The sequence below is a fragment of the Symphodus melops genome (genome assembly GCF_947650265.1).
Source record: "Symphodus melops genome assembly, chromosome: 7".
Taxonomy (NCBI): Eukaryota; Metazoa; Chordata; class Actinopteri; order Labriformes; family Labridae; genus Symphodus; species Symphodus melops.
The window spans coordinates 10,600,168-10,744,346 of record NC_136697.1 but is presented as its reverse complement, the minus strand read 5'-3'; the positions used below and the strand labels follow the sequence as shown (position 1 = coordinate 10,744,346).

General features: G+C 39.6%; 1 protein-coding gene across 1 annotated transcript; it reads left to right on the top strand.

Moving 5' to 3' along the window:
• The first annotated feature begins 77,324 nt into the window (after nucleotides 1–77,324).
• On the top strand, nucleotides 77,325–142,018 carry tmtopsa (teleost multiple tissue opsin a). Its single transcript, XM_079347346.1, has 4 exons — nucleotides 77,325–78,109; nucleotides 88,800–89,128; nucleotides 123,316–123,549; nucleotides 140,696–142,018. The coding sequence occupies exons 1-4, from the start codon at nucleotides 77,662–77,664 to the stop codon at nucleotides 140,975–140,977; spliced, it is 1,293 nt and encodes a 430-aa protein (XP_079203472.1). The 5' UTR covers nucleotides 77,325–77,661; the 3' UTR covers nucleotides 140,978–142,018.
• The last annotated feature ends 2,161 nt before the right edge of the window (nucleotides 142,019–144,179 follow it).

The window sequence follows — 144,179 nt, the reverse complement described above, 5'->3', positions numbered from 1 at the left end:
AAGAACATGACAAAATTAAATGGGAAATAAAATCTAAACACTAAAACAAAGCAACAAATCATGATTTAAGTCACTGAAATGTTGCATTTCTTTTTTGGGAACAAATGAGGAATGCATGAGGAAATTAAAAATAATACACTTGGCATAATATGGAATGAATGTGGAATTAACTACAGTACTCGCCATCATCATGGGGGGTGATAACTTGTTTTTAAAGAAAACACAAACAGGCCTACACCTCAGGTACAAGCATGCTGTTGACAGATTTAGCATGAACTGCTCTGACGGCTGATTGACATTGCCTGAATTAGCAGTGTATGCTTGCGTTCATGTTTTTAGGTTGGATTCTTCACACTCCCTGAGTAATCAGCCAAATTTGACCAGGAAAATTATATGTGGGTAGTAAAATATACATAATACCAGCAAAAGACACTTCCTACTTCAGTCTCAATATTTATCAGTGGCACAAAATCTTTTATTCATTGAATAATAAAACAAAAACAAAGGCCAGATTCTTTGTGGTTACAGCTCTGACTTCTAGTTGATCATAAATAATGAGGGATTGTTTTTCAGTGAGTTTTTGAGCAAAGCACAGTCTGCAGTCAAGATGACTTCCTTTCAACAGTCACTCAGTTATTAAAGCATTTATTAAACTTATTATTTTATCATTACAATTTATTTAACACTGTTTTCAAATGTTATCTGTGTCTGACTGTAATAAAGCCATCATGTTGTCTGTGATACACGTCTTTGTTCATGTCTCCCTCATCTGGTTAATATGATCAATTTCAGACCACCTCCATCTGCATCAAACGGTACGTGCTCTAATACATCAAGCACGTTATATTTTCATTACACACATGCTCGCACACACATGCACCCACACGTACACACACACACACCTACACACACAGACAAACACACACACACACACACACACACACACACACACACACACACACAACACCAGCAATATCCAACTGATTCCTAATGCTGATGATACTGTAGGAGCTAATTATAACAGATAAACACTGCTGATACAGACTGAGCTTATTTTTCCTTCAAACTTTAGCTCAATTACCAAGCGCTCCCCATGCAATTGCTCTTTCCTCTTGTCTAATTTGATATGTAAAATTCTATAATAATAATAATAATAATAACCCTAAAAACCTCTTTGACGTGCAGAAAAAGGAGGAAGTATGACCACATATGTTAAAGTTTGGATTCATGTTGTAGTTTTGAAGACAGTTCACTTGATTTCTTTCCTATAACTGAGTGTCAAATATTTTTTTAATTAATTCTTACTTGTATGTGGCCTTAATGTGCAAAAGAATTTTAGAGCAGATGATCTCAAGAACCTGTTTTTACACTACCTTTTGTAGTTTTCTGAATACTCTTGTGTCTATCAACAAAATTATGTCATAGAAATGACTGTAACTGATGCCAGAACTACAATAAGTGAGATTTAAATGCTTGGTATCATAAGATTCAAAGAGGTACCATCTGGCAAACAGCTACAACAAACACACCTGTCAATCAAACTAGCCACGCCCCAAACAGCTTCTTGTAGCAAGCTGTAAACATGTTTATTTCATCTATGTAAGTGGGCCTCTTCAAGTGTCCACTTGAAGAACTGCTGTATTTTGCACTTCTGCATGTGAATCATCTTAATAGCGGAGGTTGCTGCTGTTTCACATCTTTTCAACAAGGTTAGGTTAAACAGGCGATAGGTTCAAATAAGACTGTGACCTCTGGGTCCCAAAGACAGCTTCGGCTCTTTTGCTGCAACCTTGACCTGGACATTGATTTGCAGCAGAAAATTGAAGGAAGGATGTATAAGAGCTTCCAGGTTCATGCTTATAACACAGACTAAAGCAATGTATTCTTTTTATACTGACTATATTTATCTGGCAGCTTTGACTCTGATATTACTGTGTGCTAAACATTTTGCCTATACTTTTCCAGTTATCTGAATAGCCTAGAACAGACATCTCTGTACAATACTACTGCACAACTAAACAGTGTAACTTTCATGCTATTTTTTTTTAACAGGCAAAAAAAAAAAAAAAAGCCCAAACCACATTTGACGACGCGTAAGACAATTTTTCTCAAGATGGGGACAAGTTGTTCTGTTGAGATGACTTGTGCTCCAAACAGGAATCTAAACATTTTAAACCTGCACAGTGTAGAAATTCTGTTAACATGAGCTGAACATCTGCTGAATAATGGGGACGAGAACAGAACCAAGCAGATGGTAGCTGTTAAGTATTTGCTTCATCAGATACAGTAGATTGCACAGCAGATTTTTCGTAACAACAGATGAAATCCCACAAACCAATAAGCCAACTTGCTATCAAGCTCTGTTAAGCAGAGCAGAACAGATAGAATATGACACACTGTAAAACTCATATCTGCAATTGCTAGTCTCCACACCATCCCTTTCTCATCTGAAAGGAAAACATAATTTAACTTTCTCAAACAATTACACTCTGGGGAACTTCCCCAGTGGTTAAGTGGGATAAACAGGCCTCCGGGAGGATGCAGCAGTTTGATGTTTGTTTATCCATGCTGCTGAGTTTTATCACAGTTTACATCACACTGTTGAAGCAATAATTCACTTTGTTTCCTGCAGCACATGTAAAACCGGCCAAAATGCCTCCGAATGCTCTGTCTTCTCCTGGCCCTAGTACACTGTACTTTTAAAAATAAAGATTGATCATAAAGCTACAATAAAGGCTGTTTGGAGATATGCGCTTTTAGTCAACCACATATTTTAACACTTTCACTATAGAAAGGGTATTTTATCAGATTTGGCCAATCTGGGAATAAATTCCTTACCAATAGATTTCTTCTCAAACGTGTTCATAAAGGTGTTTTATAACACATAAAAAAACATTTAAATCCAACTCCCATAGGAAAATCCGTGAGAGCAGCTCAAAGTCGGGGTACCTGGAATAGTACTTTATTGGTACTATATACTTATTGGTGAAAATTTGAAAATGTTAACCTTTGCTTTTGGTAGCTTGTGAGGGGTCAAACTAGGGGTTCTTTAGGATTCTGAATCCATTGCAAACATTTGTTTTCAAAAAAATCCATTCCTTGGTGGAGAAATGGCCACGCCCACTTTTACATGTAAATTTACAATAGCTCTATATGTTGATTTTAATATCTCGAATACTAGTTAAAAAATATACTGCACCACATTGCTAAATGTATTAGGGGTCAATGTCTGAGCTTTCTTCACACTCTACTGTTCTTAAAGTGGGGATTGGGACCCCCTGGGGGCTTATGAGACACTGAGAGGGGGCTCGCGATATGCTTTCCATCACCAAATACAAAAGTTGAATGATCTAAAATTTCAAATCTTACCCATTATGGTGGAAAAAAAACCCCATTCAAATATTAGTTGAATTTTAACTAATGGTTCAAAAATGGTTAACAGTGGCAAAGTAATTTATGCTTCACATAAGTGAAACAATGCAGGCTCCCTATGAATGACATTTGACACCCACATAAACTTGAGTGTCTGTTAAGGAAATTGTGATTGTCCACACAGTCCTGTTTATACATTATATTATTATACAGCATTTCTTACATTACTCTGTTGAAATAGAGACAGTCGGGTTACCCGGTCTCTTGCACAGTTATTGTGGGGGTCCAAAGCTGAAATGTATGGTAACCTCCGCTCTACATCATCATTGATACAGGTCTTGCAAGTCATACCTTTGTCATTTAGCTTACACTATGCCCCACTGACCTAAGCCAATGCAGGTTTTCTCTGAGCCCAGCCTGTCCTTTCAACTGTATTTATGGGCTGAGCCTGACCAAAACCATACAAGGTGACTTTTTTTTGAGTTTGCACTTTTCGAATCAGATATCTGTTTAGATAAGATCTTAATAAGCACAACAAAGAAACATCTATTATATAGAAAACAGCATATTTATAAGGTTCCCTTAGAAACACGTATCAAAACACAACAACATACTATTTTTTACAAACTGTCTGCTCGTCTCCGAGTTTCTAAGCAGTAATCTAATAGTGTGAGTGTACCTGTACATTTAGCTCTGGATCACTGTGGTCCTGTGTCTCTGCTTGTGTTGTTACTATAGGCTGTAAATATGAATGGCAGTAGCCTGAGTGACGTCACATCACCTGTCTGTTACTGCAGGGGGCTTTGGAAGCCGATCGTTTCTATGCTCGAAATCCTGTCTCAACCTAACTTTGAGTTAACCTAACTTTTAGTCAACCTAACAACAGGCTAAGAGCTGGAGCCGACGCAGGTTTTGAGCATTTTGACATCAGCTACACCACGCCTGCCTATCAATCAGGTCAGCTACACGCCTTATTGTGAATAACTCTTATCCAAAACTGATGAGTCATTAAAACATTCCCCCCCGTACAGTGTGTGTGGATGGAGACATGAGCTAATCACACCTTTTTTGAAGCAGGCTGTAAACATGTTCATGTCTGCTGTAAAAACAGGCTTTTTGAATGGGTGTGTATGTGACTTCCTGTGCCGCTGCAGCCAGCCTCTAGTGGACACTCGACGTACTGCAAGATTTGACACTTTCACATTGGCTTAATTTTTCAACATTAGAGGTTGTTGCATAAATGCACCAGGTGCTTTGCACTTGGTGATAAACGTATCATATCTGCTCAAATCTGTTGATCAAAACAGGAGTTCTTGGTTTTAACAGTGAACTTTTTGCAAGTTACTATAGCCATTAAAGAACTGGTATCCACATTTTCTAGTACACTTATCATGTACCATCTGTTACTCTATACCTGGTGTCAGTGTGTCTGGTTTGATACAGGTTCTTATGGAAGGCGGTGGCTGAGTTAATCTAACTCGAAACTGTACCTCCAACAGATAGAGGGTGAAGCTGCAAAGCAAACTTTCCAGGCCTATATCAAAACCTGGGACTGGAAGGTTTAGCAGAGTCTTTTGGACCTCAGTGACTATTGATGGGTGGGAGGAGTTTATGGTTATAAGCTGGTTCAAACACAGGACCCAATGGCTCCTGAGGAGCTTTAATTGTATGGAGAACGGTGTTGAATGTATCTTGGCATACAGAAATGGTAAAGGTACAGCGTGCAAGAACTGTATCAATGATGATGTAGAGCAGAGGTTACCATACATTTCAGCTTTGGACCCCCACAATAACTGTGCTAAAGACTGGGGAACCCGACTGTCTCTATTTCAACAGAGTAATGTAAGAAATGCTGTATAATAATATAATGTATAAACAGGACTGTGTGGACATTCACAATTTCCTTAATTCAACTTTTGTATTTGGTGATGGAAAGCATATCGCGAGCCCCCTCTCAGTGTCTCATAAGCCCCCAGGGGGTCCCAATCCCCACTTTAAGAACAGTAGAGTGTGAAGAAAGCTCAGACATTGACCCCTAATACATTTAGCAATGTGGTGCAGTATATTTTTTAACTAGTATTCGAGATATTAAAATCAACATATAGAGCTATTGTAAATTTACATGTAAAAGTGGGCGTGGCCATTTCTCCACCAAGGAATGGATTTTTTTGAAAACAAATGTTTGCAATGGATTCAGAATCCTAAAGAACCCCTAGTTTGACCCCTCACAAGCTACCAAAAGCAAAGGTTAACATTTTCGAATTTTCACCAATAAGTATATAGTACCAATAAAGTACTATTCCAGGTACCCCGACTTTGAGCTGCTCTCACGGATTTTCCTATGGGAGTTGGATTTAAATGTTTTTTTATGTGTTATAAGACACCTTTATGAACACGTTTGTGAAGAAATCTATTGGTAAGGAATTTATTCCCAGATTTTTGCAATATCCCCTTACTACTAGTCAGAATGTGAATTACTATTTTATTAGCAACCTTATAAAAAAAAAGTCGTATTAGTCGACGAGTCAGAATTTAAATTTGCGTTGAATGGATTTGGAAAATAGTTTTTTCAACTTGTAGAAGTAAGATCTATATTCACTCCTCATGAACTCTCATTAGATCAGTAAGGTGTTTGACACAGTTGCAGCAAAAACTAGTGCTTACAGATATCCCCTGCTGTGCTCAGCAGCCTTGCCCATAGGCTTGTGGTATCGATTAGTCTCTCTTTTTTTTGCGCACCACAGAAACCTCAATCATCTCTCCCAATGTCCTTCCCCATTTTCCCCTCTCTCTCAATGCCCCATTAGTGGTGTGAATAGCCGTCAGGAATGCCAGGGGCAGCGGGGCAAAACACTGAACAGTGCTGACAGCAGAGACGGAGGAGAAAGCAGGAGAAGAGATGCAGCAGAGTGATGAGAGCAGAGAGGGCTGTCAGCTACACTGGATGGAGACTGGATTGTCTCCATGCAAGGTAGACATGTAGTGGCACACTAACAAACACAGTGTACTCCACTGTATTAATAGTATCTACAATTCTACGTTTCAGTTAGTAGACCCTTTAATTCAAAGCAACAGACATCAGAGAGTGAGTACAAGCAAGTATCAAGACAGAAGTAAACAACATCTGTAAGTGCAAAAAAACAGGTTTAAGTCAGACCTGACACACAGGTGGTGACAGGCAGTGTATAGACGCACAGCCTCTATTTTGTATAATTAAAGTTAATATGTTGTCATCAGCAAAACTGACACAGTTGTCCTTGAGAGTTTTTATTATCTTCAAAATCATCCAAGAATTGTCATTGTCATCATCACTGATATCATTAAAGAGCTGGGTCTTTAGCTTTTTTTTGTTTTTTAAAGGTTTTTAAGGTACAAAATCGATTAGCAAGCATCTTTAATAATTCTGATCTCAATGTCAATCAAAGTAATCGTTATTAGGATTTTTGCCATAATCAACCGCCGTAATAGATGCGATATGTGATAGGTATGATATTGTGGGAAAGGTTGCAGTACAGGACTCTTGGTCAAACACAGGGCAGTGCTACTGAAAGTCTACTGATTTAAGACAATTCAAGTTATTCAAAATGACCAGTCTGTAAGTAATCGTTCCCTTTGATATTACTATTAATGAATGAGAAGAAGCATCGTTGTCATTGCAATATTTATTCTGAACCATCTACAATCACCACATCTGTTTTGCGCTGACTGGTGATGCCTGCTCCGAGTGTTGCACCTCCTTCACCAAAGTGAACCCTGGGGACCACGTTGACCTCGGCGTATCGCTCAACTTGCCTTCTGCAGCAAGGCTGACCGCCATTATTTCTGTGCAAGGTGACCCGACACTCATCAGTGAACGGGACAGTAGACCACTGCTGCATTGTCCAGGTCACATGGTCTTGTGCCCACTGCAAATGGTCACTGTGGTGTCTTGGTATCAATGGAGTCACCTCCAACGGTCGTCTCGCAGTCAAGTCAAAGCGGTGGAGTCGGTTGTGAACGGTTTGTCTAAAAACCCGAGTACCCGTCACTTCTCTTAAACAGGCCTGCAGCTGTGTGGCAGCAGCGTAACGGTGTCTGAGTGCAGAGGTCCTTAGGTACTGCTCATCATTACGGTCCATCACTCGTTGGGTTCCACTCCTGGGTCTGTCACGAACACTGTCAGTAGTTCTGTGTCTTCCTGCAAGTCAGCTGATGACACTTTGAGACACACCAAGTTCACGAGCAACATCTGACTGCCTGCTACTGACCTGAAAGCTCGCTGTGGCCAGGTGGCGCTGCTCATCCGTTAAGTGACATTGTGTGTTCATGGGTGCTTGAATGATGAACTGTGAATGACTTACTGACGATACCAGTTTTTTATATACCCCCAGATTGTTGAAATTAATGCCACATTGAAAAGGGTTGTCTTTTTGTATTTTTTGGTATTGGCCACAATATGTAAGGCGCACTGTATACAATGAGACCATTATGTGGAAATAACAAAACGAGGTGTCTATCACCCTAATACAATTGCCTCCCTATTCCAAAAATCACTGAGGTAAAAGAAACACCTTGTGTATGAAAGACACTTCACAATATCCCTAACCTATTGTGAGTAGTCTATACAGTATATCTGCATGTGTAGACTGCACATGTGCTGCTGCAGCACACAGGAGATTAATAGGGCTGGCTGTGAAGTGATGAGGCCTGGCAATCCTTAAGATCTCTCCTCTCCCCAGTTCAACTTGATCTGGTCTTTTCAACATCATTTTATGTATATGTCTTTTAATAGACTTGCTTTAAAGATCATAATGTCAGTGATTCAAAATGTTCCATGTGCAGCTATACCCATGTAATTGAAACACAAATCTGTTATGTGGTACAAAGGAACCCCCCTGGTATAGCTCTGGATTCAATAAAGAACAACTTATACAGGAGAATACAGCTGGGATGTCTGACAGCAAAGGGGCTGTTGTATTAAATACTTCTGCAGTGTAATAGTGAAACCTTGAGATAATAAATAAATATTAGCTCTGAATGAATGTAAAGGGACTGTAAGTTTCTGTGTCTCAGATCCATCATGAAAAATATGCACACTGTTTTGCCAGTGCTCAGAAGGACAACACAATTTGAATGAAAATCTAATTCTCTTATTTGTCAAATTTGTAGAATTGTTTTTTAACAATTTAACCCTGCAAGTGTAGAAAAAGCAGGATAGAAAATAGTGTCATTGTCGTTTTCACAAAACCAGTTGATGAACTATTTTAGCTTGAATGATAACAGCTTACAGTCTAGCATGGGTCAAACATATGGCTCGTGGGCCGAATCCAGCCTGAAAGCAGGATTCATCCGGCCTGCAAGACGTTTTGGGAAGGAGGGAGGATCATATGATAAATATCTAAATGAATTTTTTTTGTAAAAATAAATATTTTCAATATGTTCACCATGTTGTAAATTAACTATGTAGCCTATATAGCAATATGAGACGTAAACTGTAATGAGTGCAAACCTGGCCTGACACACGCATATCTAAAGTCTCTCTCTTAATGCACTTATCCTCGGGCAGGTAGAATAATCCCTGTGCCAAGGTTTCTATAACTTGAAAATCAAAATAAAAAAAATATATATATCCAAATGAGTAATCTCATAAACATTTAGATTCAAGACATAAATATTGTTGTTTTCTTCTGTAATGTGATTCATTTGATTATTTTTATGTGCCAAAATGCAGTTTGTAATGATTTTGTATTTTAAATCTATAGCCTGCAGTCACATTGACTCATCTTTAGTGAATGCCAAAAAAATCTAATCTGAAATAGATCTTTTTTATCATATGATGTAAAGCGCAAAGATTAATGCCTGACCTGTGTTGTTACTGTTAACATAGAGTTCTATGTACAATTGCTTATTTTCATTTTTTAATAATCATAAAGCAGCCTATATGTTCTATGTGTTGAGTTATAGTGATGTCTGGCCCCTGAGCCAATATGAGTTTGACAACCTGCTCTTGTACGTTCCTGGCAGTCTAGAAAGTCATGTTAGCATACCTAGTTTTTGTTTACTTTCTTTGTGCTTGGCCTTTAACTCTTAAATTGCATTTTTTAAAATTAGATTTGTCTATTGTTCCTTTTTTAAAGGTTAAATAAACACAGATCTAGATGTAAATAACACATTTATTGGCAGTCAATTGAATTGGAATGAAATTAATTCAAAAAATTTGCTCATTTGACTTCAGTTTCACCTGGTTAGGAGCTACTATTTGATTAGCTTATGAAATCCTCTAAAATTACTTCAAAAAAAGGGGGAGGAAAAATGACACCACAGCTTTGATTTCTGATCCTGTTTGAAGACTTTTTTTTAAATGTAAGTCCATGTGTTGTCATTGCATGCTCATATGAAACGCTTACAGTCATATTTGATGTGTAATCACTTGCTCCAAGTTTTTCACCTCTGAACGTTAACCTTTTTATTTTTACTGATATCGCTTCAAATGCAAATGTAATTTCTACAGCTCAGTGACTTTCAAGTATAAAGAAACAGGTATAGAAAATAATTAAATAAGCCTGACTGAAATATTAGTCTGTCAGCTTTCTTCCCCCTCTTTGGCCTTTTGCGTCGTCCCAACATAAAAGACTTCGATTTCACCCATGAAAGATCAACAGTTTAAAAAGAGATAGCTTCCTCATTTCCCATTGCATGGTTCAACATTCAGTGCAGACAGCTCACCTTTACCATCAAAGGGGAAGGAAGCACAGCGTCACCTTTGACAAAAATCTGGTCAGTAATGAGTCCTCACGTATGAGGACTGACTGACAGAGTCTGAACTCTCTCCGTGTTTTGGACATATGCTGCACTGTCTAACAAGTAGGAATGCTGCTGGTTCTGTATGCAACATAAACAGAGAGAGAGAAAGAGAGACTGAAAATAGTTTGTGTGACAACCATTTTTTGTTGTCCTCACATTGACCTCAACTTTGCACTATAATCTATTCATTTTATCTATGAGTCCAATAATCTTTGCAAGAAGATACGGTATGCATAAATGCCCCCTAAGATTTTCCTGAACGTGTTTCTGAAATCTCACATTTACAAGAATGAAACTGACTAACTGACAGAAGAACGGAGTAACAGAAAACATAGTGGCTTTGATTCTTGACATAAATGTCTGTTTTCTTTTCTTCATTTCCACATGCACTGTTTACTCTGGAACTTACTGTGACTTTTAATTTCTGCGGGTACTCCAATGGAAACCCTGATATAGCCTCTATTTCTGCAAATGGACACTTATTTTCAACAACTGTCAAAAGCATGAACAGGATTTTATCCAACTCTTCATACATACATGTAATGCTAACATGATCTAGAGATTAGTGATATTCTATAAAACATAGTGCGCATTATAGACATATTCTCCAATTGCTCCTAAACTATCCCTTTAACAGAAGCTTAGATTACAACAAATATAAAAGACCTGCATTTGAGAAGACCTAAATCAATAAGCTAAACAATCCACTGACCACAATTGAACAAAAATCTGTATAAATCTAATCAGTTTGCTACATTGATTTATTAGCCTACCAGGGGCAATATTCAATGCATCTGCGTCAATGAATACTTACCCTTCCTTTCGAAACAATCACTTTACGCTTTAACTGTACCCTGGGATCAAGACAATAAAAATGACACAACGTCTCTGACGTTAAACAGCTGTAGGGGAATTAGTCCTCAAAGGGAGATTGGTGTTGTATTTACAGCAGTAAGTCAAAAAATGGTTTCGAATTCATGCAGGTCTGTGTTTAAGAACTAAATCATGCTCAGTTCCTAGAATGTTTTATTATGGGAGGTATAGAGTCTTGTATCAGGCCTCACTCTAATGGCAGACACCGTCCTTACTTTCAAGTGTAGGCTTTAAACTTTCGTTTGATATAGCTTATTGTTAAGGCTGGCTCAAGCATGGATCGCTGCTATACGGTGGATCATTTTTGGCCTCTCTTAATTAGATAACAAAGAGAGGGATCTAGACCTGCTCTGTTCAAGTTTAACCTGCGTGTCAAATAAAGTGTTAATGTCAAGTGTCATGGGATAACTTTTATTGTAATTTAACACCAACTAGATAAACATTGACTGATCAATGTCATCTGGAGCTGATTCTAGTCAGTGAACATTTTCTCAGTTCTATTTGAATCCATCTGTGCTGTTCGACCATATGCAGAGATTGAGGTAATTAAAATATCAACACCTCTATATCAGAGCAGCTGGTGTTGAAGCCACTGACAGGAACTTTTAGGTTTGTGTCAATTATTCCACCTTGTTGTCCTGAACATCTGTAGATAGTGTTTTCTGGAGAAAAACAAAAACAAAAAACACATCCTGCTTTTGTCTAACAGCCTATTTACTGTTGAAAATATGCACGCTTTAAATTGTTTGGTCTGACACCTACCCCCAAGCAGTAGTTACGGGCCTAAAAAAATGTAGGAACAATTAATCTCGTCTCTGACACACTTGTTTGCTTTTATGGGCCAAAAAACAGCCATCAATTTAGATTTCAGTGTGTTTCAAAACCAGTAAAAAAAAGCTCCTCACAAGGGCTTCAAAATGTTATTTACCACAGAAACAAGATGCCTTAAAACAATAACAGATTTTATATCTTCTCAGGGCTGTGAAAAACGTTTTGTTCCTCACACCCGACGACTATAAGCTTGGTTGAGAGTTAGACAGCTGCTGTATAGCTAAACACATTCATATTATATGAGTTGTGGTTTGAAATCCTTCTTGAGGTTTCATGTTCCATGACAATGAACCATCATGTTATTTGATATGCAGGAACGGTAATATATATATATGTATATATATATATTTATTAAGGGTTCGTTGACTTTCTGTAGAAGACACTGAAGGTTGGAGTTGATTGCAGAAGCAGTTATTAAACACACCCAGGCTGTTCAAACCGTGTCCTAATCATGTTGCATCGCCTCCCATAGCATGAAGCACCTCTTCGTCTGTGTCTCACACACGTACTTAACCTCGCAGTACCAGACCCCACAGACAAGTGAGAGCTGCATAAACATGTGAAACTGAATTCTAATTTGAGAGTGTTTTACCCAGGAGTCCTCCCCACAGGCTTCCCACTGACACCATGATGAATGGCTCTGTGCCCGCTGGATGTGCTTGTCCATGTGTGTGCGTAGCTATGGTTCAAGGCACAGAGGTTGTCACCCCTCGGACCAAAACAGCCTTCCCTCTCCCATTAAGCCGCCTGTGGATAATTAAAGCAAGCTAGGGTGGCCGTGCTACTATTATTACACCTGTTTGTCTTGTATGATACATGAGGTGAGAGAAAATCAGAAGGAGTTTGGGATTCAGCCAAAGACGGCACATTCAGGGCCATTCTCCTGGTTAATAGAATAAAAGAACAAGGGAGAAATCATGCACTTTAATATGACACTTTTTTGTGCGTGCTGTATGTCTGCTCTTTTAGTTATATAAAAACAATACCTCCTGACGTGTTAGCAAAGGAATTCAGACACTAATTCATTTTTGTTAGTAAGAAATATTAAACCCTGTGACTCCCTGCAGCCCTGCAAAACAATGCGGATGGCCTTAACTCTGAATCCTGTGGCTGGCAGGCCTGATGGCGGCAGAGAAACTGCTCAGCATTAAATCTCCGCTCTCCTTAGATGTCACAAACGTTCTCAGGTTTCTGTTGGGTTTCCATAGAGAGGATTATGCCATGACTAAGTCTTAGCAAACAAGCGCACAAGGAATAAAAATCAGCTGTTATGTTTCTGCCTTTGCAATAGGTCGGCCTTTTCATCCCTACTTGAACAGCTTTTGTGTCATTATTGTGTTAATATTAATCACTTTTTAAGAAAGAAGAGAAAAAAGTAATGCAAAAGTTAATGATAAGTATACAAGCAAAAACAGAACCAGTAATTTATGGATGGTGTAAGACAAGTTAGCAAGTGGAGATATTGATTAAAGGAAAAGAGAGAATCAATAAAACAAATGAAAGAAAATAAATGTTTGTGTTGCAGTCTGTTAAAGCCTCTGAAACTTAAGCTTGTAACAGAAAAAAACATGTACAAAGCTAAAAGTCTTATGAAACATTGGAAATAAACTACAACTTCCAACAAGCTTGGATACAAAAGTGTGTGTGCATTATTATGTTTTGTATTTCAACGGTTTTGGTTTATATGTTTATTTATTTACCAAATTTGGACGATGGTGATGAAAAATGATAGTGATGTTTAATTGTTTATTGGTCATGGGGGAACAGGAAACAGTGGGATAGGTGTTGTGAACATACGTTTTTTACCATACAGCCACATAATGTAAACAAACAGTTATAATGATGTGGAATCCATCAGATCATCATCACGGGTTGTTTCTGCGTCAAAGGTTACAATAAACAGGAGCTTAACAAAGCAATTTCAATTTCATGTATATGTCAAGACCTTTCCAGAACACCAACTGACTTAAATTTCCCCTCTGGCCATCAGTTAAATATCTTAACTCATCTTACCAATCAGGTCATAGTTTATCAATGTGAGGAAGAATCAGAAGCTATACTGATGCCAAAAGGGATCAGTTTACATCAATGATTCAAATACATCAAAAATACATTATCACAAACTGCCGCTACAAAAAAGGAGATAGAGAAAGAACATATTCAATAAAATCATAGTTCTTGATTGTATTTATAGCAGTTTTAATTCACAGAGAATTAAATTACACTTAATATAACTTCTATTGTCAGCCAGGTGTGATACTGTAAATGTTTGTTCGTATCTTAGTCTCAGCTGAATACAGTTAAATATCCTACATAATACTTTTCTCAACCAATGTCTTGCGTAATACCCTTGTATATGAAAAAAAAACACTTGATCAGGAAAATAGATTCCATTCAGCAGATAATTGGACAACTGCAGTCCCATTGTCCAATCAGAATCCTTGCCTTTGCCGAGGCCACTGACCAAAGGTCACAGGCTTTCCTATTGATGTTCTTATTGACTTTTCTGTGATGACATAACTGTTTAATTTCCTTACACAGACCACAGCACAGAAAATGAACCAAAGGCTCATAATCAAACCTATTAAGGCGCGCTACACAAACTTCAGTATCATCAGAAGTGGCTCGGATCCCTGAGAGCCAACATAGCATCCTCTAATCAGTTCTCCTGTATCAAATCCTCTGATTGTTTCTGAAAAAATATAATGTAGCCTTGAACCCAGACTGTTAATATGAGCTGAGTATGATAACTCCACAATGTGCATCTATATGGGCTCAGCCATGCAGCTTGGGTACTATAAAGCTTTCCTTTGTGGCTCTACTGAGCTGTATGTTTAATGCACAGCTCCCATGGTAAACCATTACCGTGTCTGCTGTTAGACACAGCTCCCACCCTGGGGAGAACTGCAACCAATTAAAAGATACCTTGAAAGAGTTGCTTTCAGGGAGAAGTACCCGCCAGTCTGTGACAGGTGGACAAGGGTGCCATGTTGGCTTTCAATACGTGTGTGTATTGTGATGGAGGAGAGCTATAAAGAGAGAGGTTATAGTGGCAGAGTGTTTGCACATGGGATCTTTTGCTCGATCTGTGCTAGCTGTTCAGACAAAAGGAGCATGATCAGAGTGGTGGGCATAAGAAACATGGAATGGGACATCAAATTCAAGCTCCTGTCACCATTATTTAAATAGCTTGCTGTGTGCATTTTCAGGGCTTATGTACCTGTCACTTCCTTTGTGACAGTGAGTAATGAGCTTTGCTCACATCTGAAATTTATCTACTGGACACATACTCTTTCACTCCCACTTGAAGTTCCACAGATGTTATATGTTGGCTCTACAATCAGGAAGACGGCAGGACTCTATATGCAAAAGTAATGACCACAGATTATTGTATACTGTGTGTTTACATGTTTTCATCCAGTCTGACTACTTTCAGAGTTCTATACTGAAGCCTTCATGAGATCCAGCAAACATAAATTATGTAAATATATCTACAAAAAAAGACAAGTCCAAAACAAATATTCTATCCCCAACAACTCTCCAGCGGGTGATTTTTCTCCATCCTCTGCTGCTATCTGTCCATATAACATACGAGAATAATTAGGAACAGACGTGTTCCTAATTAATTAATTTCTAATGCACACTAATTAAACAACAAAGCCAAAAATCTTGATGGAAAAAAAAGTACATCGTAAACAAGCTCTCAAATTTGTTGTGTTGTTTTGCAGTTAGTTACATTCCAGCTGTAAAATAATTCGGCTACTTCGCTAGCTAGTTAGTCTGAAATGCATTGTGAAGGCCCTGGTTGTTTATAGCACTCTTTTGACCATATACTATTTGTTTGGGGTGATTTCCTTCCTTCTGGAGCATTAGCTGTGTTTCTCACTTTATGCACCTGAAATGGGAGCTGAGCTCATTCACTATGATTATCATCACTGGATAACAACAACAACAACAACAACAACAACAACAACAACAACAACAACAACAACAACAACAACAACAACAACAATAATAATAATAATAATAATAATAATAATAATAATAATAATAATAAACTAATTATAATAATAATCACTCCACCACCCCCACTGACCTGTAGGAGTCAGGGCAGAGGAGCACAGGAAGGTGAGTCTAAAGGATTTCACAGGATTATTAGTCATTTGTAATGCCGACAGCCTTGGAATATGATGGAACTCAATATGAATAGGAAACATTTCAATCAAGGCGCACCATATAAGACTTATTTAACTTAAGCTTTTATATATATAGGCTACTGTATATAATAATAATAATAAATAATTTCTCAGTCTTTGTTAGCTGTTTGTGAAATTTCGTGTTGACGCGCTACATTTGCTCACATCCTGTGCATCTCTTGGGGGCTAAGTCTCCCCTGTCCTTAAAACCTAGCCCGATAGGATCAACCTTACCCAGATACAGACGTTTCAACATAACAAATCAGGATACTTTTCCTCACACAAATGATAGGTCTGTACTTTTATGTACATGATTCTTAGGCTGTTTTATTTTACAACCCACATTTTGACACCATGGGAACATCACGATCTGGAGGTTTGATCCAGAAACCAAGTCTTGATAACCTGATGTTATCTGATATCAGAATTCAAGTTTTCTCTTGAAAAGTTCAATCATGGTTTCATGAAGTACCAGCAGTAAGGAACATTATTGGTGGTAAGAGAGCTCCTAAACACTCTCAGAGATTAAAATATATGCTGCACTACGCTCATCTTCATTTTGTTAGAATAAAGCAGCCCCTCCCCCCGAAGGCTGCTACCAGCTCAAACATACATCTATAGTGAATTATCCAACCTCTTGTTCCCTACAGCACACATGCATCAAATCTTCTCATAACCAACAGAAAGTAATGCCTTCAACTGGACGATTGAATTTTTCATGTCCACGCGGCTGCTGATGGAGGATGTCTGGGGGGTCATTGGTATCAGAGGACATCAATATACTGTAGATCGATGGTTTGTTACCCTCAACATTGATGAAGGTCTCCTGGGCTGTGAATTGCATTTTTCCGACTCCTACAAATATCCATATTAAATTTATACCTTTATATTGACTTCAGAGCATCTGATAGCTGACGGTTTCTCCAACGTGCCTTGTGCAAAACCATAACTGATTACAAAATACAGTATATCCTATTAGGTTGACATTTTCTCTATAAATTGTGTTTAAACATGTTTTTCAAATACCAGACATCTGCTTCTGGTAACATTCTTTGCCTGAAAAAACCCAACACATTATTACCAAACACAGTATTTGAGTTTTGTCCATGTTACATAAATATTATGTCCCAAATCTGAAACCAGGGTAATCCCTTATCTTGATTCTGAGAAATTTTATTTAGCTTCTTGGACAAGAAAACAGGATCTTGTTGCATGTATGTATACACCTGACCCCGATTCCAGCTGCTGACTTCCTGCTCAGGCACAGCCTCAACTAAGTGACACATCAGCAAAACAAACATGGCGGAGGCAACAACAGCGTCTAATTTCTGGCGTGACTTAGAAACTGAGTCTTGTCTTTTGTTAAAAAAAATATTGGATATAATTGGAAGTTTAGATGGGAGAAAGCATAGGATATGGTGAACCTGCTACAGGACGCTGGTTTCCCAGCATGTATGATGGAGCATTGCAATGACCCTGTCCCACCAGACACAAGCACGTATCTTCACCTATCGCTCCCATGTCCTACAGTATGTGTTGGCAGAGGCTGACACAGAGGTGAGGACAAGTTTAATATTTGCTGTCTTCCGTTACTGGAAATGCAGTGGCTACGTCATCTGCAACATCGCGTTGCCATTTAATAGTGTTATGTCAGCAATTAGCCACAATGGTGTATTTTTCTTAGATTTTCTAAATGTCAGAGGTTTGTGTGTGAAAAAAATGAACACCACCAGCTTTTGCACAACCAAGATGCATTCATCTGAAACGAGGGTACTATTTATCATGTATATAGGGATATGAATAACAGGTTCCTCTGTGTGCATGTCAACGTAAAATCTTAAATCGTCAAAACCAAGATAGCAACATTATAATTGTGAACATATTGCAAACACACGTTTTCTTGCTAAGTTTTAAGTGCAGGAGCTATGACGTCAAATCCAAGTGAAGAAAACATCTGAGTGTGAGATTGTGTTTCTGTGTGTTTCTCCCCAAGCTGTTCCATTCAAGTAGTGATTAACTTTAACATACATCGGAAAGGAGGGGATGTGGTGTTCACAACACTTGCTACAAACACTGGAAGCCCTTATTTTATAATGTGATTTTTCCTACTTTTTTAAAAAGAGTTTAGTTTGAAAACATACTGTATACTGGTAGGACTCACAAACAGTAATCAGGTGGAACACAAATTAATCAATCTTTCATTAATTAATCTGAAGACACCACAAAAACAGCAAAACCTTACTCATTGTTGTATCTCTATAAAGCATCTTACAGCCTCTATAATGAGGTCCAGTTTTAGAGATAAAAGTAGACGTCTTAACATACAAAGCATGACACCTGATGCAATGCTACAGCTTCTCTGCTATATCTGCACACCAAAGGTTTAAAACTGGGGAGGGATTGTATGAGCAAAGATCACTATGACCCAATAACAGTTTGACATTATATTTGAATATTCTACATATTATGAGCACAGGAGGCTAAGCAATAAATAAAACTTGTTCCTTAAACGCAACTTATACTGTCTTTCTTAAAAAAAAAAGTTGTGATTGGTGTTATCATTTCATATATAAAATAGCTTTGACATTTATGATGTCATCATGTAAGTATAAATCCATGAAACTTGTTTTATTATGCGGGCCTGTTGTAGCTGTTGGTCAGGAGGCATAAAGCCCACCACAGCTGATGGGCTTCAAAAGTCTGATTCAGAAACCAATAGGTGACATCTCTGAGACTACGTCAAGAGGTCACTACACAGTCTTTGTTTGATATACCATTGTATGCTGTAGTGCAGAGTTCCCACACTTTCAACTTGTGGCCCCCAAATAAGGTAGCCAGTGACTGGGGACCTCCGACTGTCCCCGGAGATGGTTAAGACATGACTTTGCGCACAGCCACGCACTAAAAGATTTTTAATTTTTAGTAGTTTTTTTTAAGACATCTAGCTTCCCGTCTTTGGTGGCTTGGGACCCCCAAGGGGATCCTGAACCCTGCTTTGGAAACCACTATGTAGTCGTGCCTGCCAAGCACTACACAAGATGTTATTCAAATATTGGGTAATATTTTAATAATTTGTTTTACCCACAAAACACCCACAAACCAAACGTGCAATCTTTTGAAGTGAACAGGCAATTTAGTACTCTTTAATTGGGATCTTAGCAAATCAGGCCCAAAATGTTTTATTTATTGTCAAATCTGGCGACTTGTGTTGCATGAATCTACACTTAATAGTTCAGGTTTCTGTAGAGGGGTTTTAAGCAAATAGGCTGCTGATATAATAGTACACAGTAAACGTACCATCATATCATACAGTGTACACTATAGGCTTTAAGAAAAATACATTAAAGTTTCCTCCCTTGAGCTAAATGTAAACTCCAAGTATATAATGAGAGCAAAAGGCTGAGTGGTCCAGTTGAATTTTAATGATGTTATAAAGAACTAAGATAATTATTTTTTTCTCGCAATGAAATTTGTTCATTCTTTCTTTGTTCTCAGTATTTAAAGTGCTTGTAAAAATGTAATTATCTTTATCACGGCAAATGCAGGTGCAATGTTTCAAACCTACAACCTTCATTTGAAAAAAACACAAATCCCTTGAGCTCCCCTTTAAGATTAATCCGTATTTTCTGAACTGCACATAGAATAACTTTTAATCAAATGAACCAATAAGTCAAGGACTCATGACCCTCTGTTGTTGTTTGCTGGAGCCACTTTCATCTCTACTTTAGTCAAGCAGGTTACAACCAAAAAACTCTCCCCAAATGATTGTGTTAGACATGTGACCATAGGCACCATTTCATCTCCATGAAAATATATGTTGCAGACATATGCCATCCTCTATGCAAGCCTCTCATTCAAGACAACTGAAAGTGTGCACAGAAAGCATGTTTTCCCTCTGAACATTAGCTTCACCTAGTCTCTAGAATGTGTCACCTCTTCAATCACAATAATACCTCTGTGAGTCTGGCTGAAGGATGTCAAGTATTAATATTTCAGAAATGTTTTTTTCAATGTATGTTCCTGGGGTCTCAAAGGAATTTTCACTCCCGTCTTTTAAAGAAGAATATTTTGTTGGAAGACGTGATTATCTCTCATGCTTTTTATTCCCTTCAACGAGTTTCTCCCACTTTTCCTATCAGCCTTTCCTTACCTCCCCACAATGCTGTGATGAGTTTGTCATTGCAAATGGTTTCCTCTGATTAATGATGCATTTAGTTGGAGCAGCGTGACCTTGCCTGGTCATGACAGGCTTTGTTGTTTTTGAATAAATCACATTGAGAAATGTCTGGAAACATAAAGAGGAAATGATCTTAGAACTGATGTTTGTGCATGAAGGGGCCTATGGAAAAAGCTAAAGATAAAAAGACGGCATTTTCTCCTCCCTTCTAAGACGTAGATAAAAGGATTATTAGTCAAATGTTGAGGTAAATGTGTTCCCCAAGGCTTTTAAGCATGCAATGAAAATGACCCTTCAAAAAAACAGCTTTCCTTTGATAAGAAAGACAGTTGGAAGAGTGGTATGTCCATTACTAATAGCAGTAGTCGTCATTTTCTAGTCTGCTCGTGAAAGAAAGCCATGTGCATGTTGTAAAAATGTTTTAAACTGGCTAACAAATGATCTTCCAATTTAATCTGTTTGAACTGCTACCTTATCGTGGTGGGGGAGTTGAGTAACAAAACGATCCTAAGAGCTATGTTGTCAGGGGATTTATGCCCCCAGTAGGGTCTCTACTCTCTAAAGCCAAAAAGGTCCTAGGTGACAGACCAACATCCATGCACAGCTTGGGCTCTGGAACCCAGCTCCTCGAGAGTGGCTGGACACTTCATTTCTCTGGAGTTGCCTGCGATTAGAGGCGGCAGGCTGGTGTGGGCTTGCTTATCTTAAATCTGAGGCCATGGTTCTCGACCAGAAAAAGGTGGCTTGCCCTCTCCGGATCGGTGAGGAGTCCTTGGCCCAGGTGGAGTAGTTTAAGTATATTGGGGTCTTGTTCATGAGTGGGGGGAGGATGAGAGCGTGAGATTGACAGACGTATTGGTACAGCGTCCACAGTCATGCGGTCATTGTATCGGTCCGTCGTGTTGAAGAAGGAGCTAAGCCGAAAGGCGAGGCTCTCGATTTACGGGTCGATCTTCGTTCCTACCCTCAACTATGGTCATGACCTTTGGATCATGACCAAAAGAACGAGATCTCGGATACAAGCGGCTGAAATGGGCTTCCTCCGTAGGGTGGCTGGGCGCACCCTTAGAGATAGAGTGAGGAGCTCGGCCACCAGGGAAGAGCTCGGAGTAGAGACACTACTCCTCCACATTGAGAGGAGTCAGGTGAGGTGGCTCGGGCATCTGTTCCGGATGCCCACTGGACGTCTCCCTGGAGAGGTGTTCCAGACATGTCCTTTCGGGACGAGGCCTCAGGGTTGACCCAGGACACGCTGGAGAGACTATGTCTCTCGGCTGGCCTGGGAACACCTCGGCATCCCACCGGAAGAGCTGGAGGAGGTGTCTGGGGTGAGGGAAGTCTGGGCGTCTCTGCTAAAACTGCTGTCCCTGCGACCCGGCCCCGGATAAGCGGTGGAAAATGGATGGATGGATGGATGGGTGACAACTTGCCCTCAAGATAAAGCTAAAATTAAGATTACAGTATACAGTGCACCTTTAGCCCCGTTTCCTCACAGCGGTCCGGTACTGATCGGTACAGTTTGGTATGGTTTGGTTCAGTAAAGCCACCTGTACCCTATTTGGTAGGCGGTGTGTAAGCCAGATGCCGGTAGCTGCATCAGTAATAGTGTCACATGATAGCAGTTAACCGCTAATAACTAACCGCTAACTAATAAATTTAACAAAGGAGAAAAACGTGGCACAAACAAAACCAGACATCTAGCAGTTCATCTACTCTGTCACTGACATGTGACTCTTTATTACAAAACTCAATCAAGCTTTGTTTCAGAGGAGGCTGTGTGGAGGCTGTGAGGAGGCTGTGTGCTTCAGAGGAGAAATAAACAGATCGACTGCCATGTTTAAATACACGTGTATTAAAACATGGCGGGGTTTTGTTTATGAACCGGACCGCTCGGTTTAAACGGGGCTTTTTTTTGTATTTTATTGCATCACAGTTATCTGCACTTTATGAAGTTACATGATAAAAGTTACATTCAAAATGTACTTAAAATGAGCTGCAGCAATACAGTATATTAAAACCATTCAACACTGTGAACATTACAAGGCTGTGAAGATTCATAATATTTGTATTAATTTAAACTGATTATTGTTACATTTTTACCCTTCCCTGTGTTTTCCTTCTTTGTCCATCAATGATAGTGTTTGTAAACCTAACAATTTCACAATGACCATGTTTACAATAAAGTACAAAAACAAAACAAAAACCCCCCACAAAAAACACGACGAAGAACTGAAAAGCACTTCTTTGACTTTTGTTCTGACTTGCTTAAATAAATGCAAGCAGGACAATAAAATGTTTCAAAACATAATTTTAAGATCAAGTCTTTCATAAAGACTGAAGAAGATAGAAGGTAAATAACAGAATACAGAGAACAGAGTTAGGAAAGATGAAGAAATGTAAATTCCTCGTCTTTCAGAGTGCTGTCTCAGAATGGTAAACGGCAAACATTGTTAAGATTGATCTGAAATCTCATCTGAATAATTACAGTGATATGAAAGTCTGTAATGTATGCACCTTTTCACTGAATAATTGGCACTGTCGTTAACACATGAGGGTTTCTGCTTTAATAACTATTCTCTTATCCCTGTCATTAAAAACACCTCTCCACCAGTGTACATCACTCCTCAGCAGCAAACTGAATGTGACAGCAAATATCCCGCATCATGTCCTCTACACTGCTGTAACAGTCATTTACATGATCATCTGCAAACTTGAAGCCACCTCATTTTCACTACAAACAACACAGATACAACAGATGGACATTGTAATATTCAGACTTCGACTTCTTACACTAAAGTGATGTCACACATCATTTTTATGGTGAAAAGTATTTACTTTCATATAGATGTTTTCTTGAAGCAAACGACATAAAACTCCTCCAGCTAAGCCCTTAGCCAAATGAAACAACGAAGTTTAAACAAACTTTAGAAGACACATTAAAAGGACATCATAGAGCCCGAAATTTAACAACTTATTAAATTATGGGGCCGGCAAGATATGTTTCTCCTAATAATGTAACAACTTGTTACATTTTGGGCAAAAAGTATGTTTTTGTTTCGGGTTGTTGTTACATTTTAGATTGTTGTTACATTTCGGGCTCAAACAAAAAAAAAATACACGCAAGCAGACAAAACATTTAGAATGATTGTGAGGAATGCAGAAATATTGTGATCTCTGTCATTCGTGGACTAGCTGCAGGGGCCATTGGACAGGTCTGCTGGCCTACAAATGGCTGCTGACATGTTGAATTGAAAAAGCTGTCTAACAACTTTACTGGGGAGAGTTACCAACACTACCGTAGGACACATAAGGCAAATGCATTGGAGTAAGGGATGGTGCAATTTCTTTAGGTAAGTTTGACAATAAATTCAATAAGTGGAGTGGTGAGTCGCTAATATCAGGTGCACAAAACTTGACATGATCACAACAGAACAAATGAGGAACTAACGACTAGTTAACATTAGTTGATGGGTTGGTAGTTTGTGACTCCTATTCACCTTTTATATAGTAGCTAATAACTTCAAAGAAAATGACTGTTCGCTAAGGTAAACAATGCTTTTGCTAAGTAAATGGGAACAAAGGAGGAAATACGTCATCGGTTCAAAATCTGATTTGGCTCATGAACCCACTTTGGCCTCACAAAACAATTACGACCCCAGACTTCCAACACATACAGCATTTAGCTCAAATTAATCTCACCATGTAGTTTTTCTCGATGATGAGTTTAATGTTTTGGCATTGGTCATAGGCACAGTAGCCTGTGTTCAGTATACTTTTAAAATACTGTCTATCTTATTAATCAATAAAATAAAATTTCAGTTGATGTGGTGTCGGGGCCCAAGGTTGGGAGCTACTTGCGAGTAAAACATTAATTAATGCGTGAATCGTGAGTAACACAGCAGGTAACTTATGGTCAGGTAAGGATTCAGTAATGATTCAGTACTAAGTTACCCAGTATGAAGCTCCAACACTCACTAGCAGGGTAATAAAAAGGAAATTTATTGTTATTGGTTAAGTACTGCCAGATTCTGTGTAGTTTTTTGTATATAAAGTGTTACCTGTGATCTACCTTGTGTTCCTGAATCTCCCTTCATGCCTGGTTTTCATCTCAATGGTTTTTATCATGTGATATGGGAATGATGGCAGAGATAAGAAAGCCCTAGAACCCTTATACCAAAGAGGATAACATGGTTGCTATGGATTTATCATACCTCAATATTGGAGTAAGATATAAAAGCATAAGGAAAGGACATCACTGACCATTGTTTATTAAGTCCATTGTATCTCCTCAGCTAAGACTGAACTATGGACTCACTGCACTATATGTACAAACCAAAACCTTCCAAAATCTTCTCCTGTTTCCCCTTACCTCCCACCTCTATATCACACACAAACATAAACCTTCTAGGGATAAAACATTAGCCAGATCTGGGATCTGAGGCATTGAATGACACGTGTCAGCTCCAACAAGCACCTATTTCAATTTCTTGTCTTTTTTTGTGGTTGTTGTCATGTAGGGAGAAGAACCACACAATAAGCTGATAGTGAGCTATTAGCCCATCCCACATGTGTGTATGATAGGTGTCGTGTGTTTGTGTAGTAGTGCCTGTGTTGGTGTTGAATGTAAGGAAAGATATTCCATAAAGTCCATCTCTCTCCAGGTTACGCTTTTCTCCTCCCTTGTTCTCTCTGCCTGTGCTTTGTTTGTTTCTTGCTGAGAATGGCCTTTTGTTCAATCATATTGGAAGCGTGAGTCATGGCTCAGTGGACCATAGATTCACTGAGCACACATGATGCAGAGCCAGATGAAGCAATAAGGCTTGAACCACTTTTTCTAGGGTGCCGTGAACTATTCGAGTACTTATCGCTGGCCTCAATCGACTATCGACTCACAGCCTCAAACCCCAGCTTGCACACAGATAAATCGGAAATTGGAAGATGCGTGCTGGATACATTAACAACATGAATCACTGGTACATCACATAAATCCCAGTTCTCAATAAAATCAGTTCCTCACTGTATGGTTGATATATTGTCACATTTACCCATGCACCTCTTAAGCCTGGTTCACACGGCAGGATAATTGCGCAGATTTTGGCCCCGATTCTCTCCTTTCGATAATCTTATGGACGCCCCGATCATCATAAGATAATCTTATAAGATCATCCTGCCGTGTGTGGTGTGTTCAGACCGCTCTCGTCTGGTCGGAAGAATGTCGGGACCGCTCCGATCTCAAATCGGGGATATTCAACATGTTGGATTGTTTTGTGGTGTTCCCCGAGGGGAAACGAGCACGAGCCTGTTGACTGTGACGCGCAGCCAATCAGAAAGCGAGGTGACGTAGTAGCGAAAACACCGGTAGCAAAACAACAACTACTCACCTCCATATCATGTAGCAAGTACAGCTCAGTCTCCACTCTCTGAAACTATTAGCAGCGCCACAACAGCTTCCATCTCTCACCACTTCAGCCGGTCCTTCTTCTCAAAATGCTACTTCACCGAGTTCACCTTGATCTCTGGAGACACAGATGAAACTGTTTACTGTTAATGATGCCAAAAAGAGCAGGTTTAGCCTGTACTCTTTTCTATAACCCACCATGAGCCATCTCTTGGCATCATTTGGTAATGACAAAAAAACAAAAAACAAAAAAAAAAGCTGCCTTTTAACAGGCAGAAAAAACGTGGGTGAAACCCTCCTCATGATGAGCAGCCATTCACCTTGACTGTGTTGGACTTAAAAGTGGACAATTCCCTGAAGTGGAATCTACTACATAGATAAAACATCCTACTCTTTAGTCCACATCATCATACACTACACTAAGAGGATTACCTGAAGCATCTAGACTAATCAATCTAATCACAGCATTACCATTTGTGACTAAAAAATTAAGAAAAGATACATAAAAACATTTGACAGAAGATTAAAAACAACAAAAAATAAATAAACGACACAATGGACAAACAGTTTTTGATTGAAGAAGACGTATGACAGCAGAAGCACACTGTCCTCAGGGGGGAGCCAGGTGATGGAGGGCTTTGTAGGTGAGCATGAGCAGTCTGAAATGGATACGCTGGGGGATGGGGAGCCAGCGGATGTTGTGAAGGACGGGGGTGATGTGGTCTCTGTTGAGAGACAGTGTGAGGAGACGGGCAACGGATTTCTGAATGTATTGATGAGACTGTTGCAGAAGTCTAGTCTGGAGGTGATGAATACGTGGTTGAGGGTCTCTGTAGCTGTAAATGAGAGGGATGGGCGGACGATGTTGCAGAGATAAAAAAAAAGGCTGTTCTGGTGATGCGTTTGTCGAATGAGAGGGTTTGGTCGAAGATGACACCGGGGTTGTGGATGTGGAGGGAAGGGAGCATAGTAGAGCCATTGATGGTGAGGAAGAAGTTGTTGGTGGATTTGATGATGGATTTTGGGCCGATGATGACGACGACGACTTCTGGTTTGTCACAGTTGTGAAAGTTTGAGAAAGTTGGTTTGGAGCCAGGATTTAATTTCTGTGATGCAGTCAGTGAGGATTGAGTGAGCGGTAGGAGTGATGGATTTGGTGGCAATGTGGAGCTGGAAACCAGATTGGAATGCTTCATTCTTCATTGGCAGAGAGGTGGATTTTGAGTTGAGGTGTCAGATGTTTTCCTTCTTTTCCAACAGGGAAATCGTGGCGTGCATCCATCCCAAAAGGCATTTCTAGGCAGAGATTCACCATCAGAGATCGGATCAAGGTATCCCTGTGAAGATTCCATCCAACACGAGAGGAGCCCACATGTCCCGACAGATGCTCTCCATTGCTACAACAGGGAAATCAAGGCGTCCCTCCAGGTAGGACATCTATCCCAAGAGGCACATCCAGGCAGAAATTGCTTCCAGGGGCTGCTTCTCCTTCGCTGTGTCTTCTCTTCTGCCACACCAAAGGCCATCCCCTCTTTGGTTCACCCATGTTTCTTGGGAAACCCTCCATCCTCCTTACAGATTCCTTCCTTCCAACTGGACCATAGCTCTCTTCTCCTTGGTGTGCATCTTCCGCTGCTGTTAGAGTCACTAAACAGGAAGTCCAGGTGTCCTTGCATATGCACCCAGGGGAGGTATTTCAGGCTTCCCTGGAAAAAGCAACATATCACCATTAGAGATCAAGTAACAGTCCAGCATTTTTCAGGACAATTTTTTTTCGCAATTCTCCATCAGATACAGAGGACCTCATTGTTGGAATAATTTACCCAGCTATATTAGAACCAGCACCAGCTTCAACTTGTTTAAAAACAAATGATGTATTTCCTGCATGGCCAATTAAGCAATAGTCCATCACAATCATCTTTTGCCAAGTGCTTATTTTGCCCTCTTCTTTAATATTTACTCTTTCTTGCTGTGTTATCTTAAACATTTTGAGTATGTTTTCTGGTTAGCTATATTATATTTGCTTGGACTAGTTTAATAACTTGTTTCTGTTTTACATGTTAGGAGAGCAACTCGACAAGCCCAGACAGACAAGCTGCTGGTGACACAGGCCAACACCTTGGATCAGGAGAGAGATTCCCTGCTCAGTCAGCATGGAAGATGGTCACAACCATTGGTGTGATAGAAAAGGCATTGTCCCGCAGGATAGGGGAAACAGAAAAGGGCCTCCAAGGTACAGTGGAGTAGGCAAGAGGAGACCAGCTGGAAGACTGGAGGAGAGCGTTACAGTCAAGCAGGTCACTGTCTAACATCGACCCATCTTGGCCAAGGCTCATCACAAGTGAGTAAAGGAGAACCACCCCCTAGATGTGATCTGAATATTCCTCTTGGAAAAGATGCACTGTCTCACGGATAGTACATCCACAAGAGGCACATCCAGGCAGAGATCGCACCCAGGGGATGCTTCTCTCTCACTTACCTGTGGCGAGTGTTGCCATGGCCAAGAAGAGTCGAAGTCGTCAGACAGTGACCAACCTTGGTCGGGAGTTTGGACCCTCGACTGTGACAGTCTCCTCCAGGCTTCTCCTCCTTCCTATTCCACAACATCATAGATGTCCATGCTTCCTCCATTCTGCAGGTCAACAGTAGTCTTCCTCTCCTGTCCTGGAGGATGCTCACACTAAGGGCTGTGATTGACTAAGCAAGGCATCCCCTCCTGAAGCTGTTAGCCAGTGTCGTGAATCATCCCTCATGCACCATCTGTGCAACATTCTGGGGGTTGGGAGTGTGTTGTAGGAGGCGCTAAACAGAAAGTCCTGCAACACAGGACAAAAGCAACACATCATTTTTAGAGATCAAGTAATAACAGCTGCAGTTTTTTAAATGTTAAGAGTAAAGTGTGTCACTTTATGAGCTGCTTCAATAAACGTGTACTCCTACACATGCAGACAAAATAAAATACAGACACAACATTCATGAATAAAGACAACAGAGTGATACATATCCCAAGAAAACAGAAAACACAACTAAAAGCAGAAAACACTGCAAACTGGGGACATGTCTCTCCCCACTCTCTCTCCCTGATTTCCGACTCTGTCCACTTTCCTCCCTCTATAATAAAGGCATAAAGGCCAAAAATAAATCTTTAAAAAAAATAAAAATTAAAAACAACATATAAATACAGACAACTTAACCAACAGTCAGCAATGGCATTCGCTGTACATCCCTTTGTGTCATACCACACATTACTGAACAGGTGAGTGCAGGAGAGACTGGTTGTAAATGTTGCATCAAAATGGGAGATTCAAACAATGCAGTGATTCCCACACAGACTATAACTGGGTGGCTCCCGCAGGTACATTTATAGACACCCAAGTACATTAGCAAACCACATGAGCATTTTTATGTTATTTATTCGAAAAAAACAAAACATCCAGTTGATGAAAACGTGGTAATATTTCACCATAAAGAGGCAGCAAAAGTTGATAATGAGGAAGAGAAAAACGTCAGTGAGTATGGACAAATGATGAGGACAAAATATACTTAAGAGTGAATAGTGAGCAATTGGTGAGCATGTAGAGAGAAAAAGTTGCGACAGATAAAGAAGCACACTTTAATTCAATTGTTCTGTGACGGTATTATTTATCAAAGAAAGGCCAACCTGTTCCTTATTCTTCTTATAATTAAAACGTCTAAATTCTACTTTTACAACTTCTCGAATCATAAATGTGCAACTGGAGCTTATGGTGGTATGGTGGAGCTTCTTATGGTGGTAATTTGGTGCCAAAAACAGAAACGTGTAAAGACATCATCCTGTAGGAAGTGGCATCTTCTTCGAACAGGACTGATTCAAAATGGCTGTTTAGAAATGATCATTGCACATGCGCATTTCAAAATGTTTGTATGTTAAGTTTAGGAACAGTAGGAAATAAAATACTTGACATGCTGTCGTGTCTGGTTTGTTAAGGTCTGTCTTTTTTAAATAGTATCATATCATTGCAGAGATATGGACATATTTTATTGAACCTATTGTGTCTCTTATATTGTAGAGTTTGTTTTCCTGTTGGCCCTGTACTTGCAGCGTGAAGACTTAACTGAAGTCTGTGTATATCACCTAAATGTAAGTGTAATTGTGGTAATTTTGTGTCCTTGAACTCACTATTTTTCTTCTGTACCTCCTTTCGTACTGTAATGGTCCATGTTTGAAATGCAATAGTTGATGTTTGTTCAGAGATGTTCTTAATTCCTAATGTGTAAAGAGTAAGTAAATGCATCAGGTAGGGGCAGAGTGGAGTGTGTGACGCCGCTGTGAGAGAGAGTTAGGTGAGTGTCTGTCACTAATTACTCTGAATTCACAGGTTCTTACTGCTTATGTAATACGACAATCATGTTTTGAGAGTCACATGGGGTGGCAGTTTAGCACTGTTATGGTGATTTTTTCTTAATTTATCTTAAGCACTTCATTTATCCTTATTTCCTTCAGAAAGTAAATAGTTGGACTTACTATGTGCTAAAATGTTTGTTATTTTTCAGCTCTTAAAAAATACTCAAATGTCCTTGTGGGACATTCAGCACACACAAGTTTGCATCTGTTTGCTATAAGTTCACTAGTGGTGAGTAGGTTGCACTTCTTGAACACAACCTTTGAAAGGCTGGCGCTAGTGCTGTGCGATACTGCAAGATTATGTATTGATCCAAAACCAAGTAAAACAGGACCAGTATCGCCGATATCGATAGCAATACTTTTAAAGAATGAAAGTTGATGCGTCATCAAATTGCTAATTCTGGATGAATTTTCATGACCTTTAAGTGTTTTTGTGATTTTTCTTTTTTTCTTGGGTTTATTAAAACCACTGTATTTGTTTCAATTCCAGTAAATGTATTCATTTATATAACACATTTCAATGGGATAAATATATAAAGGTCGTAGCATAATTTATACTTTTTGAATTGGTTAAAGTACCAAATGAAACTTTGAAATTTAACATTAATTAATGCAGAAGATGACTTAACTATTAATTTCATCACTATTATGTGATATTGGCTGCTAACTGTCTACACTCCCGCACTTTAATATAGGTATTATGGAAGTCCACTTCATATGTCTTGTCTCTTCATCATTATAGTCAAAAGTTTCACCTGATAACTTGTCTATTCTCACTATTGGACATTAATATTTGTATCACAGATTTTTTCTCACTATATTAATACTTAATTAATTCACTTACAACTGTCATCACTGTTTCGTACACATGTTCATCTACTCAAGCAAAGTCTGTTTACATCAGTTAACATGACTTACAAATGTCACAGTTAATTTCTCACATTTTTGACTAGTTGGAATGTTTAAGTTAAATCCTGATATATATTATTTATATTCTTTGCTTATATATTGTACATTTTTTGTACTTTTCTACTTTGTATTCCATGTTATATTGTTCAGTTACTAACATTGTGTTTGATTGGGTCGGGGGTGCGGTTCTGTTGGGGACGGGAATGCGGGGATTTTGCTCCTCCTCCCTCCATTTTTTTAATGCATTTCACTAAATTTGTAGTTTTACCACTGTATTTTATGATTTTTTGACAAATGACGACTTGCCATAGTTTCATTTCGGCTTTAAAATACTGTACATCCACATCGCGCTCCTCTTCCTTTCTGCAATTTGTTCTGCTCAGTGCTCAGCCTCCGTGCTGCTGGTTTGCTACCTGCCACTTTTGAGTCATGTGACTGTATAAAATCAAAACAGCAGAGGGAGGGGGAGGAGCCAAGTGTGCAGTTCTGCTGTGTGACAAAGCATCAGCACTTAAAGACAGAAAGTCAGGTTGCCTCTTTGACCAGCAGTGCAGAAATACAGGAGAGAAACTGACACGCGACAAGTATCGATCTCATTGTACTGGTATCATTCAACATCAATATTAAAGTTGGTATCGATATTATCTATATTTGGATCTATCTGGCTGGTGCCACTTACTCCCCCTCCCATTTTGCAACTTTTAAATGACCTTTGTTTGGAAGTGTTTTTTAAAATAACTCATGATTTGAAACATTAAGGTGGTTTGGGCACCACTGTCCCCTTGTGGCTTAACATGGAGGCTGTCTTGGTTGGCGGCTCTTCTTTGCCAGCCATAGTATTTTCCAAGCTAGAGAAGCGTGAGTCCTTAAAGGCTCTAGGCTAGGATTCTATTGGACTTAAACCAGATCAGGAGCTTTTTAAATCTACTTTTAAGTTTTTGATGTTTATATTTTACTATTTTTTAAACCCTGCTTGTAACAACAACAACAACCTTATGTCGCCAATGACAACAGGCAAGATTAGCAAGATGATACACATTGAAGTATCAAGCAATTGACAGAACCGCAACAACAAAGAGCAGTATAGAAAAACACTGAACTCACTTCACTCACTCACACATCAACCTTTTCTACTGAATAAAAGCATGGCAACATTTCCTGAACATAAGACTAAATCCAGTGTGTGCACTATGGTAGCAACAAGTGCGTCCTCAAAGTCTTTGTAGGAGTTGAAATGACAGCTTCAGTGTTTGAAAGCATGTGAAGGAGGATGGAAAGCTTCCCCAGGAAAACTCCACTTGGAGTTCTGGAGGGAGCATTTCCCAGCTGATCCAGAATTTCAGCAACTGGGCCAGTGTATCTGATGTAGATAAAAGTCATAAAGTTGATCATAAACAATTTGTGCACTGTAACTGTTCAAATCCCTATGCATTTCATATATTCTATACAGTGTTAAGGGAGATGTTTATGGGACATGGAGACATAGGAGAAAATAAATTGCAATATAAGATAACAAACCGGTTTGAACATCCGTAGAAAACCAGTGATGCATTCCTGCCATTTTCGGAAAGAGAAGTTGGACAACATCAGGCCTAGATGTCAGCAGGGGCCATAACATCACATCTTTCAATCCCTTTCTCAACTGCTTAATTTGGCACGTGGTCCTCCCAATGACCTACAAGACAGGTCAAACCCATATTACTGACCAAATTCTAAGATTTGACCAAAGTTGGCACTGTAGAAAGTGTTCATAAAACTCCGAAGCAGTGCTTGAGATGTATTTTCCCGTATTCTATCCTTTCATATAGCAACACCAAACTACTCCCTGCCCAGATTACAAGTTAAAGAGAGTTTAAGTTTTGTAATTATCCTGTCTGCAGTTTCAATTAGTTTGTGAATGAACTACAGATGTGCCAAATAAATTGTAATAGAATAGAAAAAGAATTGTTTAGTGTTTAACATAATTGATGGATAAATGGGGGATGAGTCCAATTTCAGCAGAAAAATTCACCAAATCAGCAGGACAAACTCAGGGATTTTGCAAAGCAAAGTTTTTTTTGTTTGTGGGTTGCATACCATTTTTATAATACTCCTGATGTGTAGATCAGGACAGTCCTCGACAGCAAGAGTTGCCCTTTCAGGGTCCCCATTGAACAGTACATGAATAACAGCAGGACTTAATCCTGTCACATGGGCGCCATCATGCAAAAAGGAATGGGCTATCATCCTTCCTGCAACTTGGAAGAGGTTGCTCTTAATAAGCACCTCTGATGCAGCTGGAACGAGATGCTCAGACTCACCTTCAAATAGCAGAGTTTGGCCCACTCCCCATAAGTACCAACAGAGCAGGGATGGAAAACAGACAATTCACTTTTAAAATGCACAACGTTAACCTGAATAGTAGGACATTTACCAAGATTCATTCTGAATCCAAGCTGGATATTATTGTTGTCAGAAAGTATCACATCACTCCTTGTCCAATAGCAGCATCACCTACGAATAAACAAAATGAAAACTGTATAACACTTGAAACAAGCTGTTATGCAGACAGCATGCACAGCCAATGCAGATGATCGTATAATGATTAATATCAGCTAAATGTCCTGATGGGACCAGGAAACCACTAATACCATTCCATATAAGGCATATCATTGATAGCAATGTAACAGGATATATTTACATTATAATGAAGTGGACATGCCCATTCCTGTTGCTATTTATAGAATGAGAGAAGTGCCCGTTCCCTGTCCTCCTCACTGTCCCTTACATCCATATTCAGTCTAAGAGGCTTCCCGGTTGCATGGAGGGGAGACCGGGGCATGTTAAAACTTTTTCATATTGCTTGAGATCAATATATCTTATTGTTATAAACATTTTTATATTTTGTTTAATTATTGACTTATGGGCATTCAAAGAGTGTGTGTGGACATGTGACAATTGTGGGGCAAGTTGTCACACTAGATTTTGCAACGAATAGGACAAGTACAAGCTATTTAAAAGATATTTTAATTTTAATTTTAAATTCAGTTACAGGACCCATTAATCAGACTCTTCATCAGAGTTACAATTTTGGCACACATAAATTCCCCTGCCAGGAGTACACTCCTCATGAGCCCACTGCCGACATCTCACACACTGAACCCACATCTCTCCTGGATGGCTATTTTTAAATGGCTCGACACAAACAAGACACAGATATTCCTCATCCTTTGATGAGGAAGACTTTATTTTTTTCCCTCTTCACTGTCTTCTTGTCTGCCTTTGTTTTTGTTTTTCGGAGGAAGTACTTTTTTTATGTTTGTCCCCGCCTTTCTGCCTCCAATGCCTCCTTCTCTGGTGTGTCAGTCAGAATGGCCGTTTTTATTTTTCCTGGACTGATGTTGTTTTCTTGAACCGGCTTTAGGGAGTGGCTGGGAGGCCTGGTGCTGGGGGCAGAGGATAGCAGGCTAGTGCTGGTGCCAGGTACATGGCAGGTAGGTGCTGGGGCCAGGTGTGTATGAGGCTGGTGCTGATGGAGCCAGGAGGGTGCCAGGCTGGTGGTGAAGCAAGGTGTGGAAAACAGACTGGTGAATAAAATAAGGAGGAATGCTGTTCCCCGTTCCCCTCTTGGTCTGGCAACCAACCGATCTGCCCTGTGGACTGTGGTCATACCCGTCTCATCCATATTCCACGTTCCAGTCCCCTTGTCCCAGGGAATGTTGGCCAAGCACCTTTTCCAGATTGTCAAAAAAAGACACAACATTCTCCCTATTAAAATCACTTGCATCAGGAAGACTAGTGGCCTCTGGCTTCCTAGGCGAGAGTCTAGGGTTTCTTTTTAGGAAGCCAGAGAACCACTCGCTGCTCGCCTTCTCCTTTTCTGCCCAAGCTGGTGGACGCTGGATCTCCTGTGCCACTGCAAACTCATAGGCCAGTTTTCTAACGTCACTTGGTGACAAACCAAAATATATGTCAGCTGACCTTGTCAGGTACTTTTCCATCTGAGGCCAACTCATAATTATTATATACTGTAGCTCTGAACTTCCTCATCACAAAAGGACTTGCGGTATCGCACCAGTGTATGATAAGTAATGTTGTAGTCCTTGGCTGTACTCTTAATTGTTTTTCCGGTCTTCACCTCCCTGACTGCCCAAAGCATCACATCGGGTGCAGTGTTGCCATGTTCTGTTCTCATTGTATAGTTCCTCACCATCTTTCCCTTACTTGCTTCTCTTTGTCTCTCTCTCTATTATCCCAGGCGACAACTAGACCCCACATCACTGTGGCAACTTGCCCCAAACTGACTTTTTCGTTAATGTTGCTGTAACTCAAAGGTAGATTTCAGCAGGACATTGGGAAGGATTTAATAATATACTTGATTCCCCCCTTTACAAAGTGGAAATGCATAATTGCTTGAAATTATAACTATTATAGAACTATTACAAAAAAACATGAAGTTTTAGTTATGCTCACCTCTCTTACCAATGCCTTTTAAATTTCCCATCGACATCACACCATGAAGAAGAACCTTTATTTTTAAGAAGCGCCCTCTAGTGCCTGAAATATTGACAGTATGACAAGTTGGACCTACCTCCAGCGCTTACCCATGGGGATGTGAAGCGCTCTGGGGCCTTCTCTGCATGTAGAGGATGACTGGCTGCACACGCACACATGCAGCAGCAGTGTCCCCCATCAGACAAAACATCAGACAAAACTGATCTGAGCAAGACAATGATTTAAACCGGTTACATGTGAATGCCAGAGAAGCTGAGTAGTGACAAACACTAAAGAAGGACTTAAATAAGCTACAACAAACATGCCTGCGTGTGATTACAGTTTATAAAATCCCAGTTTTCAAGGTTGAAATAGTTTTATTTTAGCGTTGAATAGAGGACTCCGTTGCCTCATCAGCCAATTCCACGTTATTGTTTTTAATTCATGTCTTGCCTCAGGAGACCCCCCCCTACCATCAGATCGGGAAAGTCTCCCACTTTGAGGTGCATATATGTGAACAGCCAGATCAGGAAAATTTCAGGGCCAGTCCTGTTGGAATTCTCTAGGTTAATGGTTTACACCTTCCCTTGGATGTTTTGCACGAGCCTAACAAAACAAAATTTACAAAATCATAAAGGAAATAGATTCTATTTCCTAGTTTGTGTGTTTAATGGGACGATTTATCGCCTAACCAACACTTTAAAAAACTGATGATTTGGTTCTCCAACCAGGTAAAAAAACAAATGTCAGTTTTAAATCACCTCTGGCATTTGTCTGATGTTGCAATACACACATATCATAAGTTAAATATAAGTCAACAAAAGTGATATTATGCTCCTTTTTGGTTTGATAAAGCTATTTAACATGCTCGCCAATTTTACCTTTTCCTTTTTGGCTCTTGCTTTGACAAGCGTGCTAAAACCAAGTCACAGCCAATGTGTACTAATCCGATGAATGATTCCTGCAGAATGAGTCACGCAAAAAACTGTCCCATCCAAACCAGAGCGCAATCAATGTCAGCAAACATGACCGGGATAAACACGAGCAGAAGAAAAAGTGTCTGATCCATGAAACATGAAGAACTCTGTTATTGATTTCCAAAAGAAACAAGGAGAGAGGAGGAGGAAGAAAATAAAAAAGTGACCATGAGGAGAGAATAAGGGTTAATAGACTACACCTCAGATTTTTGCTTTTTGACAACCAGTCATTAGGCACAATGATAGATCACTGTGAATGACCATTATACCACCCTTATCCTTCCTGTCATGGATAAATCTGAACAACAATAACGCCCTCTTCCCTCTTATTCAGTTCCTGTTATCCCACTCCCCCTCTTTCCAGGTGAATGTCCTTGATATTTTAAAAGAGGGGGAGTTTGATGAATGGCCACACGCTTCTTGGATGAACTCTAAAGTGTAAGCCACCTCCACATTCCCTATCATATTCAGGGGACAGTGTTTTGCTGACACGTCTAGTCTTATCCTCTCAGGGAGCACAATTACAACGGCTGCCACAGCTTGAAATAAAAAAAGATAAAAGATACTAGATTCATACTAATTTAGCAGACTCCCTGACTTTGTAATATCAAACAATGGTTCTATAACCATTCATAGAAGCCATTTGTAAATGAGGCACAATGTTGGATTAAATCGAACTGACTTAAATTGATGTAACTACTGCATTTTAAAAACACAGCACTGAAAATGTAATCGATGTAAAAGGCTGATATAAACTGTGGAGAAATAAATGCCACAGAGGAACTCTATTGGAATCTGCACAACCCCTCAGGTTGATTGAATGAAAACTGGTCAATAACCAGTTGATGAGTAACTTTGGAAATCAATAATATTGCCTGCAAGAACAAGTTGTATGAGATAAATGTAAGATGGTAAGCAGTAGCAAATAAGCTGCAATGTGCCAAAAGATTGACATCATAAGAAGCTTCACAGTGAAACCTGCTGCAGGAAATAAGCAGACATATGCAAAACAGAAACAATGCAAATGCAGCCTTAATCAGAAGTAATTCTCTGGGCCTGTGGGGAGAGCTCAAATTGAATTTTGCCGAACATAATTTACCACTGACAAAGGAGTTTTTGGCTGACTGGGGAATGAAGACTACTGCCCAGGAAAAACACTGAAGTCAAGGTGAGTTATGTGTAGTGACGGAGCACTTTGAATTCTGATGGTTTCTTACTGAAACTTTCCCGCAAAGTGGGACATGTGTGGTAGGTAGGTCTCTCAGAGGAGCTTTAAATGACCATTGTCTATGATTTAAACCCCTTTCCACCAAGCCATGTCGTCTGTTTCACTACAGTTTTGTAGTTAACCCTGAGCTTACTTGTGTTTCCACAGCAAACTATACCCTTACTTGTGGGTGTAAGCCAAATTGTGATAGCCACATCAGCTATGTAATAAAACACAGGGTAGCCCACCAATATTTCAATGAAGAAGAAGAATGCACTACAGAAAAAAGGCCAACAATAGTGGACATCCAATAGAGATCTACACCTCCAAGGCAGTCCATGGGGTGCCTGTAGCAAAAGGTGGGTCTTCAGTTTAAGGTTTCTTCTTCAAATCTTTAGGGGTTATTTGGAGACGATTGGGTAATTGACATCTTTGGGGCACCAACAGTCAATCAAAAGAAATAACCCCAAAACTTGAGCAGTATCTTTGTTGGTACCACTGACAATTTATAAACATCCGAGATATGACAAGGGACCCAAACCAAACAGTACTTTTGTTATAGAGTCAATACAACAAAAAGGTTCTACAACAGTGTAGTGCCAAATGTCAAGTGGAGACAAAAGCACAATATAACACCTTCTGAAATGTAATTTCAGAATGAATGATAATGGAAGACTATGGAGTATGGATTAATTTAAGTAGATATATATCACAATCTTTCAGTGAGAGATCAAAAGGATGATATAATCTGTTGGACAAGACCAAATGTCTATGCATGAAAAAGTTAAGCTCACAGTTAAAACTCACAACTCGCTTTTAAAACACGTCCACCCCACTTCTGATCCTCATTGGACAAAATGACCATTCTTCCATAATGGTCACTCACATAATTTTCCACACCAGTGCTCACAATGGTTTAAGATGCCCAAGCTCAAAAGCAGACAGACAATTGGCACAAATCCTCCTAATGCCTCCTCGAAGGCAAGACCCTTGTATTTTCTCCATTTCTGTTTTCACTTAAATACATGAGATGTTGCAACATGTGCGTCTTTTCTGTGTAGCATTTGTTATCACTGGAGTATATGTTAGCTAAATGTCAACTATAGCAGTCTGCATGACTTTTAGCAAATGATGATTATTTGTCTATTTCTGCTCAATTGCATCAATGCCATATCAATAACTATCAAAGAAAAAGAGACGAGTCAAGATTGTGGATTTGACAACTTCCCATGAATTTATTTCAAACTAGCAGCTTTCAGCACAGCCTGAGTCACAGCACTCAGCTCTGACAGGGAGACATAACCAGATCATTTCATTTTGCACCTGTCAATTAAAATCTCACCAACTGTGATTTGTTTTCCCCCCAGAAAGACAGCTCCTGTTTTAATTGTAATACACTTATGCAACATCTCAGAGTTAATGAGTAAAACTATATGGCTTTGCTCATGATGGATTAATGTTGGGTCTTTGTAAATAATATAACAAAGAGTAAGGTCTTTTACCTGCTGTTATGTAAAGTGTATTGGATAACATTTGTTATGAAATGGCATTATACAAATAAAGATTAGGTATAGAGCTGCAAGCAAACGATGAAGCAGGTAAGGCCTTGCCTGAATATATGTATTTCACATCTAAGACTAAAGAAATGATCATATACTTCCACCATGACCATTTCACTACACCCTCACTTACAGTCAATAATGAAATAATCGATAAGGTCACCTCATATAAGTATCTCGGCTCCATAATCGACCATAAACTTACATCTCAACTCAATTCTGAACAAATTTTTTCTAAATGTCAACAGCGCCTCTTTTTTCTCCGTAAGCTCCGCAAACTTCAGGTTCACCAATCCATCCTCGCAGTTTTCTATAAATGTTTCATTGAATCCATCCTCACATTCAACATCACCGCCTGGTTTGGTTCACTCACTCTCACTCACCGCAACAGTCTTAGTAAAATCATCAAAATAAGCAGTAAAATCATTGGTCAGGAACAGCAGTCACTCACTAACATCTACAACACCAGAGTCCTGAGCAAAGGCACCCAGATCTCCACTGAGCCTTCACACACCCTGCACCCTCATTACACTCTGCTGCCTTCAGGGCACAGGTACAGGGCACTCCCACTGAGGACAAAGAGGGCCAGCTCCAGCTTCCTCCCCACCTCCATCCGTCTGTTAAATGGCTGACAGGGACTGTGATCACCTTCTTTTACTTAATTTATTTATCACTTAATTTACCACTGCTTTTAATCTATTGTTGATTTTAAGCTATTTATTAGGGACTTCATAACCAATCAGAATTTCTAATTTTTTTTAACTTTTAAAAAGTGAATGTTGTGTGTGTTGTGTTCTGTACTGGCGCTTTCCCTGCAATGAAGTTCCTAACGGATAAATAAAGTTCATTTGATTTGATTGATTTGATTGATTTCACAATGATGGCTGTGTAAGAAGAAAGACAGACTTTGACCAGGTAGGCAGCTAACAGGCTGTTAGAGGTAATGTAACAACAACTTGTAAGCTTTTGCGAGCTAAAGATTTATTACAAAGATTTATTGAAACACAACAAAAGTACACAGTTCTTGTTTATTTACAACAATTAGTTTTTTCGGGATGAGTGATCTTTAGTGATGTCAAACATTAATTTGCAGGATTGCACATAACAACAGTGTTAAACTGGTCATAATGTAGAAACAGCTTTAAAACATTTGCCTTTTTGTTGTCATGTCAGTATTAATTCTCTATTTGCAAGATTTGTGAAACTGATAAATTGTGACTCATTTTATTTTCATTGTCAGTTAAGGGCTAATCCTTTCAGCTGAAGTTTTAACAGCATGCTAATCAGGACACAGGCCCTTTTCTTATCTGTCTATGCTTTACTGTCAAACCTGTCAAGGACCAACTACATCCGAATATTGCCTTTGACACAATTAACCATCAACTCCTGCTATCCATGCTCTCTAAACTTGGTGTCTCAGGATCTACCCTCTATTGGTTTGTATCCTCTCAGAGAGATCTTTTTTAGGTAGGTAGGTATAGGCTTTATTTGTCAAATATTATATTTTATAGTGTTGTGGAAGGGAGTAGTGTCCAAAGCACAGAGTTTATCCACTGGGGGGCCTCAAGGTTCTGTGCTTTGTCCCCTGCTCTTCTCCAAAATTCTGTTTACTGTCTGTTTTTCCTCACAGCTCGCGTGAGAAATCCAACAGTCATTTAGTCTATACTGCATGGACAAAGGCTTGTACACTGCTTGCTTACAAAACTGCAACAAAAACAGCTTTTCCTTACCTAAACTCTATAATCCAGTCAGGGACAGACTGGGACTATAAAACAGCCCTGGACTTTGACTCAGTCAGCCCACAACAATCAGTACGCAGAAAGTCATCAACGCCTGGCACAGGTGTGAAAACACCTCGAGGCTGTGACAATCTGACTTTGGGCACTTGAAGTAATTTAAGGTTGAGCTGGTGTCGGTGTCATACTCTGCCATTGGTCTAAGCTCAACCTGAATAAACAAATGATGGAATGGAATGAAAAAAAGGTTTTATGTATCCAGTTAATTATAACACTCAAATATTAAAATGAACTTGTGTCGTAGTGTTGCTGCTGGCTTCACTCTATAAATGTCACTTTTGTTTCCCCTTGCCTTCTCAGCCCCACCCTTTTCTTTTTTTTTAACAATGTTATCCATATTTTTTCCATATCGCCTTTCCTCCTACTGCTTCTTCTTTTCAATTAACCAATGAGCATGGGCGGCTGCCGGCTGGCATCCAACTTGAAGACGCATTGTTGCCAAGGCCGCTTCTAGGGTCTGTTGAGGCCCTAGGCAAACATTTATTGGGGGCCCGTCCAACCAGGGTCCATTATTAATTTCACAGCAATAATGCATGTGACACTTAGCAAGGCATTAAGAGTAAGTGCTGTCAGATGGAGCCCCATTAGGGGGATTCCTACTGTCATTGCAACATTTGCAAATTTTAAGGCATTGCTGTGGTTTTAAGTTTGTCAGCTGTTGGGGGCCCCCTACTAGCCAGGGGCCCAAAGCAGTTGCCTGCCTTGCCTGTTGAGAAGCAATGCCTCTGATTGTTGCCACCTACCGGACTGGAGTGTGAAACAGTAAATTAGCAGGAAAATAATCCGCCACACAGTCAATCCTGGTTGTTTGGAGTACCGGCTGTTTTTTGATTCTCGAGAAGACACAGATGGCCAGTCTACCCCTAAATCCAGGTCTACACTTCCTCCAACCAACAACGCTCTGCCAATGAAAGGTGTCTGGTCCAACCTTCACAAAAAGACACAAACTCGACTCTTCTCCTCTTTGCACCTTTAAGAAAAAGCTAAAGACCTGAACTGCTACCTTATCGTGGTGGGGGAGTTTGAACACCCGAATGACCCTAGGAGCTATGTTGTCGGGGGCTTTGAGCCCCCAGCAGGGTCACCCAAGGCAAACAGGTCCTAGGTGACGGGTCAGACCAAAAGCAGTTCACAACACCCCTATGAAAGGAATAAGAACAAGGACCGTGACGTCGCCCGGCATGGCGGAGACGGGGCCCCACCCTGGAGCCAGGCCTGGGGTTGGGGCCCGCAGGAGAGCGCCTGGTGGCCGGGCTTTTGCCCGTGGGGCCCGGCCGGGCTCAGCCCGAAAGGATGACGCGGGCCCATCCTCCTGTGGACCCACCACCCACAGAGGAAGCCGTAGGGGTCGGGTGCAATGTGGATCGGGCGGCAGTCGACAGCGGGGGCCTCGGCGACCCGATCCCCGGACGCAGCTTCTGGCGTTTGGGACATGGAACGTCACCTCACTGGGGGGGGATGGAGCCTGAGCTTGTGCAGGAGGTTGAGAGGTACCGGCTAGATATAGTCGGGCTCACCTCCACGCACTGCTTGGGCTCTGGAACCCAGCTCCTCGAGAGGGGCTGGACTCTCTACTTCTCTGGAGTTGCCCGCGGTGAGAGGCGGCGGGCTGGTGTGGGCTTGCTCATAGCCCCACAGCTCAGCCGCCAGGTGTTGGAGTTCACCCCGGTGAACGAGAGGTTCGTGTCCCTGCGCCTTCGGGTAGGGGACAGGTCTCTCACTGTCGTCTCGGCCTACGGCCCGAACGGCAGTGTGGAATACCCGGCCTTCTTGGAGTCCCCGGGAGGGGTGCTGGACAGTGCTCCGACTGGGGACTCCATTGTTCTACTGGGGGACTTCAATGCTCACGTGGGCAACGACAGTGAGATCTGGAGTGGGGTGATTGGGATGAACGGCCTCCCTGATCTGAACCAGAGTGGTGTTCTGTTATTGGACTTCTGTGCTAGTCACAGTTTGTCCATAACGAACACCATGTTCGAGCACAGGGATGTCCATAAGTGCACGTGGCACCAGGACTCCCTAGGCCGGAGGTCGATGATAGACTTTGTGGTCGTGTCATCTGACCTTCGGCCGTGTGTCTCGGACACTCGGGTGAAGAGAGGGGCTGAGCTGTCAACTGATCACCACCTGGTGGTGAGTTGGATGCGCTGGCAGGGGAGGAAGCTGGTCAGACTCGGCAGGCCCAAACGTGTAGTGAGGGTCTGCTGGGAACGTCTGGCTGAACCCTCTGTTAGCGAGGTCTTCAACTCCCACCTCCGGACGAGCTTTTCACAGATCCCGCGGGGAGGCTGGGTGCATTGAGTCCGAGTGGACCATGTTCTCCACCTCCATTGTCAAAGCAGCTGCTCTGAGCTGTGGTCGCAGGGTCTCTGGTGCCTGTCGTGGCGGCAATCCCCGAACCCGGTGGTGGACACCGGAAGTAAGGGAGGCCGTCAAGCTGAAGAAGGAGTCCTATCGGGCGTTGCTAGCGCATAGGACTCCTGAGGCAGCTGACGGGTACCGGCAGGCCAGGAGTTCCGCAGCCCGGGCGGTCGTGGAGGCAAAAACTCGGGCCTGGGAGGAGTTCGGGGAGGCCATGGAGGAGGACTTTCGGTCGGCCTCGAGGAAATTCTGGCAAACCGTCCGTCGCCTCAGGAGGGGGAAGCAGTGCTTCACCAACACTGTTTACAGTGCAGGTGGGGAGCTGCTGACCTCAACTGGGGATGTCGTCGGACGGTGGAAGGAATACTTCGAGGATCTCCTCAATCCCACCGTCACGTCTCCCACCGAGGGAGCAGCGGCTGAGTTCTCAGAGGTAGACTCGTCCATCACCCAAGCCGAAGTCACCGAGGTAGTTGGCAAGCTCCTTGGTGGCAAGGCTCCGGCTCCGGGGGTGGATGAGATTCGCCCTGAGTATCTTAAGTCTCTGGATGTGCAGGGGCTGTCATGGTTGACACATCTCTGTAACATCGTGTGGAGGTCGGGGACAGTGCCTCTGGACTGGCAGACCGGGGTGGTGGTCCCTCTTTTCAAGAAGGGGGACCGGAGGGTGTGTTCCAACTACCGGGGAATCACACTCCTCAGCCTCCCTGGGAAAGTCTATTCCAGGGTTCTGGAGAGGAGGATCCAGCTGATTGTCGAACCTCGGATTCAAGAGGAACAATGCGGTTTTCGTCCTGGCCGTGGAACACTGGACCAGCTCTACACTCTCCAGCGGGTGCTCGAGGGTTCATGGGAGTTTGCCCAACCAGTCCACATGTGCTTTGTGGATCTGGAGAAGGCATTCGACCGTGTCCCTCGCGGCGCCCTGTGGGGGGTGCTCTGGGAGTATGGGGTTCGGGGCCCTTTGCTAAGGGCGTTCCGGTCCTTGTACAACCGGAGCAGGAGTATGGTTCGCATTGCCGGCAGTAAGTCGGACCTGTTCCTGGTGCGCGTTGGCCTCCGGCAGGGCTGCCCTTTGTCACCGGTTCTGTTCATTACTTTTATGGACAGAATTTCTAGGCGCAGCCAGGGGCCGGAGGGGGTCCGGTTCGGGGACCACAGGATCTCGTCTCTGCATTTTGCAGATGATGTGGTCTTGTTGGCTCCATCGAACCCGGACCTCCAGCGTGCACTGGGGCGGTTCGCTAACGAGTGTGAGGTGGCTGGGATGAGGATCAGCACCTCTAAATCTGAGGCCATGGTTCTCGACCGGAAAAAGGTGGTTTGCCCACTTCGGGTCGGTGGGGAGTCCTTGCCCCAGGTGGAGGAGTTTAAGTATCTCGGGGTCTTGTTCACGAGTGGGGGGAAGATGGAGCGCGAGATCGACAGACGGATCGGTGCGGCGTCTGCAGTCATGCGGTCGCTGTATCGGTCCGTCGTGGTGAAGAAGGTTTACCGGTCGATCTTCGTTCCTACCCTCACCTATGGTCATGAGCTTTGGGTCATGACCGAAAGAACGAGATCTCGGATACAAGCGGCCGAAATGGGCTTCCTCCGTAGGGTGGCTGGGCGCACCCTTAGAGATAGGGTGAGGAGCTCGGTCACCAGGGAGGAGCTCGGAGTAGAGCCGTTACTCCTCCACATCGAGAGGAGTCAGTTGAGGTGGTTCAGGCATCTGGTCCGGATGCCCCCTGGACGCCTCCCTAGGGAGGTGTTCCGGGCATGTCCCTCCGGGAGGAGGCCTCGGGGTAGACCCAGGACACGCTGGAGAGACTATGTCTCTCGGCTGGCTTGGGAACGCCTTGGGGTCCCACCGGAAGAGCTGGAGGAGGTGTCTGGGGTGAGGGAAGTCTGGGTGTCTCTGCTTAGACTGCTGCCCCCGCGACCCGGCCCCGGATAAGCGGCAGAAAATGGATGGATGGATGGATAAAGACCTGATTTCAAGAATACCTACAATCATAATGATAATGGTAACTATGGTCTCGATATCCTTGATGATGATGATGTTGATGGTAATGACAGTAGTTTTGTTTGATAACAGCTTTTAAGATGGTTTCGATTCTAGTTAAAGCTCTTAACAACTGCCCTCAATGTTGTGCTTTACCTCTGTGCAATGACTGTCATTACCTGTGTTTCATATCAAACTCAAAGCTGATCATTTGCACTTAATGACATTGTTTCCTTTTTTCTAGGTCTTGGCTTGTGTTTTTTTTCTTACTCTCTGATGCACGTCGTTTTGGATAAAAGCATCTGCTAAGTGAATTGTAGAAAAATTATGCTCACTGAATTTTGGTCTAAGGCACTTTTGAAATGTGAGACAATATATGTGTAAACAAAGCACAGTAATGATCAATCATTAATGGTGTACAAAAAGTCAAAACCTTTGTAGAAAAAAAGATTGTTTTAGATTAACTTAAAGAAAGAACAACATTTAAAAGAATTGCTGTCAAAAGTGAACTGTTTTACATAAAGGACATTTAATTCTTGCATCCCTTTTTATATGGTTTGTATATCTGCCAGTCAGATACTGTAAGTCTCATGGTGGGTTATTACTATTTTTTGGGTCTGTTTCTGATTATTTTATTCCACTTTCTAAGTAGTCTGTTCTGCACATATGTCACCTCACTTCTGAGCAAAAAGTTTGTAAAACCACAAACTTTCTATGACTATATTTTTGAAAAGGTTTTCCGAAACAGAGCGCACATTTGAGCGCTTTGAAAAAGTTTGAGTAATTCTTGTAATTTACAATCATCAGACTGCTTTAAAAAAAAACACTGCAGTAGCTTGACACACATTTGCATGACGGTTTTTCTGAATTTGAGCAAAGCAGCAGAGTAGTTTCTATATCCTCAAGATACCGAAGCTTATAAAACATTCTAACATTGAGTCAGAGCAATTTGTTAACTGAGTATAGTTTAGCTCATAGGCTGAAGAGTGTAGAGAAAGCCTGACAAAGAGAGTCAAAATATCACCCCAAAAAATAGTTTTTTTGCTGCACTGAGGAGTAAAAGTAAAAGAAAACAAACAATTAATTCAAGAAAGATGATTGCTGATTACTTTATCTTTTAACCTCCTATTCCACCCAATATGTCGATGTTTGACTAATGCTCTCTTAGTACATCTCATCAAGAAATGTTTCATGGAAAGTTCAATGACTCGTTTTTTATTGTTGAGTTGTCTTCTTGCTGTTCCTCCTCTACTCTGTTAATCAGAACAGAATGCTGTCGGAGCAACATTTGTCAACAGAGTTGTCAATCATGACGTTGAAGCAAAAACTCAGCATGACAAAAACTAACTGTACTGAAGAAACCATGTTTAATTAAAAAAAAAAGGTATATGAAGTGTATTTTCACTTGAAATGTTCCATCTGTTAACATGGGGGCAGTGGGGCTAGAAACTTATACTGCAGCCTATCAGCAAGGGGAGCAACTACCAAGCCACATTGGTACCTACTCTATTCTCATGTTGCTGGATGACTGCAAACAAAGGCCACACATGGGACAAATAAGGCTTGGTGGAATTTCCTTCATCACAAACCATCCCAAAGTCTGTTTCTGAAACTGTGTCCCTGACAACAAATCATTGTTTTCTGATGTTTCATTTTGTTTTTATTATCATGTCCTTTTTTCGATTAGCTTCGATACAACATTGATAATCGCCTATTATTGAGCAAAAGGGCCTTCTTACTTTAGTACACTAATGTTGCTGCTCTTGCCCCATAATTAACGGTCTGGAGTTTAAAGACCACTGTTTTTCTTTGTCGAAATGCTTTTGAAGTATTGCCAAATTGATCTGGGCATGTGGTAACCCAAGCTGTTAACATATGCTTTTTAATTGTGGCCTCACAGCGAGGGATAATTGCATTGACCTTTAATATTTTGGATGATCGGGGCCATCCTGTGAAGACAGTGCTCTGACTTAACCTTACCAAGCTCTTCAATTAACTCTTAAAGCTCAAATAACTTTATCTTGGTTGTGTCAGTGTATATACTAAATAACTTATAGCAGCTGTTGTTACATTCCTGACACATTAAAAGGCAGGTCAAATAAGGGTAATAGGTGTGTATGATGTTTCCAAAGTGCCCAGAAAAGACCACACACTCACATAAATTCTTTGAAGGGGAAGAATTACAACATGTTAATGAATTAAAGTACCTGGTGTTCATCCTGGATTATTCACTTTCTTTTAAAGGTCACATCAAAAAAGTGTCAAACACCCCCAAATTAAACCTTGATAATTTTATGCGGATAGGGACATCTGGCTGAAGGTTTTTGCACTCTATGGTATTTTTGCATATTCACTATACTGCATAACCAGTTGGTTACAGGTAAAACAAAATTGAAACTGGTTGAATCTCTGTATAAATGAAGTAGTGTGTCAATAGAGAATACATAAGAAGCCCTTCTCGTATCACCATCACCAAGTCTAAACTACTAAGCTCTGTCATCTTCCAAACCCCAGTGCAAAACTGCATAAATGCAGCTATGTATCTAACCCTGTGCAATAGTATGTGCATACACGTCTGTATTTGTAAACTGGGTGAAATATTTCTCTGTGCAGTCACACCAGCACTTTAAAGTTACAGGCTCGAGGGCAAATGTGCAATTTACATTAGTACCTCATAGTCATGTGCAATACTGCAGCACTCTAACTCTCTGGCACTCTTTTTGTAGCAGCACTTGAAGCACTTCACTCTAAATGTCACTTTATCTAGGTTTGTTTTGAACAACATCACACAGACTTGTATGTGTTCAAACTGGTATATTTAAATGTTTGTTTATCATTGTTCACTGTCCCTATTTTTTTTATTTCTTTAATAACTAAATCAATGAAAGATAAATAATAAATAAATAAATGTAAGACTTCAGTGGAAAATGGCATATTACTTCACGTGGAAGGTGTAAAGTGAGACTTTACACCTTCACTGTGGTGAATCTGTAATTAGCTGCCTTTCTAAAAATAGTTCCCTGACATGACCTGTAGTTGTCCCTCCATGCTGTGCTCTGACATGTCATCCATTTTTTCCAGACAAAAATGTGTAACCAACTGAGTAAAGGTCATCCACCGACAGCAGGTCAGGTTAAAAATCAAATGCAGGGAAGAAAACTCTGCGGGTGGAAACAACCTGCAGATAAAAGACAACCTGCTGTGGACCTCATTACCCTGACCTGCAGCCACACTTCATTCATTGATGTTGAGGGGTCATGTGTTCTTTACTCTGAGTTTCTTACATTATGATATCAGTGCTGTAGAACAATGGCATCAAAGAGATGGAGACCCATCTACTGAAATGCAGCCACAAAACATATGAATACTGAACCCTAACTGTAACCCCTAACCCTATCGTATGAATAAATTAAAGATGTTGGTGTAATGGTTTAGATTTTGCAGCTGCGTTTAATGTTTTTTTTGTAAACATAAATGATGGCAAAAAAAACAACAGATGTTGCATTGCAAACACTGCTGCTGATTTAAAAAAACATTTGATTTGTCAGAGAAGGATATTGCAATTTTTTTTGTGAGCTTTGGATAGATGCACCTTCCTTAAAATATGTTCAGCTCAAAGAGTTGTCCATGATGGATGTCATCCAACATCCTCCTCACGCCTGACTACTCTACGGAGCCCAAAGCACAATCCACGGCAGATACAGCTCAATTGAAAGCCATTAAGCTTGAGGCCCATATTGTCTGGTAGGTAATGGCCCTGCATTCTCTGGATGGCTCTAAAACAATTAACTTCATTGTTTGTGTTGTTAAATAAGATGGCACTTTTTCTAGCTTTCTGTCTACTCAAAGCGCTTTTACACCCACTACTTCCCCCCCCTCCACAAATGACATGCATATATTTTTATTTTTATTATTTCGCCTCTGCATTTTAAAGAATGTATTTATTTATGTCTTCCTATTTCTCTCTTTTTGTCAACCTTACATTTTAAACTGGGAATTTCCTTTTTCTCATGTTACGCATTTCTTCCCCAGCTCATCACCTCCAGTGTGCTCCTCTCTCTATCACGCTCGTCTCATCTCTCTACAGCAGGGGTGGGCTATTATTTTTTCCATGGGACCACATGACAAGCAGAAAATATTGTGGAGGGCCGGGACAAAAGGCTGAACTAAATTCTGCATTATATTAATTGTATTTCTTTAAAAAAAAAAAAAAAAGTAAATATTGTTTGGACAAGCTGGTAAGAGTAGGCTATTATGTTATAATTAAGCAATAAAACAAGTTTGGGGTTGCCTTACAAAAAAACATTTATTCAATCAAATGTCACAAAGCAACGGTAAACAAAATGTGAACTTTTGTGAAACTTTTTTTAAACATTTGGGACTTATATTTGTGAACATTTTCAATCACATTCACTCCAAAACACATTTTTAGTTTCAAATACTGTTGGAAAGAGGTTCTTAGCATTCCACAGACACAATATTGTATTTGTGCTCCAACATTAAGCTTGACACATCGTACTGAAGTAACTGAACTGTGACTTTGAAAAAAAGGCTTTCATAGAAAGTGTGCTAGTTCACTGCTAGTTGGTGCCTTATTTGTAGTCTAACCACCTTATTTGGAGTTTTTAAGTTATTTTTTTCTTTTTCAGGCAGAGAAATCTAGGCTCTGCTGGGCTTTAACAGAAGTGCACTGAAGTCAGGTTGAATGTCTGACGTAGAGATGTGAAGCACAGCTGACAGATGATCATCAATGAGAGAGGATCTATACATGGATTTTGTAAACTTCATCATTAAAAATGTTTGTTCACAAATGTAGGTAGAGCCTAAAAGAACCAACATCTTCTGAGCATGTCTCCTCATGTTTGGAAAGTTCTCCTCCTTAAGAGAAGAGTAGAAATCCAGCAGAGATCCTGACTTAAAATGCTCTGCCAGTGTTGCATCAGACTGCAGGACAATGAGTTCCATCTGAACGTCGCTCTGTGCATTATCCACACTGCAGGTAAAGGGAGAGAAAATCAAGTGCATTTCATCCTCCATTGTTCTGAGATCTTCAAATCACCTTGACAACTCACCATGCAATGCTCCGAACATGGATGAGTATCTGCGGAGGTGATCAGCTGATGGTGTGACTTCTTTCAGGGTTTGCATGTGAGTGAGAGTGTTGCTCTAGTTGGCTTGAAAGAAACGGTATCTTTCTCATGAAAGCCTTCACCAGGCTGTGCATTTCATGAACAAAAAGGCCCTTGCCTTGTAGTTTGGTGTTCAGTTCATTCGTCAGAGTCAACCAAAGGGCCGTATGTGGCCCAGGGGCCGTACAATACCCAGGTCTGCTCTACAGCCTCCCGCTGCTACACAGTAGGACGCTTGGATTGGGGGACCTCCAACTGTCTGATCAGACAGAGGCTTGTCTGACAGAGACAGAGGACACAACTCGCACCTTCAGCGCAATGTATAACAATTCCTTCAAAAGATGGGGGAAGAAAAGAGAGGCCCAGTTTAATGCTGAGGTTTTCTTATTAGCCAAATGTTCTTCCACTAATACCTATTCTGCGCTTGCAGTCATCCTGCTTTTTGTCCAAACTCTCCGTGATGTGAACCAGTAGAACACACAAAAAGCCTGACTTAAATAATACAGCCTCCACCAGGTTTGCAACTGTTATCCTTTACACAAATGTTCTTAACCCTTGTATTATGTTGAAAGTCACATTATATTGATTATTTTGCGGGTCATTTTGAGCCGTACTGTTTAAATCCACTCAGAACAGTAAAAACAAAACCCAGGATAAACCAACAACAACTTTGTTTTAGATTATGTCAACATTTAGAAAATAAATATAGTACATTTTTAGTTTCAACACTATTTTATAACAACTTTGTATTTCAAGTTTTTCCTTATCCACAAACAACTTTTCTGTCATAATGAACCAGTCCCATTTTCTCATATTTTCAATGTTCTCCACATGATGGACAGACTGTAACTGTGTGCTCTCTGCAGATGTAATTCTTGCATTTCACAAAAGAGCTACTAGTTTTACTGTCCTCTCACGAGGGACCAGGATTGTACAACAAAGGTAGAATTTCGACCCATTTGTCCCATACATCTCTGATAGCAGCTAGTTTGTCCCTTTTACGAAGACCAACTCTGGTGTTGCGGTTGTCAAATCGGATTCACACAAGAGGTACTCGTTTCCCTCCATCAGAGGAAAACCAGGGAATGCTGCAATCATTATCCACAGAGGAGACATGGGCATCTAAAGACGGTAATATAAAATGGTCAACATCACCAAAACAAAGCTGAGGCAGACTGTCATCTTCTAATGTCATCAAAATGACTCCAGGTCCTACAAGATTTGCTGTCACACGTGTTGGTGAGCATTTCAGCTCTTCGTGCGACTGGGTTGCGAGATATCATGTGAAATGTCTCCAGAGACATTGTTGCCGGAAAGATTGGCCTTCCACTCTCTTCATTCCATAGACTTGCCGTTGCTTCTCCCTTTGACCTGTACACTCCAGCTAATACCAGAATTCCTATGTAAGCATGCAAGTCAGTCTGATCCAGTGGCTTCCATTTCTCTTCAAACACAAGCCTCCCCTCCAAGTTGGTCATATCCACTATAATCCTCTCTATCGGTGGGGATATGAAGAGCTGAAATGCTGATTGAATATCATCAACACGTGTTGACAGCAAATCTTGTAGGACCTGGAGTCATTTTGATGACATTAGAAGATGACAGTCTGCCTCGGCTTTGGTGTGGTGATGTTGACCATTTTATATTACCATCTTTAGATGCCCATGTCTCCTCTGTGGATGATTGCTGCATTCCCTGGTTTTCCTCTGATGGAGCGAAAACGGCAGACTTGTCCTCTGAATCCTCCTCATCATAGGTAAATTGACAGTCTGGATCATCAATAACATTGTCCTCAGTTTCTGAAATATCATGTCTCTGAAATTTCTTCCTCTGCATCACTATCCCTGTTCAAAATCTGTGATAGAGCTTCTTCAGCTGTATACCTCTGTGGAGCTCATTTTTGGTGTCTTTGTCAAAGAGTTGACGTGAGAAAAGTGACAAGGGACAGGTGCGAGAAAGATCCTATCCTACACACACCTGGGTCTGAATGGCTATAAATAAAAATAAATGGGCAATCAAAAATAAAGTACATCAAAGAGACATGTTTATTGTGGACCTGAAAAGCTACTTACTCATAATTAAAGTGTCCGGGTCAAAATGACCCACAACATAATTTTTGTAAAAACACTCTGCACAGAAACTTCAGTACACATCAAAGAGTCCAGATGTCACACACAAGTCCATGACCCCAGGTGAGGAAAAGTCACAAACTTTCATGAAGAAAAAGAAATGAGAACTAGTAATTTAAGCAACACAAAAACAGAAATGGGTCAAATTGACCCTTAACATAATACAAAGATCACCCGCAAAATGCCCACAAACCAAACGTGCAATTTTTTTAAGTGAACAAGCAATTTAATTAGAGTCTTGGTAAATCAGACCCAAAGGGCGCAATCACACTGGTCCTTTAGAAATTAACTCTGGTGCGCTTTGTCGGATAGGCTGTTTGTTTTGGGACGGTTTGAATGCTCAAACAAACCCTGGTGTGGACTTAAGAACTGAACTCTGGTCTGCTTATATAAACGGGAGTCTCAGTTCGCTTCCAAGTGCAAGAGAGTTTGGTCCGCCGTATGAGAATGTATACTGGACCAAATAAGGGAACCAGGGAAAAGCAAAGTGTATGCCAACCATCAAACTTACTGAAAAGTCTTGAACAAGTTGGCCGTTGTTTGTCAATTATTATATTGCTTTTTTTTCTTCATGCTTTATTTAGAAGCTTTTCAGCTTTAGTGCTGCTTAAACCATACAGTTGTTAGAGATTGTAGAGAGAATGCAGTTTTATGCCCTTTTTCATCTTAACATGCAAACTGTGGATGGCAGGTGTGTTTAGAATGATTGATGTGCTTCAGGTATAAGGTCAGTATTCATGTCATACTGTGTTTACTTCCCGCTCTGCTGCAAGGACACCAAATCATTGTCATGAGGTGCTCCTTTTACTGGTTTCCAGTCCAACCTCTGGCCTTCAGGAGACTCTCAAGTACTTCCTCTCTAATCTTCATTCCACACAGCCTTCCTCTTCATTACACATGCTGGACATGGTTTCCCCAGGCGGATTTAAACACATTCTTACTTGCGCAAACACACACGCACACAAAATATTACAAATACATCACTGAAATATTTGAGTCATTATTGTTACCTTACTTGATGGTTGCATTTTATTAATCAGTTGTTAGTATAATAATACACTACTACCTCATTCAAATATTTTCAGAGAAACGCCAAGGAAGAGTTTTCCAAGTTCATTGTTGTTAATGTTTCTGCAGGAGCTGAGGGGGATGAATCCTGCTGCACATTTTATTTTTATTTTCTATTGCAGACGGAGCAAATAATTTTCTCATCTGGAGTCCAGTCCATTTTTATAATTGGCTTAAATCTCATCTGCAGTAATCACCAATGAGCTGCACTCCTGAGGAGATGAACAAGGCAGTCACTATGGCAACCTCAGAGACCAGCAGAGGTGATTTTATTGTAATGGCTTTACATTTAGCAATCCAAAATTCTACTTAAAATGACGAAACCTTGAGTTATTAAAACCTTTTCAATCCAAAGGGTCTTAATGGTCTGATGTCCTCACAGTCAGTCACTCAAGTATAATGTTGTGCCTAATCACAAACATATTCCTCAAAGGTGTTTATTGTTGATATTTAATGTTTACATTGTACAGAGAGAGCATGCTCTACCGAAGTTAAATTATTTCTGTGTTAAACATACCTGGCAAATAAAGCTGATTCTGATTCTGGAGAAAAAAAGAAGCTATGCCAGGTTAAGACTGCCCTTTTTTTTATTAAAGGAATGTGAACAGCCTTTGTGCGTAACAACAGTCATGTTTACATCCCTGGATCTGATAAACAATAATATGACCCTGTGGGATTTGCCAGGGTTGACAGAACCCCTCAAAAACAACTGCAGTTATGCCACAACTTTGTGCTAAAATCTTTAAATAAAAAAGTTTGTGGTTAATGGACGAAAACATGCAGAATCACTGATACCATCCATTTTTTATTATCATTCAACAATCATTTTTATTGGCATCTATATATTTGTATCTGAGCCAGATAGCAGTTCTCACTGAATTACTGTGTTAGATTTTGCTTTTCCCACAAAATGCTGCTTTCATATTCTTTTTCTGCTTGAAGAGAAGTCTATGTGTTTGACATTTTAGCGTCAAATAAAAGCTGCTCTGACAGCCTCATAGTTCTTCCCATCTTCCGAATGAGCCCAATATTTACACAGTCAGTGTGAAAAAAGGCCCCACGGTCACAAAGTTTACCCTGCTCCTCGCCTTGCCATGGTCTCCTCCCGTCAGTCATCGCAGCTGTCAGTGCCTCACCCGGATACATAATGAACACGGGGTCCTTTCTGTCACCTCTCCATCCGCCTTCTCTTAATCAGAGAGGAACCTGTGGGGGCGTAATGTAGACGTAAGTCTTTTTCGAAACACGGCACACAGGTTGACAGGGGAGGTCGTCTTTCCCTTCAATCAAAGGAAGTCGACACTCACTGTGGACACGCTTTCTTGCATGTGGACGTACATTTTCTTCAACAAGACGAGTTTTATTTATGTTAATGTGCGTACATATACAGTATGAGGACACAAATTAAGCTTCTCTTGCCTCTGTGTCATCTGGTCTGTCACAACTGATTGGGAAAGTTAATTAAAAGAGCGCTTGTCTGTTCTATATATCTTAATGATAGATTACACATCGTACAGTCAGGGTTATCAATGCTGCTGCTCCATAATACATCAGACAGAGAAACCACTCCTCTTTGAGGTCCCAGTGGGAATTGGCCAAGCTGATATTTAGGCTTCCTTCCAAGCATTCATCTCATGTGATGATTCTTGCTATCATATTATGTACTACATTCTGGTCCTTACTGAGATTAACGATGAAAGCCTGCAAAATACATCACACTTTGGTTAATGGTCCAATACATCTAAAAAACAGAATTACCATATTGTAATCAAAAAGATTAAACACAATAGATACCTAAAAAATGTACAAGCTCTATACATTCCCACTCCCAATTCCCAAGATTTGGAGCATTTTCCTCCCCTGTAAATTGACACTCTTTTATTACAAAATGAAAAAGTATTTTTTTCTTTTTCATCAAGGTTATTTAAGTAAAAGTTAAAATTTGAAAAGAAAGACATTTGACTAATTAGGTTACATATGAGTCAAAGAGAAGCATCCGGTGAATGCAGGGTTAACAGTCACTTTTTAGCTAGTAAGCGAGTGAGGAGGAAAGAGATGACATCAACACAAAACAAGGCTCTGCATGCAGCACATGACTGTTCGAAACACCCTGTGCACGTCTCTCTCACAAGTGTTTTCAGTAGTTTGGGTTGCTTTATTATTTCACTACTTCATATCTAAACATGACGTAAGTGACATTAGTAGAAGTTTGCAATAAGTTCAGTCAGAACTGTGACAGGTGCTGTCTGGTACGTTAAGTCTAAGGTTGGGAACCCGTGCAATAAAAGACTGTGAAATTGTGTGGTAGAGTATTTTCAGAGACAATAGATTGTCCCAGTTTTCTACCATGTTTGAGCACATTTGTTTGATGCGACCCCACATGCTGCTGTTTGATGTAATATGCATGTAAAAGAGCTAAAATTAGCAGAGAAGGATTACTTAAAAAAAAAAAACTTTCAAGCAATCAAAGTCTACCTTGTGAGTTTATGACACATCTTCCCGCCTGGCCGACTTAAGCACCTCATTAATTCACCGGAGTCAAAGCTAAGTGTATTAGGGGTTTTGTCGCCGCCTGTTTATCTAATGGGCTTCTTCTTCTTTACCACCTGTCTGTTATTCTTCAGCCAAACCCCTATGTCTTCTTATGTCCCTGAGGATGTGATTAGAAGTGTCTGTGGTCCTGCTGGGAAATCACTCGTGTTGCTGCTGGTATGTCTATAGTGACAGATTTGGCCCAGGACTTGCTAGGTGCTAAATTACTCTGCAGAGCTGCCAAGATCCAAAGGAAGAGGTGAGATGAACATGAAGGAGGAGAGGGAGATAGATGAGAGAGGGAACATGAGGCTGATGTTGTAGAAGGATGTATGCAGTAGAAAAGGAGGGAATGGAGGGATGTGGACATGGAAAAAGTAAAAGAGGATATGGTGGAGGAAAGGGTGGGAGGACAAAATCAGACGAACAGAATGAGAAGGACATTTTGATAAATGGATGTGGAGCCATGTGAGTGGAAGGATGAAGAAGCATGAAGAATATTAAAGCAGAAAAGTAACAGAGAATAAGGGGGAAATTAGATGATAAATGAAAGAGCAAATTCTGAGGAACAAAGGATTGGTGAATAGAGCTCTCAGGGCCTGCATACAAAGGCAGCACAATTCTCTCCATTTGTTATTCGACTTAAAATGATGGCTCATTCTTTGACTGTCTGGATTATCTTGACCAAATGCTATACGTCAAAAGAGACATTTTAAAAGACAATCAAACTGATTTTTGAGAGGAGAGTGAGGTTCCAGGGCTCTGCACAAAATGAAAAGTATTGTGTCAAGTGAGTCATAAATATGACCATGCAAAATCACCATGAGTTTGTATTTGTGACAAAGATGGACAGAACTCTGCTCCACTTTGAAATGTGCAAAGTAAACTTAACTCCCTGTTTCCCTCATTAAAGTCTCGTGTTTGATCACAACTGGATTGTCACCAGAAGCACAACTTACCTAGTAGTGCATATTGACAACAACTTATCATGGAGTGTCCATGTAAATAGTGTGTGTACGAGGATCCAGCAGCGACTTCACTTTCTACGAAGGCTTAGGGTGTTTGGTGTCCAGCATAAGGTGATGCTGCTTTTTTATCGTTCTGTGATCGAAAATACACTTCGCTATACAATTGTTGCTTGGTTCGGTAATTTAACTGTGAAGTTGAAGTCTCAAAAAAGATTGGTTCACACTGCACTAAAAGTGATGGGAGTGAGGGAGCACCCCACTCTCCAAACAATATTTGAGGACACGGTCAAGAAAATAGCTGCAGACCCCTCTCACCTCTTGAATTCCGAGTATGAATTGCTCCTCTCAGGCAGACGTTACAGAGTTCCAGCTAAAAATAAGAAAAGATGTTTGAACAGGTACAAATTTTATCCCATTATCCGTTTCTGTTGAACTCAGGCCTTAAGTAGAGGTTTCTGTTCCTGTAAAGGAATGCCATGTATGTATGTATGTATGTATGTAGGTAAGTAGGTATGCACTTTATTGCACTGTCAGCTCTTGTATGCTAAGCACTGTCTTAATTATTTTTCTATTCTGTTGTGTGTTATGCAGCAGCCTGTACGTCCAAGGCAAATTTCGTTTGGGACTAAATAAAGTAATCTTGACTCTTGAATTTCTTGTCTTTCTTCAGCGCCATCTGACCTCTGTATAAATGTTATGAAAAAACATGTTCTAATGTTCTCGTGTGTGAAGAACCAGAAAACCTCTGTGTCCTCTGCATCAATAGGAACAACAAAAAGTGATGGAATTATATGGCATAGGAGTGAAAGTTTATTTGTAGAAGTACCAACAGTAAACATGATCAACCTGCTTTGGTGCTTTTACATGGAGGACTTGCCTTAAATGTGTCTTTGTTAACTGACAATATGAGAACCGTATGAGTGACATGACATCTACCCTCTCACGGTGCAAAATAAATAGGCGTAATAGTCCTCAGCATTTTGTGCATTGTTCAAACATGCTAAGCAGCTGCTTGTAGTGCAATGAATGTATATACTGTACTTTAGTAGAGATCATATTGGACGTGCTTCAGTCAATAAATGTGATCTCCCTCTTTTATTATTGATGCTGCACTGAATAGAAGAGGGATTGGTCAGATCATTTTATATTTATATGTTCATATTTTTCTAAAAACGATTTGAAATGCATAGAACACGATGGAGAGGGAAATCTGCTCATGGGAAATATGCAGGTTGTCACTGAGTATTAAACACAGAATACTAAATTTAAATGTAAATGTGTCAAAGTGTGTATTAACTGCCTCATACTGAATTATTAGAGGGTAGAGAAATTCATTTAACTCTTTGGCTGTACGTCTTTCTTGCAGTTTGTTTGTTGTTGTAAGCAGGTGTATGCCTGTGTGTGTGTGTGCATGTTTGTGTGTGAGTGGGTGTGAGTGTAGATGTGTAGCTGTACCTGCAGACGTGCATCACTGTTCTTAATTATAAATTTATTGTTTTAGTAATTGACTATGTACCCAAATTTAACAATTGTTTAACTGACAAGTTTTAATGATGTATGAATGTACTTTTTTATTTTGCTACTGCATCAAGAGCACTGTGAAATCCAAGGTGAATTTCCCCCTGGGACAATAAACAAAAGTTATAGTTGTAAGTAGTAGTAGTAATAATAGTAAAAGTAATAAAAGTAAAGATTACGTAGAAGCTTGCAGGGACTCATGGGAGTTCACTCTGCAACTCAGCTATAAAAATAAAGAGTATAATTGTTCTTTTGCAGCTAGGTAAAGCTGAAAATAATAAGTATTCTAAGTATGGTAATTGGCAAATGGACTTGAGCTTGTACGTATAGTGCTTTTACACTGCCGGTCACACCTACTCATTCACACACTGCAGAGGCTGCTGTGTAAAGTTGCCCTCAGCATTAACTAACCCCCAACATCCACATAATCCTTGCCCGCCATGGTCTATCAGCACCATGGTTGTGCTCTGTTGGATTATTGGACACCTTGCCTCACTGGATCCGTTTCTGGAACCTGACGGCAAAGTGCAGCCATGAGCAACTACACATCACAGAACTTCAAGATCATGCAGGAATAGTTAAAAACATTTTTTTCTTTTTTAGTAATTCTTTACGGGTAATTCTTTAATTCACATTCAGACGCCACCAACTACGCAGCGAGAGCAATTTGGAGTTAAGTGTCTTGCCCAAGAGCTGGGGATCGAACCCCGACCGCCTGGTTGAGAGATAACCGACTCTAACACTGATCCTCAGGGGTTATACCTGATACACATTTTAAATCAAACACATGCAGAGCACTATTTTTTTTAATAAACATTATATTGAAATTTTTAAACACAACACAAAACACCCCTCCCCAACAACCAGACAGTTTAGCAAAACAGAAAGAAATAGCATGCAAATCTGCGACCTTGTAAAGCTACACACAATATTCATACCCGTAAAAAAAACAAAATAGAAAATATATAGAAATAAAATAATACATAATAAAATACCAATAATAACAAAGTGGAAAACAAAGCAAGCATCATGTGTATTACGTTCTGCATTCATCTAAATTTCGAACGAGCTTCAGTCCACCCGATGTAGTCCAGGTTAAGCAGTCATCAGAAGCCCTTTGTTATTTGAGAGTAGAAGTTCCAAGAATGGACTTTTTCCAATCACTAAACTGCTAACCCATTAAGAGAAGCGTTTTCAGCTCTGTGGGTAAATAGTTTAAAAAGGGTAACCACATTTTAGCAAACAGATAATCTTTTCCTTTTCAAACAGCTTGAATTCGTTCATGGGGAAGGCAGTTAAAAATCTCTCTGTACCATAGTGTAATACTTGGTGGGACATCCTTGATCCAATTGTGCAAAATGCACTTCCGTGCAATCAAAAGCAGCTTGTCAAGGAGTTTATAGTATGATGTCTAGGAAGGTGTAATTCTCTAGAAGGAAGACCAAAAAGAAAAAACACCAGGATCTTTTTTAATTTTGATTTTGAATATTTCACTTAATTCTTTTGAAATGAGTGTCCAAAATGTTGAGATTAGTTTGCACTCCCAGAAGCAGTGAAAATATGTTCCTCTTTCAGAGCCGCACTTAACGCACAGAGGGGAGACATAGGGATTTATTTTATGTAATATGACGGGAGTGATATGTAACCAATGCAAAATCTTGTAGTGAGTGTCCCGTAATCTGTAGCATGTAAATGTTGACTTAATCAGATTGATGGCTGTCTGCCAGTCGTCCTTAATGTATGCCGAGTCTAAATCCCTTTCCCATTTATAAGAGATATTAGGCAATACTTATATGTTGGAGGCATCAAGCAGAGTGCAAAAGGACGAAATAGAATGTTTCTCATTTTGACGCTCCATAATAAATGTCTCCAGATCATTATGAGGTCTGTCAAGAGAGAAGGAAGTGACCTTGGAAGATACAAAATGTCAAAAATGTCATACAAAATTATATCCCATATTAAATTGTTACATTATTATACGTTCATTTAGCAGACACTCTCATCCAAAGTGATGTATAGATTGTTTTGGATTTTTGCACCAGAACAGATTTTGGATCAGAAAATTGTTCTATTCAAAGGCTAATCAAGACTCACAAGGGCCCTGTTTTTCCAGTGTGTGTGTGTGTGTGTGTGTGTGTGTGTGTGTGTGTGGACCAGATCATTGCAAGTTAGTCTGGGTTATTATTATTCTAAATGAGTTTCCTTTGTCTTCTGTAAACCACATACAGTTTGTTTGTATGAAATGTGTTATACAGATCATTTAATTCAATTCAATGATTTGAAAGTACTCCAAATTGTGACTTTAAACATACATCTTTTTGTGTCTTAAAAAATGAGACTTATGTCTCCATTTTGTTGAATTATAAGGTTGTTATTATTGACATATATAGGCAACATTTTTAATTTTATTTATGTTAGTTTGTGTACACATCACACTTCACTGCAGAAGTCAGTGAACCACCCTGCAGTCAACAAAGTTTAGAGATGTCCCTGCAAATAGCTCAGCTCTTGAGATTCCATGCTGTATAATACTGTTCTTATAAAGTCACGTACAAAGGCAAAGAGTTTAAAATACTCAAACAATTGTTCTCACAAGAACATTAAATTGATCATTGTGATATGAAAGGCACAAAAGAAGAATCAAATGAATCCTGCTAAATCAACGTCAAAGCCACACAAAGAGGTTGTTTTGTTTGAACATGTGTTCAGTAGTGACATCAGAAAAAAGATCTGCATATTCATTGAGGGATGTTTTCATATGAAGATGCTGTGCCACAGCTGAGCTTTGGTCCATTTTAAAGACTGACACACTTAGATTCTGGCTTTTACCACAAAGCTGTATGTGTATGCATAGAGCTGGACTCTCTTTGACAGATCATTAATTTCTTCACACCAAATTAGAAAGCAGTGCGCTTAGTGATTTCAAACAACCACCCAATATCTGTCTTGTTTATTAAAGGCGTCTGAGCTCCCTCAGGTAGAATGATAAATAAGTGCATCAGAGTGATACATCACAGGTTTGTGCTTCCAAAGATTTTCACTCTGAAAACTGATGTATCTGTGAAATTTGACCAAGAACTGAGAGACAGGGACCTCAGTGTGCGATTGTTTTTCTGCATGCTTCACTTCTCATATTGCCGTTGACAGAGAGTAATGACTGTCATATGAAAAGATGATGCTTCAGGAGGGACAGTGCTCCCATGAGGGTGTAACTAAAACATGTGCTCCTCAGGCTCGCACACACGCACATACATACACACACACAAGGATATGTTTTCCTGATGAGAAATTGAGAGCCGTGCAGCATTTTCATCGATTCACTGATTCCATAATAGGAACATTTAATTTAAATTCAAAAATATGATTGTCTCTGGCAATTGTGCTGTATGTTTTTGCTGACTTTGCAGAAGCACGCACAACCCCCTGCTGCAGAATTATCGATGGAGAAGAAAAATAAAAAAAAAACATCCTGTTATCGTATTACTCCAGTTTTAACTTGTCTGTGTCAGCTGTGTTTGATTCCTGGCCGTGTTCTGACCATTTCTTATTCTGCCTATGTGAGACTTGGAATTTTACCCTACAATGTCGCCGCTCCCTCCTGCAGCGACTCTCTAATTGCAATCCTCTTTCTGAACATTTTCCACTTCTCAACAATGGGAAAAACCACTGGGGAGCCGACAGGATCACAAGGTCTTTTGTCCTCGAGCAATAAAAGCAAATGACAAAGCAATATAATTGTAGAAAGTTACAGCACTTAGTGGGATGATAAATCACTGCTTGGGTCGTCATGTCTTTAGCTCTTTGTTGTAATTAGCATGCTGGCGCTGCTTTATTGTGAAAACTGTTATGTTACCGCTGTCTGCTTTTCATTTTACCTCCCACAAATCTCGCTTTTCAATCTGCACTGTTTTCAAGGGTTTTTTTACATTTTAAAAAAGGGCCAGATGGCTACACAGGTCTCATAAACATACACTCACACAGACCCACACAGAGATGCTTAGCCTACTGACAAGAAGCATATACAGCCTCCTATACAGGCCATCTCTCTCTCTCTCTCTCTCTCTCTCTCTCTCTCTCTCTCTCTCTCTCTCTCTCTCTCTCTCTCTCTCTCTCTCTCTCTCTCTCTCTCGGGTCTAATGTCAGTACTCACTGATTTGCTGATTGAGCTCCCTAAGGCTGTAAGGTGAGTGATGGATAACTTATTATTTATTCATCATTTTAATCTCCTACATGACTGGTCATAGGAAGGAAATGAGGAAAATGAGGAAGGAAAGGCCTTTTTTAGGAAAAATTGATCAATAATCAGCTTGCTTTAAGTATTTGTTAGTGCACACGTCTGTGGTACTTTCATTCTTGTATAATATAAGGATGTTAAGATGATCAATGTGTATATAAACTCTTACATATTTTTTAAGTTAGAAACAAAAGGTAGGGAGATGAAGAAACAGGTGCATCAGGAATTTTATGAAGACCTACAGTCTCGAATTACACCATGTTACTGTACCTCACACCACAGGAACATCTGGCAAAACAATCCATAGAACCAAGTCTGTACTTGCATTACCCTTTGCTCAAAAATTGGCTTGATTATTTAATAGTTATACCCCACTTTATGAAATTTTAGTCCTAATTTTTATCAGGAATTTGTTGCATAGAAGACATGAGTAATGTATACTGTACGCAAATCATGATTTTTCATGGTGGTGATTCATTGCATTAAGCAATGAACAATTATTCAGCTATTAATTGTATTAGTAGAATTTTAGCTGAGATAGGTGAAAGCCTTGATGAAACTGTTTGTTTGGATAATTATACCACGTTAAAATAAACAAAAAATCTTTAAGAATAACTGGCTTTGGCAAACTGACCCAATAACATCAGGAGCTTTCTCTGCAATGGACAGATCACTTCGATTGATTTTATAGTTTTACAGCTAAGATACTCAGTATAAAGAGGCCTAAAAATGAAAAGGGAGCTATTCTTAAAACACAAAATCTCATTCAATTTCGGCTTTTTCCTTAAAATAATGCAACTCGCTGAGCATTTAAAGTATTTATTCAAGGCTTTATTTTATGTGGGAAGATGTAAAGTATCACACCTGGTTCCAGTTGGCTTAGGCAGGTTGTTTTCTACATTTACTGCTGAGTGTAAAACCAGCACTGCAGAGAAAGATTTTGGAACTCCAGTGTGGAATTATTGACACCATCACTGCTGACACAGCACTTTTTTTATCTCCCAGAATGGAGTCCAAACTCTTCAGAAGAAGAAAGTAGTAGGACTGTGAGAAGATGGACCAAAGACAACTTATAAACCAATCCTTTTTAAATGTTTGGCAGAAGAAAACACCAGATTATGTGTCATACAAAACATTCACAACATTTGCAACAAAAACACACAGTCGCTTACTTCATAATCTTTTATGATCTGGTATGATAAACAACTAATGTGGCTGAAGGAAAGATCGCAATATGATTTACTCAGAGATTAAAAAGTCAGTTATAGCTGTAACTCTATGGCTACCCGCTTGTGTATCCATGATCTTAGAGTTGCATTAGCTTACTAAGGAGTAGTTCAGCATACTTTGCTAACTTCCAGCAGCTGAACAGGATGCAATGTAGCAGAAATTAAAATGGGAAAGACTGTTCTGAGTTTCCATGATTCTTCAAACTAAGATAAAGTTAGAGTTTAGTTTTATTTTAAGGTACATGACTGACTTTGACTTGACTTTATTTATAAGCTAAATAGCTGGCCATGCTTGTAATGCACCGATTGTAACAATGACACAGAATAAAAAAATATAGTCAGCTTGTAGTTCCCTCAGATAACAACTTAAGTCACAAAGTCTTGGTCTTGGACAAGGTTTATTTAGTCGTTCAAACCAACCCATGAGAACTGGGATTGAAAAGAAGAGTGAACTCCTTGGGTCATCTGAAGCCAGATGACCTAAGGAGACCCTGGATATTTGGAACTCGCTTCGTAGTCCATGCCCCAGGGGTGGGAGGTGGGAGTTGAAAAAAAAGCTTGTTCTTGCATTTCTGTATCTGTTGTCACATTTTTACTAAATAAAGTTGAAAAAAATAATACTAATTAGAGCAAACAATTGAGATTTTTTAACTCCAACTTCGTCAAAGAAAAACATCAGCTCTTATTATGCTATGAGAAGGGAATGATTCTTCTTACTGTTATTTTTTCTGTGACTTATGTAATATAAAACTTCATGTATTTTCCCCCACTTATTCTTGCTGCTGTATAGATGGCACCAGTGTTTCTCTTGTTATTGGATGACATTGAAAGCAGTCATGTATTGCTGCAAATAGTAAAGGTAGATGAAAGTGTTGACCAGGGTATGGTTGTGTTAACATGAAAACTTTAATTCAAAGAAGTGGGTGCAGCAGTTTCTAAATGCTTCTTGGAACAGAATATTTCCCCATTATAGGGCAAATGGTTCCTTCATCTCACCGGTGGTTACGCATACTCAAAGAAGTGTTTGGTTTTGACATGGTGCCATATCATAATGTGATGGTGGCTTTTGAAAACATACTTGAAAAAAAAAATCTTTGATGTGGCATGAAAAGAGGTGAACCATCAATTACCACCCAAAGATGAGCTTCTCATTGCTCTGAGCTTTCAGCACCCACACCTGTCAGACGCTGAAGCAAGCAGCTTTCTTCATTTGGTGGTTGGTGACCTGAAAAGCGTTCAGCTGACAAAGATTTACGAGACACTTCAAAAGGGTGATCTCTAAAAAGGTTTTAATGATCAGTGGACCGACTAAAAACATGATTTGCTGCCTCAGATGCTAAAAGGTGATGGTTCTTTGATTAAAAACACCTCAAATTACACATTTCTGGAACTAAGAGAAAATCAAACGCCTTTTCACTTATGGCTTCAAATTTGCTCTGGTGGCTGGATAGCATAATGAGTGGGGTTGTCCAAACCTATTTGCACAAACTTCATGAAAGTAAAGTTGTTTTTCACAGTACTTCAGAAGGGATGGACTAGTATAGGGATGTTTTTATTCCAGTCTAATAATTTGGGCGTAGTGGAATTATATTTGATCAAAAACTGATTGGGACTTTTATTATTCAGAAACACTAAAGGCCTCGCAATCAACAGCACATAATCAGCAATTCAAAATGCAACCAATTACATAGAGCAGTGCTGGGACAATGAAATGTCAATAGAAGTAATAACACAGGAAACACATTTTTTTAAAATGGAAAACCGATCTACTTACGTTCATTGCTACTTCCAGTGAGATCTAAATCTTTTTTTCTGTTATTATCCCCAACCGATTGCTAAATTATGTAGGTCACTTCCTGCTGGAAGGAATGTGGGGCAATCTTGGAGTTGCTTCTTGGTGTTGTCTGAATGTCAAGCCTATTTTTAGAAGGAAGTTACCCGTTTAGTGTCAGTGATGAAATACATAAAACTACATTTTTCTTATCAAGTTGTGTACCATTTCTAATAAATACTAAATTTCTCATTAAAAGGAACACTCACCCTCTGAATAATTTATGGTTATATAGTAATTGCCTAAAACTGTACTTTTGATATAATTAATTTTTTCTGTTTGTTATTTTATATATTGCCAAAAGGTTCGAGTTCTATTGGACTTTATGAATCATTTATGGAAAGTCAAACGTTATTTTGATCATACCAAACCGTGACCCAGGTCTATGCCCCTGTGATCCCAAGAAATTTCAGCTAAACAACACAGAATAGATCGATCCAAGAGTCCCATTTGGCAAGGCAATAGTTTTAAATACCTTCCAGGTGTTCCAGTATCTCTGACATGTATACTATATATAAAGATACAAAACTAATTAATAGTGTGTGCAAGGACCTTATAGAACTTCTTGGTGTAGCTTCAGTGGTCTATAAGGTTGGCAACCATTTATGTCCTATTTCCAGACTGAGTTTCCTTATTCCATTATTGCAAAGTACCCCCGTGCCATGCATCGATGTATTTGACTTATGTATTTATTTACTTATATATCTATTTAACTAACAGTTATTATACGGGTTAAACTATGTATTATAATACAAACATGAATAGACTTAAAGGCAGGTTAGGTAATTTTCAAAAACTAGCATGATTTTGTAAGTAGCATCCTCTCGATTCTTTGTATTCACTCTCCCCCTCCCCTCTGTACTCCCTCAAAAGTTTTAAAAATGGCGGCCCTCACTTACATGCACTAGTGCCGTTGGTTAAGAAGCGGATTTCAGCTCATACTTTGAGTGTGGGCTTGTGCATGCATGGGGTAAAGAGCCTTGATTGGTTTATGAAAAAACAAACCGTCATATGACATTGGTCAAAGTTTTTACAGCCTTATAATCAATTTCCTTTTTCAGAGAACATAAAATCTTAATTACTGTCAGGACATAAAGACAATTTCAATCAAAAACTTAAAAAGTGTATCTGGAGGAAATTACCTACCCTGTGTTATGATTCTGTTCCGTATAGTGCCCTCCCACTTGTGTGTTGTCTGTTTTCCCTGTCTGTCTTGCTCCTGCTGTTTCTCACCCCATGTATGTCTGTTTGCAATCAGCGGGGGTTTGGCAGCCAGCTGATCGTCATCTTCTCATCAACCTCCTGTGTATATATATATACCTGGTCTCGTCAACCACTCCCTGCCGGATTATTGTCCACTCAAGCAGTAACTAGTATCTTGGCTCCCATACGTTGTCAGACTAAACTTATTTTTTGATGGTTCCTGTTCGTAACCCCTCGTGTTTTTTTCTTCCCCTGCGTCATCAGTGTGGCAACTGGAACCACCTGCTCCCTGCCTGCCTGCTCTTCTACAAACCCACACTCCCTTCACACGTGTTTTTTTTTCTTATTTTGACCACAAGATATTCACCTCCACTGTTACTCACTGTTCTGTACTGAACAATAAAGAACACTGTTTGTTTCTGGAAACCTGTCTCCGAGTCGTGCGCCTGGGTCCAAATATTACTCACCTTTGTGCAATCGTAACACCCTGCCTTTAATGTACAGTGACTGTTCTGCTATCATCCTGGACCAAAATAAAATGAAGAGTGGAAAGTTTTGTTCTGCAACACCAGTCCAGTCTCAGTAAGGTTGTGGAGGTAGCTTGACTTTATGTGGCAGAAAGTGTCTGTTGCTGATTTATACAATATACAATTATAAATTGTTTATGTAGTTGTTGTATGGAGGTGACGTCACACAAGTTTTTGGTGTTGTGCTTAATGTCTTCATTACTATAATTATCTTTACCTACAGCCTGCTGCCTTGTGTTCACAATTGTTTGTAAGTGTGCACATTCAACCTGGCATGGCTCCCTCTCATGTTTTTAATTAATGCTTAATTGAATACTTTTTAAAAGCTTATCTGTAGTTTTGCTCCTGTTGTTTTTGCATAGCAATTCATGTGTGCCTTGTTTTTATTTCATAGGATGCAGACAATTGACATTTTTAAATGTAACTGATTGAATGATCTAATAGTGCTCACAAATATTCACACCAGCATGTCCTATCATCATATTCCCTCCCTGTGTGAATAATTTAATGGTGAAAAATAATAATCATGATCTATGTCAATTTCCTTGGTGCACCTGCCCAGTTCATCCTCTTTTAAATATTTGCTCTACTTCTGTTTTTTTATATCAATAATACGGACAAACTATTAAAGTTCTTGTTTGTATTTTCTAAGGCTGTTTTTCTAAAGTCTTCGATGTTCCTCTATCTCTGAAGTCTTAGTTTCATTAGTCATAAAAACTTGCTGTTCTCAACCCTGGCTTATTTAAACACTAAAAGTGCCCCCCCATTTTTCAATAAGAAACTGCCTACATAACTGTTTGTTCTGCCAAGGGCCATTTAGCCTTGGCTCAGTCTTCAATCCAATGCACTGTTGTTGGAGTAAAGCCTGACTGCACGGTAGCGGTAGATCAATTTGTAACTTAGAAATAGAGCCATAACTTGACTGAATGTGTTACAAATGTTTTTAAATGGTTCGTAAATTAGATTAAAGCCATTGACGTAATAGTATATTTGATTTTATTATTACACTTTTGAAAATAAACTTTTCAAGAAACACACAAATACTCTGCAGTCTGTGGTGCTGTCACTGTCTGTGGAAGTTGTGTCAGTGGGCATGTCTTTGTGACTGTATCAGTGGGCCTCTATCCAGGTGGATCATGTGGTGATACAGAGTGTACTGCTAAGTGGAAGACAAAAAAATCAGTTGTTATTTTGGGCCCTGCTCTGCTCTGAAAAGTCTCCCTTTGTCTGGTCGGCATTTTGATGGAGATTGCAATATGTAGTTTAAATTGCATAATTTTACCATTGATCTTAAAAAAAACTGAACAAATGTAAAAAAAATAAATCGTAAGGGATACAGTAGGATCCTTGGCACTTGTCAGTGCTTCGGGCCCTAAAAAAAAAAAAGCATCTGCATCTGGTGGCTGCAGTCTTCTGACTTCCAAACGCTTCTTCAGAGAGGTGACATCAGTGAAATAAGGTCCCTTTATTATACAGTCTATTGTGATTTTGCAAATTAATTTGTTCAGAACAAGCAAGAAGTGGTGCAATTGTTGGTGTGTGTGTGTGTGTGTGTGTGTGTGTGTGTGTGTGTGTGTGTGTGTGTGTGTGTGTGTGTGTGTGTGTGTGTGTGTGTGTGTGTGTGTGTGTGTGTGTGTGTGTGTGTGTGTGTGTGTGTGTGTGTGTGTGTGTGTGTGTGTGGTGTCAGGGGTAGTCAATAAATAATTGCTTGATCAGCAAAAGGGATTATCTGTCACGTTGCAGGTCGGGAGGACCCAAGTGCAGAAAAAAGGTTTATTAAACAAAAAACGCAACGCTTACTTAAATAACAGAAATCCAAAAATCATGAGGCGAAACACAGGGAGCAGGGAGATCGAGCAACAGGTCAAGACGACATACAAAAGACAATGAACCGACAAGACATGCAGGGAAAACACAGAGACTAAATAGACATGGGGTAATCAGACGCAGGTGAGACTAACGAGACAGGTGAGGACAATCAGGGTAATCAGACAGGAGGGAAACACAAGGAACAAAGAACACAAGTACAAAGTAAAACTCAACGCTGACAACACAACCAAAACCAGATATACAAAATAAAACAGGAAACACCAAAGACTAGACTTAAAACACAAGACAGGAAATAAACTAACAGGCAACATAGGAGGACACAGGGAAACACACTGAAGACTAAAATAAACACAAGACTATGAAACATTAAAGCACACAAGGGAAACAATCCACACTAGGAAACAAATAGAACACAGAACCAAACCATGACATTATCCCTTTATTCCAAATAAATAAAAAAATGATTTTAAAAAAAAAGTTTTAATATGAAAGATGGGAGCTGGTATGTGGATAACGTTCTGCCTCTTTTTTGCTAGCCACATGAACTGTTTTCACCAAAAGCCTACTGAATCGTAATTGGCTAATATAGCTCAGACTACAAACGTACTACAAACAGGAACCAGAACAAAAACAGAGTTTTTACATCAAGTGGCGTGACACAGACACAGGTGAACACGATAGTAAAGCTGGAGATACAGGACCTAAAAAACAAAAAGGAAACACTTCATACACAACTCGGGACTATGACAGCTGTACATGTAAGGAACATTATTTGGAGAAATTCAAATGAGACCTCTTGGTTATGTCCATGTGGATCCAACATCACAAAACCCAAAAGTCATATTCACACCAAATTAGGGAGGAAAAGGTCTGAAAAGGTGGCCATTCAACCATCTGAATGTAGCATCAGTCTTTTCATGTTCACTGTCCTTGAAACATGCACCTAAAACAAGTAAAATACAGTCCAGTCCTCCTCCTTCAAACAGATGATAAAGCTCACAGGAGCAGAGCTATTCTACTTCTACCTCTAAGTACACTCCAACTCCCACAGAACACTCGACACATATTTGTACAAGTAATACTGACTTTTCAGCTGGTGTTGATATAACATTTTGGATGTTTTTACTCAGAGTGTACAGTTTGTGCTTCTGCGTCTCAGGGCTATACACCTCCTGCAGGTGTGACCACATCTAGACATTTTTCACAGCAGTGATCGAGAGGTTGTTTAATAGCCCAGAAAGGGTCAACACTCAGTATATATTCTATTTTCCACATATTTATATGTCACATGTTACGGTGTGACACTGCTGGCTCTCTTTGGGGCAGCTCCACCAACTCTGTAAAAAAAAAAAAAAAAGGAAGCCAATAAAGTGGAGGCTAATATGTTTTTTCTTCTGGTCTCTTCCATCTGACACAGGTTTAAACCATGTGAAGTTGGAATGATACAGGGGACGGTTATTATTATCGACTGGAACAGATATCAATAGTCCTGCAGCGATGGTCAAGTTACACTGAGAAACAGAAGATGTGCTTATCCTTAAAGCTGCAACAATCAGTATTTGTGATTCGGAATCATATGATAAGAAATGTGTGATGTTCAACACAGTGGTATGCCTTTTTTTTTAAGGTAAAAGCATCGCCCAAAAAGCTGTTGTTTATCCAGAGTATGCAACAGGAAACCAGAGAAGTGACCTGCTAGGGACCAGCTCGGGACAAAAACAAAGTTGTAACAAATTTTTTGACTGATAACCGACATTGACGTGGTAAGCATATCTTTAAAAAAATTAAATGTATTATGTGGCGCCAGAGGCTGAGTGGTTAAGGCATGCGCCACATGTATAGAGGCTCTACCCCAACTTGATTTTGATAGGCTGAAGCGCCTACTACAGCACCAATCAATGCTGTCACTCATTTCCAGCTCCATCCATTGTCCTGTCTCTATAATTAGGGCATAAAAAGCCCAAAAATAAACCTTAATAATAGACAATGGGAGAGAGGCGGAGACAGAGCCGCTGATGGTGTTTCAAAACAACAGTAAACATTTAAGCCCAATAGGCTAATAATAGCTTACTACTGTTGGCAAACCTTCAAATCTTTAAAATCCCACCACAGTTCTCTTTAAGTTTTAATTCATGTGCATGTTGAAACCGACATGCAAACTTGACAAATTTTAAAACCCATTTTCTGTCTGTTTAAACTCCAAAAAATTGACTTATTCACAAGGGTATCACAATTGATGTTGATTTCTTGTTAACCTACTTCAAGCCTTGAGTTTGGCAATTAACCATCACCATATTGGTTTTCTGGGGCCAGAAGTGACCATATTTGGAGGAGAGGGTGGAGCTGGATTAGAGTGAGAGGTTGGCCCGTCGCTTATTAATTAGCCTGTGAAGGAGCTTTGTCATTGTATTCTACTTATTGTGGTAGGGTATCTCTGTGCCTCACATTGTGCCACAGGACTAGAAAAAATAGTCTGACATGCCCCAAATCACTGAGCTTAAGACAGCCTGCATATGTCCTCAAAATAAGGCCCACATTCTTCATGGTATTCTGCTTCAGACCAGTTGAATGTTCTATTCATAAAGTTTGGGACAGACTTGCAGGGACATGTACTCGATTTGACACCTGTCAGTCTTCCACCAGATATTGTGTTGCATTATGAATAACCCCTGTATCGGCCTCTCTCAATGTATTTTCAGAGAGCTTTTCCTCACCAGCCACCCATCATCCAAGACATATTCTACCCTCCTGTATCATGTCATGACAGGTTGTGTGTCAGGCATTTAAAACATGGGGCTCAACTGACACACGTGTCCAGATAAATAGGGGCTGTGGTGGACCCGCGTCTGAGACCTGTGGAACATAAATCTATATGATCCATGGCATTGCAACTCATCTGAGCTTTCCTCAAAGCCGCAGGCATATTAAGTTGCAGAGCAGCAGGGCCCACTCTCCCAAGGTCAATGTCAGAGGGGAGGGCAGGTTGAAGGAGGAAGGAGAGGGTGGGCAGAGTGAGGGAGGAGGGGAGGGAAGGAAGGAGGATAGCATAGACAGAGACAGGTAGAATGAAACACTTATGTGATGTGGGCCTAAAATACACTTTCCCTGGAGAAAATGTTGTGCAATAGTTACGTTTGTGTATTGGTCGAAAACTCTTTCCCACAGTAGTCAACCTCCTCTGGATTAACCACCTCTATTCCCATCCTCAGGTTTTCACTTTGTTCTCTGTCGTTATGTTTTATGTCTCAGGCGAATGTAAGCGGTTGGACTTCTTGCATAACACTTGGACTTGATAAACTCTAACTATGGATTATTTGAATGCAGGGCAGTGATATCTGGCAACACAGTTACCTTGACTCGTGCCCCCTTGTGGGCCAGCAGCATAATGTGGACACAAACAAAGCGTCAAGGCCCCGGTAGTCTTTCTGCGAGGCAGGATAAACAAATCACATCGACTGATTCCTAACATGATATTTATGCAGCCTCTATGTCGGCCCTGTGACTGACTGATGAACAGTCCACGGTGTACCCTGCCTCTCGCTTAATGACACCTGGGATCATGGGATTCATGCCTTCCTCCAGACTTATCAGCATACCCTCTTCCATCTCACTTATATTACCCTAAATGACTGTGCTTTAAAGTTTATGTGATTGTTCTGTACCTTGCGTCTCTTTCTTTAAAAGCCATTTGTTATGCAAATGACTGAGTAAGCACTAAAGCACAGACATCCAGCTGGTCTAGCCTAAGCTCATATGCAGTTGTTATAAACTGACTTGCTACACTTTGAGTCAGCAGAAAAGCCAGTCATTTTTTTGGCGTTGGTTGTGCAGTGTGTGCAGGCTTGTCTTTCTTTATTGAACAATTAGCACAGCTTCATTGAATTTAGATTATATGCAAAAGTACCAAAGTGCAGCCTCAAAGAGAAGCTAACATGGCAGAAGACCATGGACAAACATGGATGAAGTCTAGGTGATGTCACAAATTGGTTTCTAAAGGGTTGTTCTCGAAACCCTTTCGTGACGGTTTCTACTTGAAAATGGAAAACTTTCTTTAAAACTCTCTTTTTTTTTTCAGTGAACCCAACAACTTGCAAAATGCTGGAGCTGAGGCTGTCCTTACTCTTTACAACAAACAGCTAACGCACAACCACTTACAGTTAGATCGCTCATACCCCTGATTATGCATAACTCGTGTCCATAACAAAATCAAAATGGGTGAGAAATAAAAAAAAGAATCCCAGTGCGTGCTGATAAAGACATGACTTAATTTTTATTTTTTTTTACCAGGCTGTAAACGTTGCAATACCTGCTGTCAAACTGGACTTATAATGGGTGTGTATGGGAGTTCCTTTATTTCATTTTGTGATGTCATCTCAATGCTTCAAACAAGACAAGACAACAAAATGAAAAATGAAATACTTGACACTTAAACCAGGAATATGAGCAGAAGAATATACAGGGATTAAAGCAACATAAGGGAAAACAAAAATAAATTCTAAACCCTGAAATTAAGAAAATATAAGACTAAACAAGAACAAATTATGAGAATTTCAGGGTATTCGATTTCATAAATGCTGTCTGGATGTAGAAAAGAACAGCATTAAAAAAGCTTCTAAGAAAGTGCCCGCATAAGTTCTAATCGTCATAATAAAAATGCAACAATTGATCCTTTTCATATTAAGGTCAAGAGGGCGAAAATGGAAACAGAATAAGTAATGTAATATGCTAATAACGGTCCATAAATGATCAAATACATGGTATAATCCTAAAGCAGTCACGTTGCACCTTTTCTTTGAGTTACATAGAACATGGATTAGTATGTTGACCTTCTAACCCCGTTTGTATTTTATATTCCTGAACATCTCCCAAGAGTGTAGCCAGAGTTCACCCAGAAATTCTCTTAAATACCAGCTGCCCGATCCCACTGAGATGATTAAATGGGGGTGGTATTCACAATAGAACCCAAGTGTCTTAATTCATCCCAATTACAGGTAGGATTCTGTGTGTGGTGGATGTCAGAGTAAATGTCACTGTACAGTTTTCACAGGTAATTACCTTGCTCCAGTGTGACAAGGGGGCTATTTTAGTTGGAAGGGATTAGGCCAGGCTGGGAAGGGGAAGAAAAAGTTTCCAATCTGATTCTGGAACTTTTCATCAGCCTGCAATGTGTTGCAGAGGGCACAATTTTATCCACCTAATTAAAGACACTGCTTTACACCAAATGCCAGCTCTTGACCACAAGTATGAACTTTTAATTACCAACTAATTGCTGACATTTTGAACTTGTGTTAGTCTTCTTTTTTTGTGGATCACATGTAGGGCATCTGAGCTGAATTGGAGCTGCATGGCAGCAGTTGACACTGAACAGAACCCATCCAAGAGACTTGAACTGGTGTGATGTTTCCAGATGCAAACGGCTCTCTCAGGAAGTCATTAGAGCCACTTTCATCTGCTCTCTTTAAAAACCGAACACCATATTCTTTATTGTAGACTAGCTAATTAAAGCTAGAACATGCTGTTCTTTGCCCCAAAATATTTAAGTGTCTCCATGTGATAGCACTTTATCTGTCAGCCATGTAAATCAGCTACCAGATGAGTGGATAGTTTAGCACTGCAGTGGACTTGATTGTTCGTCCAGATTATGCTCGTTTAACTTGTAGCACAGGGTGTGCTGTCTTCAAACAAGAAACACTGCTTCTCTCAGCCTGCGCTGGAGTGCATGGACTCGGTATGGCTAGATGCCTGACACTCATTATGTTTTTAGCATTTCACTTGTCATTATTCCAGTCTGACTCTGCCTCTGTCTCTGGAGGGAAAGTTTGCAGTGCTGATAGACAGAGAAATGATTATTTAATTTCACAGATACACACTTTTAAAATGAAATAGTTAGGGGGAAATCATCAGACAATGAACATTGTACAGTAGCTATATCAATATCAATTTGTCTGTGGAAAAAAAAAGTTAAATGCCACACGTTCAAAGATCTGACAACCATGAGTCAAGCCCACTTGGCTTATGTTTTAAAAGCACCAAAAAGAGACTGCTTAACACTTTCTGAACATCACATTTAGTCTCTAGTAGAGCTCATCTTTTGCATGGGTGTGAGTTTACCTTTGGGAAAACTAAATCTTTTGGGGGGTACACAAAAGACTTAAATAATGAACAGATAATGATTCAGTAGGCTATATCTACACATTATGATGTCTCACTTTGTTCTCTGTTAAGTAATCTTCAGCTCTTTTATAAAATGTAAGGAGGAGTGAATAACTATCTACTCATTAACTAATAATGAACTAGTAGTAAGTTCCTCATTCATTCCCTAATGACTATGAAAATGTGTGTACCGTATTGTAGTGTTACCAAATGAACATCCTTTGAGGAAGGTCATTTGGAAGACATGCACAACCAATGCTACAAACCACCGCAGGATATGAAAGGCTGATATTAAACTCTCATGTGCATGTAGTTAAAAGCAAGTAGACTCAGGGCTCTAGGCGCAAAATATTGGATGAGATTTTCATCTGAATTTCCAATTTTTGAAAGAAAACTTCTGCGAACTTTACAACGAATGGTTGCCATTGGAGCGATTAAGACAGTGCTCTATCTGTTTTGCTCACAGCAGCTTATGGTTAAAAACATGAATAAAGAGACTGTATCTTTTTTTAAACACATGGTATCAAAAGTATTGAGGATTCAACATTTTTAACAACTTTGATTTTGAATCATGAAGAAATCTCTCCTGCCTTCATCTCATCCTGTCCAGATAATCGCAACTCTGTTTTCAGCATTCGCTCCTTTGCCTCCAGCTCATACATAATGCAGTAGCTCATCACTGAGACCATATGAGCAGTACACCTATTTCAGCCCCATTACATCGACTACAGGTGCCTTCAAGAGTCAGTTTTAAAATACATTCAATCACTTTAAGTTACCTGTGTGGCTTCTAACCTCTTACTCTAAATACACAGCCAGAGATCGTCAGGCAACACTCTGTTGTCTGTTTATTGTCATAACTTATAAGTAAAGGTGACTCTAAGTGTGTTTGCTGCCAGAGCCCCCAACACTATGAATTAACCTGTATAGGGAGATTGTGCAAACAAAGGCTCAAAAACATAGTTGTTGGAGGCACTTCAAATGTTCAACTATTATCTTTGCTTAATTTTGTGTTTGCTTGTTTAACTTTGGTTGTCAGCTTTATTTCTTAGAGTCAAAAGTACTGCCAGCAATAAAGCTGCCAAAATGCTCTCTGTGGATGTGTAAACACTTTGTAACTCAGATTTAAAAAAACAACAACCAACAACTCTTAAAGATTGCGAACAAGGGAGTAATTCCTTAAACCAATCATTTATAATAAGACCTGTGAATAATTTCATGTTTTATATTAATTACACCTAGTCCCATTTGGAAAGTAAATGATCCTGAGATAGTTGGTTTTGTTATTATCAATTAATACTAAAACCTTTTTTTCTCTCCGATCAATTAATTAACTTTAAAGCTTTCATTTAAATTCACAACACACTGAGATAAACTGCTGAAATGTGGCTGGCGCTGCTGAGGACTCGCCCCCAGAGATTCAGCACCACGGACAGCGCCGCACCTCAAAGCGTCCTGATTGGACGCTGGAGGTGACGCGCGAGGGAGAAGGAGTAGCTTTTTCAAACTTTAAGGTAGACTTTTCCCCCCTTCTTGTTTTCTTTAATTCTCTCTTTTAATATAGGGCTCCGTGCAAAGTCGGGTGTCTTTAGCTCGGTCTGGTGACGGTCTTCGAGCAATACTACGGCCATCTTCATGATCTCCATGCTACTCTGCTCCGCCTTCCTCCTCCCCCCATCTCCCCCCTTCGCCCAGACGTCAGCTACTGGAGAGCGGGCTACAGTGATTTAAATCCGGACAGAGAAGGAAGGTGTCTGTGAGAGAGACAGGAGCGTCTCCGCAAACAGTGAGAGAGCATTACAGACTGCCACACGGTGGAGCAAAGACTAAACAAACTTTTATTTTATTTTTTGAAATTTTCCAACACCTCCCCTTCCCCTGAACTCAGACACAAAGTTTTGAAATTCCACACAAACAAACTTTTTTACTAGTATCCCTCATTTCAGTTTGGCTCTACTTTTTTACACTTGTCATTTCTTTTTACAGCAGCAACACGTGCTTCTGGCTACCAGACACAACTTGTCCATATGATATTTTTCCACACAGAAAAAAAGAACAGATGCCAACGACACATTAGCCGTCGCTCAGTGCACCGGACTGCGATGATTGTGTCCAACGTGAGCCTAAGCGGCTGCGCAGGGGTCAACGGCGCTTTGTGTGCCGGAGCCGGGGAAGGGCACCTGGGGGGCGGCTCGTACCGAACCACCCTTACTCCGACTGGGAACGTGGTGGTGGCTGTGTGCCTTGGCTTCATTGGCACGTTCGGACTTTTGAACAACCTGCTGGTGCTCGTGCTCTTCTGCCGCTACAAGATGCTGCGGTCACCCATCAACCTGCTGCTGATTAACATTTCCATCAGCGACCTGCTGGTGTGCGTACTGGGAACTCCGTTCAGCTTCGCGGCCAGCACGCAGGGACGGTGGCTCATAGGAGATGCGGGCTGCGTGTGGTACGGATTCGCTAACTCGCTCTTTGGTGAGTAGACGTGCAAAGATCTAAAAATGATTTACGTTTGCTTTCTTTGTGTGGTTTTGTATGTGTGTGCTTCGATATGTTGTTTCCACATTCGGTTGTCAGTAGTGGTATGCTTCATTTGTGTGGAGCACTGCGCTTGTTGGATTAGATGTTAAGCTTCGTTCTTAGGGTAGAAATTGACTATTAAAAATAGTAGCCTATTTGATTGTTTTAAAGTATGCTGTGTTGTGCTCGCGGCGTCTTTGTTTTCACGTGAAACTATTAAGGAAAAAGCCTGAAATCACCATAAACCTTATGTTAGTAAAGTATAACAGGAAATATCGCTTATGCACCAAATACAACTATATAATAATGTATAGTATTCCAATATTCCATAGGTTTATGTGGTTTAAGGATGTTCTGATTGCTGTTGGTATTGCATTTTTTATCTCAAATTGTCTTTATTTGTATTTGAAATGTGTGGTTGTCATCATCATGCATCCTCCTCACTTATTGCAAAGGTCGTCAAGGTGTTGGTAAAAGTGCAGATTGTCGAGGGGGAAATGGAAGATAATTTCGCGCAGGTCCGTTGTTATGGATCACAGGGTGCCTTCACACGTTGATGTGCAGGTTATGTCCAAGTAATTAGTTGTGCAACAATCTTATGCGGTGCAGTTTTAGTTTTATCTTCGCTGGGGCTGTATTGTCCAATAACCTCCAAATGTGCACGTCAAATTTCATGGAAGTGTACTGCCACATGAAGTCATCTGTTCAAAAGTCATCACAAAATCGAAACTGTCGTATAGCGCTGTATGTGTAGTAGTGAAATAAAGAGGTGTGCAGCCTGCCATTAAGTGCTCTTACATGCTTGATACCATACGATGTCGTTTCTGTGCCTGAGGCGAGGGAAACATCATCACTGTTCATTAAGCTACAAGAGGAGCAGGGTTTGTGCACGTGGACACCGTCCAGGGTCCATGAGCAAGCTGTGGCAGATGCATCACCAGCATTTGTGGCAGAATAAAGTCACCCATGGGAAATCTGTTTCGTGAAAGGGGACGCTGGTCTAGCTTTGCTCAGGAGCGCTCAAATTGATGCAAATGGGCCACAGTGATGCAACTGAGGATACTGCATTTACTCAGTCACCTGGAGCCCAACCAGGCTGCAGGCTGAGCCAAAAGCAAGCTATTGTTCATCTCTGCGTGTGCCAGGAGGGCAGTAGAAAAGTTGCAAAGTAGTTTTGCATTAAACTTATAAAGCAAATATGAACATGTCCTAGTATTCAATAAAATATCTCATGTAAGCTTTTAGGTCATTTGGATGAAGACAGTTTCAAATTAATTCAAAAAAGGACACACAATTGCTCTTCTGTATCAGTTGTTCTCGCAATGTCTGATTTAAAGGTCTTTAATGAACAGGCTTTCTTTCTATCAGTCCCACTAATTGCCCTCAAGCCTTCAAAGCATTCCATAAAAACCTCTGAGGAGCAAGTAGCTTGAGTTATTGGGTTGCGAAAACAGTAATTCCTCATCTCTTTGACATGAACATGGTTATTGCTCTGCTCTGTATTAAACATGTCCCTTGCTGTCAAATCAAAGGGCATATTTCAAAGAAAATTTGCAAGTTAAAACCTGCCTCTCAAAATAAATTGTGCAGATTTTTGTTAACAAATAAAACCCAACAGAAATGAGAAGAGATGTAGTTAGACCATTCAATTTGTATTTTATAATACTAATATTTGCTTGCTGTCTGGCTCAGAAGCCCGCAGAGTACCAAACATGCTGCTTGACTGAACAATTGTGAGAAATGTCTATCTATATGCATATCATATAGAATTCATTGCATAAAAAACAGTACTATTTGATAAAATAAAGCCGATATCTGTCACTCCTCTAGTCATGTTTGAATAATTGATGATGCTTTCATTACTTTTTTCAATGCAAACTTCATCAATTATTCCTCACCACTTTTACATGCATTCACGGTCAGCTTCTTTAAAAAACAAATTCCTAAAGTTCATTGGTCATCGGATTGAGATAATGCAAACAATAGGAATGGCTTTTTACTGGTCAGAAAAAAAAATAGTTTGATAAAATATTAAGAGCTTTCTGGAATATGGCCCTCCACCCCCTTCCTTCACATTGACTGCACATAGCCCTCTGGTCCCCATGCAGTCGGCTGCCACAGCCTTATTCTGATGAAGTTTGTGAAAAGGCTCATAAATCTTTCACAAAGGGTCTCCTTCTTGCTCACACTGTGCCTAATCTCCTGATGTCTTTCTTTAATAGAAGCTGAGATATCCACTCGTAATGTCACCGTCTCACTGACAAAAAGTCAGGGCTCATATTTCCTGTTGTGGCTAAATAACTCAGATGCGTTTTTTTTGCTTGTCCTTTTTGTGACATCGATGGTGGGCAACCAAAATATGTATTCATTGATCATCTGAGACATATCATTTAGATGATTTTTTGTAATTGTTGATGATGTGCCTCCCTCTGAATCGAGGGATTGTGTTTTGGCAAACTGACAGTATGGCATTGATGGATTGTGAGGCAAAAAAAAGTCTTTACCATATTAATGGTTAATATTCTTTTTTATACTTCTGACAACACTACATGTTTTTTTACACTTCATGTCAAATTTAAACATTCACACCTCATTCTCACATTGATGACAGAGGTTGCCACTGATTCCACAGCTACCCTTCTACTGCCTTTAAGCAGCATGACAGTCAGACTGAAGGGGAGGAAAAAGTTCTTTGTGTCTTTGTAGTCAGTTCAGTTCTAACAGCTTTAAGTCTTCGCTGTCTTTCTGCTTCTTTTTATGGTATCTCATTATGAGCCCCGTCCATTCACATCCATTTATTGAAACTGTTGGGAAGGAAAGATCTCTGCATCAAGCTGGAAGAGAAACCTCTTTGGATGTTTTGTATTTTTATAAAGTGTTGCTTCGTCAGGCCTATGAAGTTTGCTCAAATGCTGTCAGCTGTGGATATGTTACCAAGACAGATGTCCTGAAGGCCTGCGTCTGAAGTTTAGTTTGTTTAGACCCGTTTTTTAAAGTCTCCTGTTATCCTCATTAAGATCTGATTTTTTTTGCTCTCTCTTTAAAAACTCACTATCAAAGTTGAAAACATGCTGATTACGCAGGCTTACACTTTGTATGGATTGCCTTTAAAACTACAAACAATGTAAGTCGGACTACCTCAAGGTGCAATCACACAGATTTGATCAAAAATCAATTATATTGTATTTATGTCTTGCCTATAGGCTTTATTATCCAAACAACTTTTCAAGGTGTATAATATATATCCAATGTTATGACCCGTTGTAAATGGGATCAGAGTAAGAAAGACAGATTTTTTTTAAAATGTAAAAGTAAAGTAAAAATTGCTAACCACAAAGGACGGAAATTTACTGTCCTTCACATTCCTCAAGAACCACAAATTCAGTCCAACTCACACCTGGGTGTATTGGACTCAAAGTGAGTGCATATAGTGAAATGTGAAGTTCATTGAATGGTTCTCGAGAAAGCTGAGAGTAACTCTTCCAGAGTGCTCAGCAATCCTCCTGCTCTGAACATGAATGCACTTCCAAAAATGCTGCATTCAATGATTCAGGGGTTTCTGCAGCACGGAACAGGCTCTTTCCTTTTCCCCATTCCTTTGTCAGCATGCCATCCTCAAACTTTTCTAAATGCACAATTAAAGTTTGGTTAACTAAACTAAATTGAATCTTGCTCTGCTTAAGAGCCTCTTGAATCAAACTTTTTTTTTCCAGCTCCTCTTGGAACAAAGTCAACAATTCTAAAACAAGATCTTTTCATTGCAGATAAATTGAGCCTGTGATGCTTCTGAGTGTGTATACTCTATGATTGTCTCCACTATCCCGCTAATACAAGTGTTATGCTGAGATTAAGCACCATGTGAAGATGTGCAACACTGACATCTACGAGGAGCCAATTCATTAAATTTCTGCCTGACAAGAGTTTGGCTCATACCAGCTACAACAGAACGAAGAGGAATTGTGTGTGTGTGTGTGTGTGTGTGTGTGTGTGTGTGTGTGTGTGTGTGTGTGTATGTGTGAGAGAGAGAGAGAGAGAGAGAGAGAGAGAGAGAGAGAGAGAGAGAGAGAGAGAGAGAGAGAGAGAGAGAGATGGCTCACAGACATCATTAAAGCTCCATTGGCTATGGACAAGCGATTCCTCAATGGCCTCGTAAAAACAGAGAGAAGGAAAGCGTGAGGGAGGGTCAGAGAGAGAAAAAGTGAAATTGATTGTTTCGATGAATAACGCCGCCTTCAGCTTTGACAAAGTCACCGCTTCTGTCTTCACAAAATCTCTGTAAAGCTCCTCTGAATGATCGATATTCCCTTCAAATTATTCAAAGTAGGGAGAGTATCTGTCATTGATGAAAGCCATTGTTAACTTGGCCTTAGCATGCTGTATTCCTGCTCCCCCTCACATTGATTCCTACTTTTGGTTGCACTTGCTTGCATCTTAGATTCTTGAGTGACTGAACCGTTGAAGTTCCTTAGCTTTGATTTCATGCCAAGGGCATGAACTGAAGACAATTTCTGTAGACACATGCCTGTACAGTATGTGTTCAATAACACACTCATACTCAGTACTTTGTCCTTTGCCATCAGCCTCCTGGCACACATTTAGCTGCTTCGCCTCTCCAGCCCAGCTCCTTCTATCTTCCTTCACTTCACTCAACGTGTTTTTTCCTGTGATGCGTGTTCTTGCATACTTCTTCTCCCATACATGCACTCTGTACAGTCAGTAGATGAGACCCCGCACTCCTGGCATACACAAGTCAGATCACACACACGCACAAATCAGCAATTATAAAGGCACAGATTTTGGATGAACAAGAACGAAAGGGTGGAGTTGCATTTGCATTACACAGGCACAGGCTACACCTGATCTGAGGGACGTTTATTTTTGCGTTAGGTAAGAAGTAATTCTCAGCAGGGGGAAAGAAAGCAGAACGATGCAGCTCCCGCCATAAAGGTCAAAGAGAGAGACACAGCTAATGAGCTGCTGAAATAAATAGTGAATAGGGAAGCCTAAAAGCAGACAGATAAATAAAGATTCTAGTTGATGAGTGTCTGGTTTGAGTCTGATTGAGTGTGAAAAAAGGTGGCAATGTACACACACTCTTTTTATTCAAGTAACAGTAGCAATACCTTTTTAATATCAGGTATTGGTAGATAAGTCAGCTAATGCAACCTTGTGTAACCATAATTTGAAAGCCACTCCACACATTGAAGAATTATCAGGTGAATTGCGATGTGAAGATAACAAGCATCAACATTACAGTGCGAGCAGAGAATCCAGTGTTATTTAGAGTTCGCAAGTTTTTGGTAATCAGTGTTTTCCGTTTATCTTTTAATCCTGCTATTCAGATGGATACTTGGCATAACCCAACACTCAAATGTATGTATAGGAATGTGCAATGGGAAAGAAAAAAATGTTTCAATTGAGATCAGATAAAACTTTGTTTGACCCAAAGGAGATTCTGGTGTCACAGTGCTACAACATTGCATGAAACTATAAGAGTAACTCACAAAAGCATTATATTTTAAAATAAGAAGGTATTTTAATAAAGCATACAAAGGTTTTGAGTTAAATGCAGTTAAACTGTGCCTAAAAGAGGATCAATAGAAGTAGTGTTGTAATATTATTTCCTTGTTTCTTCCTTGCTTAAAGACCAAATAACTTACATTTATTTGTAGTTGAATTTTCTATAGCCCATACAGTCTCTATGTCGTGATGCCTAACATGTTGTCTCTGCTGAATTTAAAATAGTATCACCCAGCAGAGAGGATTTCTTCTCTTCATGGTCATCACAGTTTGACCCAAACCTACTTATGGACATCGGAAAATTATTCCAGCTTTTCTGACTGTGCTCGTTTGCTCGCATAAGTGTGAACACATGACATGTGTAAATGTGAATGATTCAGGATGTCTTTTGTGTCCATTATCTCTTTCTCTATCTTAATGATGACGTTGCAATTAATTGTGATGCCATTGTAAAGAGTACTGAATGGGTCCCATAGTCAAACGTTTTTTGATAAATGAGCTGAAAAACATAAACTACAAATACCTGAAACTTATTTTAAGTTAAGATATGGAGTATTCACAATCCACTTCTGAGTGTGAATAGTCCTTTGTCATCAACAATCTGATGTTCTTTTACTTTTTGTCCCTACTTAGTGCTGTCTCTGTAGACCTGTGCACCTTAGCTCACTGAGGGGGGAAAACACCCAAATGAGATTCTTCAAGTAAAAACGGCTTTATCCAGTCTTGTGTTTTCCATTCAAACTGCCTTTTCCTGGATATATGTTATCAGAAAGGCAATACTGAATCCGACACTTCTAACAGACACATCAGTCAGATGCAGTGAGGGAGCAGCTGCACAGATTTGTTTTATAGCAGACATTATCAGATCAGTGGATGTTTCATTTTGGAATATTAGATTCCCCTGCTCCCATTGATCCTGACGGAAAACACCAAGATGGATGCAGGGGGAAATTTGATTTCAGATGTTATGAAGTTACTAAGTTGTTTTGGTGTTTTTTAATGTAACATTAAATCTGCATGAATAAAGCTTTTTAGATCAAGTGGTTTAGATGAGGTTTCATATTTAGAATAAACTGCAGAATTTCTTAAGAGACCATGGGAAGACATTTTTCTAACTGGTTTAGCAACATAATGTCCGTCTGTATTTCATTTTCATTTCATTTTGTGTGAATCTTAAATAGAGCTAAAAGGCTTTAGCACTTTTCACAAATGGAGCACATACTTGAATAAAATGATTAATTCATTCATTTGAATTTGTTTTCTTCATTGCATCGTATTGGTCGCACATTGACCTTATCTTTTATGTGAAAGGGAGCTGGCACCTCATAAGCATTCACATAAAAGATCTGGTTCATAAAGCTAACTCGTTTGCCAACAACACATAACTAAATATCAGTCTGTCATCTCAAAGTTGTGCTATACTGCACAACATATGATGATAACTCAGAATTTGGTTTTAAAGGCAACATAAAAAGTTACTGTGAAGAGCAAATATCATCCATGTACAATACATATTTCATATGGTAAGAAACACTGATATGACACATCTAGAGGTAGAGTTGAGGAATTGATCTGGTATTGGGAGAGAAAAGAATTGGTTGATAAATCACTGCACCATGAAAGCTTATCACATGCAAACAGAGAAACTGGATCAAAAACTGCTTTACATTTTTTTTAAATTTATCTAAACTACATAAAAAAATATGCCAGTTGTCATGTGTAAATGAAAAAAACAACACATTTATTAACTTATGATATATTAGCAAGACACCCTTATAAACCCCGATATATAAACCCTGATAAATCTGCCGATTATGAGGTCAAGAGTCAAATGTTAGGAAGTTTAAAATTGGGGTCGTGGTTGAAAGAAGGAACATGACTGATAAAATAGAGGGTATGTCCACTTCACAGAAATCATGACCCTAAATTAATACTGACCTCCGCTCTAAAATGTTTTTTTTTTTCAAGAGAAAAAAGATTATATGGCTTTGACTTTTTATTTTAAAGTCTCTCTTAATTTAACTTTGGAAGATACTTCCCCCCTTTTATGTTGCTTACTCAAATTAAAGTTATTCCAGTCATGTTTTGGTTCAAGGGAACACATGTTACTTTTGGGCTTCTGACAACTTAAACCATAGACCAGTCCCTCCAGGAAGTCACGATTGCAACAATATTCCCTGTGATCTCTGAGCGACCTTGCAATTTTGTCCAATCACTGCAACTTTTCTGCAAATGTGAAAAATCAAAATAGTTTTCCCTGCGACTTTCACCATTCAGAATAGTCCCCCGCGAAAACAGCGAGCTATATGTCACCAAACTCACTTCCCTATTTATATGCACTCAGGACTCCTCCTGTCCGTCCTGTCTCCATGACAACAGTTTGTTGACAAAGTGCTGCTGTGTAGCTAACACTGCTCCGTCACTTTTTACTGAATGTTTAATATTTTTGATCATTTTTTAACCCAGCAGACACGGAGCATAGACGATCTGGGTACAAGATACGAAAGGCACGAAGTCAACAGTGCCTTTCAGAAAAGATGGAAGAGCTCGGCGTGGCCACACAAAAATGACAGTGTGTGTGTGAGAGGGAGACGTCAGTGAGAAAGGCAAATGAATATGCTTCACAAAGTAAATCGCTCTGCTCAGGTTAAAATATCACTCAATCACATCAAAGTGTGTGCAAGAAAATAATTGACATGAAAAAAATTGCAACTATTTTGCAATTTTTGCTTCCTGCCACGATTTAATTGCAAAAAGCAGATAAAAACATCGCAACCTGCATTGCAATTTTTCTGGAAAAACTGCCTTGAATTCAGGCATTTTAGGCCGCAACAATCCCCCAAAAAGTCCACAAAATCCTGGAAGAACTGATAGACTGAATAAAACAAAAGACCTAATCCCCCGGATGTCAAGCATCGGCGTCTTGACTGCTTGAATGAAGCATGAACTTCAGGATATGACACCACCATCTGGAGCCAGGAGTGACCATATGTGGGAAAAAGGGTGGAGATATAGAGGGGCAGGTTGGCAAATAGGAAGTTTCCAAAGTTAAACAATTGACAATGGAGGCTTCTTTATTAGCTGGCAAATTGTTTCTAGAATGCTGTAAGCATGCGTTACTTGTTACGAAACAGCGTACTAGACAAGATTAAGGTGTACTGACAACGATTCAGAGGTGAGGTTACGCTAATGTCAGCACAGTAGCATCCTGGGAGAAGAATGTTGTGCTTGGTAAGCAAACAACAGGCAAAGTATCATTCACCTGCACCCATGAGCTATCCATAACTACCGATATTATTTTTTCTCTACACCAGTTAAATAACGAGAATGAAGAGTTGCATTGTAGTGTATTTTCAGAAAGGAAAACATCGCTCACAAGAACAAAGCAAAAAGCTAAACAACATTGCTTCGAGAGAGCCTGGTGCTGGAGACTTGGAAAACTCAAATAATGTGATCACTAATACAAGGAGCTGAGGAAACAAAGCAATGCTAAAGTTGCTTTATAATTTAGTTACTTTTTCACAGTAGTGTGACAAAAAACAGAGTAAAGAATGAATCATGAACAATTTAATAACAAACTAAGAATGATACGGTTCTTGATTCTAAGTCTTTTATTAATATTGGTTAACAGTTTGTAAATTATTAGCTCATTCTTGATAACACGGTCTAACAGTCTAACACGTTATCACTTCTCCTACCAAAGTTGACCCTAAACAGATGTTTAACTGAATCAACAGAACTGAAAGACAGGCAGAATAAGGGTAGAACTGAGCAGTGTTAAAAACCTCTTTTGTCAGAAAACAATGGAAACCTGTTTGGGATTGGTTGCTATGAGTCGTGAGCTCCGATCAAACAGAAGCACAAATGGATTGTTTTACAACTCTGTTGAATTTGTAATATTGCCGTTTCACAGCCAATAAAAAGTGCAGGAAAAGCGACATGAGCGTTAAATCTGAGGGAAACAGATGCGCATTATGCCTTGCTGTGCCAAAGAGGCTCTGCAAGCAGAGGTATATATACAGCTCCATCCATGTATTTACACACAAACACCCTGCCAAACCATCATCCTCAAACACTGAGCTAAAATGTGTTTCTCCAACTTTGCTTTCCCTCCTACTGTCCCCTCCTGACTGTCTACCTTTAATCGCTCATCCTGCTGCTTTTGGAGCTCGGCTAAAGGTCTAGACCGCCTTTTTAGAAAAAGAAGCATCAAGGAAAGGTCCGCTTCACTGCCAGTGAAAATCAATGGGCATGAAGGATGGCCTCGTGGATCATAATGGCTTAAAAACAAATACCGAACAGGATAAAAAGGCTAAGGGGTCAGCTTGAACACTGAGCTACAAACTCCTGCTGTTCTGCTTGAAATACTGAGATGGAAAAATGTAGAAATATTGACATAGAAAGTGTGTGTGTGTTAAGATGTTAAAGTAGGGGTAGAAAGATTCCTTTGTGTGGCTTTTTACTGCAGAGGAACCACAGGTAGTGCTGCTGTTACTGATGTACAGTCGTGTGGATGTTTGCTGCAGGACCTGGCATGAGAGCTATATATTAGCTGAATCTACAACCACACAGTTTTATTATGCTGCTCTTTTCACTCTGCCAATTATTTTTTAAAGGCAGAACCTGCCCTCCCTCTGAGCGTTGTAAACCATAAAGCTGTTTTTAGCTGCACTTTTGATTTCAGAGAGAGCTGTGGAGCTTTAAATCACATTGACTGTGGATGTTTTCCTTCCAAGAGTTGATTATATTTGGACAGACGGTGTGTTTCTGTCTCCATGTGACGGCCCCGTTAAATGTGACGTACAATAACCTGGGTGTAAAAAGAAACTATACACCTGTACATGATGTTTTTACTGTTATCTTGCTATCACATTGGATTTTTTTTATGAAAGCTGCATGCGAACATGCAACCATACATTTGATTTACTCCTTCTTCCTGTGATAATGAGTAAAGTCGAGTTGTTTCCATGAGATGAAAAAACAAGATTTGATATATGCTAATCTGGCCTCCTTATTAGTGTGCTATGGCTGCATGGTAAGTCATCGTCTGGCTTTATTCATTGTCATCTACATGGTGTTTCGTTTATTGGTTACCTATATATTTATATACCCTGTCTTCTTGTAGGCATCGTCTCCTTGATCTCCCTGGCTGTCCTCTCTTATGAGCGCTACAGCACCATGATGACCCCAACTGAGGCGGACTCGTCCAACTACTGTAAGATCTCCCTGGGCATCACCCTGTCATGGGTCTACTCCCTCATCTGGACCATGCCACCGCTCTTTGGCTGGAGCAGCTACGGCCCAGAGGGTCCCGGGACAACCTGCTCCGTTGTCTGGTCGGCCAAGACGGCGAATAACATCTCTTACATAATCTGCCTGTTTGTGTTCTGCCTCATCGTGCCATTTGTCGTGATCGTGTTCAGCTACGGCAAGCTGCTGTGTGCCATCAGACAGGTGAGTGAACATGGGGACTGGGAAGGCTTCCACTTGAAAGTGACTTTAATTACGGGATAGATCATTACAGAGCATCAAATTATTGTTTATGCAATGTTTTTTTTTTGCAGCCTGCACTTCCACTGTTATGGATTACATTACACACACAGACTTTGTAGGGGTTTAGTAACAAAGCTTTGAAAAACCCAATGTGCAATACCCAACTAAAATCAAACAGCAGACAGAGTAAGTAACTAGTCCAATGAACACCAACTACAAAAGAACACATACCACTAAGGAGTGGGAAGAGGCCAATACAGAGCCAAAAGCACGTTAATACTTTGTCAATTGAATTTGCAATGATCAGAAGGCCAGGAAAATGATCCAATTACTGTTGTTTCATGTAACGTTTGTCGGGCTGATTGACATTATCATTATCTGACAGCCGTTGGCCATAGAGCACTTTCACTTTTCAACATCTAGAATTATAAGTCCACCAATTGGAAAATTCCAAAGCCTGAACATTATCATAACATTGAAACAAGTCACTCATTACCATATAGTAGCAGAGAGAGATGGAGTAGCCATTAAACCTCTCACTGCATGCTTCAAGCTTTTAGGCAACTTCTGTTTACTTCTATGACTCTATGGGCCTGATTTACTAAACGTTTGCGTGTATTAAAACGTGTGCAAACTTGATACCACCAGCAAGAAATGGTATTATCTGATCTACTAACAGCGTGCAGTGACGATTGCGTCTTTCATATGAGCAAAACAACACGTATTGTCCAAATAGTACGTTCGCCTTAATGAATATGCAAAACGAGGCGTTTCTGCCTCAGTGTGCAAAATACTGGGAGGAGAAAATGCAAAGAAGGTAAGTTAGTAAACACAATGTGATTTACCAAGCCAGGCAAAAATTGCGGCGATTGTGACGGTGTCTGAATTTCACACCTTTGAAAGGAACGTGCCAATCCAGGAGCCCCGGTGTTATGCACTGCAGGCTGCAGTTAGGAGGAGACATAGGCACAATAAAAGGAGGCGTAAAGATCGCTTTTGTTCCCCCCACACATTTTAACATGTTTGAATGACAGAAAAATAAATGACATGCATTTATTTTTTATTTGACTTCAATAATAGTGAAAAAACAAGATAAACACCATGATTAAACTAATATTACTGAACATCCGCAGCCTCTGCATTGTAAAGAATTGCAACACTGACATTACATTTTAACTGGGAATTTCCTTTTTCCCGGGTTGCACGTCTGTTACAAAAGGTCCAATTTCCTTCCTTCCATCATCCATCCATCCTCACATCCATCCCTTCAACGCTCCATCTATCCAGTTATCCCTGTTAGAAAATTGTAATGTTTTTTTCATCCTGACATACAGCTTCTTTGAGGCAGATAAACCAATTCTTCAGCTAAGAAATGTTTTATCCCAAAGCTGTACACATTTATTCAATACACTTTCATTAAATTGCCTTCTTTTTAAATGACTGTTTTATATTCGAGCTAATTAGGAAACATAAATTCTGGCTATATGACACTAGAGCAAGTCCAGCAAGTCAGTGACTGGGTCTTTTGCTGGAGCTGCATTCCCCAGGGTTACACCCCATTTGGTTTACACACTTAAAATATCGCCTTCAAGAAAGCAGGGACTGGACTGATGTGTTTAATATAATGATCTCCACATCTAATTTTAAGCATGTTTAACCAAAGCTCATATACAACAAGCATCTCAAAATAGGACAAGAGTTTAAACTCCTCCAAATTGTGTATTTTTGGGCCTAAAGAGAGAACTAAAAACTTGAAAACCTAAAAATGGAAATGTAACTCTTCTTCAGCTAACATTCAGGAAAGCTTTGAAGATGTTCTAAAACAGACTGAGTTAAGGCAGAAAAAGATGCACACAAGATAGGAGACATGTTCACTAATCATTTTGAGCTCATTCAAAATTAGGTTCTGAGAAATCCCCTGACAACCGAATGACAAACAAAACTATTGAGTAAAGTCATACTGACAGACAGTAATAATATAAATAAAGTCTTACAATCCTCTCCTTTGATCTGGATAATGAATAAAGGCCCAAATTATGTACAATACGTATTCATTTGGAGGACAGCTGATCATCTGGAGAATTTTTCTCTCCGTGGCTGTAAGCTGTGTCATGATGTAACCCATGTTTGTGTTTTCACACACTGTCCCACACTGACTGACTGGAGGAATATTCAGGGAGACAGTGTGGAAGGTTGCACTCTCTCCCTCTCCTGGGAGAGGCCACACACACACACACACACGCACACATGCACGCACGAACACACACACAGAGAAATACACATGCACACTATCACACACAAACATACTGTACACAGTAATACACACAGTAGTTGCATCGTTTGCAATGAGAAGTCCCAGAGCAATTTCCCAGAGCTACAACTCACTCAGACTGAAAACATCATTGTGTGAGGTCCACTTTGTTTTTTTTCTTACTTGTCTTTTTCATAGCTATTTAAAACATGAGAGCACTGAGATACTGGGATCAGAGAGTATCCAGGACAGAGTATTGTAAGGACAAGCAGTCTTTTTTCTGCCCATAAACCTTTTTACTTCAACTATGGAAGATGTTTAAACTTTATTTAAAAGGGTATGTAGTTGGGTTCAAAATAGAATTTGAGCTCAAAGGCTTAGTTATTTATCAGTACACAGGATAAGTTTTTATTCAGGCTAAAAGTTATTTGTACATGTGTGTAATTAGGGGCTTGACTTAGTTGACTAATAGGTAGACACGCTGTAGCTGTTTCCCAGGCTTAAGACCCGACTCAGCTCCAAGTCTTTGTCTGTTACGAAATTGATGAAAAGTTAGGTTAAGACAGCATTCCAATAGTCTATGCCATTGTTGGGCTTTTGATCACCTCTTTAGGCTGATGTCAAAGAGCATATGTCCACAGTCACAGTTTATACAGTTTATCGTCTATCTTTCAGAACCAGCTCAAATTCTTTCCTTAGACCCTGCAGGTCTTTGTGTTTATTTTAGGTAACTATTACTTTCCTTCACTAACTCATAAATTGTTTTTTTTTTATAAATGCTATGTGGACTTTATGTGAAAAGCCTCTATGACTGTGTCCCTTCTAAAAATCGGAAAAAGTTTATTTCTGTTTTAAGCCTGTACTAAGATTTTGAGATTACCACACATCCAATTTACTCTGTTCTTCAAACCACTTCACAAATGGGAATATTCTTTGGGATATTTGTTTTAAATTTGAATTTTTGAATTGTCAAGTTGTTTGTCTCCATGTCACACAAGTGCATGTCTAAGAGGAGACAGCTGAAGTGATGTGGAGTCTGAGCTGAAGTGCACCCTATGTCTCTCAGACGTTGGTTTCCTGGGAGACGAAGTGAGTCCAGTCCTATCAGAGCAGCAGATTTCTAATAGTAAACCTAAGAAACCACAGAGAGTTGATCTATTGCTCTGAAAAAGAAAGACTGTCATCTTCTGCTATAAGGTCTGCCACTGAACTGAACCTAGCCAGAAAATTCACTGCATTTCAAAAAACAAATCTTTGCTAATTGAAAAAATAACCAAAGGGGGGCAATTGGGCAGCCTTCTTCTTCCATCTACACTTCACATTGTTTCTGCGAGGCCAGCGTGTAATGTGTGCAAATTGCCTGCAACCACCATGTTTTGGAAAGGCTGAATATATTCTGTATTTCTGTAAGGCTTTGTCCCTTTTGCCTCCTTTGTCTTAAATATCTGTAATATGTCAGCTTAGATTTCTTGTCCCCATTTCTCATCCTTTGTGCAGGACTTCATGTGCATCCTTTATCTTAGCTAGCAGTGCTGTTTCTGGGTTACCCTTTTTCCACTAACAAGGCTTTATATGGTGATAATTCTCCTGTCAGTTCATATTGGTTAACACCAGCTGAGACAGCTATAAGTTGGTCAGCACTTTGTCCACTCAAAGCTAAAAGGGTTGAATATCTCATGTAATAAGTTGACACTCAATGGAACAGGTATACCTAATAAGATTAGGTTCTTTCCAAATTCAGATTCATTGCCTCTTCCCCATACATTGTAAGACCTTATCTAGATGTTGCTTTTCAGTTTCATAACATAATACACGTGTTTTTCGATTGCCACGATGTGGCAATTTGAATCTACAAGCTAAATGTGCTAACATTAGTCTGCTAACACAACAATGCAGGCCACAGGCAATTGTAGCAAAACCAAGGACGATTTTTGTCAGCTGCTTGCAATAAACTCAGTGGAGAGGGGTTGGAGGTCTGTCGCCGGAGGAAAGCGAAGGTTTTTAGTATGTCGTAGAAGCAGCCAAACAGCAATTTTTTTTATTGCATGCTGGTGCTCAAGGGCGACATCTACTGAATCAAAAAGTTGCAAAGAAAAAATGATGTCATCCAGTATCTTGCCCTAGGTTTCACCTGCAGAATGGTGAAGATAGACCTCAGTGTGTGGTTGGTCTATTAGCTGCAGACAGTAAGTGAAGCAGAACAAGTTAAGACATTGAGACGCCACATTAGAGAAAATCTTTTAGAATTAATGAATGCTGTTGCACGTAAAATTTTTGGCAGTTGCAAGCAGGTTACAAGAGAGGTAAAGGGGGGATTTTTCCTCTGCGGATAATGTTGATAAAGTCTTGAGATCAATCAAAGGTGTAATCCTAAAAATGTTAATTACACCAGTGCATTACAATAAAAACACAGCTGGGGTAGTCAATTATTATTTTACATGATAAAAAAAAAGAATGGTAAATCACACATTTTCCCAGGTAATTAAGACATAAATGATCCAAAACCCAGCAAATTATATTAATTTGGATTAAGAATCAATGATAGCAAGAATGTATTTTATAACTGGCAAGCCACACTGTGTCTCGCCCTGGATGTAGCAAACTGTGGCCTTGGCTTTACTGCTCTCACTGGAACACATACTCCATACAGCAATGAGATTACGAATACTATACAAGCAGCACAAGATTAAACCTGTACAAGATTAACACAGATTAAGGAGAAAACAAACAGCAATCCTTCAACTGCATTCTGAAATATTTTATAGTACTATGAGGAAAACGAGCAGAATTTAAGTATTTCATTAGACTTAAGCTTTATGTTTCAAATGGAAACAGTTGTGCTCCCCTATTGAACCCTTTACCTGTTCTATTTATTGTCTTTCTGCTGTGTGGATACTGTTGGAGCTTTATTTTGGCACTTAAAATGGAACATTCAAATGTAAGAAGAAACTGGTCTTACTTACAGTGAATGATGAATGGGCCTTTTGAATCTGCCTGATCGACTCTAGTGTTGAACACTGTGCAGTTTGTTGGAGCTATATGTTATCTTTTTAATTAAACAAAAATGAATTTGAACGTTTTTTTGTTTTTTTAGCTTGACACATACAAATCGCTGATCTTGGATGCTCTGGTTGAACTCAAACCAGTATTGCTTTTTTGAAGACCAAAGCCTTTACATGTTACATGTGGTGCACTGAAAAGCACACTTTGAAACCATTTTTTCTCTCTCTGAGGATTGACAATATGTCATCTTTTTCAACATCCTACAATAAATATGGTCTGCTGAACTACCTGATATGAATGTCCTCCATATTTGGTAAATTGCAACTGATCAAAATGAATTGATAATAGGCTAAGAGGAGCCAAACAATTACCAAAGAACCCCTATATATATTTGCCACCAAAGAAACTTTAGCTTTGTAAACAGGGTCCCACATGCAAACCTTGACAAAAATGTGACGTCTTATTTGGTTTTTCAGGTGATAACAAAGTAATTGTCATTAAATTAGACATAATTCAATTTGGTTCAACACTTATCCTATTGTTGTGTTGCCAGGAAACAGTAGATCCATCTAAGTGGTTTAATTATTGACGCTCTGTCACTCAATTCTAATCAAGTTCATAAAATCTTTCCTGTATCTGTTCTTCGATTGTTAATTTAGCAATAATGACATTAAAACAAACAAGCAGCTTTATTTGAATTCACACTTCCAGAAGGAGAATCAAAGGGGCAACAGAAACTGTTCCCCGTCTTGTCTCAATATCTTTGCTTTTGGTCTGGATTCTAAATGTGAATTATATGTCCCTGTAGAAATGTGGAGGTACTTTCAAATGCTACAATATTTATCCAAAATGCTGACAATATCAGGAGGAAGAGAACAAGTCGGAGAGAAGGAGAGGAGTAGTGACAGACTATGACCACATATGTCCTAATTTTATGCTGGCCTACATCAGCTGCAGTGACCTTGCACTGGTCATGAGATAATTTCATTGGCCCCAAACAGATTTTTTTTTCTACTCGTGCATATTTGATAACTTCGTGACCTGCAATCGTATCATACAAAAATAGGTAGAGAGTGCACCAGAGGAGAAGTGTAATGCAAATGATGTGGTGCAGCTTGGATCAAAAATTTAAACTTCCATCTCCATTTGTGCTGTGAAAAGAGTTTGTTAAACGCATCTCTACCTTCTTGATAGAAGAAGCAGAGGTGCAACCCTTAAAACACAGAGGACAAACCAGGTAGGTGGAAAGTTGTTGAGTTCTATAATATTTCTCATGTCTAGTAAGACTTTTTATGCAGAATTTGGCTGACAGGGTCACACATTCTTTCTACTGGAAATGGCATACATCCGGGCTAAAGAATGCAACAAAGAGAAGTAAAAAAACATCTTCTTTTGATTCATCAGGAAAATGTTAAAGTATGTATCTGCAAAGAGAAAATATCAGTAACATCAAAACTGACACCATTATATTAACCTTGACAACTTTTGGTTTATAATGTTTGAAGGTGAAGAAATGCTTCAAATCATACCTAGTTACAAGTAAGTCAAATGACTGCTACTATTGCATGAGTCAATTTATTATTTTTGCAGGTTTATTGCAGTGAAGTGCTTCTTCCAAACGCTAACTCTGATGCTTAGCATATTTTAAATATTGATATTTCTAATATGTTTTGATGAATTTTGGATTTCAATAAACCTATTTCTGGTGGATATGCAGCATTCATTTCTGAATATCAGCATGTAAGAAACCTATGATATATTTAGCTTATCGTGTTTGGGGTCATGCTGGACAGCAAATCACAGGGCTGACATATAGAGACAAACAGCCTGTAACATTACCACTCACAGTTACAACCAATTGAGAATCACACGAAACCAGCCCATGCACGGGGTCTCCATGGAGAGAAGTTACACATTTTACGCAGAAAGGCCAGTAACTGGATTTTCAGAGCAGCATTTCAATGGGAGAAGACATATGAGACAGGTAAAAAGCATGAACATCTTTCTTCTGTCCAAAGACTGAAGTTGCCTTATCTGATTGTTAATTGAAGTTGTTTACTTGAGTTTTATTAAATGTTCTAAATGTCCCAAAAAAGCTTGTCAATGTCAATGTTATATTTATGAAACACGACCAGTACAGTACTGCACCTTTGGTATAGCGATGAGCTCTGTGTCTCTGCTCACATAGTACAACATGCCAGTCAGTTTGTTTGTGTTTATTCCTTTGATCATTTTCAGTCCACAGATGTCTACCCCATAGAATGTCTAAAAACTCAACACACACGTTAAAAAACAGAAACGTGGCAGACACAGAGCAGATTCAAATATGTGTACACTAATGTGAAACACTTGTTGCCATGCAGACTAAAAAATGACCAGCACTTCTGCAAAAAATGAACTTGGTAAGGAAGTGAGGAGATGCTTTGGGGCATGCCTCAGTGTAGGCAACATACTTCAAACATATACTTCTTTGTCAGATTGTCTTAAGGATGGAGCTCTTGTTCTTTTTGTATTCTACTTGAGTGTCTTATCCTTGTTCATTGCTTTGCTGACAGGTCTTCAATTTTTGTCTTGATTTTCTTCCCTTGCCCGCGCAGAATCCATATCAGGATGGTATGCCCATCCTGCATGTGTGTTCCTCATCATCTTCACATTCACATTCTGATTGTCCCTGTCGGCGACTTACTTTTCTGAATCTGTGTGCACAAGTGTCTGATATAATGTCTCGTTTCATCTTCTGCAGTGACTGCTCCAATCCATGCTTTCTCACTCGTTCCCAGGCTCTCTTTCTCCATCTCCCAGCTCTCTGTGTGTCCTCTTCACATATTCTCTCCTTTTCACCGCTCCATTATCATCCATCTTTTTCACCTTGGTTGTCTAGGCTGCCATTTGCACTTCCATCCCATCTCCACCCCTCATCAGCTCTCCAGAAAGAGAACCCTGAATGTGCTCTTGACTTCTGATTGCGCGTTTGAACGTGTGCATACAAAAAAAGCTTAACAAAACGAGGTGGGAAGCTTTTATTGTGTGTGACATGCACATGTCAAAGGCTCTGTTGCTTTGTGTTTGCGCTCAGTACAAACACTGAAAAAGATTTAGGTCTGTCAAAGTCACATTTTCTACTAATATTTAGACAAAGACATCAAACCCTCAATCAGTGGAAATACTGTACTTTTTTCTTTAAGATCGTATCGTTTATAACCTGATGCTTTATGTGCCAGATGTTTGTCGTGCTCCTGCTGTATAACGTCCTCTCAATTACTTTTAAACAGCTCATGAAAGGGTCAGTCATTTTAACAAGTTCCAGTAAGAAAGTGCAAAGATTGCATAGAAGCTCTCTTAAAGCCAGAGCCTCGAAAGTTTTTTATAGATGGATGGACAGTCACTGGTGTGATTTAGTGGCTAGAAAAAAGGCCAGTTCTGGTTATGAGAAATAATACTGATAAATCTGCGAGGGGATTCATTTCGAGGTAAAGTGGACGTGTCCAAAGTCACAGAGAAGCAGTATCCAGAGCCTCTGTTTACAGTGTTGCATCTTTATCCCTACAGTACTTTGCAGTTCTTCTAAAAAGTACCAAGACATAAAGGGTAGTGTTGTAGTCAAGAGCACACTATCCAAGATATACCCGAAACCAGAGTGCTCAGAATCTGAGAAAAGACTAAGACAGGGTGAGACCAAGACAAGACAGTAAAAATACTTTTAATTCTCAGAAGAGACCTTTCAAAAATGTTCTTGAGACCAAGACTGATTTCGAGTACCACAATGCTAATGGAGGGGGTCTAAAATGTTCCACCTTTAAGCCAGCAGCTGAGGTAGTAAAAGAGGAAAATCAAAGTGAATATAAATGGGATACAAGAAGGACAGGAGAAGGGTGTAACATTTCAAGAAGACATACAGTCAAGTTACAGACATGACTGTAACTGCATTTTTAACAATGCAGCGAATCACAATGCATCTCCAGTCATCTCAATGATGTATCACTATTATGTTATAATTCCAATAAAAAACATATTAGAAGTCAGATGAACCCAAGAGCTAATGATAAACAAAGAGCATGTGCTAATGGACGATATCTTCAGTTTCTGGATGAAACACTGCCCTTTATTACAGAGTTTTTTTGCTACGTTTACAGCTACACACTACATCGGCCTGTGAGGCAACATCTCCAACATTAAGTGTCTGATTATTGTCAAGCGTAACCACCAGCGGATACCTGCATGATAAATGCTGATATGGTGAGAGTGAACAGAGAAAAGAAACACACTAGAGACACACTAACCATATACAAGCTATATCCCCTTTGGACAAACCTTCACATTTGGAAAACCAATCTTCAGTTCTCCTTCCCGCACTAATGCTTTTGTGTTTCTTCTCTGAGACTACACAGGGATGTAGCTGCATTTATTTAACACCATGATAATACATTTTTCATTGATGCTCAGATCACATGCACTCCTCACCGTCGAGGCTGATCCCAACACGTAATGGATTAATTGCGATCCGTTGCAACACTATCATGAAGGATGCAGGTAGCTTTACTTGTATTCAATTTTTGCGCTGCCAATTACTGCAGGCAAAGAGATTGAAACACCTTTCAGGTATCTCAGCTTTGGGATCCCTGACATCTGCTAACGTCCCACTACCGATTTGTGGACATATGGAGCGCATATGCAGCTTGGTCTCAAATCAAGCTGTGAAACGCCATTAACCTGACCCCGCTGCTATTGTAATTAATTACAAATTACACAGGACCATTCTCCTCCCATTATGGTCAAAAGTGCAGCAAAAAAACAAAGAAAAAACAGAGATTAGTGTGAAGAGTTCTAATCTGGTCTGAGCTGTAAATCTGATGATGAGCTAATCAGCAGTAGTCTATAGTATACAGTATGTGACTGTCAAACGATAAGAGAAATGTGTGCAGCAGCTGTAGTGGATGTTCACACAGTGTCACAGACAGCCTCATAGGTATGAAAAGTTCAACTCTAGAGTCACCAGAGACAAGAACAGTGCCAGGGTCAGACTTAACCAGTCCAGTTACTGCAGCTATTACTGAGAGTTCACAGAGTTCAGGCCACTCTGTCTGAACCTCAAAGCCACCAGAGTCTATGTCCATCTTGATAAGACACGTACAATGAACATCTTAACAATAAGGTTCAGTAGAAGAAACAGTTCATGTTTTTTAGTTTACTTTCTGAACCTCCTTGCTCTGATGAAAGATTACCCCAGATGTTGTCCGTGTTTATGGATTTGTCTGCTGAATTCAGTCTTACACACAACACAACAAGACAAGGCATCAGCAGCACTTGTGTGAGCCATCAATCATGTCCAGTCGAGAACTTGGCCCATAAAATATGCTACTAACTGTTTAGTATACTCAGAAATAGAATTCCCTCAGCTGTCTTGCTGCTGGCTCTAGCATCGTTTTAGCATATTTTAACTTGAGACATGATATTAAACTTCTTATCTAACTGAATGCAAAAAAGTGATTTTCAAATTACTGTTTAATCGCAAAACACATTACCAACGCTCAAGCCTGTATCAGTTTCAAATTTGCATTTAACTGCATAACCTGTCTGCACTTGGAGCAAATGACATTCATGAAATTGGGCGTCTGTGTGTAACGAAGGCTGTAATTAAACTCCATCTTTAGTCTGTATTTACTCAGATGAACTACAGAAACACTTTATGCAAAATATCTCTCTCGTCTTTAACACTGGCTATGAGTTTTTTGGGGTCGAAGAGAGCCGTCAGTATCACAGAGATACTATGCAACTCCTTCAGACGTGTAGTACTCCTGTTAAAGAGGTTAAAGAAGATGATGTATCATTAGTTTATTCATAATTGGATGTGCTCATTTGATGTCAGCCCTTGAGGAATCTTTTAACATCACTTATCAAAACTGATTATAGATGTAAAAGAGATAATGTTTTTAATGGCTGACAGAATCATTACATGAATTGGGAGTGCTAGTTATTGTAATGGATGGCCGTTAAAGCTTGGAGTTATTGAAAGTATAGCTGTAATAAAGCACAAGTCTTCTATTTCTTCATATCCATGTGAACATCTTTCACTGATTAAATCAACTCTCTACTTGAACAGAATATTTATCATCATAGTAACTCGTCCGTTTTGATTAAATTAAGCCTACGTATGGTTGAATTGACTGACAGTTGGGTGTGCTTGCCAGGAGGCAACTCCATCTCTTTGCCTGTTTCTATCTTGATCAGAAGTTAGCTGGAGTTAGTATTTCCACTATGGCAACCACCATCCTTTGGCTTCATAAGACCTCTTTAGAAACCAACTGGTCATGTCACTGAGATTACCTCCAGTTTTTACTCAGACAATTTGACAAGCAAATGTGCGTATAATACCAGCCAAATACTGGGCTCCCAAAGCAAACTAGCAAAGAAAGATGTAAAAGAAAAACTTGTAAAAAGCTGACATTAAAGTTACTGCTGTAAACCACATCAGAAAGATATTTGACTCATGCTACAGTGTATAGCAGGTCCAATTGCTTTTTCCTGTACCAAGGTCAACGCAACATAGCTGGACAACGAAGGAATTGGTGGATTGGTGTCAGCAGGACCATCTACGTTCTTAAAATGTTTGCGACAGATATATTGTTATGTATAAAGTTTCAGCGTTCTCAAGCTTGACATGAAACCGTACAAAAAAGTGAATTAATTCACCTACTGAGTTATTTGCTGCTTGGCATTCAAAGAACTACACCTAGAGTAGCTGCAGCAATGCTGGCTAAAATCTATTGAATCAAGGAAATGTGGTGATTTAATCAGAATGTCAGCCAAGCAAGGCCAAGCCAAAGCTCACCACTAGGCTGTTTGTCTTTCTCAAAACAAAAAGCTAATTTCTGTGATTATAAAACGTACTAATAGTGAATTCTTGAAATGATGTCTTTGTTTGAACCCAACACCTAACAGACACTGACAAGCACATTTACAGATTATAACCTTAAATATATTCAAAGGACTGAGTTTGGTGAAGATGACAAAAATGTTCAGGCAATGATTGTCACCACATTAAGATATTTGCAGGGAGAATAACAATTTCCACAAACGTTAAGAAGTATTTCCAATATGGGGCTAAGAATGAGAGGCTTTAGTCAATTCATCCATTTGTTCAGATACTGCTCTGTCTGTATGTTGGCCATTTGTTCCCTCTTTGCTCATATCCTGGGCTCCCCGCCTGCCCTGACCTAGTAAGCTGTGGCCTAATTGAAGTATCTGAATGCGATGCAGCCTCTAGTCTGGCACTGCCAGCCTCTGCAGCCATCTGTCTGTAGGATGCAGCAGCATTTCTCTTTTGGCTGTGACACATACACTTGCACCAATTCATTTATTAAAGCTGTGATGAAACGTTCCTTGAAATATATATTTAATCCATTTCATAGGCTACAGGTTTATTGAAAATGGCTGCCCGCTGTTCAGACGGTGTGTGCTTGTCTCAACTTCACACCATGAGTGTCTCCTAGTGATATAAATCTAACACCGCTCTTGAGAATTCTGTGCAGGAAATGGAGCAGCGATCACAGATACTATCACTGATTGGGTTCCTAGTGACCTATTTTCATGTCTTAATGTGTTGCCTGTCCCCCCCAATAAGACTTTTGGGTGAGATTGTCATTCCCAACATGTGATGTTTCTGTTTTGAATTCAAGGGTTTCTAAGTGGCAGCTCTGTAATTTGCTTTATAAATTGTAGCTTCTGTAGACATGTTTTATTTTCTCTAACATTCCTACATCTCTTGGACAGTATTTCTAGAAAATGTTTATATCCAAAGTTTTGGTCCAGCTGGTAACCTTTGAAGTTTAAAAGACTTTAACTAAAGAGGGACAAACTAGGATAAGTGTTGGTATAATATGTGCTGTTTTGTGATTGTCAACCTAACAGCAGGTCTATACATAATTCAGCCAAACAACTGTGCACTCGTATTTCATTTTATTAAAGTGTGTTGCATGATCAGAAGATAAGCAAGTGATACATGTATCAGGTTGGCAGTAATGGCAACATACATTTTAAACAAACCATTGGAAAGAACCAACATTGGAAATCTTTTGTTAAAATCAAAACTGTTCATCTTCTCATCCGTTGTGTTGTACCTAGGCTAATTAGCTTTTCTTCCACCTTACTGGATAAAATATTCATGGGGATAATTAATTTGCTGCTGGAATTTAATGTCCCCCGGATGTATTAGACTAGAGCCATGCTGGGGCAATCAATAATATCCCTACTGAATGTGTTTAAAAACATACAAAGGGAACTCCTTCTGGAAAGCGTGTTTGTGTGTGAAATAGCGTGTGCTGGTGTTTTAGGCAGTTTCAGGACAAAGTGAGCGATGAGCTGTTTGCCTCCTGCCTTGAAATTGATGAAACACAGGGACACAGAAAACAGTCCCATTCCACCACTGTGTGTGCATGTGCTCATTTACAAGTGGGTGAATGTGTGAAGGACTAATATTGAAAGGGTATAGGACTACTAGGTGTAATAGTTTCCCTGTCCAAAGGAGTTAAAGGGACACTCGACTCTGTCAAGTTTCACTCGTAGATAAACTATGTTGTGAGACATAATAGAATGTCTGCATTATGATTAATATTCTCTTAGACTCTGTACTTAGCTTTTTAAAGTCTTAGAAAAAAAACCTGATGATATCAGAAAATGCTATTGAGTTGTGTTTTGAAAATTGTAGCTGTATGTATCACAGTCATTTCTTTTAGCTTGACTCATCCATAAAATGTGTAAAAGAAGTGAGCGTGGCCTCAGCATTTTAAAAGTGAAGACAACTCAAAAGTACTCACAAATTGCAATGCTTCCTGTGACCAGCAGAGGGAGGCTCAATGGGTAGCAGACCTTTAATTACCTATAAAAATACATTCCCACTTATTCCATCTTACACAACGACAGGTTGTAAGGAGGCAAACGCAGACCCAGAGGGAAGTTCAATAATTAGTCCTTTAATACAAAACAGATTCGGTACACGGGTGGTCAGATGAGCAAACAATATCCAGAGGAGCAGGCTAAGGCAGGTAACAATAAACAGGCAGGAGCCATACACAAGGTCAGAGCAAACAAATCCAGAGGAGTAGGCTAAAAAAGCAAAGAAAAAAGCTCGGACGAGGTACACGAGAAAACACTACAAACTGGCAACATGAGGGTGGAAATACAGGGCTTAAGTAGTACAGACATTCAGGGAGCAACAAGACACAGGAGCGGGGCTTGACACACAAGGTGGAGACAAGAGGAGGATCTGAAACACATAGACAAGGGTAAGTAACACATAAAGAAAACATCTGAATAAACAAAACACAAAACATGACCTTAATCAGGCTGACTCCTGTCACCATCATATTCCAGCAACAGCCCCTTCCAAGGTTTTTTCAACAAAACAAGACCAGGCCAAACTTGAGGCTCCGAAATGGAAGTTGAAGATCAGCATGTAATTTCATGGCACCAACATCAAGGTTGCATACTTTCAATGCAATTAAAATCAATCACCATAAAGCTTCAACTTCCATTCCTCAGCTGTGAACCTTTAAGTGAGTGAACCATGACCATACGTGTGAATTTAAACATGTACTTGTCACTGTGTCAGTAGTTTATATGAATGAGTTTGAATGAAGGTTTAGACATAGTCAAGTCAACTTTATTTATATAGCACATTTATAACAGCCAAGGCAGACCAAAGTGCTGTACATGAAGTTTAGTAAAATGCAATACATCCAAACATCATTAAAAAAAAGTTAAAGAAATTTGAAAATAAGATAACATAGTCTTACTTTGTAAATTATACTTTCTTTGAGGATCTATCTTTGTATTCAACTGTGTGAGGCATACGCACCTGAAGTCATATATTACTTGTATTTGCAGAAAGCAGGAATGTCTACGTTCTGCTATGAACTCATTCTTGACCTCTTGCTAGCAGCAAGCGATATAATCTATATTCACTCTGTTCTTTCTTATTAGTGACCTCTATCAAGACTCCTACATCGGAGGAGAAAAGAGGTACCCTGGTTTTCTTTCTCCCCCTTAATTTAGAGTCTCTATATAGCATAAGCATAAGAGGCAAGTTACCTTTTGCTGTCTACCTAAGGAAAAAAGTCCTTAAGGTCCAAAAGTCAACAAGTCATTTCACTTGTACAGTGCTCGCCTCAGTCTCAGGTCATTCGAGAGTAGTTTTTCCAAATGAAAAAGAATGTTCTGGCACTCTGACACAATTGTCCCTGCACCAACCTTGCATTCACACCCTTTGCCCCTGAATTCCCTCGGCGGCTCGACACAGCCTCACCCTCAATTTGATTCTTGATTCCCTCTCTTACAAGTAATTTGTCTGCAGAAAGCAGCTGGTGATGTTTATTCCCCAGCGCTCGGCAGATTTACTTGACTCTGCCTCATTCAACAAAAGTTAAAATTGTGCCCCATTTTTCCTGCGACCTTGCCGACACCTCAATGAGATGGCAAAGAGGGGAGAATGAAGCAGGTGGAGGGAAGGAACAGAGGGATTCAGATGAGGAGGTGGAGGGAGGACAGTGAGTGTTTCTAAAGCGACTCAGTGGAGCGTTGAGGATTCTTGCTGAGAGTGGCCCTTTGATGGGCGACAGGCAGGTGTAGTGTTTGGCTGGCCCCAGGAGGCTGCTGGTGCACAGGGCTAATGCAGTCGACACAAACCCCGCGATCAATCATGTTTAGCAGCCAACAACTTTGCTGGCAGAACATCCGGGCCGACTCAGGAGCTGGAATGCTGAGGCAAAACAAGCCGGTCGAAAAATGCTGCGATTGTGTCTTTTCCCCTCCTGGGTGATGTGTTTGTGCTGCCTTACTATCTGTCTGGCGGCCCAGGTGTGTTTTTTAAAGGACTTGTCAGGAGGAGAGAGATGGGGAAAACATCAGATTGGAACCAACGACTCATTGCTACACCCCAGTACATCAGGCACACGACATACCCTCGTTGGTGGCCCTTTTTGTTCTGTGAACCCCCCTGGTTAATTGTCTAGGTGAAGTCGGAGTGAGCCAAACGCAGCAGAAACAATCACTATGGACAAGGGGGCAGGGGTGATGAAATGTATACCATGTTACAGGTAAAGGGACCACATAATATAACAAATTAAAACACTTTTCTGCTTTGACATAAAGGAAAAACCTTTATTTTTAGTGTTGGACCGTGTCTGCCATCTTGGATTTTTGCAACCCAAAACGGATCAATATGTAAAAATTAGTGTTGGAACTTTAATGCATTAATTATGATCGATTAATTAATTACAAGAAAAGTAGGCACATAAAATAGAATGAACCCCAAAAAGGGCATTATCTGGGACCTATATGAGTTTTTGTTAGTTTCTGGTTAAGATGATACGATAACAGATAATATTTAGCTATTGTACTAATCCCGGCATTTTGCTGAAAGGTTCATTTATGTCCACTATTCAAAATGAGTTAAATTGATACATTGAAAATAAATGCATTTATTTTTACGATTTATGTTTGTGAGCCCCAAAGTGTAGTCAGCATAAATCTAGAGCTGCATACAACTGATTTGCTTCAGGAGTCATCTCGCCTCCTCTCGCCAACATTTCAGGAAAGTAATTTCAGAGGCAAGATGTCACGACATATTTTAATGTGACTCTCAGCATTAGTTGAACGCCTTGTCCCGGTGATTGCACTTTTCCACCCTCTGGCAGAGCGTGGGGATTTGAGGTTGAATGAAAGGGCGAATAGTACGATCAGATTGGTGAGGATGTATCTTTCCATGCTGTTCATGTCCTCATGACAGGATTCGACTCAGCTTTGATAGTGTGCAGCACTTTGAGCTGTCAAAGCCTCGCCAACAGGAGAAGACTCACGGAATAGAGGAATTTTCTGAACAAACCCCGGCATGATTTGACTTTTTTTTTCAACTTGTGATATAACAGCAATGCCTGAAACAAAATTAACAGCTTACAATTCTTGCTCTGTTGATCTTGTAAAAGCTTTCAGTCAAAAGCCACACAAGACTTGCAGTTGTTACATCAATGTTCAAAAAGCTTGTTTTTATGATGGTAAGTTGTCAGAGTTAGGAGCCATGACTGTGAACTTTCTCTCTCATTAATTGAACCTTAAGAGAGTGTTCCCGGCAATATCTCCGATTTTTTTCCTCTCCAAGTAACTTCAGTCATGTTCAGCAGTCCTAAGAAAAGGTTTCTCGTCTCAGCTTTTCAAAGTAAGATGAAGCTGAGTTGAAAACAGGACACAGGGGTCTAAATTACAGTAAAAGCACTCAGAAAAGAGATTTGAATATTTATTTCCTGGTTACGGTTGTTTTATAGTGTTTCAAAGCCGCTCCAGCCCACCTCTCACAGGCGTTTCATGACTGTTGATGCTGCAGTCATACAGAATGAGTCTGGCATGGTAGAAACTGAATGTTTGATAAAGATGTGTCTTGGGTCTCTGGATGCATGTGCATTTAAAATATTTTTTTCGGCTTACTGAGGTCAAGTTAGCTGGATCTGGATCCAGCTCACAACATATAATAATACATGATCCTCATCGTAACATACTGTAAACAGTGTATTCAGAGCGAGCGAGCGCAAATATGAAATGATCTGTAACATAAATGTGAAAACCGCTGAAGTAGTCGGCTAATAAAAATGTCTAATTGATTGTGAAAAGGTTGAAAAGAAACTATCGTTTTATAAGCTTTAAGGGAGCTCTGCAGTTTATGTTACGTTGTGAGCTGCATAAGACACCCAGCAAATTTGAGCTCAGGCTTAACATAATTAAGCTCTAATTAAGAATTTAGATCTAGAATTATTAAACTCCTTTCCTCCTATCAGTTATTTTCAAATGGAAATGTTTACTTGGAAGGGGCTGAAGGCTAAAGTTGGCAGAAGCAAATAGGTTATTAAATGTGTGGTTTTTTTTTAATCTGATTATATGGCCCGTTGAGTCTCAGTGTTTTAGTGTCCAATGTCTGTGTACTTTTCCATCAATAAGGAAGCTTTAATAGGAAAACTGTTGCTCAAATTGGCAAGTGAATAACATGACTTAAATCTGGAGTATCACAGTCTGGCACAACTTTAGGGCTTTCCATCCTGACATCACAAAAACATTACTGCTAGTGGAATATGGACTTTATCGTCTTTATCTTTATTTGCAGGTAAGTAAAACATACGTGCAATTTATAAAGAAACAAAATAGAATATGTGCTTGCATTTGAAAAAAGCAATCGTTCAATACTCCCATTTCACGGAGCGATAATAGTTGTATTTTGTCTTTAATGAAAAGTCTTTTTGTCATTTTTGGTAAAAAGAAACGTGTTTTGTGATTTTTTTGACAAAGAGAAAAAAATCTTTGAAACCTTGTGTTAAAAGATTTATAGGTAATTACGTGTTTTGACCTTCAGGGCCACTGTATAAAACTTTACTTGCTGATTTCCGTGTGGGAGACTTCTAGAACAAGATGAGAGTACAAATCACGAGCGGGGAAATTCGTCACAGAGCACTTAAGTCTCTTTGCTGATTTGCCATTACCAATCAGACTCACAGGAGTTTCCATCATCAGAAATCACTTCTAAACCTACCTGCATGCAGCCCTTTGCTACAAGCCCTTTTTTTTCACTCTCCTCTCTGTCATTTCTCTTTAATGCACCAATTCCACAACTTCCCTGGCATGCTTTTACCTTTCAAACAACCTCTCTGCGCTCCATCTCCCTCTCTACACTCCCCCTCCATCTCCCCCTGTCAGCTCTCACCTAATGTCTGCTTCCTACAGCCTGCTGTCGCCTCCAACCACCTCATAGCCAGTGTCTGGTGCTCCTGTGGGTAGAGAGGAGGGCAGGCAGAGCATGGGGTTGGGATGTGATTGTGATTGTGTTGTAATTCCAAATCCCAGGTTTTTTGTTGTTGTCTGCATTATGTCACAACCATAAAGGCAAGAAAAGCAGCACTGTTTAACTCACAGAGAGTTGGTTCCTGGTTGGAATACCTAAGTTGACAAGGCTTCTCTTTGTGGAGTTCATGCTCTTCTCAAGCATGTGTGGGTTCTCTTCGGGTACTCCGGCTTCCCACAGTCAAAAGACATGCTCTTTAGATTAATTGGTGACTTTAAATTGTCCGTAGGTGTGAATGTGAGTGTGTTGGGTTGTCTCTCTCTATATGTCAGCCCTGTGATTGACTGGTGAACAGTCCAGGCTGTGCCTGCCTCTCGCCCAATGACAGACAAGATTGGCTCCAGCCCCCCAGTGATCCCAAAGAAGAGAAGCGGTATAAATAATAATAGATGTATAAATGAACATGGGTAAATTTGCATGATAATATTACCCTGGCTTGTAAAAGGGGTTGGCCCTTATTTGTTCCTGTATACAGCTGTTACAGTGCAGATACACTTAAAGCAATCTATCCCCAATGATATTCAAAGGTAGAGCAGGCTGTGATTGCTATGTGCCTTTAATAGCAACATGTTCCTGCCAAGTTTTTCAAAGCAACAAATGCTACCATATGTATTCGTGAATCTTTAAGACAAACCAAAGATTGACTGCTGATATGTACAGGTGGGCTGTGCAGCTCAGCCATTCAAATGCTCTACCCAAACCAGGCACTGCAAGGGAACTGAAACACCTGGAGGAGTCAGCAGATGGCAGTTCTCAGAAACTCAACGTGAGAAACCAAGAGTCACAGGTGCGCAGACATGGTGTGCTTTGAAACTAGAAAAGAAAATCCAGATTTTAATCACGGATTAACAAACGTTCACATAAAGGACACCAGCTCCTTGAATGTTTACATTTCCCCCATCAGCTTTAAATAGTATGCCTCGCTTCTTTCAATGTGCTAATGTCAAACATCACTGTTCTTGCTTTGTTTTGCGTCAGCATAAAAATCCTTTTACTGATACAGGTGTTAAATGTCACAATTCAGCTCAGATTTCAAATTTCATAAGAGGAAAAAAGGGAGAGAGAAGCAGTTATTAAAGCTGTCAAAATATTGTAATATGTGTTGGGATTGTTTGTTAGAAATTAGGTTTGGAAAATTACAAGTGATAGCAGAGAGCAGCAGTCATGCTATTTTTAGTAACTTTAAACGACCAAAAGCTATACATTTAAAAATATTTACTTTTGGGGGCACAAGTAGCCTGATGTGTACGTGTGCCCCAAAGGCTACAGTCCTCAAAGGAGGTGACCAGAGAAGGAATCCAACATGTGGCTTCTTTGTCTTGAATATCAGTCCTCTCTCAAACTCTCTCCAATTTCTAATTATACTGTCCAACTCAACTGTCTCTAAATGAAGGCATAAAAAGCCCCAGATTCTTTTATTAAAGGCCATGCCTCCAATTACAGACCTGACTTATGTAGGAGTTGAGCAAATAAAGGTCCTGGTTATTATGTGAGAGCATAAAGTACATTTATTTGTTCCAATATTACTCGCTGTCCTCTGTTTTGCTAAACCATTCAACCCCTTTCTTCCTTCCTATTACCTTTTTTCCAATCTGTCTATCTTAAACAATGCACTGTAGTATGAGATGGAGCCTATGGGAAAGTCAAATCACCATATCATAACTAGAATTTGATGTGCATCCAAAGATACATATGGCACATGACAATACAAAGTCAAGGAGGTACAGAAGTATTTATATGGTGTTTTAATCTCCCATTAGGAGCAACAAACTAACAGCTGGAGCGGAAACGCTGAAACTCCTCTTTTAAAGAATGAGGACAGTCATAGAGAATAGAGCTGGATTTATGCTGCAGCTGTAAAGAATAAAGACAGGTGAGACTCTCTGCTAACCCATTAGACAGTTTTATGAAGAGTGAATTTGTTTTTAGATGTCAGGAGGTGAAGTTACCAAACCAATATAAAAAGACAGGATAGATTCAATGAAGGCTCCATAAAACGAAATCATGTAAGTTTTGTCAAAGTGAAAACTAGAGTTTTCAGAGACAAAACGTTGATGTGCCTTCTTACAAACAAAAGTTGCCTTATGACATTTTACCACTGCAGCTCAGGTCTAGACAATAGTCCTTCAATTATTTACACAGGAACAACTAAAAACACCACAAAGTCCAACTTGTCAAAAGAAATTAATCATCCTTTTCTAAGAGTGAAAAACAGGTCAAACAGGGCTCCAGATGGTCTTGACTCAGAGAGAGGAGAAGAGAAGGTTTTATTAAAACTTTCACCATGACAAACCGTAACCATTTTTTTTCTCAGTTAATGTTGTGTCATTGTGAATTTTATTTTGATTTTTATCTTTTCCACATATTTGATCTTTTCTTTTTTTCACCTTTGAATAAAGAAATGTGATGCCTGAGGGTCGGACCTTCCAGCCGCGTGATGATGCTTGATGCCCGATGTTGTCTTATCACTTCTGATGTGAGTCTTCAGTCTTCATCCAGCTCACGTTGATACGCTTGTCTTCCAACACGCAAACCAGGAAGAAAATCTAAAACTGTGACTGAGCAGGGCTATGACAGTGAGCAGGCAAAAACGCACCTTGTTTACTTGAGTTTTTTTGGGGGGCCTTTCTTGCTTTGCACTCACTTTTATAGAAGTGGTAGCACACATGGTATAGTTGCATACTTTATTTCAAGTGTTGCAGCCTGCTGTTTCTTTCATTCTTAACTGTCTGCTTTCAGCAGCATATGTATTATGTTTCGTGAAAAAAAATATACCTAATTGCTGGCTGCAAAACATTCCCTTCTCCCCTGGTTTTATTCATAACTTTATGAGCGACTATAGTGGACATACTTGACTACACACATAACTGTCAACTTTTTGATTGTCTGACAACCCATAACAGAAAGTGTATAAAAATGGGGATGGAAATCAATTCATTGTGTGTAATAGCGTGTAAAGTGTAATAGTATTTGAAAACCTTAATTTGAAAATATTCTCTGATGCATTCTGCCCTCACACGCAGACGCACGTGAAATACTGAGCGTCTGTCTACATGACGTGCTGAGGCACTTGTGGGAGCAGTTCCTGAAATAGAAACATAATCAGAGCTGTGAATTAGCTTATTTCTGTCTTGCCTGATAACTGTGTCCATATGGCTGTCATTCTGCCTCCTCCAACCAACCTGCAGATCAGATTATTGTGTTTGGAACACGCTGGAGGTGACTTATCCTCCACACTGGGGGTCTCACATATGCCTGCTGGCGGTGCATCAGACTGCCCTGATCCTCCTCTAAAAACACTAAAACTAATCAACTTTGGCTCAAGCTGCATCTACTGGTGTTTAAAAAATGAAGCTGATGCAAGTGTGAAAAACAACAGCAGTGCTTTGAGTGTCCACACTAGACTACCTTTGAAAAAGAAACAACATCCACATAAAATACTGTGTCAATTCTTAAAGCAGAAATACACATGTTGACAATCTGGTACAAAGAACTATTTAGGCGTAGCTCATTTCTCTATCTGTGACAACTTTACAGATCGTACAGATTAATTTCTACGTGACAGCAGTTTTATTGCAGGAAGTCTTCAAGTTATTGGGCGTCGTTGTTTGAGTGAGAGTCCGATTTGCTCTCTGCTATTCATTGACACAGACACGTCAGTTATTTTTTATTTTATTAAGTGATGCAGAACAATACAAAATGAGAGAAAAGAGCAATATTATGTAGGAGAAGAGTGTTAACAGAAAACAGACAGCAGGAACTGCCATAATAACAAATCTTTGTATTTAGATAGATAGATAGATAGATAGATAGATACTTTATTGATCCCGAGGGAAATTCAAGGCATCCATTTTTGAGAGTGTTGAAGGACCATGTGCATGTGTGCGTACGTGTTAAGTTTATGCGTGTATCTTTATTTTTTGAGGGCAATAAAAAGAGGAAAGGGAGGGAGGAGACAGTGTTTAGGAAATTTAATTTTAAAAGATTTGGCTTGATAAATAAAAATAATAGAATAATTAAATAAGAAAACAATCTTCTTTCCACTCCCTCCCACCTAGTTCAACTCATCGTGGTGACCTTTTGTTATGCTTTGTTTTTGTTTTTTTACTATTAATGTGTGATGCTCAAGCTTCAAGGTTCTTTATTTGTCAAATATGCTCCATGTTAAACATACAGCACAGATGAAATTGCAATCCCCCCAACCCGCAGTTCAAACCTGCAGTGCATAAAAAAAGAGCACTAAAAAAAATAACAATGAACATGACAAATTTAAAATAAAAATAAAAAGTAGCAATAAAAAAGCAATACTATAAAACAAATAACTTAACTAAAGACATTTGGGACAACAAATAACGAACGACAGACAATCGACAGACAAGGGCACTTGTGAGTATTGCACCATGGAGGCAGTATGTGGATCAATTAAAGTATTAACAATATAAACAGAGTACAGATTAAGTTAAAAAGGTGTAACCCTATCCCAGTTGACAGTTCAGTTCCTGAATTTAACCATTCAGCGGTCATTTGAGGATTTTGTGAATTTTTTTTCCCACAAAGAGGCTAAGAAGAAGAATTTCTATGTGATTCATAGCACTAAGCTGACACCCAAGAAGGTCAAGAGATTCATGGGAGCAAATTTCTTTAATGTAAAAACATTTTAGCAAAAAGCTGTAAGTATGCTGCGTTTGTTTAACTTTTAATTGTTGGCAGATCAGGATTATTATTGTCAGTTACCCTGACAGATTATGTTGGACTGCAGTGAGGATAAGACTGGTTACCTGAATTTACATGGTAGATCATCGCCCGTTCTGCCTGTGTTCAAAAAGCTTGCTTTGCTCCAAGTCAGAAAAATTAAAAGGTTCAGTCAGCCACCTTAAGTAGAACAATTACTTTTTTGAAGTGTAAACAAACTCATTTACCAGCTAATGAATTAGCCTTGAGTGCTAACTGTGTTGACCCTTTGCTGTAAATCTTTAACTCAAGCTTTCATTTCCACAGTCGAGGAAACCTATTGATATCCTGGTGGCTGATTATTTGTTGTCAATGGTTGGACTAAGAAAGTTGAAAAAATATATGCTTTCAACCAGGATTAAAATATCCACACATAAACACGTCTCTGGAATAAACGAGAATGTAATACCAATACAATAACAACAAAAACAACTGCATTCTTTGGCTGACCTCAGAAAACTGTGGGTGGAGTCTACGAAGTCCATGTAACCTCACATGGCTTCTTGCAGCTCTAGTCACCATTATTAAGCTAATGAGACAATTTGATTACCCAAAAGCTGCTCTTCCACCAGCGTTGTGCACGGCTGCAGAGAGGACAACAGTAGGAAAACGAACACAAACTGTGACAGATGTTCCACACCGCTTATCATATGAAAGACCACATCTGAAGATTTTCATCACCGCTTTGAAGTATGTTGATGTTATCTTCAGATGCGCTACTGTCATGATTAAATGAACTGAGCTTGAGGAGTCATTCAAGGTTAACGTCAAGAGAGAAGTTAGTGTTAGATCAAGTGTTTAGTACAAACTGAAAGAAAGTCTCACATGAGGTAAAGAGAAGGCAATACATTCTGTATGCTACTTCTATGGCGTGATAGAAACGCATCGAAAGTTTTGCCCCTTTAGAAGAGTTGAAGGTTTCTCTGGTCAGAGGTGAAAATAACACACATGGAAAAGTTTGAAATGTCAATTAAAAGGGAAGCTTTTCGGAGAGCAGAGACACCAAGTGAAGCCAAAGCAGTTGATGTTGAAATGACGCACAAAGGAGAATGTAATTTCCTTTGTGTTGCCACCAAGCAAAACTCAATTATGGCTAACTTTAGAGGAAATGGTTTCCTATCAAAAATTATTTCCTCATGACCCAGCCTGTCCTCGTGTCCCTGTCCTCATAAACCAAATTTTTATGGCCAACTCTGCAGAGCAGTGGAAACAAGCTTATACCCAAGCAATCCAAATCGAGTGAAAATGTCTTCCTATTGATTTAGCTTAAACAAAAATGGCCCAATATAAATGTCCACTTTTATATTTTAAACTTTTATATTTATTGTCTTAACAATTAAGATAAATGTTTGCCATTTAGACACTGCCCATAAAAGCTCAACCTTGCAATTTAATAATTTACATCAAAGCCTCAAATCTTTTAACGATTGTTTTCCTACTTTTTTTTACAAATCCTAAAAACTTTTATCGAGTGGATGTTTGGACTTTCCTGCACTTTCCCCCAACCACTAGACTTCTCCATCATCACTGACAACACTATAACGACTCCTGCCTGGAGCTCTGACTGCACTCTAGACAAGGACCTGTCATACATAGTCCACAATACAGATACAACCCAAGAATGGGAGTGTGCTCTTCCCCAAAAAAATCCATAAATCTTTCCTCAGCCAGGACTGAGTCACGCTCAGACTTTAATCTTTCCCTGCTCTGAACACTGCAGCACCATTTTCAGTCCAGTTGCTGACATATTCTTTCTAACCCAAACTTATCCATGATTCCACCAATTCATTCATGCCTTTTGACTATTTCCCCCTCGAGCAAATCTAAAAATAATGGAGTGGTGATAATGGGCTGAATAATGCAGCCCCTCCAGTAAATTCTGCCACATTCTCCTGTAGAGACGACCTGGTCATCACTTCTTTTCAGGCAGTTTTCTCCCATCTATTTAGTGTGAAATAACTTTCTATCTACATTCGCTTGTTCAGCTAAACCGCCTCTCATTTTACAAAATCTCTTCAAAAAGTACAGCATGTGCCATAAGAAGAGCTCACTTCCAGCTAGTGCTTGATTTTTGGAGAAATGCTGGTACAGACAGTGATTTTACCGTCCAATCATTGAGCCTCTTCTAAACATAAAGAATGAACAGCTAAATGCCTACAGTAAAGTGTAACTGTCAGATTTCTCAAGCCACACAATCCAGTTTATCCCTCTCTGTAGCTTCACACATCATTATTCATCCTCTATGAGACACGCTGCGATTACAATGGATGGCTTTGCCTACAGACAGGAAATTTCCGGGAGGATGTCGGAGTGACAGCCCAAGACCACACAGTGACTGACTTTTCCCTCAGAGGACGGCGCGCATCAGACATATTGAAAGCAGGTTCTTGATGTCAACTTCAGTTTCATCGAAAAGGGCAAAATGTCTGTGTAGCTGGAAACACACTTTGGCAGGCAAATTGAAGTAGAGCTGGCCAAACCCACAATCACTGATTGACATCGTTCTTTTTTAAGCAAGTTACACTTAAACAGCCTGAAATGCAGGGCTGTACATAAAGTTCAGGACTTAACAAGGAACACAGGCAACTTGACCTGATATCTACTGTAAGGCAGATTATGTTATTTTTTTAATAGAAACACTAATGCTGGACAAAGATATTATGACTATGTCAATCATTTTGACTGACAGAGAACACAAAGCCACATCATATTCCTCTTTACATGTGTTTGGTGCTTTCCATGAGATAGTGCAAGTTGAAACAGAAAGGATAGCGATGTTGTTATTGTCAGTGAAGGGAGACGGTTTTGGAGTGTGTTGTACAAGTTGCAGGAGCAATGACAAGAGAGCTTGGAGTCAAACTGCAGTCAGTAGACTCCTCCAAAACTTTGCTCTGCTGATGTCTGTCAGTGAGGTATGCGACCATGTAGGATTTTAACCTCCTCCGCTGCTGTCTGACATACCTTCTGAAGGAGAAAATAAGGGTGATACTACTGTGTAGAAGTCAATTATTTTCACATTACACAATAGATAAAAACAATTTAGCTTACAGTATCTTACACCATATGCTATGAGCACACAAGCGTGAGATATTGTAGCGTGCAGCACTCGATGCTCACTTTTCACATTGCATCCAAAGTTCATTCTTTGCTCTGTGAATTTCAGTTTCCCCTTGAAAACAGTATGACATATACTGTAGTGCTTTGTTTTGACCAGCTATTGACTTAAATCACAACACTCAAGGTCCCATTAATAAACGGCTCATGGTGAGCCAAATAAAGTTTTTTTATCCAGCATTGACATATGTCAAAGCAGAATCACAGATCTGGGAATAAAAATTCACCACTGTCTCCACTTCATCAAAACAAGCCAGAAAGCTCTGTGCCAGTGTCTTGCAGAGCCCCTCCTTCCTAATTCAAAACAGGCATTTGGGTTAAAATGATGTACCATGTGTTGATGCCTGCTCACAACAGCTGGGACACACAAATAGTAAAAAAAAAAAAAAAGACAATTAATATTGTCACATGCTGTTAGGGCAGGCTGTTAGTTCACCAAAGATGATGCCAAAGCTTCTCACAAGCCCCCTGGTGACTGGTATCAGTAACCCTCATAAGCTCTGTTTCCTCTGTGTTGACAGATGGGACACTTGTCAAACTAGAAAATCAAAATACATGTCAAACAATGTTTCTTTTTTTCCTGAATTGTTCTATCTTGAACTGAGCCATAAGGCATCATTGGCTTTTCAAGTCAAATTTGAATTTGGTCCATTAAGAAGCAGGATGTCAATACTGCTGCTCTTACAGCCAACCCGCAGGCTCCAAATGACTTCACCAATGCAAGATGGTTGCCATATTTAAGACATGTCATCCATCTTTATATTCAGTCAGTAGTTGCTGTAGGAGTGTGGTGCTTAGTCAGTTGGTTGAAGCCAGATAGTTTAGGCAATGTACAAGAGCAACCTCAACCAGGTCATACCCACTGTACACACACTGAGAGGGCAACTTTTAAAGGAAGGAGTATGCTGCTGTGTTTGGAAGGTTTGTCCAGTGTTTGGTTTGGAAATGGCCTTGTTGGCCTTTGCTTGGCAATTCGACTTGTGACAGTCGGAAAAGGCACAGTCTGATAAAATGCTGATTGTTGAATTGATTTTGTTGTTTTATTCTGGCAAACTGTTCTACTGTCATACTGTGGCACTTATGCCACTAATCTGATTATGCTTGTGAAAAACAGCTCTTTGCCTAGCAGCAAAATACATTGTACATATGTGATCTGATTATACTTGCATGCAAAAAAAGTAACAGGCAAGCTGTCTGAGAGAACAAGGACAAAACAAGAGAAGACAAGAGAAAAACTAGCCATAACTTTGTGTCAGACACTTTAAACTGTGTTGTATTTCCTGTATTTTTCTTTCCGTTTGGTTCAAAGTAAACCTTTCCATTGCATTATGCTGGCTAGATGATTTGTTTGAGTAACTGACAGCCCACCCAGGGACACAAGAGGAGACAACACTCATTCTGTCGTCGCAGGAGGAAAATTAGCCATCAGATATTTAATTTAGTCAGCGGTGGCTGTGAAGATATTCTCTCTTGACAAAGATTTCCCATCATTAAATTTCTTTCCCTGTCGTCTCTCTGTTGTCTGTGAGCATGGACACCGCGCTGGACCACTGCCCATAATCTAACTTTATTTCAAACTGTCACAATGCTGAGCTGAAAAGAAAAGGGCTGCTGTTCTCATTTGACTGCTTACTTAGTGTAACATCGCTGTCCATAATAAAAACCATGTTTTGATGCTCATCAGCAAGCTTGTAATCTCTGGCAACAGATTTTTGCCGTCACATGGCCAACGCGTAAGTATAAATGATGGGGCTTTTGGGACTTTGATGCTTAGCATATTAAACAGTTTCTCTGTATAGGTAGTCAGTTAGTAAGTCAGCTAGCTCCTTTCACAATCCGCCCAGCCTCTGATCACAATCATTCTGCACTTTCTCTCCATTTATTTCCTCAATCTTTCTGTGATTTCGCCACTTCATTTATTTACTGAAGCCAAGACTGAAGCCATTAGACATCTTTTCTCAAAAGCCGACGACTTGAGATGGTCTGCAGGGAGCCAAACCACAATGTTTTGAGGAAAAAAACATAAACATCTCACTTTTTATTTGTAGGCAATACAAAGAAGAATGTGTGTACTCCTAGACCTTCAATGTGCCAGGAGAGCTCCTGCATACAGTTAGCATTTGAATGTCACATTTGACAGTAAAGCTATAGCAGCTTACAGACATATTGCCTGATGTTTGAACTTATCTTGTGTTTGTTTGTATGACTTTACACTGGAATTTTCTAAGCAAACCAGACAAAAAAAATCAAATCATCTTCTCAGGACTTTGTTTATTGGATTTTTTCTCCCCACTGTTTTTTTCTGCCAAGTTACATTTGATGGCAGAGGGAGTCAAAACAAATTCAGTTAGTCCCAGTGGCTTCAGTTTGATAGACCTGTCTCTGCTCTTTGCTGTAATTGACCGCTCGCTGAACCCCTCCCCAAAACAGCATCTGTCCAATCACAGCAGTAGCAACTAGGCACAGCAGACCTGTCAAGCTTTGGACATTTCTTCATGTTGAAGCATTGAAAATGCAGCTATGATAGAAACTGGGTATATTATTGGTATACAGATAGTTTACTTTTGGCCTCAAGCACAGTGCATAGTTTCGCATGAAGGAAAAATAAGCAACTGGACCCAATTGCAGACATAACAGTACTCACAGGACACAGAGAAACACAAGGATAAGATATGACTAAACCATGGGGCGCCGATAGCTCAGCGGCAGCGACTGCGCGCGTACCATGTTGCGAGGCCTTGCTCCTCGCGCGGGCGGCCTGGGTTCGCGTCCGGCCTGTGGCCACTTTCCCGCATGTCTCTCCCCACTCTCTCCCCCTTTCCGACTCTATCTGTCCTATCAATAAAGGCAAAAAGGCCAAAAATAATCCTTTAAAAAAAAAAGATATGACTAAACCAGAAATATAAAATAGTAAAATAAAGAAACACAAGCAACACCAAGGAAGAATGTGACAAAGTAAAACCTAAATCTAAACTGAAAATAAACAAAATACAAAACAAGAGCAAATCATGACACAGATTGCAAATATCAGCATGTCTCTTTAAATTAGCATAGTGGTAATCCTTTCAGTGTTACACCCTAGGAGAAACGTTAAATAACCTTGAATCATTCCAAAAAGAGGCACGTCCATGGAGGATATTCCTATTGTTAATGTTGCTTAAAGTTTCGGACTTGGTAAATTCAATCTCCAGCACTTAGCCAAACTTGTTACCCTCACTAGGGTACCCTCATTTTATAATTACATTGTTCTCTCCTCATCTGAATTGCTTTTTCTCCATTTTTAAAATTGAAGCATCTACACAAATGCGATTAATTAGAATTAACTTGCAATTAAAAAAATAATAATAATAATAATAATTTGACAGCCAACTTAATACATAATTTCTGTCAGATAAAATAAAACCCTATAAAGTAGAATGAGACAAAAAATTATATATATAAATATATATATAATACAAATTTAAATTCATTTAATCCAGCGGTGAAAATGCATATAAATGTAAAACTACCACTGTCAAATAGCTTTAGGAGACTTTAAGACGGGTATACCTTAAATATGCACAGAGTAATATAAAATTTAAAAAAAATCAATTCAAATTCATCTCATTGCCAATCGTAACACTTTTGCGATTGGCAATGAGTGTGTGTGTTGCATCAGCAACACACACACACACACCTACACACACACACACACACACATATATATATATACAAACATATTCTTTATATACTCTATATTACTTTTACACACTTTCCTGTATGTAGGCTACTGTATCTTATTTTATTATTTAATGTGTTTATACTTGTTTTTCACTATAATTTTGCTAAAACCTGACGGCATATATGCATTATTCTTCATGAATAAAGCTAAACAAGGGAACAAAAAGAAAAACAAGGACAGAGGCTGCCGGTTCAGGTCCCGCAGAGGGCACCATTTCCATACTGAATGAATCAAACAAAGTAGTGACAAATATCTGTCTACTGTGCCAATCTACTAAATACTGTAGCAGGTACTAAAAGTGCATGAGAACTGCAGCCTCCATGGGCTTGTGACATATCAACTATTCTATTGGGGCCCCTATTTTTAATACCTGTGAATTGTTTTTATCAGTCTTTTAAATTACTGAAGTGTGTAATTTAAGGAAGGCTGTGTTTTATTGCCTTTTCAATAATGTACACAACTTGAAACGTGTGCAGTCATAGGGCTGAATTTGCTAACCACAGCTGATAAAGTCTGCTTTGAGAAGCCTTATTTGCATTATTCTGTCCCAAAGGAAGGACGTATTGTTTTTTTCAAAAAAAAAGACCAGATGTTAGCTCCTGACACAGTTAGCCTAAAAAAAAGTCCCTAAAGTGAGACAGTAAACACTCCAGAGTTGGAACAAAGTGATCCAAACAAGTTTTGTCTGAACACACCCTAAATTCCAATTAGTATAGTTGTGGAGGCCTCTTGGGGGTAAATGAGCTAAATGTAAAGGGTCTGTCAATCACCGCCATGGGTTGATTAGTCTGCCACAAAAAAACAAACAGTTATTTGCTCTGTGTCGTATTGTGGCAGTAATGCGAACACTCTGCCCCTCTGGTGGAAGCTGAGTTCCATATTAATGTGTATATATTAATGCAAATTCTAGATCGTGAGTGGCAGCATTGGGGTCGACAGAAATACAGGATACCCTATAATGTGAGGTGAAAAATGCAGGAGAAGAGCACTTACATATACAGTACAGCATCCTATAGGCTCTCACAGCATACATAAACATATCTGCCATACATATGTGTAGATGAATATATCTCTATGGAGGAGGCTCATGCATAGATGTCAGTTTCATTTGGGAGGCAACAGAGATCGTGATGGAGCGATGAATATATTTTCTGCATGATTAGCTGTGCTGATGACTTATCACTGGACACTAGGATGTTTTTGTCTTGTCTCTGTCATGTTTTTTTTCTCTACTTTGAGTGATGGGCTTGTATGTGTGCAACAATGTGCAGTGTGTCTCAACTTTCTTAGAGTGCCTCCACCTCACTTCACCTCCCTAACACAAAAAAGTAAACCTGCCGTTATAAAAGTGCCTCCATGTCAGTGAGCATCCCCATGGCAATGAAAATGAGTGACAGCTGCTGGTGGCCATTAGGTAGAGAGACAATTGGCGACTGCTTGAGTTGGCAGAGTTGGGAGCCCAAGTGAAAAAGTTCTATTTGCATTTCTGTGTCCATGTTCATGCGTGTCACTGTCAAAACACAACTGCATCAATAGTTTTGATTAAACCACCAAAAATTCTATAAACATACAGTTACTTGTTATATAGGATATAAAAAGGAGATAATGAATCGTGAGAAGAATGTTTTGGCTAGACGCTTGTGTTGTACTGATCTCTTTGTCTTGTTCTATATGTGAAGCGAATTTCATCTAAGGTAGACAATAAAGCATCTAACTAAATACTGAACCCCTTCGAATATGCAACATTAAAAATACCAGCTACTTCACACAGATGCTCTGGCATAGGGGTTCCCTGAGCCCTTGGGCCCGGTAGGCCCAGGCGGTAATAGAGCCCTGCGCGTAACCCTGAGCTCCTGGATGAACACATTCCTTTCAAAGGTGTGAAATTCAGACACTGTCACAATCGCACATTTTTGCCTGGCATAGTAAATCACAATGTGTGTACTAACTTAACTTTTTTGCATTTTCTCCTCCCACCAACTTACAAAATGGACCATGCATTGTTTTGGTCATATGAAAGACACAATCCTCACTGCAAGCCGTTGGTGGATCAGATAGCAGATTTTTTGCCGATGGTGTCACGTTTTCACACGTTTAAGGACATGCAAACCTTAAACCAGGCCTGTGCTTTTGTCAAAATAAAACATGAATTGGGGGCGCTGGTGGCGCAGCGGCAGCGCGCGCGTCCCATGTAGCGAGGCTATGCTCCTCGCGCGGGCGGCCCGGGTTCGCGTCCGGCCTGTGGCTCCTTTCCCGCATGTCTCTCCCCACTCTCTCCCTGATTTCTGGCTCTATCCACTTTCCTCTCTATCAAAAAAGGCCAAAAATCTTTAAAAAAATAAAACATGAATTAAGCACCAGAGGATTTTTGTGACCCTGTATAAACCAGCTCTCTCAGAACGCTGCTGTGTTTGCCTTAAATGAACAAAATAAAAAAATGATTATTAACCTTAAAGCTCCTGTGAGGAACTTTTAGGTTATGTTTAGCTTGGTGCCCCTTGTGGACAAAGAAGTAAATCTTATCTCATTGGTAATCTTTTACAGAACATTTGTGAGTAGCATTTTCTTAAAAACCCTCCCCCTGCTATAACAGTTCAGTGTGTCTTAGCGTGAACATTTGCACTAGAAAATAATAGGAAAAAAAAGCAGTTAATCACTTTGTCTGACACCTACCCTTGAATTTCCCTCGGGATCAATAAAGTATCTATCTATCTATCTATCTACCCCACAGCAGAGGTCAGAGACATCAAAACATCATACAAAAATAATCATTTTTTTATGCAGATGGTCTTGTTTGCTTTTGTATCTCATGAAGAGACATGCCTATTACTTTCAGTCTGTTTCATAACCAGATAAAACCTCCTTACAGTATAAGTGATCAACTATTGCTCTATGTTGTTGAGTATCATTACAGGAATGAGGGTTGAAATGACAAAATCAAAACACATCATAATGTAATGATCTACTGCATGTATTTGTGACAAGACTGTTTGTTGGAAACCATGCAGAGATGCTAAATGTAGACTGTGTTTGAGATTAAGACCTCGAGTAAATCTAGTGTTCAGGATGAAAAATATGATCTCTCTGTTCTCCTCCCTCTGTCTGCTCATTGATTAGAGTTCTTCTGTAGATGTTGAAAATGCTTTCTCAGCCTCCTCTTCTGTCTGCTCTCTCTGTTAAACCTTAAATCTCTCACTTCAGCCCGTCGGACTTTCACTCATTCAATCTCTCTCTTCAACCTGTCTGACCTGCACTCTATTTTGTCGCTCTTGCATCTTACTCCCCAGACTTCTCTTCTAACAGCTCTCTGCCTTTGGGGGAAATTCGAATGCCCTGTGGAAGCAGAAGTCAAAAACCATTGTCTGAACACAGGGACAGAAGATTGCTCTTTTATTGAAGTCGTATTTCTCATCCTCCTCCTCTTCATTTTCCTTTTCCCTTTCTGTCTCCAGGTGAGCGGGATAAACGCATCTATGAGCAAGAAACGGGAGCAGCGGGTGTTATTCATGGTGGTGATTATGGTGATCTGCTATTTGTTGTGCTGGCTGCCATACGGCATCATGGCCCTGCTCGCCACCTTCGGGCCGCCAGGTATGGTCACGCCTGAGGCCAGCATCATCCCCTCGGTCCTGGCCAAGACGAGCACAGTCATCAACCCGGTCATTTATGTCTTCATGAATAAACAGGTGAGAGAGGGACAGAGGTGTGAGTCTGAGGTTACTAAAAAAAAAAAGTTCCCCGTCACAAAGCAGCTGACGCCACCTCTCCTTCGTAGGCCAACAATGTTTTCACACTGCTTTTATTTAAGTCATGTTTTGTATTATTGTCGGATGCTATTTACTGTAAATGCTTTCTTGACAATATCTTAATTGAATACTTGTCTGTGGGTGGTTATTCACATTTAAATGAAGCTTTATGAAATGGAAAAACACTCAAGCTTTCTAATTAAATTTTGCACTAAGAAAACATGTTGCTCTTGAAAAGAAGATAGATAAGTGTATAAAAAAGCACCACAAGATACTTTAATTTGCGTCTACTAACAACAATTTGATAAATGGAAGTGACCTGGGTCCACCTTTGCTTCATGTTGTTGTAGTTTGCCTTTCGGTGCATATCAGGTCACACTGGCTAAATCAAATTTTTTCTCTAATCAACAGAGTTAAGCCTTTCATGTGATTCTATCTAACTCCTTGTGCTTGTGTGTATTTGCTTTTCAAACTAAAGGAGGTATTTGCGATGCAGGCTCATCGGCTGAAGTGGGTATAATTATCGAAGAAAGTCTCGATTAACCTTGGCCCATGTCCACATTAGACAATATGATGAATCACTTTGGGAGTAATTATCTTTAATTGGGACCTGATATTCTGAGATTGTTCTTGTGGTCTGAGACTATAAACAAGTTTCTTTACTTGACTTTCCTTTTCTTAATTAAAACATCCTTTGAGAAGGATACATTTAGCTCATGCGTCTCAAAATGGCCATTTTAATACACTTTATATCATTTCATCATTTTCCCCACTACTGAATCATTTTTAGCCATTTTTTGCCTTACATATGACGATCCGATTTTTGATTTGTATCATAGACTATCATAGACAACCATCGGTTTATTATAGCGGTCGCCATAATGAAAGTGCTTACATCCCTAACAATCAAAAACCATTCTTTGAAATGTTCCTGCTTAAAACAAGTCAACAAACAGTAAATGATGAAACCTAAATGATTGTTTTGAGGTGTTGAAGCTCAAACTCCCAGCTAATCTGATTGATAAGGGCTGCATGGATGTTGTTTGGTAAAAGTTAAGTTAGTGACAGAACCTAATCGTCTCGAAGATTTTGATATCACATCAAAACAAAGATGTGGAAAAAAATGTGAAAGGGAAAGTGTTGCATTTCCAAATACAATCCCAAATGTCCAAACTGTGGGATCTTTTTGGAATTGGCGTCATTTGATTGAAAGTAACACATGGACAACTTGTAATATGTTTCAACCGAGACATTTTGTTGTTTTTGGAAAAAGATTTGAGTGGAAAAATTGTGTAATAAAAATACCTGACGCAAATGTATTTTTAACATAAGATAAGAAAGGATCTGTGGATTTCACATCTCATGAACAGATTTAGAAAATACAAAGAAATCTCTGTAAGCATTGACAGGCAGAAAACCAATATTTGTAGCTGTGATCTTAAAGCCCTCTGACACCTGACTGTAGTGGACTTCACTGCACAGGCACTAACAAATCCAAAAAACATTGTCGGCCCCACACTGCTGCATTTACAAATGCTATTTAAACTCTATGCAAAGACAAAACAGCATATGAACAGCATATCAAGGCACATTTGTGATGGACTGACGGAAGGTGGGAAACTGTCCTGTGGTCTGAGTAACCAACATTTCAAAATGTTTTTGACGATACTGGATGCTGTGTTCTCTGGGCCAAAGATAAGGAGAACATGCAGCTTGGTACTGAAATATCTAAAAAAAAAAAAGGCTTATTTGTTGACAAAAAAAGAGTGCTGAGGTCTGAAGAGTCTAGACTACAAAGGCCAGCGTCTCTGTCTCTCTGACCTGAACAATATACAAAATACATGATCTGGGACATCTATATTTATTATTGCATAATCCAACTTATCTTAACTTATCTGAAACTATTATTTTTTTCTTTTTTTGATGTTACAAAACTAAGACCTTTTAAGGAAAACATCTGGACATTTCTGGCCGGTGACTGCGCTCCTCGGCTGGACCTTTATTTATTTTTATAAGAACTAACTGTGATTAGATTCCCTGTAGTTATAAACAGTTCTAAGCCGTCATGTAAACAGCTGAGTCCTTAAAAGATCTCACTAAACACAAATGTTTCAGGCTGAACTCATATGCTTTCATATGCTTATTAATGCATATTCTACATCAGGGGTGCTCACACTTTTTCGACATGGGAGCTACTTATAAAATGACCAAGTCAAAATGATCTACCTAATATAAACGTGCAATATACATATATTTATTTAGAATTTAGCTCTGTACCTGTATATTAAGTGTTTGGTATAGGTTATGGTGTGTGCGTGTGTGTGAGAGTGAGAGAGAGAGAGAGAGACTCTGGCCTTTGTAGCTGGGTCCTGGTCTTTGTATGTAGCTGGGTCCTGGTCTTTGTATGTAGCTGGATCCTGGTCTTTGTATGTAGCTGGGTCCTGGGCTGATAATGGGCTTACAGCTCCTGGACCTGACTCCACATTCATCTCACTGGTTCCTCCTGTCTCTGTCCCTTCAACCTCTCCATCTCTCTCTCCTGTCTCATCCTCTGATGAATTTTTAAAATCAAAAGTCCAAGTACTACTGAGTCATGATTAATATTACTGTAATTCCATGTTTAGTCACATCATTACTTATCCATCCAAATAATATTATTGATGGATAATTCATACTGTGACTGAACATGGCCTTGAAATATTCTGATTGATTGCATGTCATGTTCAGCCGAGGCTACATTTACATCTCTGTTTTCTATCTGTTTCATCTGTAGGCTCATTTACTATGTTTTTTTATCCTCTTAGTTTATTACAGTTCTCACCTTTCCTCCTCTTTGCTGATGATAACTTGATTGATGCAGCCTCTTAACTCTACATTGCATCTTTGCTCCGATTCATTTAACTGTCGTTTTAAAAATAAACCTGCAATCAGTCGCGACTGTGTTTACTTTCAGTTTTAATGAAATGAAACTTAATGGAAAATTACCGAGCCCTTTTTTTTTTCATAGTGAGGACGGACAATAGGCTGACGTCTACTTTTATTAATTCTGTGCAATCTACCCAGACTGCCTTTGTGATCGACTGGTAGATCGCGATCGACATATTGGGCACCTCTGTTCTACATAAACTGACATGCTGTTTCATTTGTTTACCCAAATCTAAATCTTCTTATTTCAATGCACAGAGATAATACACAAGACTATGTGGAACCTCATTCTGGACATATCACAACAGCGTGGCCCCTTAGTGAAAGAGTGCAGGTGCTTCAGCCCCCAGCTTTTCACCCAATGAAAATGTTTGGATCATTAAGAAGCATTAAGACAAAGGGGGCCGTGAACTGTTGAACTATATTGAATTATTCCACTTCTCAGAAACTGGTCTCATCATGTTCCTCCTAAAATACCTGAAGATCATTGTTCAAAAGATTTACAACTACAAGCTGGTAAATAGGATCCTGTTACAATTCTACAATTCACTGAGCACAATTCACTGACGCTTTTATCCAACACAACATACTTCCAAGAGTAAGTAAAACACAAGCAAGGATCTAGAAAAGAGAAAACAATGTTAGTGAGTTAAAAAAAAACACATTAAGTCTGGTTGGACTCAGGTGCTGTACAATACTGCTGTTCTTCAGAGCTCTAACCAGTATAGAAACCAACTTAAAAGTTGTCGCTATCAAACAAAACCGTCATCATTACATCAATAATATCAAAAACAACAACAACAAAACACCAAACTGGAACTCGAACAAACATCAGAATTGAAGCAACAAAATAACTTATAAAAACTCATGGAAACTTAGGTTGAGAACAAGAGGATTAAGGCTTTGAGATAAATGAGCAAATTAAAATAGAAGAAACAATAAGAAGTATACTGTATACAGATGTGATTATTTGATTTCATTTTACAAAATTTCCCAATTTTTGTATTTGGCATTGAATATTTGGCCTTTTAGCATTTGGCATATTTTAATTTCACATTACAATAAGTTTCATGTCCAAATATTTTTCAATGATGAATGATGAAAAGAGCATGGCAAACATTTTGAGGGACTGCAGACTTGCGGCTGTCCATCCGTCAAAAGTTGAGAGGGAAAGACGGACAAAGTTTTGAGGCCCTCAGCTGCTAAACTCAACGGCGTCGGCCCTGCTCGTGCTTTTTGGCTGGAGGGCCAGAGAGACAGGAGACAGGATGAAAGCCAACAGGCAGTCAGTGCTAGGAAGTGAACTCCAACATCAGATATGTTACATCAGTCATTCAGCGTGTTAAGCCTCTAGTGTCCAACATGTGGAGAACCACAGCTGATTATAAACTAGCTTTACATACTCACTCAATAATGTATTAAAGACTAGGGGACACAAAGCCTTTTGACTCCAAATAATTAATCACAGCAGACCTTAAAGGAGCGTCAGATCTATCATGCAACTCTCACTTTTATCCATGTGTTACTTTATTCAATCCATAGACCTACGGAAAACAACATGTGATTGTTGACTCATTCAGTTGGAGGCTCTTTAATTCAGTAGTTTTGGGACCAACGAAGAAGACAGCTCAGAGTCCAGACAATGCTTCAAATGGATGTGAGATTCTCATTCCTGGAAAATGAGATCAGGCTATTTCCAGCGCAGGTCTTTGGTGAATTTAAATCAGGTTTAATGAGACACATTGCCTTACCAGTCAGAATATTGATGTCGTTTTGCCCCCATAAGGATGTGTTCAGAGGATAGGTGTTGTTTAATGGATAATTCAAGTTTCTTTTAACGTGGCCCTTATGTCCTCGTGCCTTTCATCACAATGATGTATTGCATTTAAATCACTTTGTTAAGAGCTCTGCACACAGAATGACGAGTCTTCTGCTGGAGCCAATGTTCAGGGTTCAAAATGGTTCTTCAGAAAACATGTTTGTTTTTAAATGTTATATACTTTATTAATACCCTGTTATTAATTGACGTGCTTCTCACACACTTGGGCCCAAAATGTACACACAGGACCTGTGGACACGCAGTAGAGATGTCAGAGAGGGGGGGGGGGGGGAGGGTTTGATTTACTCAAATAGACCTCTGCAGTACTCGGGAGGTGACCTGGCACACCTCCAACAACCAGACCCATGTCCATATTTTGGTCAGCTCCTGGACTTGAACCAGCGACCCTCTGATTCCCAAACCAAAGTCCCTACTGATTGAGCTACTGCTGTCCAGTTAATAACATTCACTGATTAACAATCATAGCATTCTGTCGTTAAGTGACCTTTACACTTTCTATGATTGCAGTCTGAGGTAATTGGGAACTCGTGGCTGACTAAAAAATGTCTGTTTTTTGTTCCTGGTCTTTTATTTTTTCACCCTTTGAACTTCTTCAAGCATTCAAATGAAACAAAGTCCCTCTTTGCTTTAACTGTTGGCAACATAAGATTAAAAAAAGGAAACAAACTGATAATAAAGGGCTACAACAACATCTCAACAAATCTCACAAACGAATCACAAGTCGTGAAGGATTAGGAGCCTGAGGGTTTCAAGTCGGCATACAGCAGATTGTTTAAAATAATCTGATGAAATAGATGTCTGTCCGTCAATTTAAGCAGCTATGACAACCATTTGTCAATGATTAGAACGCAGAAACCTATATCATTTATGAATAATCAATCAAATATCCGTTACAGTTGCTTTTTGTTAAAACGACCGACCTCAGTGAGCATAGAGTTCCATAATGCTGTCTGCCCATGTTTATTCAGCCACAATCCCTGCTCTGTGTGATAACAGCAGCTCCATGACAATGTGTTTACAACTTGTTTTTGGTTCCCTGAAGGAAGGAAAACATGAACTTTTTACCTATGGATTTATTTCATCCAAAGAAATCTCAATATAACCTGGTAAAAACATCAGCATACCAGAGCAGTCTCCGGTACGTCAGTTCTGCTATATTGTAGTACACATGAATTTGACGGGTAATCTGAAGCTGGAATTGGGTTAGACTGCTGGATATGTCAAGTCTGCGCTACAGTTTTAAAGAAACACAAAGCTATCAGCTGGTTTGCTTTACTTTGTGCTCCCAAATGTTTTTATTTCAGACCATCTACATTGCTGTTTCTATATATCCCACTAGTAAAGAGTCCATAAAACGTATCACTGCATTCAATATAGGAATCAGGTTTTAACTTTTGTTTTTGTTTGTTTTTTACCTATGGGTTTTAGGTTATGCGTGCACATACCGTTTTTTAATTTTTTTTACATACAGACCCGACAGCATCCATGTGTGCAGCGTTCCGACCGAAACAGACTTCAAGGGGAATGCAAACAGACTGGTCAACGCTCAGATTTCCACAGCATGCCCTGCGTCATGACTTGAAGGCGTCCCAGAAGAGCCACTTCTCTGTGCTCCCCAATATTTGATGAAGACGCTTTTAACAAGCGCAATGCCGAACAAAGCAGATCTAGTAGAGTTAGGGTTATACTGTATAAAAAGCATTCAGTTCATTTAAACATAAAACACCATGTATAGACTTTATCAACTCTGAGTCAAAAGGAAATAACCAGCAGATGAACCTGGGAAAGACACAGTTACCTGTGAGTATGTTTGTTCTCCAGCATTCTTGATCTCCAGACGCTCTGGCCTATACGCTCAGCTTCAGAAATGGTTGCAGTGCGGTAGGATGCCTCCCTTCAGATGGATTAACACCACAGCGCAGACATGATGTGGCACACATGTATGCTGTGGGGTCTTGGACTAAATGTAAGTTATGGGTTAATATGACAGCTTATTATGAAATAAGTGTTTTGACCCGACTGAGACATAAAGAACTTCAGACTAATAAAAGGTTGAATGAAAATGAATTAGAAGATAACAGCATGTAACGTTTGTGCTTAGATGACAGATAATAATTAGTTTTAGGACAATAAGTGCCTTTCATTTTGAAAAAGCGGTGTCGTTTGGACTGTGCTTTGTATTTTATACTTATCATGCAACTCTCTAAAGTTGACAATACATTTACACCAAAGATTTAAAACGTTTTGTTCCTTTCTGAGAAACAGTTTACCATAGAGAAGAAAAGATAACCAACTTTCTGCCTCTGGAGTGGGCTGATAAAACTTCACTATCTCATTCTATGTTATTAAGAGGAAAGACAAAATGATGTCTAGGGATTAAGAAAATGTTGCTCTCGGTTGGTTAGATATATTCCATGTATTATACAAAGAAACGTGTACTGTACTTTATATTGGAGAGAAAATCGTATCAGTTTCTAAAACCATTCATGTGTAATACATTGCCTTGGAGTTTAAACTTTCTTCACACAGTTCCTGTCATCAATTTTGTGTGTGTGTGTGTGTGAAGTTGGAATCAGCACAAAATTACACCCTGTCGTCTGGAGGCAGCAGAGCCTCCTGTCTGTTTCATCTTACCCTCCCTCCTTGCTGCAGACCTCGCTGCAGCTAACTGACCTTACAGGGACGTTTTAGCCCACACATCAACCACTTCATGACAGCGTGAGAGCCAAAAGTGGAAGAGAGGGACACCAAATGTCCTGTATGTCTTTTTCAGTCTTCAATTCCTCCCAGCCCGTTACTATGGAAACTGTGAGTTGAGGCGAGTTGAAGACTAAAAATGCTGTACAGATACAAGTAGCAGCTGGTGTGTGTTTGCCCCATCAACGATCAGAAACATGCACAGTCAAGAGCACGGAGGTGGAAGGGATGAACCTGCACAGAAAAACACAGGAATTATGGGTAAGTTTATACAGAATTCTCTTTCTGTCTTATGTGAATACATAAACATGTGGTTGTTTGTTCTGTTTACTAAGTGTATGTATGGTAAGCACTTTGTTCCAAAATGGAAAAAAACTGTAGGAATTTGTAGCTAAATGAATGCTAATTCCTAAATGTTACAAAAACAAGTAAAAAAGAACATGACAGATGGATCATTTCCCTATAGCTAGTTTCATTTTCCGTAACCACCACCATCAAGTGCAGGACAGAGTGGATTACAGCATAATGAATACACCTGCCTTTTTTGGGTGGCATTTTCCTCCCCATTAGAGATTCACTAAGTTTGATATTTTGGACTGTTAATTTGACTGTTTGAGATTTTCTCTGAGAAAACACTGCCTACACATTTACTTTAACAACAGGCTTTTAATCAAAATCATCTCTGTAACAGCATAAATGGTCAATGCTTCTCTTCTTTGAAAGGACCAAATGCGAGTAACTCACAGCTATAATAGATACTGTAAACACAAGGAATGCAACATTTGCGTTATTACAATACCATGAAGACTCTCCCAATGGAATCAGATCAGCACTTTGTTTCGGCTGAATTGCAAATTCAGCTATCTAGTTGGTATATGAAAAAAAGGCACTGGAAAAAATCTCTTCCCAAAATAACTTCCACTGTTTCGAGATATGCTGTTTTCTCTCTTTGGTTGGAACTTGTACATCTGTCACGTCAGCTAAGACCAAGACAGATTAGAAATGTTTTAACACTGTTACCTGTCACAGTCCAAATATTACATACCAATCAGAACTTGTAAAGTTCACTCATCTTAAAGACAATTGTTAATATAATCAAAAGATACAAGCGCAAAAACAACAATTTGAGGTTATGAGCTGGACTGTTGTTTTTTTTTTAACCTGAAACACATGAGATCAGGATCAGGATCAATCCTGTACCGAACCAAGCATATTTTGCCAAAATGCTGGAACCTTATATTGGAACCTAAACCAGAGGCCCCTCAATCCTTATACCACAAGCCCCTACATAATGAGCAACCGCCACCTAACACTATACCCAGAAATGTTGAAGTTACTGGGCTTTACGACAACCTCGGCAACCTTGCTCAAGGGTCAGTTTTATGAGAAGTCAGGTTGTCCTTTGGAAAATGTAATGATTTGTGGTACCAACAGTACAGTAATAAACTACAGTTTGTAATGCAACACATCTGTTATTAGGCCCTACATTTTGATCCGATCTAGAAGTTAATTGCATTTGTGACTTGACTTTAGGGGCCACTGGGCCAATTTACCTCACAGTTTTTAATGCAATGCCTTATATCATTGTTAATGATCTTCTTTTTATTTGGATATTTTAAATAGAAACTCATCTCTTTAGCATTACACAGACTATTGTTGATGTCCATAAAATTCTGAAACCTGTTACTGCAACTTAGGATAGCATGAAAGGCGCTGCTTGTCAACAGGCAAGTCAGGCAACTGTTTGGGCCCCCTGGCCAGTAGGGGACCCTTAAGGCCTAAAAACTTAAACCAAAGCAGTGGCCAAAAATGTGCAAATGTTGCAATGACACTAAGAAACCTCCCTAAGGAAGCTCCATCTGACAGCCCTCACTCTCATTGCCCCTCTGAACTTTGTATTTTTGCTGTAAAAAAACAAAGTTAGTCAATGAAAGCCAACAAAGAGAAATGAAGATGAACTATACACCTATAGGAAGGGGGAGGGGAGATCAGTGTACTGTAGTTTCTGTGCAGTTGCTCTTTCAAGCACCATATGTTTCGATGTGTAGTTTTAAATCGTGTTGGTTACCAATATGGTAGTTCAGCTGTCAGTATACCTACGGTATTGATGTGGAATATGGACCCCCTTCCCACCTCTGCTGGTCAACTGTTGCTCTTATTTGTGGGCTCCTTAAATCAAACCAGCTCTACAAGGTTTATTTACTGAACGGTACACCACCATTTTCAGCATGAGTATGAACTGATGAGGGAGAAAAGTTGTTTAAAAGTGCCGCCGTCAGCACAACAGTGGCGTGGTCAGCATGCATCAAAGCACGCTTTGCATAGCAAAGAGTCCACTTGCAATATGTCAATGGATGGGGCAAATGTCATTTGCGTCAGGCCACATGTTGTCGGTGATGATGGCAACTGCAGTTATGACAACACTTCTCTGCATTTTATACTGGTATACATTTGCATTGGTTTATAGGAAACAGCCCACTTTTTACATAAATATAAGGTTTTCAAAGTGCATTTGAACACATTTTATTGCAATCCTGAGGTGAAGAAAGTTACTGTGCATTTTAGTTGCATGGTTTCTTAAAAAAGTTAGCCAACTTTGGATCTAATCTATGAAGAAACTTTTCAGGGTTTCGTTGTGCATTTGTTTTCCAGGAAGGTGCTCTTTTAACGATCAAAGAATCATTTCAATCATTTGACAACTTCAAACAGAAAACTGCAATCTGTATTAATTCAGTCACTCGCACAATCTAAGAAATGATATGTTGCAGGAAATATAAATATGGATGAAGTGGTGGGTAAATTGGGTTAAATACTTCCTACCATGTACTCTCTTCATTAGGTCTATTAAATGAATTGTTAATAAAAGTCTCCTTGTCTACAGTCTCGTTAAAATATTGATTTTGATGTTCCATATGATCATCAGACAGCCCTGGAAGGATTTAACTCTTAATAATAATAATAATCATAATCATAATAATACATTTAATTTGAAGCGCCTTTCAGGTCACTCAAGGACACTGTACATTACATAAAAATACACATTAATAAAGTGAACTAAAAGAAAGAGAAAGAAAAATCAATCAAACAGGAAACAAAACAGAAGTGGCGAAGTTGAGGGCAGATTATGGTTAGATGGAGTATGCAGTTCTGAACAGGTGGGTTTTGAGTCTGGATTTGAAGAGGGGGAGGGAGTCCAGAGCTTGGGAGCAGAGTGACTGAAGGCCCTGCTCCCCATGGTGTTGAGGCGGGCCAAGGGCACAGTGAGGTGGATGGAGGAAGAGGATCTGAGGGAGCGGACTGGATCGGCGATGAGGAGGAGGTCAGATAGATATGGAGGGGCGAGGTTGTGGATGGCCATGAAAGTGTAAAGGAGCAGTTTGAAAATAATTCTTTGGTTGACCGGGAGCCAGTGGAGATGCTGTAGGATGGGGGTGAGGTGATGATTAATAATAACTAAGCAATTTTAGTAAAACATCCTTAGGCTGTAGAAATGATTTATGTCAAGATCATACAAAGAAGTGGAATGGTCCTGAATACTGAAACATCTGGAAGTGACATCCCTTATAAATGCTGTGGTGCAGTTACCACCAACTGTCAGAAGACTCATGTTTAAGACTTTTTTTGCTACAAAAGGGACCAGTTTTGCACTTTGTGAATTGGACGTCGTCTTCCTGTCATATTCTGCCCACGTTCAGCATGTGCAAAGGCCACGCAATCCCTTTGTGAATCAGGCCTTGAGTGTGTTAAAAGATGACTTGTTGTTCAGCTCAACCCTTTCATAAAAATACTCTGTGTATTCCCTCCCTTGATCTCTATGCCATTCTTTATCCATCTGTCATTGCCTCCATGTTTCTCTTGACCTTAGCCTCGATGCGTCTGTGTATAAACTAACTTCATCCTCGACCATTTGTGTTTGGTGACCATTCCCCTCTCTTCCATTATTGCACAACTCCTCAGAGAGATTTTTGGACAGCTGAGGGGAGAGAGTATGCATCCACAACACAGAGAGATGGTGATTGTCTTGCTTCTTTACGTACCCTGCTCGCCTGCTCTCTTTCTTGACCTGTAGGTCATACACAGTGTGACCACAGAGAATAATGTGTGACTCAAAAGTCGGCCCTAGGACCCCATATTCCTGCATTACACCTCTTGAGGGACGAGAATGTAAGCCTTCTCTAGTTCGACAAAACACATTGGAGTGAGGTTAAAGGGCTGGTCCACTGTCCCATGGCCAAGACAGAATTTGCAGTGGTCTTCCTGTTTTTGAGGTTCGACAGTCAACCGGAGCTTCCTTTTCAGGCCCCTGGAAAAAGTCCACGAACATGTGACACCACAGTTCAAAAAGCTAAACATTCACCCCTCTGTTATTTACCTGCAAACAGCTTTACCTTCTCCGCTAAAAATCTGTATTAGGAGGGGTCAAAAGGTGTTAGCGCAAGCACCAAAAAAAACAGTCACTCCGTCAAGTTTTAATTATCAGGATTAAAATGCTGTTTATTGTGGTCTTTTCATGTTGAAATAATAAATATATAGAACCTTAGACACATTTTATTTGAAAGGAAACTAAAAGGTGGGAGTTATGTTAAAATGAAAATTTGAGCAAGCCAAAACTCTGGGTCTGCTTTTAAGCTTTGTTGTAATCCACATTTACATTCAAACTCTATACAAATGTTCTTGATATCTTCATGTTTCTGGTATTAATGATTGTTTGTACTACTGTTTTGTGATTAACTTTTACCTTCATTAACCCTTTTACTTTTTCCCCAAGACTCTCACTATGTTTATTATTATTAAAAGCAGAAATGGTTTCAATGTGTGAATTGGACTGTTCATACAAACCTGATTCTGTGAAAGAGTTTCATCTCACTTTGCACTCATGAGAAAATGTAGTAGACTATAAGTATACATTAAATTAATAAAGTATACTAAGTATACTACGTTTACTCAAGAATGGCATTTTAACAGGGGCTAGAGAAGTGGACTTAAAAATGAATTACACAGTCATGTACCTTTCTCAAGTGTGAATATTTCCAGGACAAGGTTGGAAACGTCTAGAATTTTAAGTAGAGCCAAATAACCTGAATGCAGTGTTATGCTCTGAACCTGCAGCCCGGGTCCTCAATTATTCAGAATCTCTCCATCTGTCCATCTGCAGATCCCCAATCTTTGAGCTAGGAAACACAGGGGCTCTGTTATGTGTCGAGGCTGGTGTAAAACAGGAAGATCTGCATGAAATCCTAATAATCTTGAGACTTTCAGGTCTGTTCCTTCAATTGAAAAATGTATCCAGGGGTCCATTCACTATTTATTAGACCTTGACAGAGAGTGTACACATTTCTATGTGTTTCCTTTGTACCTTGAAAACCGCTTGACCATCCTTTCTGTATGGAGCTGTTCTGATTCTCTGTTTTTCAGAATACAGTATTTATGTCAGGGTAGTCCTGTAACAGTTCAAGCATATCAGTTTGTGAAAAAGTGTTCATGGTCATTTATTTCTTTGTAATCTGAACATGCTATTACATGACTGTCAAAAAATGGACAGTAGAAATCCCAACATTATCCTCTGTGTACATAATCCATTTTACATCGTTGACATGTGACGATAACCTTCTCCGTCTCAATCAATCTTTCAGCTGAGAAGATGTCACTTTTAATGAGATCATTAAATTTACAATTAGGCTTATTAAATTTATGACACTGACTTCCCCTTACTTTCCTGGATGCTGTGTTCAGTTAACAAACAGATGAGGAAAGCATTACAGAGGTAAAAGGCCACTGTCATTTGCAAATTATCAGTCATAGAATTATTTGATTTGGCTACCTTATTCTTCATGTTTAATTTACTCTTGTGAATTATTATCGTCAGAGAGGTTTGACCTCGAAGAAAAGTTGAAGCTCAGCTTTAACACAACAGTAAATTCTGCATCAGTATATAATATGCTATCAGTAAGCTTTAATTTAAAGGCAGATTCTAGTTACTACAGACTGTTTTTATATAGATATATCCTTGACAATCGTGAAGCTTGTTTGATTGTAACTTAAGTTGAAAGAAACCTATAAGTTCATCATTGTTCTTGGCATTTAAGGCCCCACTATATGTAGCCAGACCTATGTCCTGCCATACATTGTGGCTAACATTATGCTAATAAAAAAACTGTTTTTCTATAACAATAAGGAAACACCAAGGATTATTTAGGCCCATGTATTTGCACAAGAAGTAACTTTTTACAAGAATAGATTGTCTTGATGCAATTCTTTAACAAGGAGAGCTCATATGTCAGTCTCAACATTTGTTTAGTTATTTTTACTTGCACTACTTAAAATACAACGTCAGGGGTATTTTAACATTATGGACTTGTAATAAGAGCTGGACTCCAGGCTGAAATGTGTGCTACATTTCCACTAAACATCCAGACCTTTGCCCCCTTAAGGCTGGTTAACATGGTAGGATAATTAGGCCAATTTTGGCCCCGACTGCAGGAAGAATGTCGAGACCGCTCCCATCTCAAATCGGGGATATTCAACATGTTGGATTGTTTTGCCCCGATTTCTCATCGTGTGTGGTGTACCCCAAGGGGAAAACAAGCACAAGCCTGTTGACTGTGATGCGTAGCCAATCAGAAAGCGAAGTGAAGTAATGGCGAGGAAACGCTGGGAGCAAAACAACAACAACAACAACTCACCTTCATATCATCATGTAGCAAGTACGGTCCATGCTCCCATTGTCTCCACTCCTTTGACCAAGGCCTCTTTTTTTTCATTTTTTTTTCAGAAAAAAAAAAAAAGCACAAACGGTCACCATTGCATCCTCTTCGTCCGTTTGTTGACTCTGGAATCACGTTTGATCTCGAGAGGTTTTGCGAGTTTTCCCGTCTGATCGGGGGACGTTCCCAAGTGAAATCGGTTCGTGTGTGGTGTGTTGATGTTATCGTGTGGACGCACACCACACACTGTATGACCAATACTGTGAAACGTCTTTTTATTTATTGCCATGTGTGTGGTCACTAAGGTTTAGGAATTTTAAAATCCTGCCGTGTGAACCAGCCTTTACTTTCTTTCTCAGAAGGGTTGGCAGTGGCCAAAAATTAGGCATGGATACAATTCCTGTGAGTTTCAAGACCTGTGAAATGAGAGAGTCTTCAACAAAGGTGAAATGTTGACGAGCTAAATTCCTCTTTCTTTGTCTTATATCTGTTCATCAACAAATTTAGTCAAGCAATGGTTCTGGCTCACAGTATTTCTTTTACAAGTACCATCTTGAAAAGAAGACAATACTAGACAAGAAGAAACGCTTGTTGGCCTAAAGTTGAGCATACACTGTACGATGGTGTAAATGTTGTGGTGAAATGTCAAGTCAGCCTATACGTGACTTGACATATTCAGATATAGGGCACAATCTGATTATCAGGCATGACCTGAGCTCTCACACTGCATGGGTCATATTGTAATGGTGTTTTTAGAAGCCATCAGCCATTTTGCGTGAGCACAATCAGGAGACAAACTTCTAAGCCTCTTGGGTAATTAGCTTGTGGCTCTGCTTTCACTTTGCAACATTATTCTGTTAGCTGACCAAAATGTGTCACATGCAAAAAATCTATCTGACGGATCTGGAGCTGATCAGGACATATTGGCCCTAGTCCCTGCATGTATCATGCATCCAAACAACATACCATGGAACTGAAATCCGGTCCACTTCCAAAATCAGTCATGTTGCTCAAAACTGGGTCAGAAAAAGCCTCAGTTCCCACATTGTATGCCTGGCCTCAGAGAGCTGTTAATTGAAGAAGTTGTTTGTCAAGAGACAGTTTGAGACAGTATATCTAATGTGGCAACCACCATAAATAAGCTTCAAAAGCCTGTTTCAGAAACCAATGGTTGACAACACCAAGGCTATGTTCATATTTTAAAGTCTATACCTGTACTAAGAAGCTTGCAGGTGTGAGAATGTGGAAGAGTAAACCTGTCTACAAGTTTTGTCAAGGCAGAATAAACATCTGATTTACTGTTTAAGTGTGTGAGTAAAGTTAGGTGACAAGTCATTCTCCAAAGTTTTTGTTTAAAACTTTTATAGAATTTCTTAACTGAGCATAATGCATTTTTGCACGTCAGTAAAGATTTAAAGCTGTCAAGAGTGATATTGTTTTGTCAACCTTGGACTTTTGAGAGTAAAACTGTATAATACCATATGCAAGAGAAACTCTTGAAATAATCCCATGATAAGCAACATACAATATGAACGTATTTTCATTTTATTTCTTTTCCATAGCCAGTATACATTGTGTTAACTTTCCTAAATTTGAAGATCAACCAAAAAAATGCCACTTTTTGCAAATAAACCTCACTAACATTTTTTATTTTATTTTTTTTTATTTATTTATTTTTTGACAAATATGTCTTTTACTCCTAAGATAATCATGAAAATCCCATGTGACATATTTGTCACAATCAAAGAAAATTGTAGTAAATTGTTCTATAACTTAAGCCCATTCAATCATTTTTTAATCAATATAGTAACTAAAGATGAAGTCAAACAATATTCAAACAAATATGAACAAACAATTTCATGGGAAATTAATTAAAATAATTAATAAAATGAAACTTTATGAACAAGTTTGTATGTCATTTACATACATGTAAGTTGGCAATGAAAGAGACAAAAGATTAGTTACACTAACAAGTAAGATGTTTTATTCTATTTAATCCAATGTCATTATAATTTGTTTGTAGTATGAATAAAAAGAAGAAGCAAAATGTTAAAAAAGAGGTTCTGCAAAGTCAATGCAACCACCACCCTCTGTGAGAAATGTGACATGTGTCTATGTTTCACAAAGGAGCTAAACTGCTTCAAGACGTACCATTTTGCCTGAAGTAATGTGCCAAAAAGCTGTTCATCGTATTTATATTTAGTTGCTCTCTAATGCACTAAAAACTGGTTTGAGAAGACCACAATTGTTGTTTAAACTTTTGGAAAGGTATTGTTTCTGTTTCTGAATGCAAATAACTGCAAATGTTTGTTACTGAGCATCAACAGTTTTAATCTCATTTATTTTCAATTGAAGAAAAAAAGCACAGTAAATGCCCAATGTGACAAATGTGTAACTTGTCAGATGTATGACAAAAGAGGGTGCTATTGAAAAAATGTTTAGAAATGTGTTATTTATGATCCATTTGGCCTGTGCTGTAACACATAATTTCCCTAAAAGGGGAAATGGGTGTGGGCTTTTATGGGTTAAGGACAAAATGCAAATCTACTGTGATTAGAGAACAAAAACGTAATACAAGATTTGTGAGAAAAAATAGAGCTGGCTTTATTCAATTCTGTCTTTTCTCTCATCTTCACATTCAAAAGACAAAATTACATAAACGATTAGACATTAGTAATTGTTCACGCTCATGATTGAGATTGTAATTAATTAAGTTTGATACTTTAGAAACATTACAAAAAAAAAATTCCCTGAGCATATATGTGGACCATTGTTTTCAGAGGGTCTACCATCTGATTACAGAAGTGCTCTCTCTCTGGTCACTGTTTATTTTTTATTCTCTTTGGCCTCATGTGTAAATTTGTAGTGCACTACATTTCTGATCTTGTTTTTTGTTGTTTCTGTTGTTTGTGTGCTCCAGTTTTACAGATGTTTCCAAGCGCTGCTGAGTTGTGAGGTTCCTCGAAGAGGCTCAAGCGTAAAAAGCTCCTCCAAAGTCGCCACCAAGGTCATGAGGGGTGTCGTCACTGGCCCCCGACGTACCAATGACTTTCTATTTATGGTAGCCTCTCTGGGTCAACCAGCCACCACCATCCCCCAACTGGGACCTTCCTATGAACCTACTATTGATGTCACCAGACCCCCCTCTTCAGACATCCACAAACCTGTCGTAGTATCGCCGGTGGCCCACTTGGATGGCTGATGATTGGCATTAACTATGAAATAAAGTCCCCTGCCCCAAATTCATTAATAATGAGAAAGGTGGTGTTACTGAAGCAGCCTGCCTTTCCAAGTGGATTTAATGCAGCTGTTTCATCAGCTCAGCCATGGTTCAAAAAGAGGATGGACCAGTAGCGGAGGATCACTCCTGGACTGTCGTCTGACAATATGTGCAGAAATATGAGACCGTTAGAGTTCAGAAGCAGGGAGTCTGTGTTTTCTGGCATAAATGCAGATATAGCCGTCTTGTCTTGCTAGCAATGGTCATTTTAAGGATGTTCTTTGAAAAAAGCACAGTCGGACTGTTATTTGAACAGTGAAGCATTTATTTTTGTACAATGTCTTGTGTTGAGCAGTCATAACTGAAAAGTGGTCAGAGTGCCAAGCAAGGGATAAGATGATTTATGAGATTTTTGTATTGACTAGTTATTGACTGACATTGCAAAGCTAGGTTAAAGAACACAATGTTTATTCACAAGTAATTTGATGTTGGTATTTAATAGAAAAGATTAAACTCTCATAGAAGGAAAGATGAGAATGCACATGCAATCATTTTCGAGTGTCAGTCTGTTTAGCTTTTAGACCAAGCCACTGCTCTTTATTTAACTAACCACAATTGAAAATATTTTCATTGTTTCGCATTGAGTGATTTTTATACAAGTGGCTTTATGGACTCGTAGCATTGCTAGCATCCTAGCAACATAAAAGTATTTTCAAAGTTTAGTGACTTTGAAGTAAAAGAAGTAGGTGCATGTTGGAGATTACTTTTAGGTTCCTTGAATAAAGAAATGTGCATGTGCACTCTTGGAATAATATGGAATTTTGGTGGAGAAATACAGTTTGTACATGTTTTATGTGCAGCACTGAAACAGATGTTTGATACGTGCAGCAATCCTGAGAATTATTTTGTAAGTCACTTTTAGCACAGTAGCTGTTTTCTATGTGCTGTCTTGTATAAATTAATGTACATGAGTTGATACCAAAGCTGGAGAACTTTGAATACTTTTTGAGGGGTGCTGGTAAATAAAGTGTTTGTATCTAAATGAAATTATTGTACTTGTTAGTAAATGAACTTGTTTACTGCTTTGCACTTTGACACCATAGGCCACGCCTACCCAATCACAACCACTCTCCTACTGATGGTAGAGGGAGCTATTAATAAGTGTCATCGAGAAAAAGAAGAAAATACAATATATTTCAATAATCCCGCAGGGGGAAATTCCATGTCAAACTCAGTTATTGAGACTCGCACATAGGCTGAACTGGAGGAGGGGGGGCTCTTTGCTCAAGGGCACCTCGGCAATTCTCAGGAAGTGAACATTCATTTCTCCAGCAACCAGACCAATTTGGTCTGCACCTGGACTTGAACGGGCGACCCTCAAGTTCCCAAACCAAGTCCCTACACACTGATGGTGCGTTCCATTTACCTCAGAACTCAGATCTTGGAGCTGGAAATGTAGTCACACTCAAATCAACTGTGTTCAGTTGCAAGTCGAAAAAGAAACATGGAGTACCTTTATTATGTTAGTTAATACCAGATCATAACAATAACACACTACTTGATAGTTTCATTAAGACATTAAGGTTCAAAGACAACCACCACTGTTAAATTGAAGAAGGCTTTTAGATAGATATGCAGCATACAGAAATTTAGTAAACATGCTAAATAAAGATTGTAAGCATTCAATGCACAACTGTAGTATGAAAATTATTTTTTGTCTGAAATCCTTTGGCATTCAGACTCAAGAGGGAATTTAGTTTTTGAAGGGTGTCTGCCCTAATCAACAGCAAGATGTTTCCCCAAGAGGAGTGAAGACACTGGTGGTGGAGGTGTTCTTGATGAAATGATGAAACTGATCAATCTGAAGACTGGATGGTGATATGGAGTAGTAGGGATGCACCAAGGATGGCATTCATGTATAGGAGGCACAAAAGTAGTATTCAATGCAAAAATAAGATAGGCTAATAATGAGGGTGTGTTGCACTGCTATTGCATAGATGAGGTGATTAGGTGATAAAAAGAGCTGATGACTGCAGGAAAATATGAATGAGCATACAAGAATGGAGTGTATGCAGAATAGTATAAGAAATCAATAATGAGCCCAACGTGTACAGACTTAAGTATTCCTGACCAAACTTTAGCTAGGGCTTAATATGAAATATTATTATAAACACATATAATTGACCATTACCTTCACTTTAAGTTGTCAATAACTTTTTAGGGAGGTCCTCACACACAGAACAGCAGCACTAACAATCAGCACAATATAACATAATCAAGCTGCCTGATTCAAAAGATGAGTAGGAAGGAGAAGAACATGAAGATCGTGACATCATGCATTTAAATTGGTCAGTAAAAAGTGAGCAACAAATTGCTTTGCTATTCATGAAAAGAATATTAATCATACACATAAGTAACTTTAGCTGAGCTATCCTATCTGTTCTTACAGCTAATGCAAGAAATAACATAATGAAAGGTGGCCTCAGCAATGAAAGAATACAACTACAGCTGAACACAGCACAAGTTTATCAATGATCCCCCGCAGAAGTTAATTACAATCAAATCAATTTTTATTTGTATAGCATCAATTCACAACAGGTGTATTTGAGACACTTTGCAAAAGCAGGTAGAGGACCTTACTTTGTTTGTTAACATTAACAAAAAAGCAGGTAATCAGACCATGCTCATTGTTATGTTTACAAAAAGCAGGTAAAATACCTTATTTATGGCTATATTACAAGAGCCCAGCTTAATCCGTCACAGCGTGGGAAGAAAAAACGTCCCTTTAACAGGTAGAAATCTCCAGCAGACCGGAGCTCATGACGGAACAGCTAAACTGTGAGAGTTCAAGGACAAATCCTGATCAAAAAGAACTCCTAGATTCCTAACAGTGGTACGAGAGACCACGCTGATACCTCAACGGGCCGTTAAATCATCAGAAAAAGTCTCTCTGAGATTCTTAGGTCCAATCACAATAACTTGTCTTGTCTGAGTTGAGCAGCAAAAAGTTTCTGATCATTTAGGTCCTGATGTCCTTGAGGCAGGCTTCCAGTTTAAGTAACTGATGTGGTGGTGTCTTCTGGCAGAAATAATTGAGTTTAGTTCTGAAAGGTCAATTGGAGAGAAATAGTCGAGGCTCGTATCAGAATTTGGAACTGCTGTATCCAAAATTTCGGAGGAATCT

What these genes read in the sequence shown, in the direction of transcription:
- tmtopsa (XM_079347346.1), top strand. Translation starts at nt 77,662, where the DNA reads ATGATATTTTTCCACACAGAAAAAAAGAACAGATGCCAACGACACATT. An exon ending in ATTCGCTAACTCGCTCTTTG is followed by an intron (nt 78,110 to 88,799) that starts GTGAGTAGACGT and finishes GTCTTCTTGTAG; the next exon opens with GCATCGTCTCCTTGATCTCC. An exon ending in ATGTCTTCATGAATAAACAG is followed by an intron (nt 123,550 to 140,695) that starts GTGAGAGAGGGA and finishes TGTGTGCTCCAG; the next exon opens with TTTTACAGATGTTTCCAAGC.